General features: G+C 34.1%; 5 protein-coding genes and 1 long non-coding RNA gene across 8 annotated transcripts in view; 1 reads left to right on the forward strand and 5 right to left on the reverse strand.

Moving 5' to 3' along the window:
• Positions 1-1,513, reverse strand: part of LOC120337584 (nucleolar protein 9-like) — a 3,102-nt gene extending 1,589 nt beyond the window's left edge. The window contains exon 1 of the mRNA XM_039405421.2: positions 1-1,513. This exon is cut by the window's left edge and continues 1,589 nt beyond it. Within this exon, the coding sequence (XP_039261355.2) occupies positions 1-1,299 (1,299 nt within the window). The 5' untranslated portion in view covers positions 1,300-1,513.
• A 21,946-nt stretch (positions 1,514-23,459) lies between these two features.
• LOC120337274 (sterol regulatory element-binding protein cleavage-activating protein-like) lies at positions 23,460-54,011 on the forward strand. 2 transcript variants are annotated; one of them, XM_078116840.1, is made up of 30 exons: positions 23,460-23,679; positions 25,204-25,348; positions 26,044-26,207; positions 26,846-27,066; positions 27,511-27,625; positions 28,808-29,040; positions 31,724-31,850; positions 33,282-33,489; positions 33,768-34,042; positions 35,100-35,256; positions 36,035-36,202; positions 36,865-36,995; positions 39,313-39,425; positions 39,714-39,830; positions 40,484-40,647; positions 42,252-42,361; positions 43,228-43,358; positions 43,443-43,523; positions 43,926-44,169; positions 45,197-45,283; positions 45,826-45,881; positions 46,450-46,764; positions 47,419-47,544; positions 48,392-48,486; positions 48,970-49,144; positions 49,971-50,092; positions 50,821-51,049; positions 51,659-51,768; positions 52,348-52,436; positions 53,121-54,011. In XM_078116840.1, the coding sequence occupies exons 1-30, from the start codon at positions 23,552-23,554 to the stop codon at positions 53,281-53,283; spliced, it is 4,599 nt and encodes a 1,532-aa protein (XP_077972966.1). In that variant the 5' UTR covers positions 23,460-23,551; the 3' UTR covers positions 53,284-54,011. The 2 variants fall into 2 exon arrangements, with proteins under 2 accessions (XP_077972966.1, XP_077972967.1); XM_078116841.1 differs by lacking the exon at positions 46,450-46,764.
• A 1,167-nt stretch (positions 54,012-55,178) lies between these two features.
• Positions 55,179-66,314, reverse strand: LOC120338515 (E3 ubiquitin-protein ligase TRIP12-like). The gene is made up of 4 exons (XM_039406534.2): positions 65,435-66,314; positions 64,176-64,388; positions 63,078-63,334; positions 55,179-61,548 (listed from the first exon to the last, which is right to left on the reverse strand). Exons 1-4 carry the CDS (start codon positions 66,210-66,212, stop codon positions 56,791-56,793), a joined length of 6,006 nt encoding a protein of 2,001 aa, XP_039262468.2. The 5' UTR covers positions 66,213-66,314; the 3' UTR covers positions 55,179-56,790.
• A 1,935-nt stretch (positions 66,315-68,249) lies between these two features.
• On the reverse strand, positions 68,250-71,840 carry LOC144428153 (uncharacterized). Its single transcript, XR_013478144.1, has 2 exons — positions 70,832-71,840; positions 68,250-69,509 (listed from the first exon to the last, which is right to left on the reverse strand). It is a non-coding gene; the product is annotated as an uncharacterized LOC144428153 (long non-coding RNA).
• Positions 71,841-81,298: 9,458 nt separating this feature from the next.
• LOC120337692 (unconventional myosin-VI-like) lies at positions 81,299-90,307 on the reverse strand. The gene is made up of 6 exons (XM_078117362.1): positions 90,230-90,307; positions 86,248-86,330; positions 85,375-85,518; positions 84,721-84,936; positions 82,590-82,684; positions 81,299-82,042 (listed from the first exon to the last, which is right to left on the reverse strand). Exons 1-6 carry the CDS (start codon positions 90,259-90,261, stop codon positions 81,935-81,937), a joined length of 678 nt encoding a protein of 225 aa, XP_077973488.1. The 5' UTR covers positions 90,262-90,307; the 3' UTR covers positions 81,299-81,934.
• A 5,236-nt stretch (positions 90,308-95,543) lies between these two features.
• Positions 95,544-110,959, reverse strand: LOC144428307 (unconventional myosin-VI-like). Of its 2 annotated transcripts, none has more exons than XM_078117360.1 (7): positions 109,977-110,956; positions 109,076-109,180; positions 105,265-105,347; positions 99,874-100,008; positions 99,083-99,298; positions 98,375-98,469; positions 95,544-97,624 (listed from the first exon to the last, which is right to left on the reverse strand). In XM_078117360.1, exons 1-7 carry the CDS (start codon positions 110,006-110,008, stop codon positions 97,523-97,525), a joined length of 768 nt encoding a protein of 255 aa, XP_077973486.1. In that variant the 5' UTR covers positions 110,009-110,956; the 3' UTR covers positions 95,544-97,522. The 2 variants fall into 2 exon arrangements, with proteins under 2 accessions (XP_077973486.1, XP_077973487.1); XM_078117361.1 differs by lacking the exon at positions 95,544-97,624 and adding an exon at positions 97,632-98,266 and having other exon boundaries at positions 109,977-110,959.
• Between the last annotated feature and the right edge of the window lie 1,105 nt (positions 110,960-112,064).

Genomic DNA, 112,064 nt, shown 5'->3' on the forward strand with positions numbered 1-112,064 from the left:
TGCTAAAAATAAGACTACGAAAGTACGTTGATTTGCATCTTCACAATGAAATGCCTCTAATAATTTATCCCAGAATGTTTTCTGGCTATCTGTAAACTGAACACATTGTTCACAAAGTTTTTGTACAATTCCATAATTTTGTCCTGCAAGTATATCCTCTAATCCACATGAAATAAACTCGAAAATCTTATTGAATTCGACATCATTTTTAGCAGATGTTATTAGTCTTTGAATGACAAAATTGGCAGCAGGATGCGCACAGAGATCAAAAAATCTTTTGTTATCCTCGAACAGCAAATCACAAATTTCTTTCTTGGCGTCCTCTGTTCCAAATTCCAAAACAGTTTCTAAAACATGACTTGCCAGTTTATCCTTTATTAATAATAGAAGAGTGGTTTTTGCTGTATCTCCCTCGCTACAAGACATAATTTTTTTGCAAAGGCGGCGAAGAGTTTTTGGAAGATCTCGTTTGCTAACTACCTCAAACAGACAAGAGATAAATGGTCCAACATGTGGGTTACTTAAATAAGTGACAAATTTTTGTTTATTTATTTCACATAAACATCTACAAATCGTTTGTAGTGTTTTCAAATATCCTTTGGGAACATTTTCTTTGGGTAGTTTCACTTCTTTAGTTTTTGAAGATGCTTTAGTACGCAAGAGTACAAAACCTCCTAGCATTTGTACATGTGACCGTAATGCATGAGTAGAATGGATACCTTCCATCACAGAGCATAACGACTCTGCGGAAATATCAATAATATCATTGAAAGATGATAATTTATCAGCAACATCTGTAGATAAAGTTTTTGATTTGGGGAGACTCCTAACCAGGCATTCTGCTGCAGCCTGTAACACGTGACAACCAGCTTGATTATTAGCAATTTGCAACCAATCATTTTTTATCGTGAAATAAAAATTCAGAACAGTTTCAAACTCAGATTCTTTTATCATCTGTTCCAAAACAAAACTGAATGATTTTTGCATGCAGAATGATATTTCACTTCCAGATATTCCTTCAAAAGTATTTTTCAGAAAAATTTGCTTCATTTCTTCTGTTTCAAAACCATTCCTGAATGTTTCATCAGCTTGACGCAAATATGACATCATACTGCGATGAGAGTCTTCTTCCAGTCCCATCTTTCTCCAATATCTGAATATTGCTATTTTTCTATACCCAATACCAATCACACCTGGCCAAATTATCAAAATAATGTTAATAACAGTGGAAATAGCTTCAATAAACCAATGATATACCATAGACCAGGGGTCGGGAACCTTTTTGGTCAAGAGAGCCATAAAAGGTACATATTTATAACTGCATTTTGGTGCGAGGAATACACAGCCTTTTTCTTGTATTTTACTCAAAAGTTATAATATACAATGTATCAATAAACTTTTAGTGTGACTTCTGATGCTGCATGTTGTCGCTGAGGACTTTGAACGACTGCTAACATGCAACACATGTTGGAATCGACGATACTCATCGCCTTTCTTTGTTCTATGCATCTCCGCAGTGCTTAGTATACCAAATAAACAGCACAAACGGACTGAAGGCATTTCTTTCTTACGGCGCAACTCTATCGCTTAGTGCAGGTAGTGCTGTAGTGATGTCACAAATACGTTTAAGAATATCTTTGTCTCGTCACATTGCAAGTCTAGCACTTGTCGCACATAAAATAGTAATGTAGAGTCATAGACCAGTGGTTCCCAAACTTTTAAGTGTCGGGACCCACTATTTATTACCACAGCTTATGGCTGTATGGCGACTCACTTAACTTTAATTTAATTTTCTTTTGTTTTTTTATGACATAACACAGCAATGGCTATTCATCGCAAAACTACTGTGTTTCCTTGAAAATAAGACCTGGCCTGAAAATAAGATAATAATTTGAATTTTCAAAATGATTTTAATTAAACCCTCCTCTTAAAATAAATTCTAAAATGTGTGGGAGAGGAAGGTTCATTGGCCTGAGGTGAGGTGAAGATCACACCACTATTCGAGATTGTGTGATGTCACAATTATGATATATGTCACTTGATTTTTGTATAGGAAATAGACTACAAATAAAACAATTTTTGTTTCTTTGAAAAGATCATAAAAAGGAAACTTTCACAGATTAGAATTTAAATTCAATTTAATTTCTTTTGTTTTTTTGAAGATTTACGGTACGTTTTCGAATCGCCACCAATCCTAATAACCAGTATAATTAACCAAAGCTTTCTACATCTTTTCACGACCCACTAAGATTCCTTTTGCGACCCACCAGTGGGTCGCGACACATAGTTTGGGAACCGCTGTATAGACAATTGCTGATCGCGTACCGGTATTTTGAAACGTATCAGCACATGTTCTGGAAAATTTGGCTATACCCATATCGTTTAAAAAATCGAAACAATAGTAAGCTTAGCTTTGAAATATCATATTTTTCTGGGAACCTTATGCTTTAACCAAAAGAGCCATATATGGCCCGCGAGCCATGGGTTCCCGACCCCTGCCATAGACTGACCAAAGTTACCCTAGCAGACATCTCTCTCGTTTCTGGAACGGTAAAATAATGTTGCCAGAAAACAATTTACCATTGCGTATAAAACGTGCGACGAAAAATATGAATGTTGGGCGAAATGCAGTTGCCAGATTTAGGCGAAAAATTTGGCGAATTCGGTATTCTAGTATAATATTTTGTATTTCCCAATAACTGTCCCCAGTTTCAAATAAATTATTTGGAAAGAACATATAGTGAAGTGATCTCTGATTAAATTTTCTATAAATTGTACGTCGGAAACATATAGTAATACCTTGTCAAACATGGTCTAATCATAATATTTACACGCAAATTCTTGAATATTCTGTATTCCACCCGGAATTCTGTACTTTCCGTTTGCCGGCCCCACTTTTAAGTATTATATCCCAAATTAACAAATTGGGAATTCTTCTAGAACAAAGTTTTACAAAATTTGTATGTCGGGAACACGTCATAAATTCCTGTCAAATATAAAATTTACATTCAAATTCATAAATATGGGTATTCTACCCAGAAAATTTATACCTTACAAGATCCGGCCTCAATTTTAAGTAAGGTTTGCAGAAAGAACATATTGTGAAGTCATCTCGAACCAAGTTTTATAAAAATTGTATGTCGGGAACATGTCAAAAATTGGCCTAAACAAAGAAATTATATTAAAATTCTTGAATAACGGTATTTTACCCCAAAATTATGTACTTTACGATTGCCGGCCCCATATTTAAAAAAGATATCTTGAAAGAACATATTGTGAAATAATCTAGAACCAAGTTTTACAAAAATTGTATGTCGGGATTCGGGAACATGTCATAAATTTCTCTCAAACATGGCCCAAACAAGGAAATTATATCAAAATTCTTGAACATAGGTATTTTACCTCAAAATTCTTTACTTTACGATTGCCAGCCCCACATTTAAATAAAATATCTTGTATTGACATATTGTGAAGTAATCTCGAACCAAGTTTTACAAAAATTGTATGTCGGGAACATGTCAAAAATTGGCCCAAACAAAGAAATTATATCAAAATTCTTAAATAACGGTATTCTACCCCAAAATTCTGTACTTTACAATTGCCGGCCCCACATTTAAATAAAATATCTTCAATGAACATAATGTGAAGTAATCTCGAACCAAGTTTTACAAAAATTGTATGTCGGGAACATGTCATAAATTCCTCTCAAACATGGCCCAAACAAGGAAATTATATCAAATTTTTAAACTTAGGTATTATACCCCAAAATTCTGTACATTACGGTTGCCGGCCCCTCTCAACATTACGATATCCTAAAAGAACATATTATGAAGTCATCCCGAACCAAGTTTTATAAAATTTGTATGTCGGGAACATATAATAATATATCGTCAAACATGGCCAAAACAAGAAATTTACATTTAAATTCATAATTATCGGTATTCTACCCAAATTTTTTGTACTTTCCGATTGCTGGCCCCACTTTTAAGTAAGATACCCTAAAACAACATATTGTGAAGTCATCTTAAACGAAGTTTTATAAAATTTGTATGTCGGGAACATATAATTATGTCTCGTCAAACATGGCCAAAACAAGAAATTTACATTAAAATTCATAATTATCGGTATTCTACCCAAATATTTTGTACTTTCCAATTGCTGACCCCATTTTTAAGTAAGATATCCTAAAACAACATATTATGAAGTCATCTCGAACCAATTTTTATGAAAATTTTATGTCGGGAACTCGTCACAAATTCCGATCAATCATGGTCCCACCACACCACGTCAAGGTGCCAACCGTCGTAGTGATTTTCATCTCAATATTATAAACTAGGTCAAGAGAGACAAACCTGGCAAAGGGCATGTCAAGACAAATAGGTAAAACAGACTGAGCCTATGTCTGACGACGTACCTGAAAATAGAAAGAAAATGTAAATAATCCTGTTTAATCAAATTTCCACTTGAATTGAGTAGGGAAGGTGGGGCACGTTGGGACATGGCGCACAGTGGAAAATCAGCTCTCATACTGATACCATAGCTGCAATCCTGTCCGCGGTTCGATGTTTTAATCCGCCCTTCGGTGAGTTACAACGTCCCCGCGAACGGACAACGGACGGCTAGAGAGGCGCAAGCTATGGGGTGAAATTGGTTTTGGGAGGTTGAAACTGAAATTTCACCATCCCAGTTTTTTCTTTTTTCTACTTTAGCCTTTCCAACATGACAAACCACCGTCAGATATTTTTCAGCTATAGTGTATTGTAAAATATTCATAACGTTGGCAAGTTGATGTGCCTTCCGAATCTCGCCGAGGGATAGTCTGAAAATATTTGTTTTCTATGGGGAACAATGGACCGGGGTTCAGTGGGACATGCCCTACAGGGCACAATTCAACAATAAGTGCTTAGAGACCTAGAAATGCGTTATATTTTGTGTAACATTATAGTTTCTTTCGACTCCATGGCCCAATATGGAATATATTCGAGAATCAATAATATTTCCAGATTTAGATTCGAGGAAGGAAATAATCAAATTTGTTTGCAAAATTTTTTGTCAAAATATCTGAACTATTTTAGTTGAACATTGATTTTAAAAATACTAAATCTTCACATTTGAACTCTCCCTGTTCTTTAGACTATTATGCTGATTAATTGCTCATTTTTAAGGGCATACTTCGTTGAATTTCGACAGACGGACCCATTGTGCCCCAGGGTCTGTCCGAATGTTCCCCACAAGTGGGGTACAGTGGGACATTTGACAGGCGTTTTTCAAAGCATTTTGGTAGTAAAATGAGTGTCGCAAGGGAATTTCTTAGTCGCTGAATAAAAACTACATTTACCCCTCTATGCATTAGTCCCGCAAACTTAAGTGAATATGCAGAATTGACGGCTCACAATATGCAAAAGAAAAAAAGTGTCCCAACCTTCCCACTTTCCCCCTAATTTTAGGATCGAATGCACTTTTCACAATTCCATTCTTTTTCGCTGATTTCCCTAGCGTCAACAGGCACTCTAATACTACAACATTTCGGATGGTACCATTTCAAACATTAAGTGCATTCGATCATGGCTTGATTTTCGATGTAAGACAGTTGGCAGTTGCAAAAAATCTGAATTTCCAATCTCTTCGTCGCGGGTACAACATGTTTATTGCTGACTTTAAATACTGACGAAAATTTTTTAGACACTATACCATTGCATATTTTCTTTCTAATATTTTTCTAGTCGAATAGGATATGCTCTGGTCTTATTTTGTTACATAGGGCTATGCAAAAACTAATTGAAAATGGACCACATGATGCACCTAAAGTTTGTTGCTGAACAGCGGGGAATTCAAATTTTATTTTATTTGATCCTAGCCTTGGTCGCATAAGAAGGGAAATCGCATATTTGTCATTTTCATTGTATTTCATATAAGAGCTATCGTATAGTATTTTGATCAGATGAGAAAATATTTGATGCCGTTACCCAGTGATTCTCATGCACAAATAAGATTTGAACAAACTTATCAGAGGAAACGTACACTTTTGGGCCAGATAGTGTTGTATAAAAAGTCGTACTTTGCAAACCGTCTACTTCAGGATACCGAGATGACAGAATTAGTTGCGCGGTGTTCACAATATCCGAAATAAACCAGGCTCTTCTAAAATTAGTTTTGGAATTCATTATTTTGTAATCGACTTCAGCCTAAATGTACAAAAGTTTCGAAAAGAATTTTGGGCGCGACGAAACGCAATATCATCGATTGTGTAGACACTGCTTTTAGCAAGACGAGACTGCTTTTAGCAAGACGAGACTATCACTATTTAGAGCAGGGTTTCCCAAACTTCTGAGTTCGCGGCCCCTTTTGAAATATTAAAATTTTTCGCGGCCCCTGTTCCTGTTACTAATGCTAATCAGTTCGAAATATTTTATTGACACATAGTCAATTCTCAACTTTTAGTAGGCCTACTCGATAAAAAAAAAATTCATATTTACTCCGATTAACATTACTGTACTTAATTATTCAGGGTAATGAGTGCAAAAGTTTTGCAGCAAGTCCAGCAGTGGCTAATGTTTGTCGATTGAAGGCCTCAATGATAATGAATTACGATGTCTGGCCACCGGCGGCATGGTCCGTATCAGGCTTTGTTACTCACTTTCAATGATCAAATTTAGCATAAAGCAGCGGTTCGTGCGCGCCAGATTATCAGGAGAAAAAACTCACGGCGCATTTACACAAAAAAATGCTGCTTTTAGCTAACAAAACAATTTTATCATCGTTAATGTGTACTTTATGCCGTTTATAAACAAGTACTAGGCCTAAAGAATACAGGCAAAAAATTAACTTCTATTCCTTATCTCTGCCATGTTCTTCTTTGAGAATGTAAAAAAAACACTCATGTTGCAGCAAGTAGAGTTTACCTCTACTGTTACGTAACAATAGACCCTACGTAACCGAAAGTGAACAACATAGAGCAGTGAAATGAAAATATTGATTCATATTATACATCATGTAAATGATGAGAAACAATGAAACCTTCAGAATAAATATAATATTCAATCATATATTGACACAAATATCTTAATTTTCGAAGCGCACTTCGGGAACCGCTGGCATAACGATTAAAGCCGGCATCGTTGTGCAATCAAATCGGGTTTACGATCCGTATATCCATTGTTATGCAAGCGCGAGGATTCTACCGTGTTTCCCCGAAAATAAGAAAATGCGACCTAGCCTTCCACTTAAAATAAACTTACTTGATAGGGCAAATTTATTTTTTTGACCCAGTCGATAGCAAGAAATCTTTCTACTCCTTTTTAATGGTTAATAATCTGTTTAGCAGTTATTTTAAATAAAAACGTGTTATGTTTTCCTATTTTGTATATTTAAAAATTACGTAATTCCCTAATTTGTAAATTTGTTACTAAAAAATGAAAACAAAAGACATCACCTCAAAATAAGCCCCGGTGTTATTTTTCAAAAAAAAAAATTGGAGACACTGTCTTATTTTCTGGAAAACACGGTAAGATGATGTATTCACTCGGAATCGAGTTTTTTCACACTTGTTTTAATAATCGTATTTCGAATCAAGAGTTTGGAAACGTGCAATAGATATAGTACTTTGTGTTAAATTGGTGTTCTCTTTGCGGCCCCAAAAATTCGTTTCGCGGCCCCTAGTTTGGGAAGCCCTGATGTAAAGGGTTAATGGGGCCGCAGGCTCTGTTTTTGAAAATAAAGTAGCTTATGTATTAGCAAGTTACAGGAAGTATGTATTTTCGGGATATAGGCTTCTTGTATTTTGAAATAAGTAACACTATGTACAATGTGAAAACAGAGTGTGTATTTTCCACTAGTACACAACGTTTGTTTTTAGAAAATTAGGTGACTCTGTTATAGTGGCTATACAGATACTCTGTATGTGGTGGGAACATGGGCCATGGATATACTGCTGCCAGAGATTTGGCTTGAAATTGTTTTACAGTGATAGACACTATACTTGCTGCGATTTGGAGTTTGGAAACCATTGTCTGCTATATACACCACAAAAAAGTTGCATTATGAGTAAACCCATAAGCACACCAATGATTATAAAAGCTTAGACGAGCCGACTTAATACCCGCATAAATTAATTACATAGCAGATTGTAACACCTTTTATATGTATCCTGGCAAATACAGGTGTCGCATAAGGGGGTGACGGTTTCATTACATTTGCACCCACGTACATTTGAGCTCACGACGATTGCACCTGCACACTATTGCACCTATGAAAATTTTTGTTGTTTTACGGATATTTGAACCCATACTAACCCTAACCCATGGGTTTAGCACCCGCATATAGATTGTACCCGCGAATATACACATGGGTTCAAATGTACGTGGGTTCAAATGTACGGTCACCGGGGGTGACTGAAATATCTGGATGTTCTCTGATTCTTGGAAAACTATTCAAAAACGCGCAACTCTCAGTGTGTCCTCCAATGCCACAAATATCAAATTGTTGTAATATGAAATTCGATATATTGCAATAAAATCCAGAAAGACAGTTCACGATATTGGATGAGGCTAAAGAGATGTAGCGAAGATAGGGATGGATGTGTAGTATTGAGTAATGATGCGTAGTTTTGCGATGCGATTTTCTGAATTTAAATAAAAATATTCGAAGACAGATCATGTAATTGTAAAACAATAATGCATTGAAGCTCAAAATATCAATTAAACATAATAATATTCGAACAATAGGAAATGCTGATCACAAATTATTATCAAAGGTACGAAAACGTTTTCTTGGATTGCATATCGTCACGCTAATAACCGAATTGCGTGAGTCATTTTTAGCGGTTTTGAGTTTTTCAGAAAATAGGTATTTATCTAATGCTGCGCACCTGTCTGTTAACTCAAATTTTATTTTAAGAATTCCAAAACCCATAAAAATAGAGATTTTGTATGATATGCAAATTTGTTCAATTGTTTCGTCATAATGAATTATCCTGGTTACGCAGGACTATTGTGACGTCACAAAGGCAAAATAAACTCTGCGAAGGATTTTCGAGTTTTTTCATCTCAGATTCTAGCTAGGATGTGCAGAGCGTGTTATATTGATGAAATATATATTTTTAAACATAAAAAATAATGTAATTGAAACAGATTAGCTATTTTGGGGATTAGACATCGTATATACTGAGAATTACATTCGTTTTTGGATTGTTTGGTTTTCAGGACTGGTACATATAGTCAAGTTGCAAAATTGCGTATGTCCCATGGTCATAGACACATTTCTGCCTAAGTCACAGTGCCTCTTTATGACGGCACATGACTGCGTCATACAAATTAACTTAAATCCGGCTACGATCAAAAAATTGAACTATGGCAAATTATTGACTCTCAATGGCATAGCAATATCATTAGGAAGTTTTTTACGTTTTTCTCAAAACTGCTAAAAATGACTTACGCAATTCGGTTTTTAGCGTGACGATATGCTTTGACGCACTGCACTCGAATCAGTCCAAAATACAGATTCACAATCAGAATAATTCAACTTCAATCGTAGCCACTTATCACAAATTATTATTATTTGTAGAAAATTAGTGAAAATCAAAACCAACTTATAAATGTTATAATTTTATTTGCAGTACTTCTAAAGTAAAAACATATTTCTTATTATTTTTTTTTGAGTCTCAATAACCGTGATTTTTCCAAAAATCGTTTTATTTTAATTAACAGGAAGCATTCTTCAATTCATTCACGCTGTGACACCGGTCACAGAATTACGTAATCATACGATATTCGTGTGTAGATTTATTTTTCTTTTACGCGATGTCTGGCAAATTAAAGTACAGTTAAATTGGTGATTTTAACCCAGGTCATGAGGATCGCTGTTTTAAAATCAATGAGAAGTTGATACAATGCGAAAAGTTGAAAATCGGATAAGAGCATTCTTTTCTCGTATAAATCATTGGAGAATTGAATTTCAGATATAAACAAAATTATATGTATTCATCTGAGAATAGTAGTATGATGACAAGAGTGACTGTGGGGCCTATCTGTGATTGTAGCTTGAACTAATGTTACGTGCCGAACAAAGGGAAACAGCCTCAATTTCCATTCATTAAAGGAAGCTATAACACAAATAGTAGAAACTAGGATTACGAATTCCAATATGAGCATATCAACGATTTTCATAAACAGTTGCATGGAAATACGCATGGGATATAAAGGAAATAAAAGGACCAATCATCATTGCAATGATCGTAATTGCTGTGGCAATCAAAGACCGTTTAATTCGTTTAATCAATCTTCTTGATTGTGCATTATGAATGTTTCGAAATTTCCATAAAGGATAAACAAAGAGAAAAAGTAAGGAAAATTGCCATGTCAATAAACCCAGATGCTCCTTGCAATCGCATTATGTAGTGTGGATATTCCTTTTCAGCTGCGCAACCTGTTGATGTATTGCTATATTCACCACGAAAAAGTTGAATAATTAGTAAACCCGTAAGCACACCAATGATCATAAAAATTAAAACGAGCCAACTCAATGTTCGCATAAATTTGTTGCATAGTGGCTTTAGTAAATCCGATCCGTAAAATTGTCTCTGTCGCATCCAATAAATCAGATACGGTATGAAGACTAAAACATGCGACTAAAACATGCTTCACATATCGCAAGTTTCTGCATAAATCCACTTCAACGTCATAAGAATAACGTAATTCAACAGCATCAAGGCATCCGAGAACAACAAACAAAAACAGAAACGTTATGATCAAGTATCTCATAACGTCATCGGCTATATGTTTCTTCATTCTCGAATATCGATTCTTCTGACGAATTCGGTCCATGATTTCTCTGTTCTCTTTTTGAACTTTCCATTCGTAAATCAAAGTTACGACGAGGACGTAGATGTTTAATAAAAATGTAAAAGATGCAAAAATCACAGCCGCCAGCCATTGTTTATATACTTTGGCTTCGCTATAGTATGAATCAATATCATTGGCCGAAACATTTTCGCTTGTCTGTAGAAACCACATATTGTAAAAACACTGAAAACGTCAAAATCAAATTTTATTTATAATATCTAGATATATATATATATATATATATATATATAACTCTATTACGGTAGTTAAACGGACCTGCCATAATTGCATTACTTAAGCGGACGTCGTTCCTGTGTCCGTATCATTGTTTTTAAATACGTGCTTGGAGAGTGCGAGAGCCGTTGACAACTACGGAGAAAAAGAGTCAACACAATCCTCTCGATAACAGATATAAAATTTTTGTCCGCTTAATTCGTCCACTTAATTCAGACCACCAAATGTTTTAGCCTATTTCGGCACTAAGCCGAACCCCCTCTTATATGTCGCCCTGGATGTCTACATAAATGATGTTGCTTTTATTTTAATACGCATTTTAAAGCGTATGACCTCGCTTTAATTTCCGATGGATTCGAACCATTTAGCAATATTTATCACAAAAAATAGCATTTCTTTTTTCAATGTTCAGTCTTTCGTGCAAGGAAGATGCACTGTGTTTGGTGTTGGAAATAATCTTCCATATCAAAAAATACTCGAAATGCAACATGAAGGTAGACAAATCGAAACAAATTGATCCAAACGTGTTATATATTTAAAACTGAGAAATACACAGAGCATATCACAAATGTTCGCCTATTCCAACCCTATGGTGCAACATATAGATTAAACAGATGCTATGTTGTGAGTGTCAAGATATCAATACCAAGTCAAAATTATGGCATTCCAATAATATTGATAAAAATTGCGCAAAATATATCTCAAAAACCCGCATATATATGGCTAGTTATTAAGCGTGACATATAATTGAAAAACAAAATTTTGAAATGCCATACATAGGGAGAAACAATACACAAAATATATTTCAAACGTATCACCAATCTGATTGCTAAAGTGTGAAATATTATTTTGAAAAGGAAGTGTGGTATATAATAGTAAAATAAAATATGAAAGTGCTAATAATATTGAGAAACAATAAAAGAAAATTATATATACGCAGAAGGTAACCGCAGAATGAAATTCGGAAATGCCAATAATATTGAAAAAATATCACACAAACTTTATCCCAAATGTCCACCTATCCGGCCTTTTCAAGTTATACAAATAATGGTAAATGGGAATTCTGGTATGTAATTAATGAAGACAAACATCACACAAATTGGATTTCAAATGTTCATCTATCCGGTCATTCAAATGTGGCACGTAATTGAAAAATGAACACCAGCCCTATTGAGAAACATTACACAAAATATATCTCAAATGTCAACTTATCCGACCACCTAAGGGTGGCATACAACAATTGAAAAAAAAATCTTAAATCATATTGAGAAACATCACACAAAATATATCTCAAATGTCCACCTATCCGGCCATTTAAGTGTGGCATACAACAATGAAAATAAAAACTCTGAAATCATATAAAGATACATTACACAAAGTATATCTCAAACGTCCACCTATCCGGCCACCTAAGTGTGGCATACAAGAATTGAGATGAAAATTCTGAAATCATATTGAGAAACATTACACGAAATATATCTCAAATGTCCACCTATCCGGCCACCTAACCGTTGCATACAAGAATTGAAATAAAAATTCTGAAATCTTATTGAGAAATATTATACAAAATATATCTCAAATGTCCACCTATCCGGCCACCTAAGTGTGGCATACAAGATTTGAAATGAAAATCCTGAAATTATATTGAGAAATATTACACAAAGTTTATCTCAAATGTCCACCTAACCGGCCACCTAAGTGTTGCATACAAGAATTGAAATGAAACTTCTGAAATCATATTGAGAAACATTACACAAAGTAAATCTCAAATGTCCACCTATCCTACCACCTAAGTGTGCCATAAAACAATCAAAATGAAAACTCTGAAATCATATTGAGAAACATTACACAAAGTATATCTCAAATGTCCACCTATCCGGCCATTTAAGTGTGGCATACAACAATTAAAATAAAAACTCTGAAATCATATCGAGATACATTACACAAAGTATATCTCAAACGTCCACCTATCCGGCCACCTAAGTGTGGCATTAAACATTAAAATGAAAATTCTGAAATCATATTGAGAAACATTACACGAAGTATATCTCAAATGTCCATCTATCCGGCCACCTAAGTGTTGCATACAAGAATTGAGATGAAAATTCTGAAATCATATTGAGAAACATTACACGAAATATATCTCAAATGTCCACCTATCCGGCCACCTAAGTGTGGCATACAAGAATTGAAATGAAAATTCTGAAATCATATTGAGAAATATTACACAAAGTATATCTCAAATGTCCACCTATCCGGCCACCTAAGTGTGGCATACAAGAATTAAAATAAAAATTCAGAAATCATATTGAGAAACATTACACAAAGTATATCTCAAATGTCCACCTATCCGGCCACCTAAGTGGGGCATAAAACAATCATAATGAAATCTCTGAAATCATATTGAGAAACATTACACAAAGTATATCTCAAATGTCCACCTATCCGACCACCTAAGTGGGGCATACAAAAATTGAAATGAAAATTCTGAAATAATACAAAATATATATATCAAATGTCCGCATATCCGACCACCTAAGTGTGGCATGCAACTATTGAAACAAAATTCTGGAATCGTATTGAGAAATCTTACACAAAATATATCTCACACACTTAAGTGTGTGAAATTTAACTGAAATACAAATTTCGAATACTAATCCTATTTTGATGTTGTGGAAAATTGCTCAAAATTTATCTCTAATGTTCACCTATCCGATAACTTGAGAGTGACAAATATTATAAAACAAAATTTTGAAACCATATTGAAAAACAAAACAGAAAATAAATCGCAAATCGTCATCTACTCATCTACGTAAGTGTGTCATGTAAATGCAAAATGATATTTTGGAATGGCAATAATATTGAGAAGCATTCAAAAAAAATTTCAACCATCCGACCATTTCAGAAGGTATGTAATTAAAACACGAAATTCTGAAAAAAATACCGAGAAACATTACACACAACATATCTCAAATGTTCAATAAAGTGACGTTTTCAGTGGGGCCTACAAATGCGAAACGAAATTTTGCCATGTCAACTAGAATGAGAAATATTACACCAAATATAACTCAAATGTCTATCTATCAGGGCGCCTAAGTATAGCAGTGATTATACAGTCAACTATACAGGCGATCAAAATGAAATTATTGAACCTCAATATCAATTTAGAATCTTTGCAGAATTTATTTAAAATTTTTGCACCAACTCGGAATACAAAAACATGATTGTTATTTTGAATTTATAATTAAATAGTAAAAATGTATGCTAAGTATGTATACGAATGTAGATATGCCCACTAGATTAAGTTGTTGAGGAGAGACAAAATTATGCTCACTGCCGGTTCATCTTTATGAATTATACAGAGATGTCTTGAAGCTTTACAATAAACTTCTCGCAAGATATACAAAGCCGTGCAATTATTTTTCTTTTCGTCGTTTCTTTTCTGGTTCGCGTTTGTTTAGAAGCTTTTTTTTAAATTGATTTACAGCCTTTTTCTTTTCCATATATATGGTTTTCTTCGAAATCACTTACATTGCTTATTGAAAGTGATTCTGAAGATGGTGCGGTATAGTCTGTTGACTTATCTGAAATAGATAGACAGCTTCGTAGATAGCTGCGCTATTTGTGATGGGCTACAAGTGATATTATGATTTGGTTTATTACCATTCATTGGTATCAATTTAAGATACCGTATTTAATAAAAAACAAGCATAGCAAACTCATTTAGTCACCTCTTGGCACAGCTTTCTCAGAATCACTACCCGCATTTCCGTCTGCCAAGTTCTGAAACGTAGGCCATCTCGTTGGGGAGTCACCTACATGTGAACAAAAAATACAGGCCAGTAAATAACTAGATGAAGATGGTAAAATAACACAGGGATATGTGCCAAATCACAAAATAAAATTGCTAGCAATGCAATTCTTCAAAACTGTTTTCCAAAGATAAAATATTCTAATCTAATATGAAGCGGTGTATTAGATATTTTTATTTACACCAAGCTATACAAACCTATACTGAGTGGCGTCAACCACTCGCTTTTCGTATCTCCTTCTGTTTCGAGAAAAAATTGAATTCATTGAATTTTCACAATCTTCGTTTGTATTTTCATCTGGATTTAGAAATCCTTCTGAATTACACACTCTTACAAACGCAAACTCAGTCGTGGCATTATTTTGATGGTCAGATCAGAACTACGACCAGTAAAAGCATAACAGTATCAGTAGTCAATATTTTGATAATCTGGATTACGTGAAAAATAACCCTAATATTAGAAAACGTTATGACTAATCACCTTATCCGATGAGGGATGATTTCCAGCAGCATTCCTCGGTGACGATGAAAACCTTGTTTCAAGTTATTATGACTCGACTCCAACTCACTGGGTAACTAATAACACCTGACATAAAAGACTTGGATCTCTTCCCCAAACACAACTGTTCTATTTTATCTAAATTTCTGCAATCACGCACTCATGAAAATCCCAATCCCCTCACGGCGTCCAGGTTACTTGCGAACAAAACGGCAAACGTGGTAAAGTTCTCGGCGAACCCGACAGTTTTACTATTGCGACACAAAGCCTCTTTAGTACGAAGTTGTGAATTGAGGTCCTTTTCAGTTTATTGAGCTTATATTGCAAAAAACAGAACGGACGATCTTCATGTTCTGCCTGGTTATTGTATCAAAATTATCAAACCTATTCTCCAAAAATCGTAAAAACATATACCGAAAAATTAAAAGATTTTGCATAAACAAAATGTCCACTTTATGTACGAAAATTAAACCCGTTGATTATAAACCAGCAGAACTACTGTCCCCTTAAAGTTGGCGAAAATGTGCAGATATTTGAAAAATATTGAAAGAACATATTATTTTTGAAACTGTTTTATCAGGGAAAAAGAGATTTCAGCAAAATATCGCAAAACGTTTTAAATATGGAACGTGGAATAATTAAGCGGACAGGAAAATGTCTACCCAATTTTTCCGTCTACATAACTGTCGCTTTTTTAGCGCGGTATGTCTACTTAACTACCGTATTAGATATATATATATATATATATATATAGATTCTTTTTAAAAACAAAATTAGATTACCGGTAAATAATAGTGCAGTGCCATTCGCACAAAATGACATTTATTTTTATTCATCTATTTTGCTATAGATATGTTTGTCGAGTGAAATTTTATATACCATTCAAAAAATTCGAAATTTAAGCCAAATTCTGATTCCTCTAAGCTGGATATAGGCAAAGATTAATATTGATCGTTGATAATAGAACGTTCGGCCGTACTTTAGCCTCATATTTTCAGAAAATAATAAAATTTGTGCTTATTCAATTGATGTCGTGAGTTTGATACGAAGTTATGCATTAACAGAAATAAACTCTTATGCTTTGGAGTGCGTGCTTATACTTGCTACATCACCCAAAACTCCTGGACTAAATTCTGTAGAATCTTTGAAATAGGTCACGACAAGAAAAAACATGGTAACTTGCGTACAGACACATTCTCGTAGACAAAATAGGAGTTTTCTCATTTTACAAACATTCTTATAAACAATTTCGGCCGTGTCCATTTTAGCGAAAAATTACTGAAGGTATTACACGCCCATTTCTTGGCACCATATATATATCACTAGTTCTTTGCAGAGAATTATTATTGATAATAGATATTCATAACTCCTGCTATAAGCGATGCTCTGATATATTGGCTTAAATCTTCACATGGCGCTCGAAAATATACGAAACTATACTAGTTCACCAGAAAGTCTAGTCATTCTTTAGAAATTATCTTTGTGGTGCCTGTTCAGTCTTTGACTGCTGACAAGTTGAAAGCAGTTTGTACTGTATCGTTAAAAGAAATAAAGCTATTTTTGGCTCAAAAACAATAACAACAACACTTTTTTGCTATGCCCAAATTTGGTCTAGATTTTTTGAGTACTTCCTCAAAGCAATGATACCAACTTTCAAGTTAGTAAAACGTTGCTGTACCGTTTGAGTGTTCGATTGCTATACGAACAATGATATGCCAACTCCAGGATCGGTAAGATTTTTCAATAGATCCATTGACTCACTTAAACACTTTGCTACAATAAGGAAGAGTCATAGGAAAACCCACATCCTTCATTGCTTATATCAAAATAAAGTAACACAGGTTGTTTTACTCTTGAATTAATAAAAATATATCAATATGAAAATTTGGGAAAAGTTGTTCTAACGCAAAGGTTTCGATACGGGCAACATATATTTCAACGTCACACCTTTATTCAACTGCGAGTACTTACTTAGCAATGGATCCGACTACAGACATCCACTTGTTATTTTAGCAATTGCATACTAGGACTACACTATACATCAGGGACGGCGAACCTTTTTCAGTGAATGGATCAAAAATTATAATTTTATCGCAGAACAGAAGAGAGTTGGTCACAGATATTTAATTCACGTTTGTATCTATAAGATACTTCTAAAACAAATCTTATAAGCTGGTGTTGGTGTAGTTTTGGGCTTTACTTATGCAGCACTTCTATCAGGGACTTTTCATAGCACTCTGTTTTATGATATTAGAGTACGAAAACACGCACATGAATTACCAAAAACGTTTAGGATGATGCGTTAAATTATTTTACGGTTCTAGTGTTTGAAGGTAATTCCGCTTTGATAGTGTTATATTTCTCGATCAGCTTCCAACCACATTAAGCCACTTTTACACTGCCCCATTGTTATATCAGATTTCTAGATTTTTATTTCAAGTCTGAAAGTTTTTGTTTTCACAACGGCATTGTGGACGAGAACTAATAAAATGCAAAGTAGCATCTAGTTCTCGTATAACCCCTAAAACAGTCTGCAGATGCACTTCCAAAAAAGACAGGCGTTGCGAGAAATGAACAGATCAATTGCATTGTTATGTCATAAACGATGTCAGACCCAATAGCTGAATAACGGTACACAGCGGTGCATACATGCGTACAAGATTAGGGGTTTTGAAAATTACCATACCGGCCCAAAATCAACATTTTGAACATGAGCGATCGCAGCCCTTCCTGACTGTCCAACTGACTGTAAATAATAATAGTTTAGTTATTGTTAGATTAATTTAAGGCCGGTTTTATCAATTTTTATCACTGATATGTTAGCAATTTTTTTATTTTATTCGTGCCTTCGCTTGGCGGGTCACAAATAAAACGCGGGGGGTTCGCCATCCCCGCTATACACTAACGCACAAAAAACTAAAAGAGGTTTCACGAGAACAGGACATCAAAATAAACTGTGACATAACAATAGAAATCTTTATATACGTCATAATCAAAATATGAGATCATATTGGTAATTTGAATTGCATTTGAAAGCGTTTTATTTTTGTTCTGTTCTTTTACTAATACAAGTTCACTTTTCATATAGTGTTTCACCACAAGCCTGGAAATTGGTTGCCGAACGAGCGAAACTAAAGTATAGCCCACCAATATGCAATACTAACACCCGTCAAGTAGAAACGATGATCTGGTAATTTTTCTTGGTTACTTAACGTAGGCTACTTAACACATGAGTTGTTCACGTTAAGTATAAACGGAACTCTACACAGATGCAGTTTGTTTTATACAACCAAAATGTTTTCCAACTAATGACGTGGTTTGAGTTTGTTGAATAAAATTGGTAGGCTTGGAAAAAGTAGAAACGTCAGTAAAAATAGGAGTAGCGAAAAATAGAAAAAGTACAATATAATATATCATATTTAAACTAGCATACAAAATTTTTTAAATATAATATTGTCAAAAGCAGTGGTTTTCAATCGCAGGTCCGAGTCAACCTTTCCACCGGCCCGCCTGATATATTTCAATATGATATTTCAATTACAAAATGCAAGGTGGTCATTTAATTAACTTGTGAGTTTTACTTCCTATGGATGCGCGAACCAAACTGGGTCAGAGAGTCCTAAGACCATTTCAAGCCTTGAACGGCTGGATACCATTGTTACATTTTTGGATATGGCAGTGAAAAAATATTCTGAGCTCAGTGACACAACCTCTAAATTACTGCTGATTTATTGTACAACTTAGGCTACTTATGTGAGAAAAACTTTTCCTCGTTAGTTCTCAATTTTTCATCAAGACCAAACTGAAAAACGCGTAGAAGTCAACACTCTATTTCGCCTTGCCGAAACTTCATCGAAACCGCGTTTAGCGGGCGTGATATCGGAAAGACAAAATCAAATTTCTCCTTAAATTGAATTGTTTGCTTTTGAATTGCATACTTTTGACGTAATTACATTCGTTTAATTATGTTTCGTGTTTTTGACATTCCGGATTGATTTTGAAAGTTCACAAGTCTACAGAATTAGTTTTGAATTTTACCGGTCCACAAATTGAAAAAGGTTGAGAACCCGTGATATAAAGCTTAAAAAAAGCAAGATATTTAATCGTTCACCCCCCAACAATATCGTCAAGCTATGATTATTTTTGTATAAGCTGCGTTTGCAAAGAAGAATGGGAGAAGGCGTGGATGATCGTAGGACCACGTGTCAATAGTTACTCGTGCAATAACGCTGTAATGCTTACAACCATCACCGAGTTACTGTCGTTATGGTGTAACCCAAATAAAATATGTCGGTTACATATCACTATCAGTTTATTTTGGATTCGAATCTCAACGCAACTACAGCATTTAGGACGCTTCTTCGATATCAGAAATATAATCCAGTATAGTGTAAACTTTGTCAAGATAAGTAGAGGTGTGATGAAGTCTTGGATCAATCATACGTTAAACAATGTAACTTTATTGGACACGTTATGTGGACATATCGATCGTTTTGTTTTTATGTTGTTCTTGTTGTTGTTGTTCTTTGACACTTTTTGGACACCTAGTGGAAATATTAAAAAACCGCCTTTCTCTTTGATCACTGGACCAATTGCTTTGAAATTTTTAGTGGTTGAAGATGAAATTTTTCTTCATAAGGCTATTACTTTTTTTTATTTCAAATATATCTGTTAGCTCTGTGAGAATTGTTTTTTTGCTATTACGTCATGAACGTTCTGCGGACATCGGACGCCATTTTGTGCCCTACTGCTTCGCTTGGTGTGAATATATTTGTAGACTGTGATCTGACCGTAACCGTACTTTACTGCGAACAGACGTGTCCATATATTTGGGCGTAGCTCTCTTGTTTATTATTTACTTACGACTTACGATTGGACAAAACTAAACGGAAACGCTCAACTAAAATATTTTTTTTTTTATTATTTTACCATTGCACAATTTTTGATGATTTTGAGAATTTTTCAGAGAATTTGAGCTTTTGAATGGACATAATAATTCTTCAAAATCCCATTTTAAAAGAGTCAAGCAATTGCCGTGAAAAAGTACTGGTAGGTAGAGAATGTTTCTCGGACCCCATACAGCAGAAAATTGTTATATACTATACAGTAATGGATGTTTCCCCGAGCATCGATTTCCTTTTTTGGTTTCGTAACAATTAAAAATTAGCAATACGTTAACAATGACGTAACCATCGGAATTTATGCCGCCGCTGAGACATTTTTTTTAATTCGAACAGATATTTAAGCGTGGTTGTAAACATTGCCTGTTTTGGTAGTTTTGCGTGTTATTCGTCAGTTTTTAGTTCTTTTTTCAAAAAGTGGTTGTATATCAAATACCTTAATTATTATTATGTTTTCCGAGGATTTCCAGTTAGTTACAATAATCAAAAATTGATATCGCAAACGCTGCGATAGACTAGCCCAAAATTAGCTATCAGTACCTACAAAAAGCACGTTTTTTTTGTATACTATTAATAGTTTTGAACATGTGAGCCAGTTTGTAAACGCCAACGTTTCAAAACACTCAAAATCAGCGTGGAAAATTTCGCAATGATAAAGTATAAGGAGAATCCTTCAGGGTCAAAGGTCGGGGAAACGTCCATAGGATACCAAAGATTCTCAAATGGTGCGCGGCCCGAAAATTAATAGAATGGACCTTTCCCCGACCTTTGACCCCCGAAAAATTCTTCCTATACCTCACCATTGCAAAATTGTCGGGGCTATTTTATAAGAGTACTTTTGCGAGTTGGCGCCTGTAAAATGGGGTATGTGTTTCAAATCATCATTATGATTCATCACATACAACAATCTGTTTTTCGAAAGTACCGATTAAGAATTTTAGCCTAGTCTATCACAGCTATTCCTACACTATTTTTTTATTACTACAATTAAATTAGACCTTCTAGGAAGACAGAGTGATCATTGAATTGTCTGATTTATATTTAAGTTTCCGTAACACAACTGAAAACTAACCAATAAAGTTCAAAAATGCAAAAACGAGGTAATGTTCACGACTACGCCTGAGAATCTGTCTGAGTGAGAAAAGTGTCTGAGCGGATGCGAAAAGGGAGCATTGTTACGTCACTTTTTGAATTTTGCTGATTGGCCAATGTCACGAAGTAAACAAGGAAGTCGATGCTCGGGGAAGGGTCCATTGAAACGTAACAATAGAGACGGATAGACACTACTTGCTGCACATTTGTGAGGTGCAATTTAAACCGAGATTAGCCGACATCAGTGATTTTTTTTATATTTCGAATATAAATCAGGTAGAAATGATGAAGGAGATTTAACCTTTTGTCTCTATTCCTTATGCCTACATGTTTATAAATTTAAGGCATAAAGTACACATTAACGATCTCAAAATTGAGTTGTATTTAAAGGCATTTATTTTTTTCGTTAGCATATGCAGCGTGAGTGTTTTTCTTTGAGAATTTGGCGCGCACAACCAAAAGTTCAGGAATAGCAAAGTTTTGGTTGCTTATTTCGAGAGTTTTTGTGAGTTGGTCTTTATGTAAATAGTAAGCGTCAAAAATTTTGAAAAAATATATAGAATCAAATTCAACACAAAAAATTTGACAAAACCAGGGGAAACACTTTGTGGGAGTGATGATGCCTCAGTATAGTACGGTATCACTCTGCTTCTGTCACGCGTGGCCTATTCGTTTGAGCCAGGGATTTTCGGTTACTGATGCCGATAACTTACCGCTCTACCGTATGTCGTATAAGGTAAGAAATGTATGGCAGTAGAAATACCGTACCGCTGTACCGGTAAACTACATAACGTGGGCTTCACGGGTTTGAATACAGTGCTTTGACAACCCCAGGGCTGTAGGGTAGACTGAGTACGGTACCGTAACTTAACGAACGCGAACTGGCGAACGGTAAGACTGTGCTGTCAACTCTTTACAAAATCGCAAAATCGTGTCTAATTGATGAATTGGTTAATACTGTAATAACTGAATAAGGTAATCTGATAAAAATACATGGTTTATAGATTATATTACAGTATTGGGACAGTGGTATGTATAAAACAGGTCAAATTTTTTTCCAGCAAAATCTGATAAAAACAACATTGTAGCCTCAACTCCATAATTCCGGTAATTCATTATTTGTACGATTAAAATGTGTTTGCGAGTTTCGTGGCCCATGAAGGTTTTTGAAAGCCTAAAAGTTCCAATGGCAAATACGGTACCGGTAGGTCTAATTGCAATATGCAGAACTGTAATTTGAATATTGACATCGGTCAAAATCCGATCGGAACAGATCTGCAGATTGTATCGGATTGGAAATTATGTTAGATTTGTATTGGATTCAAACAATTCCAGTCTAATAAATAGTAATGATACTCAGCAAATCTATGTATATCTCTTCTTTCAGTCTTTTGTTTTGGTAATTACCGAAGAACAAAAAAACGCTGAAATTACGGTTGCGTGTACAGTCAGACAGTGCATTTATAGATTGCACTTTTTTTTAGTTTATTTTCCAGTGCCATTTTGACATTTTGAGTCAAAATGAGAGTGGGAGTGGTGACTCCTCTGCGGCCCATGGGCCGGGGCCACGGCCCATCGAATTGGGCCTCGGCCCATCAGGCTATGGGCCGCGGCCCATCAAGTTGTGTAAAGAAACTATTCACTTGGCTAACACAGACAGTCCCCGAACTCATAATAGAACTATAATGTAAAAAATCTGAATTTTTTTTGTCCTAACCCTAACCTGGTACACATACTACAGGAGTATATTTTTTTGGTTCGAGTATTGACAATTTGGTGAAAATTGAAAATTTTGTTAAGATAATTGAATTTTTTCTGATTTGGCCACGGCCCATGTGGCCCAATTAGATGGGCTGTGGCCCCGGCCCATGGGCCGTAGAGGAGTCACCACTCCTGTAGTAAAATGGAGGCTCAGACTGTCTCATAAAGGAAGGAATTTGCCCTCACTGTTACAATTGATGTCATTCAATGTGGGGGCTATTCTTGGAATCTTCATGCCATACTGCTGTCCTGGTGGTAATGTGCATATTTTTACTGTATCACCACCTAATAAGCAATGTTACTTTTCATTTTAGATGTATTTATATCATTTAATTAAATTGTTATTAATTGCATAGAGTTATGTATAACAATGATCAACTAAAGACCAAACTCTCCGAAGACTATTTCTGACGATATGGCGAAGCTTTTTGAATACCGGTATACAGAGCGTGTGGAGAAGACTTATTACAATCATGGATTGTTTATGTCAAATCATCCTGTATTGATGATATGCATATCTGCAGTAGTTATGCTATGTTGCTGGTAAGTCACCCATGACTTTTTAAGACAATTTCTTCTTATTTGTGCAAATCAAAAGTTTAGGATATTTTAAGGCAGATTTGCCTCTATATATATAAATTTTTCATATAATACATGGAGAGAAGTTTAAAAATTAACTTAATAATAAGGCGAACCATGTTCTCTTGTCTCGTTTGGTTCCATTTTTCTAATGTATGGTCATGTCTGGTAGAGTAAGCGATAGCAAATGATGAAGCATAATCTTTTCTTTTGGCGGGCCGCAAAAACTTTTCAGGATGTCTCGCGGGCCGCAGTCGGAAAGATGAACCCAAATATGATCAAAACATCACGAGTATACTCACTTAAAATACTATATATTTAGAAATGAGAGTTTACTGTTCTAATCAGTTGAAGGGAGATATATAAAACCTTCAGTTATTTTTAAAATGCTTCCCGAAAAATACCTTGGTATTACGGTATAATATTTCCTCGTGTTTGGTTTTGTAATGTCGCTTCAAATTAGAGTCTTTCGTGACAGATATTACTTGAAAACACACCAGACACTGTATCATAACGTTGTTGTGGGTTAGGAAATACGGCGTCCTCACAGTTGACTTCGGTCACTTTTTTTACACTCATTGTATGATGAATCTTTATATTTGACTAATTTTATTACTCGCAGCGTGAGCAGTTCTGGTATCTTCTGGCTATCGTCAAAGAACAACCAAGTCCGTCTAAGTTGGGACTCTGGACCAGCTAAAAAAATGGATCGCTTGGCGCTAAGTCAGCTCTGCGGTTGGTCACTGCTGTCACATGGCCAGTGCTTGAAAATATAGGAGTGTTTTTACTAAAATAGTAGCACAAAACGTCTCTCCAAATGAGGAGTTAGGCTACTTGACGAGAGCTTAAAGTACGAAGTTTAGATAAAAAGCGCGACTCATCTCATCGGCTTGGTCCTAACTGCACAAGACAATCCATTCACCTTGTACCAATCACAGGACGTCATTCCCATATTGGCACCGTCTTGACGTTTATAGCTACAACATTCAAATTCTGTGATTTTAACAAACATGAATTCCGACATCGGGATTAGGAAAAAGGGTATTCTCAAGTGCAATAGTTTAGAAAATAACTCAAGTTTTGCCAGTAAATACAAATATCTGCGAATGATTTAGTGCACGCTAAAATTGCTCTGCAGGCCGCAGGGAATGTGTCGGCGGGCCGCGGTTTGGACCACCCTGTGCTAGGCTATTGATATTCTTAATCTTTGCTTTTTCAGCAGATGTTGCAGAAGTTTGGTATTTACATTTTTATCTGGTATGAACACTAATTACATATTGCTAGTTTCATTTCTCATATTGATTGATTATTTGAATTCTTCTGTTTGTGTGCTGGCAGCAAAATTCGGTAATAGGATTTCTGCTACTGCTGTGATTCTTTGAAGAAGAAATTGAAATATATAAAGTACGACCATAAAGTCTTTTTTACAATATAGAAAATGTGTAATTAGATTATCACTTGCTTGTAATTACCTCCTTTTCATTTTAGCTACCCCTTATTGAATCTCCCTCTACCTGGAAGTGAGCCAACAGAATTTCTTACTCCTTTATCAGACTTCAGTCAAGGACTTTACACAGCAGGAAAAAATTTACCGTATTCAAGTCGTGATGTTCCGGTGGATTTACCACAATGGGTTTGTTGTTTTTCCATTCTATGAGAATCTCCCCAAATATGGGCATGGTGGCCGAGCTTATCAAGCATTACCTAATTAACTGTGATGGTATCGCAAGTTAAAATGTTGGGGTCAAATCCCATGCACACCACCTCACATAGGGTGTAATAAATCGGGTATGCAAGGCCGAAATGGATTCTGGTTTCTCCAAAAAAAGTAGATTTTTCCATATCATTAGATATCAGTGCGAGTCCTTGTTCAGATCGAAAAGCGTGATTAGGCGTCGTATAAAAAAAAATTCTGAAACAGTAATAGGACAAGATGATACATTCTTGCATCACTGTTGCCACCACTCATGCCTCATTTCCTTTGGTGATCGATTCCCTGCATCCTTGTAATAACATCTAATTTGGATCATTCTTGTATGTTGTATCGAAATTATTATCTTTCCAACATAAGATTATCGTCAATAACCATTTAAGTCACAGTAAAAGTATGAAGAAATGTTGAAGTTACAACATATCTCAAATTTTTGTTATTTCTTCTATTAATTATGGGTGTATTGAATTTTTAACTAGATAATTTTTATTTTCTGCATATTTATTTTAGCTTAAAAGTATTTGGTATTTTAATATAATACAATAATGAAAATGCAAAATATTTATAGTCATATCATATTATTATCAAAGCCGATACCTTTCTTTTCAAAATTTCAGTTCGAAGCGGATGAACAGGTTGCATATGTTCAACAATTTCTTGTTAAATCAATTGTTAATCCGTGGAATGAAAAAGAAATGATATTAACTGATGCCTATCGAGCGCCGATCGCAAAAATATTCACACTTTTGGAGGAAATAGAGAATTTTCATTTGGATGAAGAGTAAGTTATTTTTTTTCATTCTATTTTAATAATCATTTATGTAAATAAAAAAAAATACCAAAAAAATTTTTTAAAAGACAAAAAAATTCAGATATACCTTAGGCAACCTGTATGTGTTTGCCTAGCTTCGTTAGATAAATCTGATTTGTCCACAAAGATATTTGAATTTCGAAATATATATACATATTTGTTTTCTTTGCTTGTTCATAAAAGTACATATTGACAGCTACTATTTCTGTATACATGAAAGAATTATTTTAATATTTTCATTTTCAGATTTTGCGAGAAAATTGCTTATTTTTCATATATGCTGTTTAATGCATAAGACTGATAAAGTACAATGACTTCACAACTTGTATTACACATCATTTCACTATTTAGAAAATTGATTAGGCTATGGCGAACTGAAAAAATTTTGAACTGAATAAAACACGTTTTATGTATCATATGCAACTGGGGCCTTGTTTGGAGAAGATTTACAATTTTATATTATTTTTACGAAATGTATACAGTGAATGGCTACCGGGAACATAATATTTGTCCGAGGCCTTAGGAGAAATCACAAAATCTCATGAAATGTATATTTATGTCTGGATGTCGACGACAAAATCACATAATTTAGAAATTTTTTTTTTTAGTGAATCTCACTCGGTAACGAAACGATGTTTGCATGTAACCGAAAGTATTATCAAGCCGAAACAAAGTATTAAACCTCTTTTTCCTGAGTATGGTTGTCTTATTCTATCTCCTGCATCATTCTGGAGAAAAAATATGCAGAGTTTTCAAAACGATCCAAACATTATGTACACAGTACATAAGTATCAAGGAAAGACGCTGGAAACTTCACCGTCTGTGAAAGGTTGGTTCATCTTTTGAGTGGTGATTATTTTCTACTTGAGATATTCGATTATCGAGGAATAACTGGGAATTTTGTAAACGTGAGCAGCTTGATTCTGTATTCTGTTTAAGCTATGAGGATACCTATATTGCACTCACAGGTAAATGATTAGAACCTAATCCTAAATTATTCAAATATTTTTGGAATAAATTTTGGATTTGACGAATCAGGCGTTTCCTAAAAATGTCCATTCATGTACTGTTAACCAAAAACATTGTTTTAAACTTTTTTTTCAGCACTTTTAAATTCACAAATAAAAGAATCTTTATAACTACTATCGTCAGTTTTGAATGCTTACAAAGATACCTGCACAAATTTTCAATCAAATTTGTATTATTCAGTTGCAATGTTTTCTATAAATCGTAAAACGATTTATGACCACATGATTTTTTTTTTCAATTCCAGAGTTATTATTTGGAGTTCCATCGAAAGAAAGTGGTGTCAATAATTTTATAGTTAGAAATAGACAGAGAGCTGTCACTTATGCAATAACATTGGTTCTAAAGACGTATGATCACAGGTACTATATATTTCTTTTTAGTTTATCATTCATAATATTATATACCGTAACTATTTTTGGTTGACCAGAGGTTTTCAAAATTTTAAAACTCATAATACGTTTACTTACTATAATGCAAATCAACACTAAATTACAATAAAAAAAAATGTTTTATTTATGTTTTGTGTGTACATTTGATTATCATCATGCTTTTGTGTTTTCTATTGCCAGATGTACTTCTCTCTTGCTTTATGTGTAAATTTCTTAACGTAAACAGATAAGAAGCGATTTTCTGGGGAAATAAAAATTGATATTTTGCAATCAACTTGAACTTATCTTGCGACGCTCGGTTTAGGAACCAAAGCCATATTTCAAAAGTAACGGCTGCATATCAGAGACCTAAAATTTACATTTATACTAAGTTTCACCATACAATTGGTTTTTGTGTGGTTTAACATCTTCTCATGGCTTTGTTAAAGATCTCAGTATTAGCATATTCACAATATGAACATCATTATACTGAAATCCATTTGAAAACATCCAATAATTCCAGATAACCAGGAAGTCAATTTAGAATTCATTTCCTAATTTAAAATGATGTTTGTCAATAGGTGAAATGAAAATTTGCTCGATTGCAGCGCAAGCAGCAATATACAGAATCTAATTAATGACTTTCCCAAATACATTGTAAAATTATATTTTCGAAAATGAAATATTAAATAGGCGTATATCAATAGTTATCAATAGGATAGACATTGTTATTAGGCTTCCCGCTGCTTGTCAGCAGGGAACCTATTGTATTCCTGTGTTTTATTATTATTATTATTTATTTATTATTATTATTTTTTCAAATTGGTCCTACAAACTTGAAATTCACCTCAAATGTGCAGAAGTTCTCAGCTAGCAATGAAATGCAAATTTTTTTTTACGCGGGAAGCCTGTTAAAGCTGCACGCAGCTCTAGTTTTTATTTATTTTCTACTTATTTTGCATTTTTCGAATTTCAAAAAAAAATCTATTTTTGTCCATTTTTTAAATGACAAATTTTCAGATGAAATTCGAAACTATTCATAAAATCTAGAATTACAATTTACAATATCAAATAAAACCAAGTTTAAATATTCGATTCAATATAGATATATCTAAGTGCTAGGTACCTGTTTCAATTTTTAATTACCAGTATGTTATGTTAATATTTTCATAGATTAATATCGGCACTAAGAAAGAAAATTCGATCATTATATCCAAGCAATATTCCTCATCACGGTGAAAAGAAATGCAAAGATGGGACAAATTGTGAGAATTCTTCTGACAGTGGTGGTGAAGAACCTCCTGTAATCACTCACATTCATTTCAAACCACAAATTGGATTTAATGAATTGATTCCACTGCTTTCTACCTATTTTATAATGGGATGCTACATCTACTTCTCTGTCAGTAAGTACTGTGATTTTACTTTATAATTTACCGAGGTTTTTAGAAGCATTTCTTTCCACCTAAACCCAAAATGAGTGTTTTTTAAAAAGGTGTTTTGTTGGGGATTTCAGATAATTGTATTTTGAGATCTTTTCTGTAAAATTTGCAATTTTTGTGGTGGGGTCCTCGTCTATTATCACATTTTCTACAAATTCTCTAATGCAGCGTTTCACATGACCTAAGGGTAGAGAATTTCTCAGTTTACAATTACAATAGTCAAATCAATCAAATTTGTTCATATATCATTGTTGCAGTGAATTATTTGTCTGAATAAATGATACAAAATAAAATTTGGTCAAAATAGACCTTTAATAACTAATCTCGGTACTCCCTGCAACACTAGCATGTGTACCAGGTTAGGGTTAGGCCATTATTCCAGTTTCCAATTTTTCTTATTTTAGTCCTATTATGCCTTACGAGTTTGGGAACTGTTTGTGTTAGCCAAGTGAATATACGCCCTGCCTACAGGCTTTGTTCTTTTACACAACTTGATGTAAATAAGGCGAACAAAATCAGTTACCTCCATATTGGTACACATACTTCTGTAGCGCCCTACTCATATTTTCATGTTGATTTTTGCTCCATTATCTTTACAATCAATGCATAATAATCCGCTAATACAAAATGCAATAATGAACAAACGGTAATTTGGCACACTGTGCAACCTTGAACCTTATCAATGCATAAATCAAATCTGAATTGAAATTAAATGCATGACAAAATTCTAGATGCGGATTTCTAAATTTAACCGCTCATATGGAACAACTAAATTATTGTTGCACTTTCACCCGCCAGAGTCTATTTGTATTGTGTACATTTCCCCATTGTTTGCTGACCTGTAGGCCTTGTGGGCTTTCGGTAAATGTCAGCCGGCATATTTGAAGTGTTTAGTGAGCAAATTGAACCATTGGACTGCACATTGCCCTGGTGGTAGCATTTGTATCAATTGTATGTACTGAGATTCTAATTATTATTTGTATAGTTTGAATTGAATATGAATGTTGTGACTATATATGATTGCATCGTTTCAAATTTCATAACCAAATTAAATGTTCGTCACACTTTTTCTATCACTTTCGTATTGTTACGATTGTCTATATGTAAATGATATTATGTTCGAATTATGATTTGCAATTCCATTTTTTTTCTAAACGTTGAATGCAAATTTCGAAAATGACAATTTTTGGAAATAATATATAGGCCTACTGTAATTTTTTTTATTTATAAAAAAATAAAATTGGAAATGAATTAGTTAGATATTACCAATTTTCGAATTAATTCAATATTTGATTCATTTCGTGATTCCTTAATGAAACAATACAGTACGTGAAAAAAAAGAATTTATCCACTATTAAACATTACAGAATTGTATACCTAATTTGTACTTTTGTCATATATTATGTTCATTTCATTTGTGTATTCCAAAAATGGTCAAATGCATCGAATAGTCGAATATTTTTGAATAAGGATATATTCGATAGAATAAATTCTTGGCAATTCAGAAATTTTTCACTTTACAGCGGACAAATAATAATAGAATAGACTTCACTTTCAACTTCCGATAGTAATAGAAAATTAATCTAAACAAAAAAAAATTTCTGTTTTTTTTTTTTGATCAGGCATGTTAATGTTACAATGAGTGTACACCAAATGCTTAATCACATGTAACAACTACAATCGCATGTATACTGTATACATAACTTGTCATTGATTACTTATTTTAAACTTATCATGTAATGTATTATGCTATCAATGGAACCACCGCCGTCTGTTTATTTTGAAATTGATCAAGCATGCATTAGAAGGCGTCTACAAGTACTGTTGCATATAGATGGAAAATTTCCTAGAAAGTTTGTTTTTGACGTTGGACTTTGTACCTAGTGCTAAAATCACACCATTTTGAACATCACATGACTATGATGACAATTTGCTTAGTATCGCTTGAGTAAATAGTATAATCATATTTATCAACCCTAAAATTTTAACTTTGTTAGTTCTGGCAACGGAACTTTTTCAAGTATTACTATTCTACATTTCTCCATACTAGAACTAACAAGTGCTATCAATTTTAATGTTTACTCCAATGGAAATGTTATTTGTCATATAATATTCATTGTCTTGTCCTAAAGGTTTAATTCGTTTTATAAGTCCAAAGTCCAAAAGTTTTTTTTACAATATTTATTCTCTTAAAAAATAACCGAGGATAAAAGTTGTTGAATCGATAATTTATTTACTGGTAGTTCAATTTGCACAAAAAATTTTATATGATATAGCCTACCGTATATTACGTTGAATAATTTTAAAAATTATTATTAAATTCCAGATCCAGAGATAACGTCTGAAACAGTTTATTTTTTTTACTATTCAGTGTTGTATTATAACTAATCACAAAACAAGAACAGCAACAACATAATAACAAATCGATCCATGTGTACATTTCATGTCCAATAATGGTTTTTATAATATTTCATGTGCTGGATTTGCAATCAGCTCAAATCCCATGTCCGCCACTTCACTGACGGTGTAACAAATGGATACACAATAACTGTAGAGATTCTGTTCTCCTTATTTGGAAGGAACATATAAAAACTCCAAAAAAATTATGCTAGTACAGCCAATCATTTCGGAACATGCTCATTTTCAGGAAAGATCAACTTCGTCAAGAGTAAGCTTGGAATGGCATTTTCTGCTGTTGTTAGCATTATGGCTTCACTCATGATGTCCGTTGGTTTATGTTCGGTGTTTGGACTCACACCTACATTAAATGGAGGGTGAGAATGTTTAATAGTGTAATTGTATAAACTGTTGGTGGTATGCCAGGGTATGCAACAGGCGGCCCGTGGGCCACGACCCAACCTGCCAAGCCAGTTAGTGTGGCCCTTGTCAAATTCAGATTTTTTCTGACCAAGCATAGAATTTTAATCCAACAGTTTGTTTGAAAAGGCGCTCACATAGGTAAAAATTCATAATATTTTTCACTCTTGTCGCTGCGTTAAATCTTTCCCTATTTTGCCCGGTGCCTTTGCACTGTGAGGCTAAAATTTAGCGGTATTCTTTTCTCTTCTCAGCTGACTGATGTACATTTGACCAGTCAGTTAATTTAAGGGTTGTTCGGTCAAAGCTGATGTCAACAAACTATGCAAGAACTCGAAATTTTGAGTGTCCCACCAAAATGTTAAATAAATAAAGAGAATTTTTTCATTGATTTTGTACATGGGAAAACTGGATTTTTTGGGTGGTCCTGCTAGATCTGAAGTTGGTTATATGGCCCACCGACAAAAAATGTTGCACACGCCTGGTATATAGTCTATAGAAGATAACAGAACTCAGACTCTCGTACAATTTTCAACACATAATATACATGTATACTATATGATGAAAATTGTATGAGGCAATGCTCAAGAGAGTCTTACTTTCTGTAATCCAAGCCTTTCTGTTTATTGAGTCTCATTAACTTGTGAATACATTATTCATATAAGTACAGTATGTTTAGATTGGAAAATCCATTTATATATTAAATCATGAAATTGCTTGTTATACCTAGTGAAAAGGATTATATATATGTTTTAAATTTTGAAACAGTAGTTCCCAAATTGCGGCTTATTGGTCAATTACGGCTGGCCGAACTTGAGTGAAATAGTTAAACACTCTGTTTTTATCTTTTTTATGTTCTAAATATCGTCAATTGTTACGTCATTTCCACAATTAAGCACGTGTATATTCGTAACGAATCAATTGTACCTGTATCTTAATTATACATACCGGTATTGGCCCTTTGCAGGCACTCTCCTCTCACAGCCCGCAAATATCCTTCCGCTTCTAATTTTTGGCCTTCTGTCAATCAACATTGGGAACCACTGTTTTAAAGTCTGAATGATTCAAACGAGACCCAGGTCTAATGATTCATAATACAAAACTCTTGGAAACATGGAATAGTCATATTTATTTTTGCCACAGCATTCTTGCATTATGTGCATTCAGGAGAACCCCCAGCGCGAGGACATAGATTAATGATAGTTTTTAGTCTCACATAGCCAATAGCTACAATTTGGACTCAACTTCAGACGTGACCCGACTTGACTCAGTTCTAGGGATTTGTACATTACACTGTGATTATTGATTGTCAATGAAATAGAATAGAAGTAGAATTCATCAAAGTCCTTTTTTAGGGTAAAAGTTATTTTAAATAATTTTTTTTGCAGGGAAATATTTCCTTATCTGATTATCGTAATTGGACTTGAAAATATATTGGTGATCACTAAATCTGTAGTTGCAACTCCGATACATCTTGAAGTTGACAAAAGAGTAGCTTTGGGATTAAGTCGTGAGGGCTGTTCCATCACAAAAAATCTTCTGTTGGAACTTGTTTTAATTGGCCTTGGATATTTCACATATGTTCCAGAGATACAAGTTAGTGTTTGTGATTAATTGTTCTTCTGTTTTTAATATGATTTATTACTAGTAGGGTTAGCTGTGTATGTTCCGTTTTTCTTCTATACTGTGTCTGCCATTAATTTTAATTTGGAATATTTTAGATTATATTCAATATTCGAAAATATTTTTTTTAGAATCATTCGGAATAGTAGAATGATGAAATCATGCCATTTCATCTAAATATTACTCATTGAAAATTTTACAAATTATAAGATTTTTTTTATCTTTTTATATTCTCTTTTTTTCTTTTTCAGGAATTTTGTGCATTTGCCGTAGTTGGAATACTCAGCGATTATTTTATGCACATGATATTCTTCACAACTGTTCTTTCCATTGATATAAGAAGACTCGATATCACAGAAGATATTTATAGTCAACCAGATGGAAGCGAAAGCGAAGAAGAAGCCTGTAATCAACAACAAAGAACAGGAAGGGAAAATGGAAGAAATAGTTCTTGGCCGTTCACTGACCGAAGATGCACCAGTGTGTCACCAACAAGAACGAAAAGAAAAAGATCAGTTCTCGAACAGTAAGTGCTTAGAATGATTCGAATGTTTGGTGATTTTGGTGTATTATTTTGTTTTACCAAGGATAGTTTACATGATTACATCAGCGTTTCTCAATCTGTGTTTGAAATTGTGACTAAATTAGTTGCCATGGTGATCTCGGCCCTACTTCGGTGACTCTGGGTCGAAAATTTGTCTCTTAACTGGCAACAAACAGCCCTTGCTATCTAACCAAGTGGAAAGGCCTCATGCCAGTCTAGAAAACGTGGCGTTTTCGTTAACTGTTCAATTAACCGTTTTTTTGAAACCAGCAACCAATTTCACCTTCTAACTTCTCGGTGTTCCTCGAGGCGAGATAAAAAGCGTAGTTGTTCCGGGACAAAATAAGTTATTCCTATCCCCTATAGTGAAGTTTTATAATTAGGAGACCTGTTTTGTGATAATTTTGAAGCCTTTTTTATCGATTTTATTACTGATTCTATATCTGACCTTCCTCTGGCAGTTACAAAAACAAACTGATAGGTGTCATCTATGCTACTATTGTTCCATTAGAATATGGATAGCTATAGTATGCTCAATTGTGACTCATTCACATTCATTCACTAAGGATTATTTTTTCTTTTGACAAAGTTGAATCCAATAAGGAATCTCAGCTTAAAATGGTATCAATTTCTGTATTAAATGGTATGAATTGTAATTAAAATTATCTTTCACATTAAACACTGAACTTGTTTAAAAAATGAAGTCCTCCCGTATATATATCTATGAAGGAGGCCCTGATCTGCTGTCTGTATGCGGCGCACTAGCCATCTAGTAAGAGGCCACTCAATTGGTGATTGGTACGCTTTATCAACTCCTTTTCCTGAATGTATTTTCAATTTATGCTTTACAAAATTCTCAATCTTTTGCTTTGTTATACATTCGACTCTATTAATTTGAATTAGAAAATCACTTTTTTGTTTCACTTTTTTTTTTTAGTCGTATTAGTATGTATAGTCAATGACAAACCAATCATTCTATTCTTGTAACAGACCCCTATATGGAAGTTAAACATCTATAAACGATTCATATTTCTTTCAGCTTGAGAGCATCTAGCAGACGAAGGCGGAAAGATGGAACGGATACAATTCATAAAGTTGAAACTGGAGGCAAAAGCGTCACAATCTTGAAAATTCCTAAAAGACTGAGAGTTCTTTTCTTCTGGGCTGACACACGGATGGTACAACGTGGTCTAATGGTAAATTATCTTTATATCCATATATTTTAGTAATTCAGGAATATTTTAAATTACATAACCTTAGCTATGTAATTCATACCAAATTTCAGTTGATTTGGAAAATTTTAGATAAATCCTAATTGGCTGTCAAACACCTTTTACAGAAAAAATATTTTGAAATTGATAGAATTTTTATTTATTTCATACAGTTTTTCCTTGCTATTACCCCTAATGCACAATTCATGTAGTATTTCAGAATGACCAGATTTTCAATATTTATATTTTATCAGTATATAGAAAAACGACAATTAAATTTCTGTGTTTTGCTAATTAAAAATAATTTACATGTAAAGGTGTAGAAATTAAAATCATTGATCTGCAATGATTGATACATTATTAGAGTATATATTTGGTTCAATAATACTTCATTTAAATGCTTTACAAACATTAATTTGAACTTGGGACTTGTTTTCTGTTTTTTTTTACGTTGACTAGATGAAAATAATCATATTTAGATAAAGACTTTAAATTATTTCGAAAAACGAAAAATTCAAAATTTTAACTATTGCCTATTGAGAATATCATTTGCATGCTGCATTTGTTGCACTATGAATTCATTTGCATAGTACATCATGCGTAAAATGTGAATTTTAATTTAAAACTTCATTTTAAAGCATTGGCTTTATGACAATATAAAACATTTCAAGATTATCGTAAAGAGTAATTTAGATTGTACTTTTCATCTGTCAGTATCATGTTCATTTCTGTTTTTTGTTTTACAACCTGTTTCATATTTAAGGTGTTTATGGTGATTTGGTTTGGCCTTCTTATATATGGTGATCCTTTTGGAAATAAAAGTACTGTTCCGGTCACACCAACTCCACCTCAGTACAGGACTGCAACACTTGCACCTATTCCAGTACCTACCAAGGAACCGTTTTCAATTTTCCAGCAGGAAAAGAAAACTGTAAGTATAATTATTTATCTAGTTTTTCATTTATATTAAATATTTTTAAATTCTTAATTTGTAGTTTATTGAGTTTCATTTGAAAATTACAATTCAAATTAATTAATGAAACATTAACTTTTATTTGTTCCCTGTTAAACATGACGTCAAGTAAGAACATGTTCATTATTTCATCTTCGAGAATCGAAACTATCAATTCGAAATATATTCGGAAGAGTTGATTATTTGATTTTTGGTCATCGCTGCTTAGCGCTTTTGACAGTTTATTCGAATGATGTTTTGTCATTTGTTTGAATCAAATTGTTGCCTTGCCAACCACTTTATAAAGATGATATCCACAATCCCTATTTGGTTGCAAAATCTAATGTGTTTAAACAGGAGAAATCTTGACAAATAAAGTTTATTTTGTATCATTAAAATAAGCTGAATGAGCGATTTTCAAGGGGGAGTTTTTTATATGCAAAAGTTGTTATTGAAATGCACAAGAGCACAGTTGTATTGAGTAAATTAGTTTCAAATACATAATTTGTAAAGTGAAGTTTGTGAATTAAAAACACACGTTCAGCTTTCAGATCTGATTAAGTTGCAAACACATACTAAATAAACATGAAATGCCACTCTATTTTACTATCTCTACTTCACAATATTTTTTCCTCTTGCAGAGAATACCAGAACCTGTTGATGATCATGGGAATTTACTTTGGTCACAAAATGATTTGTTACTCTATCGAAGATTGTCATTCAGACATTGGCCAACTCTATTTGCGTATTATAATTTAACACTAGCAGGAAGGTAAATGTCATTTTTAATAAAATTGGTCTATTTTGTAATGAATTTATTTCGGTAAATATTTTAGTAAGAAAATCTGATGTTTCTCCGTAGAGCATTGCTTTTTGTAGTAAAATTCTTTTTCAACTTTTGAGCATTATATATAGATTTAGATATTTTTAAAAAAAAACGAGAGCTTACGACACATTAGACTAGGTATGGGTAATTCAGATTAGTTTACTATTCTAAAGATACATAATTCTATATTGTGTACTTCCGTAGTATGTGAACCAAGATGGCGAACACCGGAACAGTATGTGTAACAGAACAGGTTAGGGTTAGGCCATAATTTTATTCCAATTTTCCGTATTTTAGTTCTATTACAAGTTTGGTGACTTCTGTAGTATTTGTACCTGAAATTATGGCCTAACCCTAACCTGATACACATACTACGTTGGTACGTTCCGGTGTCTGCCATCTTGGTTCACATACTATGGGAGTTCCCTATATTGTACATATTCAATCCATAATAAGCAATCTTTTATAAGATTTCAAATGGTGTTGCCCAACAAAAAACGTTGAAAATTGAAAAAATGAAATTAAAATTGTGTTTTAGAATCCTTGGAATTGAAAATATTGGCTTGACCATTTCTATCTAAATACTACTTTTAAATCAGTTTTTTCAAGGCTGACGGAAAGTTTAAATTATTCTGATATAAACATCTTTATTAATAAATAATATTACATTTCATTTTTGTAATGATTCTTACCCAGGTCTTAGAAATCATAATAATGTGGTATTGAGAATTTTAAACACACAATTTTCTGTACTTGTTGAAATTCTGAAACTCTGCATAAAAACGACATCATATTATTTATCATTGTGATATGAAATAATCTTGATTTGATTTGTCATTTCAATACTGATGTTATTACCATTTAGAATTTCATCAAGCTTATATAAGAAAAGAATCATTGTAGTATTAAACTGATTTATATTTTAAATTTAATACAAGAAATTTTTGAAACAGTAAATTTGCCGCAGAATAAGTCTTCTTTATTCTGAATGAGTGCAAAGTACATTGCTATTAGCATTGAGCAACTTCTCTTAAAAGTAAAAAAAGAATAGGTCCTAATGCATCACCCTTATTTTGCATAGTTTCGATAGCATTTGGCACTCTAGTTTTGTTTGTAATTTCCCCGGTAATGAGTCTGCTTTACTTCTGTGTGTACTACCAGATCTTGTCCGGGTGTATACACGACCTTGCTTTGACAAATTTTCGTAAAAAATTTAACCTTTCTTTTTTTTTTTGGTATAATTTATGATTTAATTATAAAATTTTATGAGTAATTTCCTCTCGTATATATTGAGGTCAAATATTTACCTTGATAACAGAAGTGTTGAACTTGTTTAGAAGTTTACATCGATTTTATCGGTACTTTGCGTGGCGTCAATAAATAAATATAAAGAACCATGTAGGTTAACAGTCATGTGTCTGTGTGCTAGATTACAATAGTCAATTAAAAAGTTATTAAATTTGAAAAAATAGGGTTAATTAACTATATTTCAGTGTTTTCAACACTCGTTGAATAATATGATAACTAGAATTCGGTTGGAAACGGAAGACTTATCGATCGAAGGTTATGGGATACCCCAAAACAGTGGTCTTACTCCATAGTGACAACGTGTGTCCCATCACTAATTAGTTAATAACTCGCTAATTATACGACATAATCCATCCAAAATCAATACGCTTCTGATCCGAGCTAAGATGAATGCTCATGCAAAATTTGGAGCAGATTGAACCTCTTTCATCAACATACTTGGCGATCAACATCGATAAGTAATAATACAATGAAATCCTTACAAATGTATACCGACCCAAAAATAAGTTATTCTCAGAATATTGTGATTTGACTTTTTTTCAAATTATTTTCAAGTCCAAAACTCAACTTCTAAATAAAGGTGTCAACCGAAAAATATGTTATTTTCAGAATTTTGGAATTTATTTTTTGTATTTAATAAACTTTGTCACTTTGTAATGAAATTGTTATTTTTTTTTATGTTTTTATATAGCTGATTGTTATACACAACAAATATTTTGGGTGTCACCTTAATAGGTTTATTATTGCCTGGTACGGCCATGTACCAATTCATGTGCTTGATAGCCTAGCATTAGAAGCATCATACTAAACTGTCTCAGGTCAGCATCACTGGTTACACATCTTGGATTTGAATGCCCACCAAATCCATGTTCCTCTAAAAATAGTGGCTTCCCCCTACACATTGTTCGAAGCAAAAGGAGTGAATTTTTGAGCGTTTTTTAATTTATTTTTACAGATTTGTCAGTATTCTACCATCTATTCCACTCACTGTAACCATACATCCAGATGATGCAGTAAAATCAAGACATACTTCGGAAAGCTCAAAACAAAATGAATTATCTCAAGCAGGTAATTAAAACTAATGCTTATGAGATTTAATTTACTTATTTATACCAGAATATTGATAGAAGCTAAAAACAACCTCATGCCAATAACCAGTCCAAATTCGCTATGGGATAGAGATTCTTATCTTACGTTTTCATGATGACTTTATTAATTCTTTTCATATTCTTGCGATTTGCTTTTAAAAAGAATAGCATAAAATAACAGATAATAATAAGTTAGTCCAGGTTATTTGCTACAGTGTAAGATATGTAAGTAACTGTAAGATATAATATTATCAATATTTTTCAACAGACTCATTTCATGCTGACGATAACATGAGCCAACAGTTTCCTCCGTATTCATACACTGGTCGATATCCCATGACTGGACTCGATTATTATCTCACTTTGTTACTGGGAGCTGTATCAGGTAGGCAACGCAGTGATTTTAGGAAAATTTGCTCAAAGCAGATTACACTCACCCACAGGAGACTGATGATCTCTGGGTGAAATTGCATGCGTCCATTGAATTGTCAAGGGATACTAACTACTAACATACGGAGTTAATGCTGGAAAGTTTATCTGGAGACTCTGGGGTTAGGATTTACATATTTATCCCGAGGAGAGGAAAGGTGATAAGGTGGCTTAATCATATGTCGAAACCTGGCTTCTTGTCTGGTTACCAATCCAGGTTGGTTAGCCGTTTTTTTGTTCTGTTTTCAGATGCATTTACTCTATGATGGAGACCGGTGGTTACGTGAACCAGTGGGGAGTCCAGCAAGCCTGCCACACCTAATTATCCCCCACAGGATTCCAGCCTGCGAAACCATGCAGGGTATTCAGTGGGGCGTCGGCAAGCGTATTCATAATGCTTAGATTAGCACAATACGCCACACTGCCGAGCCATCCTTATTTTGTATAGCGTTCAGTCCTGCTATTTTTAAAAGTGCCCGAATCTTCCAGTCATGACCACACGATGAGTGAGGTAATAAGCATAGACTTTGGACCAGATATTTTAAACTTAGGATGCTTTTGAACTTTTCTTACATACAAATAAATTAACTTTATTTCAATTATATTCAGGAATGATGATGGTATTCTTATTAACTGTAATGTACCGATGCATTTGTACACGTAATTATGCCAACTGGAGAGTAAGAGGAAAATTAAGAAGACAACGGGGAACAGCAAAGTATACTAGCTCTATCGGAGAATCAATGCCGCTGGTGTTGAGTGGACACCCACAGGTTAGCTTTTTCTATAACTAGGGCTGGAGTCTGGAGATTTATGACTCAAACTCGAATCAAAGTTAAAGCCAGAATTTTTGTCAACCCAAAGTAGAGAGTCGTTTTTGAGCGGCCCAAGTTTGGACTTAAGTATGAATGTCCCAGACTCCAGCCCTAAAAAAATTTTGACTTATGCTCGAACTTCAAAAATTAAAAAATAAATTTTGATAACAAAAATTTTAGCTTATGCGAACCTTCTTTAATTGTGTGTTGAGAATGCTTAGTCAATTTAATTTTTTTTAAATTTCTGTCAAACGTTTTGACTTTGGCTTTCACTATTATATTTAGATATTACGACACTGCAAAATTCAAAATTATGTTTCTCGACTCCACGACAATGTCTAGCACTTTTAATTAAAAACATTCAATCAAATTCAAATCAGTTGAATATTAGATCTTGCAAGTTTATGCAGATTTTGATTCATTTTTCTTGAGATAATTTGGCAACTAATTCTTGTCATGATTGTTAAAACGTGCAGAAGGCTTTGTTGTTGCGCATGTATGACATCTTATTCAAATATGTACAAGTTCAGGTTCCTAAAAAAATAGTTTTGTATCAACTGTTTTAAACATTTGCAAAATATTTTTTGGGGAGAAAAATGGAAGCTCCCCAGTTGGGCATATCTTATTTTTTTTACAATGGGAATAGACGTATAGTGATGGTTATCAGATCCAAATTCAAAATTTGCAGGATACCAACGAATTTAGTGATTTTATATTCAAAATCATTCACAAAGAATGGTAACTCGGTGGTTTCCAAAGTGTACATTTTCGAAGCTGATTCTCTTCTAAAGGCCACTACTGTGATTCCACTTTGAGTAAAATCATATGAAAAAAATATATGTCTAGATATCAAACTCAAAGCTTGGGGTATTGATGCTTCATTTGTGCAGAATAAAAATACTCGTAAATACACTAATACGACTTTGCGTCTATCTGACATAATTTAATACAGAACACATAATCAATCATCTCTTTCATTGTCACAATTTGAATTTAATCTTGAAGAGGTAATATTGATCTACAATGTCATATCAGACGTTACGATGGTATAAATCAATTCATTGATACAATTGTGAATTGAATATATCAGGGGTGCACAACTCAATGAGGATAGATGCAATAGTTTTCAAAATAATCTCATCGCTTGCTACACCACATTAGAATATTGGTTGGTATTGTAAGTGAACTTCCTTAAAACACATAACAAACAACTTTAATAAAACTCATAATAATAAGAAACGATTTAATCAAACAATTTAATTTCATGAAAAAGTTTTTGACGGCAAATTAGGTTGATTTTGATATAAACACGAGTTATTAGTATTTATTTCAAATACAAAAATTAACTTTTTTTCAAACATACCATCTTCGAGGATATGACATGCCATATTGGGTCGTCTACCCTGTTTTTTGCACCCCTGATATTGTTTTGCAAGACTACTCATTAGAGTACCTCGCTCTGAATTGAGTATATCGTGCTGTGTAGTTAGAAAATACACTCAAGTCAAAAAATAATCCCTTTTTCATGCAATTTTGTCTGACTTTTTTGTTTTCAATTTCAGTTGGTTGAATGTATCACATGTGAAGATGGATTACTGGCTTCTACAGATCTGAGTGGTGAATTGAGAGTTTGGGATATTCATACTGGAGATTGTACTTGTGTTATACACAGGTAAAATTCTGGGAAATGTCATCTTTCTTCATTATAAAATTACTTACAATCTCTCTCAGTCAGTACGAATGAGTTCTTGCCGAATTTCGTTTATGTCAGAGACGTTTGATTTTATATACAAAGCTTATCTCTTTCTTTCGCTTCAAGCCAGTCCCTGTAGAGGCAGCCACTGATATATACTGATGGTGATGAGCTCATTTTTTTAAACTACAGAGGCTCTCCGCTTCGTAATTGCCTACTTAATTTATCATATGCTGTGTGAGGTGCTAGAATGTAGATTTGAACCCAAGGATTTTTAACCTAATGCTTTAACCACTTCGTTCCCACACAATAAACATGATTTACATAAAAAACTGTACTTGATTGATAATACTTGTCTTGTGTAGCTGCCCTAATATATAGAAGCCCAATATTTCTCTATGGATGAGGCAATTCAAATTCTGATTAGGCCCACAGCTGTCTTTTTTTATTTTTAGCATTTTTATAACAAACTTTATACAGATGCTTGCAAAATGATCGCCATTTTTTTTATTTGGACTAAGATATTTGAAATGATTTGAAGAACGAGTCTGCTAAAAACAAGCCCTAAAATCGAACTGTATATTTGGTCGAAGGATCTACTCGAGGGCCAAATACTCATCGTTTGGGTGTTATATATGCTTAACTGCTAAACATTTCGGGTAGCCTACAAACCCCATACCCCCCTCGTCACTCGGGGATGTTACAAACCAGAATTCCAATCCTTGGATATCAGTGGCTGCCTGTACAATACTGGTATCCGATGCGAAAGCACAAATAAATGCAATATTGAAAATAACGATTAGGACCATGATTCCTATCTTTTTCAATATTCTTTCATACTCCAGGGTGCAAACTCCAGTACCGATACGAGACCCAGCGGAAGGAGCAATTGATGCCAAGCCTACACCTGTTGGTTATCAAGAGAAAGATAAACTGGTGTCCCCTTTCTATGTTAACCCATACCAACCACCTAGAGGTAACTTTTTTATTTTGGTTTATTGATCAGCATGAATTAGAATTGATTACCGATAACTTACTAATTTGGAAAATATTTTTTCAGATATGCAAGACTTTGAGATTGCATCATCGATGCAAAATTTTCCAAAGTTTTATATCGAACATGGTGACAACCAGCCAAAAAGTGGGTGTTATATCAATTATTTTGCAATTTTCACATCATTTTATCATCTAAATTATATTTGTCTAATGAATCTGATTCAAATTAGAGCCTTTTATGTCACTTTTTCACGGAGAGAAATTTAATTTCACTCATATTCGAGAGACAGAAGGCCGAGTGGTTATAAACTGTGCATTCTGATCAAAACAGGTTTGCGGTTTATTACGCAGTAAAAAAAAAGGTGTTCTTGTCTGTATGTTTAATATTTACAAAGGTTTCAATCAACCTCATTTTTCAATGAATTTCAGGGTGAAAATACCAGGTTGTTTGGTTACAAATATCCTGGATAAAAAGTTCTTTATTTGTAACTATTTAGGGCACCACCATCTTGGTTTTTAATTTTATTTTATGTTATGTATTATACAGAAGGCCACAGCAGACAGCGTTCGTGGCATACAACACCTAAATCGAAAAGAACTCATCATAGGAGTGGTTCTGGAGGAAATATCGTCATTGAACCTAAATATGACATGACATCTCCTGATCATGCATGGGCATCACCTTTTACACCCGATATTATAAACGTTCGGCCTTCCATCCAAACTAATTTTGCAAGTTTGGAAAACGAAAAATCTCAGTTAAGGAAAAGAACTGGACCAGCGAATGATGCGTTAGTAGATGATTTTAACGGTTTTCTAATTTTCATGAGTTTATCTTCGCATATAAGCTGACCCCTAAAACGTCGCATGTAAAGCCGACCCTACAAATCGTAACATGTCGTACGAGTTGTAGCTGTTGGAATTAAGTTAGCATAATGTCATTTCGTGCGAGTGCGATCAGGTATAAGCCAAATTTTTGGTGCAATCAGAGTTATGAGCGTATAAGCCGCCCCTAATTTGGCAACTTTTTCCTTGAGTTTTGAACTCAACTTGGCGTATATGCGAGGATAGACATTAGTTTTTTTTTTCACTGTCATTGCTCTGCTATTTTGTTGACCAAAAGTATTATTCAGACTCATGTAGATAAAATTGAATTGGGATGGATGAAATTTACTTCTAGATCACAATTTTAGGAGTTTTGACTTCAAAAACTAAGGCATTTTACGAGCCTTATTGAGTTGAAACTTTTTGTCCAGATTTGTGAAATTTATCTCAAACCAGTCTTTTGGAGAGTTCAGAATTTTGAGTTTACACCCTAATTAATGCCAGTTGTTAGTTGATTTTCACAAATATATATTATTAACTCTAATAAAGCATGGTATATTGTTATTTATCCCTGCTTTAGAAAATTCCTCCTAATATATTTTTGTCTTTATTTGCAATATGGGGCTCCCGAAGTATGCGAACCAAGATGGCGGACATCGGAATGTAATATGTGTACTAGGTTAGGATTAGGCCATAATTTTAGGTATAAATACTACGAAAGGCTCTTGGCTAGTCTTCGAACTGATAATAGGAAAATTGGAAAAACATTATCGCCTAACCCTAACCTGTTACCCATGTTACGTTCCTATGTCCGCCATCTTGGTTCGCATACTTCGGGAGCACCTGCAATATATTATCTTGTGATTTATAAGGCATTGGTTTTCAACCTCTCATTTAAACCAAAATCTTCATGAACCAAAGCACGGTTTAAATATGGTCTTCTATTACTTAGAGCTAAATACCTTGACATGATTATTCTACTTTTCATGACAGTCCTTCTACATCAGCAACAAGTTCAGAACTAAGTTCGCAGCATTCATCAAGAGGTCATTTAGAACTGGGAGAGGGAGATGGAAATAGGTATTATATGTGTTATTATTTAATGCAGTGTTCCAAAAACTTTTTCACTGTTTGTGAATCTTATTTTTGACGGATCCCCATTCTATGTTCTATCAATTTCTGTGCTTAACCAATGAGGAAAGATAATGTTTCCTTTGACTAAATAAAACTTTCTTTTGACATGAAAGTCATACATACTGCCGTTAAATACTGATGGGCTGGTGGCGATTCGATAAGATTATGATCTGTTTGTTGTGTGTTTGTTGCGGACTCTGTGCAGTTGTCACCCCAGTTTGGAAAACCCTAATTCAATGCATTTATTGATTTCTTAAATAAAAATATGTTTTATTCAGCATTTTACAGAATTTCACTACATATTTCCAAATTTTTTTGCTTTTTATGACTGCCTTGCTTGGTGTTCATTATAACACTAAAAGTATTAGAACGTTTTTTTCAGCTTTTTCAGAATTCAAATAACTCTGAATGAAAATTATTTCTTGTTGGCTTATTTATCTGAGATATAATAATTGTATGGTATTTCAAAAACGAAATATTTATTTCAGGTTAAAAAGAAAATCTTCCGATGAAACTGATGGTTCTACTGGATATGATTTCCAAGGTAAAACCAACATATCTTACTTAGTTTGCTTCCGTGGTATTACATTAGTATTTTTTTGAATTGTTTTATGAAGCGTTGCCTGTCTTTGATGTAAACGCGGATCTGAATATATTGCTGCTGAAATTTTTATTTTTTTATTTTTTTCAAATGCCTGGTTGAGATGGGGCATGAGGTTTGACTCTGAGATATCTATCCCTGGCTTATGCGCTAGCTAATTGCTATATATATTCAATTGCATTCTTAGCATGTTTGTATCAATAATTCAAACTATTTAAACTTAAGATGTTAAGATGCGTTTAATTTTTGTTATACAAATCAAGCCGCATTAGACTTTATCAGCGTTATTTTACAATATGCATCCCCAATACTGATTATAACAGATTTGATCATTTTAAGCCAAAATCTAAACCAGGCAGATGAGAAATAATTGTTTTTAGAAAGTTGTCTGATTTTTTTTCCAAATTTTTTCTCACATTTTGTAAGCTACAGGATTAATTCTATTTAATTCATTGCAATTCATTCAAATTCTTATTTTCAATTTCTCATGATTTTGCAAATAATTTTGCAGGATTTGTGCAAGATCAATATATCGACAGAATTACTGAATCACTCATGTTTGGTTCTTTCACTCCTCCCCCTCAAGTCCTCACCTCCGTTTTATCTCACCCACCACTCTCAATGAGTAAGTCATTACCACCCCGTACTCGATCAACCTCAACCCCATCTCAATACGTTCACCCTTACTCAACAAGTATAAATGTGACCCCTACTACAGCGACGAAATCCTATAAAGAGCCTAAATCGCGAAAAAGTAGAAATGATTCGCTACTTAATCAAAGGGAGATCAGTGGTCGATATAGTTCACCATCTCCACCTAATTATGGTAATTATATTATTTTTCATTGTTCTAAACAGAAATGTACCTATATATTGGTATCTCATGTTCTTCGAGTTGACACTCAAGGACATTGGTATCTGTTGATGATATTTACCAAACTTTGGTATTGGCGTTATTTAGTTGGTTTTGGATCAGTATCGGTACATCTCTAGTTAAAAGAGTTTTTATTGATATTTCAGGCGTAGTTGTATTTTCAAACTTCCAAATTTGGGGTCTAACCTGTAAATTTGTCATATTTAGAATTTCATGCTTCTAAATAGTCATATAGTAAATAGTATATTCGATATTGGTTTTATTTTATATGTTAAATTCCTGATTTCTTGAATAATTCAGAATATTTCATTCAAAAATTGTTATTTGTCAGTCATTATCATTATACAATTAGACAAAAACTAGCTCAGAAAATTCTGAAAATTGTTTGCAATAAAAAATAAAGCAATGTTGTTTTAATTTATTTCATTGTCCGATTAAATCTTCATCGATATACAATAATTGTGCAAATTTCTCTGTTATAATTCAGAATTTACAATCTATTAAGAAATGTGAATTATATGATTTTGGGCATTACTACAATCAACATTTATAATTTACATTTCATTCATTTTTTCTGCATTCAAACTTTATAAAAACTTTTTTTAGTGAATACCAGCACGCATCGAGGATTATTTTTGGATGAAAACACAAGGAGAATGTGGGGTTCATGGGAGAGTGGTTTGGGTGTGGTTACCCCTAAATCAGGAGGAGGAAGCTGGGGTAGTTCACCAGGTACATTTTTGGGAGTCTCCTGTTCATATTAAAACATTGAGCGTTTTCGAACACACAGCTCTAGACGTTCTTTCGATTTTTTTTTCGAAGAGAATACCATAGAGAGCAAATCAGAAATTTATAAATACATTGATCGTTAATAACAAGCTTGCATAAGTCTATTAGCGGAAAGTCTGTGTAGCAGAATTTTATCAGCATCATGTCATGTGAAGCGCTGGGCTTCGGGCAAAACTGAGAAAGTTTGAAATGATATAAAATTAATAGCCTTGTAGAAGAAGACACTTCCATCTGGAATTATAATTATGAAAATTTGAAAGTGGTTAACAAAGAATTAAAGACAAAAGTAATTTTTTGTCCCAAAAATTACAATTTATTATAACTATTCCTACTACGGTAGGTACATTTTCTCTCCAATAAGTACTAGTTTTATTTATTATTAAACATTTGATCTCTTACAGCTTACTCTCCTATACAGTTAATCAGATTATAATTGCAAGAAAGTAGTATTCTCCTGGTATTATTTGCTATAGGCTTTTTGTTCGAATATGTTCTGTATCCATTTTTTTTGGGCTCCCGAAGTATGCGAACCAAGATGGCGGACATCGGTATGTAATATGTGTACAAGGTTAGGGTTAGGCCATAATTTTAGGTATAAATACTACGGGAGGCTCTTGGCTAGTCTTCGAACTGATAATAGGACTAAAATAAGGAAAATTGGAAAAAAATTATCGCCTAACCCTAACCTGTTACCCATGTTATGTTCCGATGTCCGCCATCTTGGTTTGCATACTTCGGGAGCACCAATTTTTTTTTATATACAAGTTAGCATTTTCTTTTTTTCGTACAGGCTCAACATTAGAGATGGAGAATGGACCTACAGTATGGTGCATGGTCTGTGTTAAAAATTTCATTGTTACTGGATGTGAGAATGGAAGGATTGAGGTAACTAGATTTTCTTTTGTGTTCGCTCTATTCAATTAACAACTTCATTATAGGAATGTTGCTTATGATTATTATAGTCAAAAACCTAACCGACTAACATTCAACAACCAACATCAAAAAATTTAGTTTTCCAAATATTAACTAGGAGTGAGAGTTTTTGAAATTGTGGTGTGGTTCTGCTTGAGCAAAACAGCAGCTGCCAATCTGTGATACTTCCCACATATACAATTACTATTGAGCAACACCTAAATACAAATAGGAAATGAATAATAAAGTTTCTTTCAAGCAGTAACTTTTAGGTTTTTGTTGAAAAAACAAACGACCCAGGAAAATTTCCAGACAACCCAATGTTCGAACCAATGGCAATGAATATAGTTGTTTTTTGATGCTTTTATGCATATTTTCTTTAATGTATACAATGTCAACTTCATAATAAAATCCTATATTCCTGCTTGTTATTTCAGTATTTAACTTTTTATCCAGATTTGGGACGCAAAGTCTGAGAGATTAAAATGTGCTCATGATGTTGGTAAAGCAGGAGTCTGTGGACTTGTTGCAGAAGATAAAAAACTCGTTGCAGCTCGTATCAATGGAAGTTTAGATTTTTTCTCCATGGAAGCTACTTTCTTTCATAGCACCGCTCCTGTTCAGTATAGAGGTATTGTTTAATTTAGAGTAGAGCCAACCTATTAGTATTAGCTAGAGTCTTTTTTCTTTCGTGGCCCACTTTTGTTGCACAAAAAAACTGTGGCACATTGATTTTCTCGTGCAAAGGAAAAAATATAAGAAAAAACAAAACAAAAAATTTTGCAACTTTAGACACTTTCACTTTGATTATTAAAATGAAAATTACCACTCAGTAGCAGATACAGCACCATCATCATACTACAATCAAAATTAACTATTTATCAATAACTCTAGCATTTAATATTAAATTGTCCCCGTTATAACTTCCCAAGATCAATTTTACTTAATCATTGCAAAGAACTGAATATAGGCCCCGTGAATATTATCAATTTGCTAACAAATCCCAGAATTATATCATTTGTTATAGAATAGGTCCTCGTAACGGGTCGAAGCATTTGAGCACCAAACGCTTAATATCACAGTCCTGGTGCACAAAACTAAGCCAGTTATAAGCACCATTAAAATAATAATATAATAATAATAATAATAACTCTAGCAATTTTTAAAAGGTTTGTCTATGGCCCAGAAGTGGGCTATGTTCCACTGGTTGATAACCGGTGAGGGAGACAATCAAGTTTTGTAATGACTTTGCCCAAATATCATGAACTTGAACATCCACTCATTTAGGAGTCACCTGACGCCATAGTTGTGTTTGATAAAATAAAAGTAATGGCGTGTTAGCATCTCATCTCGATAGATAAGATTCTTATCTAGATAAATAGGATCAGGTAATCCAGAACTAGATAGCACTTCATGCTGCTTGTTGTTAAGATTTTGAAAAATATGTTTTATTTCAGGTCCTCCCAGAATGAGAAATGACTCGCAATCATTCCAAGATATTTCTTTCAGTGATGTTCTCACTTTACAGTTGTTTCATACAGTTAAAACTGCACATCAGCAGCCTATCACAGTTTTTAAGGTAAATTGAACAAACAGTATTTTCGTTATCATATATATTTCTTTATTGCATAAAATATGGCAGCTAACAGTACTTATATATAATTTTGCTTGATTTAAAGGACATAATAACTCATTAATTCTGACTTATCCTGCAGCGCTTTTCATCTCTGGCCTGATTTTCCTTCGAAATTCTAAAAAATCTGTCGGTTTGTGAAATCGCAGCAGATACTGTCTATCTCTATTGTTATGTAACAATAGACGCAGACACTACTTAACAGAAAGTGAACGACCTAAAAAACCTATAAATTCAATATTACAAAAAAAAAAATTTACATTACCTTTAATGAGACCCACTCGCATATTTTACACAAAATATCAATTCTTGGCTTTATTTTGGTGATGGTGTGGTAATCAATATTTAGTTTCATTATTTCAATCATTTTGGAAATGAGCTTGGTGGCACGCTATGCTAAGAAAACACGCTTGTCATTGCACTTTTGATACGCTATGCTGCTTTATCAATTCAATCCCATGGTGGATAATTATGTGCGAGTGCGTTGCTGGACTTTTCACCGCCGGAGGGTGGTTCACGTACTATGGTTGGTTTTCAAGTCCACGCATCTGAAACAAATAACTGGTCAACTACTTCCATACCCAACATGGACTGGTAATCGGACGAGAGTCCGTGTTTCATCTCTGGCGGGATAATTATTAAAATCTTATCCAAATTTCTGTTCTCTTATATAGATGGCAATGGGAAGAGTACTTACTGGTAGTTGTGATCACACACTCAAATTATTCACACTGCAAGATGGTCGATGTCTTTTTACCTTATACGGACATAAAGGCGCAATATCAGCACTGTATATGGATCCTGGTCCTCCTGCAGGAGCAGCAAGTGGATCGTCAGATGGGACAATCAGATTGTGGGATTTGCCATCTGGAAGATGTTTGCACATGTTAGATGAACATAAAGGTATAGTTGATGACAAATGATTTTCCTTCTATATTATAATTGCTACTATCATTGATATGGTACCCATTTCATGGTAAATAGTTTTTTTTCCATATTTGTCGTTATGAAAAGAAAGATGATAAGATTACTATGACCAAGCAAAATTTTAAGGTGCCAAGTGGCAAGACTTATGAATATCAACAGTGACATTTCTGACTTAACTATTCTTAACAGATTATTGGTGAAGGATTTCAGGATTAAAAAAAACTGTTGTAACCTCATTATGTCTTTATACTATGTGGTTTATACTATAAGGGAAATAAGTTTTTGGTGTCTGTTTCGTCATAATACTGCCAAGTAAGGTAATTCCCAAAAAGTACAATTGGAGGGAAACAAATATGCCTGATCGCAGCCCTAGAAAGAAAAAAAATTGAAAACGAATTAATGAGTACAAGTACAATTTAACTCCATTGATTCTTCACAGCACCAACTGTATTTCCGTTTCTAGACGTGAGCTGGACAATCTTCTCTTTTTGGTTATTTTCAACAAATTTGGTAATTTTCATCCATGGCAACATTGGACTTTATCAAGTTTATGCGCCAATTTATAATCTTCTTATTTCTCCTAAGGTGAAGTGACATCCGTGCAGTGTTCAGACACTCATATCGTATCTATAGCACAGGATGACAAATTATGCGTGTGGACAAGGACTGGTATGCTGCTGCATGTCAGATGTCTGGTTAGTATTATATTCATATCTTATTTACTGAGCATCTTTGGACCATTTTACAAATCGATGTTGCGAATAAATTGTTCAACTGATCAATAAGACCAGTTCGCCATCTTTTTGACAAACTTCGCTAATTCCTCACCCAGTTGTTTTCAATCGGGGTTCTGCAGCACCCTGGGGTTCCGCCAGTACAGTCCAGAGGTGCCATGTTTGCATTCAAGTCTGAGCTGAGAGTATATTAATATGTGTATTATTTATATATAATCAAATACCTTTGTTCTGCCACTATTAACAGACTTGTTACGCTTTAAAGATCATTTTTTTTTGCCAGAATTAGGTTCACTAATATATACATATATATAGTTTATACAAAGCAGACGATGAAAGCCAATTAATTTAGTGCACAGCACAGGGGCTCCTTGAGCGTCGGAGCCATTAAAAAGACCGATACTGATGTGAATTAATATGGCTGTGAGCCAGTGACACTCGATTTGCAGTTTGGATCTTTTGAAAGATCAGATAATCATACATTACAGCTCATTTTTTCTTTGTTTTTATTCTAATATTTTATATCTTTATTTATTCCAGGACCCGGGCTGTTCTGGTGATATATGTTTGCTGGGGAATTCATGGTGCGTCACTGGTGGATTGGGATGTGTGTTGCTCTGGGATATGAGGTAAAATAGCTTCTATCTATATTATTGTAGACAGGTTCTGGATTCTTAAAAGCACAGATGTTTAATAAGATTTTGGTATTTGAATTGACTTGTAACTATTTATATAGAATATTTTTGATTTCAGTATATTTTAATATTCCACACTTTTCTGTATTTGTTTTAAATATTCTGACTCACATTCGAAGCCCATATTTTATCATATGGCAGTAAAGTGAATGTAACCTTTCTTTTAGTCCACCCTGTATAGCAGTGTTTCGAAATTGTGGGTCGCAACCCACTATCGGCTCGCCTGAAAATCTTCTTTGGTCGCTTGAGTTACTGAATTTATTTCTTGATAAATTTTATATTTGTGTTGTTCAATAGCAGTTGTAGATGTGTGAGAAGCATCACAGCGTGAAAAATTGTTAGAATTCATTCTGCGTTTAGTAAAGCCCTGACATGATTTCAAAAACTTACTGATGACAAGCAAGCGCAGTTTTCTCAATTTAAATTGATTTGGGGACAAATAAATGTAAAATGATTGTTTTATATTAGTAATCTAATTTGAGCCCATAAAAGCAATACATGCTATTTAGTATTCGAGTATATTTTTTGGGTCGCTTGAAAAAAGGTTGGTAACCACTGCTGTATAGTAAGTGATATTGCTACATGTAAAAATAAATTTACAACTACTATATCCCTTAGAAATGGAGAACTTGTGAGAAGAATCCAACTTTCTGATGAATCTCGTGGTCTGAGTTCCCGAGTTTCGAAACTTGTTCTTGTTGACAATCTTGCAGTAGCTTGTGACACAGGCAGGGAACTTCAAATTGTAAGGTTTCCTTCCGTGCTAGAAAAAGTTGACTGAAGAATATGGAGAGTGTATGTGGATTCTGAATAAAGATATGTCTTCACCATTATATTGTTCTCAAGCTTCTTCAGCTGCCTTCTTATATAATATATGCAACTTCAATGATTTACTTTCATACTCTTTATAGTATTTAATATAGTGGAGTATAGCTGGGTAATGTGTTTTTGATTGCTGTATATCATACGTACATGACAATAACTTTGAAATTTTTCAATTAATGGACATAGCAAAACAACAATTTATATTTAATTTAGCTGAAAATTTCAAAGTAATTGGCAATAACAAATATACTAATTTGATAAAAATACACTTTTTTTAAATAAAACTTACAATTTACTTTGACATAATAATTGATAATTTCTTAAGATTTAAATATGTCTCGTTAACAGAGGAAACCTATTTTCTCTACAAGGAACTAAATACACATCTTCTATTTTCATGTTGTGTGTGTGTGCTTTCTATGTGATTTTTACGAGTTTTGACTGCACTGCTTATTTGTTCGTTGTAATGAATTTATCGGCTGTGTAGAATTTAATACGATCCAAAAAGTTTGGAGAGCTGGAAAATAAATAAAGTTGCATTTGGCTAAATTTATTATTATTTGTTTATTGTTGCCAATACACAAGATGTTCCTGGACTTTTATTGAATGTTTGATACTTTGAATATTATCTTTCATTTTTTGCTTTCTTGTATTTTTTGAATGAATATTGCTTTTGGAATTGAATTTCTGTTTACTCAATGTGGTTTGGGCCATACTCGATGTTGACTTTGAGGAGCTTTTTCTTAGTTCAGGTTGAGGCTTGATTTGGTGTTGGAGCAAAACTAAAGAGTAGTGCGTCTCATGTGGCGATATCAGTTGTCGGCAAAACAACACTTATGTCAAGTTTATTTTGTTCACTTTATTGGTAATGTGTAATGCATATAATATGGTGTTGCCTTCGCTAACTACATTCATTGAATGTCCCGATATTTGGCAGATATCACACGTAGTCGATGTCTTAATATTGGAACTTGGTTGAGTCAGCGTTGATATGGATGCTAGACAGGAATCCTTTTACAAGCTGTGTAATGAAATGTGAGGGCATACTGAATTTTGAGTACACTTTAAAAAAAATTTGACTTCAGGTTGAAAGAAGTTTAGACTTGGACTCCACCTCGGAAAATCAAATTTTGACATCAAAGACATTATATGTATGATTACCCAATCAAAAATGTCTTTAGTTTTTTTTAAATTACCACCATTATAAAAGCCTGAAATTCTTACTGTGGCACCAGGGAGTTTGACATTTTCTACTCCAGTAAAAATGAAAACTGGCCGCATCACACAGACCTAAATAAACTTCATATGATTTGATTCTTGTCACAGTACAGCAGTGGTTTTCAGACTTCTTGATAGAGCACCTAATGAAAGATTCCAGGCACTGTGCAATAGTTTACTTGACTTTTATTATCTGAATTCTATACATTTTAAATACACATTAAGGCAGACCTAATACCAGCGAAACAAAATGATCTTTAAGTGTGAAAAGCTTATTGATATTGGCTAACCGAATAGGTATTCAAATATATTTAAACATTATACATATCAATATAAACTCTCGGACTTAATCAAAAAACATGCGGAACTCAACTGTGCTGACGGCCCAGTTTAAAACTATCGCTGTACAGTAAAGCTAGACATGCCTTCTCTTCCAAAGGCACAAATCACAGGCACAGTGGAGTAAGAATGCTTTTAGCAGCTCTAAATGTCCTAATGAATTATTTCATTGCCCACAGTAAAAAAATCAGTATTAAACCTTAATCCAGATTCTATCTTATGATAAAACATGGACCCAATTACAGCACTACCTCTATCACACATAATATTCTGCCAATCCCATCCTAAAACACCAGATGTGAGAAAACCTTTGTGCAGAAATTTTAATAAGCAACTTTGCAGTGAAACACAAAGAATCTATTTACAAAATCATGAAATATGTCGAAAGCTCATAGCTGTTCACCAAAAATGGTTCCAAATATTGAAAAAATCTTGACAAAGCACACAGTAGTTTTAACAAAGTACACAATCTTAGAATATACAGTTCTTCTCATAAGAATGGGGGATATAGTCAATGAATGGCACATTTGGAATACGGAAAGGATGTACTCTGTCAGCATTTTTATTTGTCGTCTATATTACAAAAATTGAGAATCGCAAATAATTTAGTTTATTCATTGACATTTCACACATTTGGAATGCAACAAGGATGTTCTCTGTCAACATTTTCATTTGTTGTCTATGTTAGATAAATTTAGAATCGCAAATAATTTAGTTTATCCATAGATATTTCGGTCAATCACTTTACTTATTGGATGGCATGCTCTGAATAGAGTAACATCGTAACATGCGAAACTTTCAACAAAAAGTCTTATACTTCACAAAGCTGTACTTGAACATAAGCAAGAAAAAAATGATATTTCAACTGAAATACTAAGAATAATTTATACAAAGTAAGGAAGAAAGAAGCTGTTACAGGGCTACAGAGAATGGAAATCCCCCCCCAAAAAAAAAACTGTTTCTATTTAAGATTATATTAAATCATCCAGTGTTTTGTTACACAGGTAAAAAAAAACTCACACAAAAATCTGGTAGAAGAAACATTAAATACAAAGAGGAAAAGATCAACGTATTCATTACTTACTGAAAAATTTTTAGGGAAAACTGAATATAAATACTCACTTATGGTGAATATTCATTGAATAATAAATTATTTGCAAATTATCAAAATAACAGAAAACAAAGGAACCTATAAATCTTAAAAGAAATCGCCAAACTACATGTGGCTATGTCCAAACAGTTTTTAAAATTGGGATATCTGTAGATACGCTAAATGAAAGAAAATCTAAAACAAAATGAAATTATTTGGAAATTTTGAATACATGAATTTTGCATCGTCACGGTGGCATTGATGCTACTCTGCGTGAGTGAGTATCTTTTACTTTTGAGTAAATTTCTGTAACCAAGTGATAATTAAAAAAAATGGTGACCTGACATGGTGAAAATATCAAACATTTTGGATGATAATCATACATCGGTTATATTTGATCACCAATGGTGACCAGCACCCGCTCAAGCTCAAAAAGATATGTAAAATAAGCAATAAGGCTACATGTCCATACAGAATGTAAAAATGTGAGCAAAACTTTGAAATATAGATATGCTTTCGACATGAAACGCACAAAAAACTGATTTGAATAACTTCAACACAGACATTTGCAACATGGTAATTGTAATATTAACCATTGTGGAGTGTACATAAAATGAGAAAAATAATTTTGACTAACCCCAAAAAACTTGATAAAATTGAATTATTTTCACTCTTATTTTAGAGTTGAGTTTATTCAGCACACAACACTGAAATCCCAAATCTTGAAATCAAATTTCAATGTTTACAATTTGTTTTTGAAAATCCCAACCAAAAGAAAATTTTAGTCACCTTTCTTTTAAAACAATCTATGAAAGTCTATGAAAGCAAAAATGATTTTTGGCCTTCTTTTATTGCAGTTTTTAATTTTTTTCTCATAACTTCCTCACTGGAGTATTCAGGCAGTTTAAGATAATTCAAGCATGTCATAACAGAAGGCAAATAATCGTCAATGTTTTTAGCGTCTTCACATGTTTTTCGAACAATGGTTAATCTTGGATTAAGAACGCGAAGTCCTCCAACAGGTAGATGTGGACAACCTGTAACGAACTGCAAAAAGTTTTGTTGTTCTGAAGCAGTGTACGAAGAAAGAATTTTATACAAAGACTTTACAGTTACGCTATTTTGAGTATAACCGTGGTCAGGGTGGCAAGCCTCGCTCAGCTCATTGACGTCCCATGGTTGATACCTGCATCCACAGAAAAGTTGGTCGAGTTCCTCTGGATAAAAATAGTTTAAACATGAGATGGGAAGAACGGAGTTAAAACCTTCTCTCAAAGCATCCATTTGATGTTTAACGCCTTCATGTAATGTCCAGTGTGTAATAAGATCGAGATATTTATCAAAATTGTGTGGAGTAACTGAAGTGTTTTTCCCCATTTTGAGAAGTTCGACATTTGGATAACCCGGCAAGCGCATGTCCAATCCAATATCTTCAATGGGGCATCCATCCATGGATAATTGTTCCAGTTTTTCGTGATCAGAAAAACAATGTTCACGTTCCTGTGCAACCACACGAAACTGACCATGAGAGGAAGCAAGAGAGGTATCCACATACATCAAATCTAAACTTGTGAAGCAGTGCTCTTTACCCAACAACCATTTGTAGCAGGTTGTACTTAAAGGTAGATCAACGAGCCTTCCATCCAAGAGAGCTTTCGCTAAAAATTTACCGATAAAACGATATTTTGATTTTATTCGTGAAACTTGGTTGTGTTTGGCAGCTCGACCAAGAGGCTTAGGGAATAGCCCAACATTCGTAGCAACGTACTTTTTGATAGAAGTATCTTTCGAGGGATCTGAAACATCATCATCATCTGACGGAGCTTCACCAGCTGGAAGCTCGTCTCTCCACAGACCGAGTGAACAGCCCTGTAACTCTTTACTCGTAAGAGTGAAGAACTCAAGTGTGGGACCAAGACCAGTACCAACCTCCTCTTCATAATCGACTTCAATCATTGCTCTTGAATGTCCATGATCAGAAATAATTTTTTCCGCTTGCTGGAGTAAATTTTTCCTTGATACGGAACATTTCTTCTTTTCAATTCGTGGCATAAAACGACTCAATCTATTACTATTATCACTGGAATGCGACGACATATTCAAAGCAGTGGAGAATTCTTGCGCAGCTCCCGTTTCCAAAAGATGTTGTAATGCCCGATCTCTTCCCAAAGCTGAAACCTTAAAAAGCAATTGTCGAACTTCAAACGCTAATAAGAACGGACAAACATTTCCGATTTCTTGTACCCATGTGCTTAATTGGCCAGTGATAACAACTAAAGGATCCTGCAGCTGATGTTGACATTTAGCATTGACTTTAAAATTGACGAAATCACTTGGTTGTACCAAAGATTTATCTGTATGTACTACATAAGGAGAATACAAGTAATACCAAAACCTGACAATAGCGTGAATAATGCGAAGTAAGCATAGTACTTCTTTGCATGGATCAGATGTAGAGAACTCCAGCGGAAGTTCCTTCGTTAGATACTGGTGTAAAGGATTTCTTGGAGGCATAACAATTCCATTTGACCAGACAGGATCATTAACTTTGCTTTTTGTAGCGGTACTTCGTCCTTGTTTCGAACCACGTTGTTTTTTAATCGAAGTTTTCTCTTTATGACTACTGTTTGAATTTTCGTCATTCTCACTTGCAAGCCTGTACATAATAACGTGGGTTTTATTCCAGAAACTTGCTTTTTCCAAAGCTCTAAAACCACGGTCTCTTTCATCTCCCGATAGGCCGTTACTTGACGCTTGGCCATATTGTTGCAACGCTTGATACACAGTAATATGATGAGGAACTTTATGGTCTCCAATATAGAATGCTAACTTATGCATAACATCTGGAGGTTTTCGTGCTCTACCAGAAGCTATGTCACCAAAATCATCCATACTGCTGGATGCTGAGTTACTTGCTGCACTTGATAATCTACTCTCAGGTGGAGTGCTCATAAAGTCCTCACTGTGAGCATCGAGATCAAAATCATTGACAGTGTTTTGCATGTCGTCATCAGAGTCGTCCTCCTGGTCGTCAACTTGCGATAAATGCATATGCTTCACAGGTTCACCTAAACTTATATTTGACGATTTTACGCCATATCCTCTCGTGACTAAATATCGTTCAATAGCATGAACTTGCACTAATGGATCGACTTTAACCGGACCTCCGAGCCATTGTTTAATACTACGAGAAGCAGGGTGACGTTGCAATTGGCATTTCAGCTGTTTCGTGCTTAGAACATGTAATATTTGAGAACTACCGGACATTAAATCACGGCTTTTGACAGGAAATTGTTCCATCTGTCCAACGCATTGATTCAGTTTTCGCACCATATTGAGAAGAGGCTCTGTTTGAGTATCATCAATATGAGAAATAGTTTGTCCGATAGGCAGCATACTCTCTTCAGGTAGGCCAGCAAACACAGATAAAAATTTCCGAATTCTGATATGTAACTCATCATAATCGCAGTTGGAAGTTTCATTCACAGAACTTGGCACAGTGAAAAACCGTAGCAGAGAAGTAACAATTCCGCTATGTTGAAGTTCAAAAGGTGATACTTCCAAGGAACTTATATCACACAACTGTTTAAGAGATTCCAAAACATCTTTTGCAGGATCAGACAAGTTTTTAGCAATATCTGTCAACTGATCTAAAACATTGGTTTGTGGATTACTATCATCTCTCGTTTTGAAGTATTCCAAAAATTTTTTAGCTTGGTTTACGATCCACTGTCGAACTTGCTTCATATCGGCGTCGCTTTTATTTGAAGATCCCGCTTCTGAACCACTTGATGAATTTTGCGCCATTTTGGATGAAAAACTAGTTTTACCAGATGATTTAGATGCACTACTTTCACTACTATCATGACCAAGTGCAGACGACAACGATTTTCCCCATTTACTTGGATTGAAGTTAGACAGGAAAGATGACGTAGATGACCTAGAACTTCTCGACGAACGGGTAGAGGATTTCTTTTTCGCACCCCCACCACCAGAGGCACCATTGTCTTTCCCAGACATGGCAGCGGCAAATGCTTTTGCTTTGGTTAATGGCGGAGAAACATCATCCGATGATGTCGATGACTTTTTTCCAGACGTAGAATTTGGCGACTTTTTTGTTGCCAGATTGACTCCACAAGCTCCATCTTTACTATTTGAAATCGCACCGGATGTTTTACTTATATCTGTAGCGGTGCCTACCAATGGGTGAGAGGGATCAGTCAGTTGTTTAACCTGGTGGACCACCCCTTCCTTACAAAACATATCTCTGAAAATATCGGGCAATTTCTGCATAATCATTTCTGATAATTGTAGTGCACTGACAATAAGTTTGATATCAAAACTTGAAAGCATTGAAGAGATTTGACTAGACAATGTTAGGTCGCGTAATACTTCAATCAATAATTCAGGCTTTGAAAAGAAAACCATTTTTTGCATGGCATGTAGACAGCTTTGTCTTACAGCTGGAGATCCAGCCGATGAACAATATACTTCATAAATGATTACAAAAATAGTTTTGACAAATCGACCGAATTCTGACATGTCTCTTTCAATATCGTTCCATTCCATGTCTGATTTTTTTGAATTTTGACTTGCTAGAGATCCGTGAGAAGAACTGTAAGCGACTCTGACAGGGACTCGTTGAACAAAACGAGAGGTTCCTGTATCATCGTTAATTTGTTGCATTATCTCAAAATCGATTGTATAAGATGAGTCCAGGGTATTGAGATTTACTTCATGTTCACCACCGGCATACGCGGATTCCAACATTCGTATTGCGTGTTTCGTATATGACTGCCATTGCCCCGTACCATCCTTCCATTGCCAGCTTACTCCATTCAATTGTGTATTTCCAGAAAAATCAGAATTATCTTTACAGGTTAAACTATTTATAGCAAAAAGTGGATCGTCCATTGGCAACTTTGGAAGCAAGTGTGTTATTAATGTAGTGATTTCGAATAATTCTTGTGAGCTTCGTGAGAGTAATTCCACTATTCCATTTCTTCCTTCTGAGGGTGTGCCACATAATAAATAGCTTAAAGTTTCTGCGATATTGCCTCGAATCAGTTCAACAACGAGTGAACGAACATTACGGCAAAGCACAGTCATGCTACGTATCACCATCACAAATGTATTGCTGCTTAGTACAGGTGGAGAAATGACGAGTAATTGTTGTAAATTTTTGAGCAAATCGTTTTCCGCGATCTCGGATAATATATCCGGTTCATATTGGTAATTGTCTATTAAACGTACAAAACAAAGACAGACACTTTCGACACATTTTTTATCATGGTGAGTGAGACGACTAGATAACAAAGGCAAACAACTTTTCACAAGTCTCTGAAATTCCTCTTTTGGGTTTGGATTGTCAGGAGAAAGAGTTCCAATTGCTGAGCTACAATTAGCAGCTACAGAGAGGGCTGATCTTTGTGCAGGCAACGAAAAGAAATCTATGTACAGCAGACAAGCTGACTGTCCACCGGCTGCCAAAATTGCTGGAGCATGACGATGAGAGAGCATATCCAAAGCTGTCAAAGACTGTTCTGCAACATCCATACATTGTATTACTTGAAGCTGGAGAAAGAAAATATGAAACAATATTAATTTATCGTATATACTTTTTCAGATGTTAGGGAACATTATCTGTATAAAAAAAATTTGTAATAATAAGTTAATAAGAGCATATATACCGTAAGTGTATTTTAATATATAAACTGTTTTCTATTAAAAAATATAATTCTGAAGATTTAAAGAATAATTTTTCTCATATGTATCATATCTCATAAGTATGTCCCAAAATGCTTATTCCACATAAAAAATGACAACATTTTTTGAATTTCCTACCATTATATAAAATAGAGAAATGCCCAGATATGAGAGAACAAAATAAATCAATATGGACCGATACAAAATTAAAATGAGTGAACAGAAAATCAACTTCTTATGAAATGAGCATGCACAAACAAGTGTCACTGCACATCAAATATATGAATATAATATTCTTCAATATGTTTGTTAGACTTTGATCAATACACGAGTTCCTTTTGTTTAAAAATACTTCAAGCTTACAAAAAATGGTAGCTCAGTGAGAAAAAGGCTCAATGTCAGAAGAATTTGGTATCATGAAAAATAAAATCATTTTTCCACATAATATGTTGATCGTGTTATTTTTGGAATTAATGGAACAAATAAAGTTGAATGAATTTCAAAAACAATAACATTTGAAAAAATAATAAGGGGAATTTCAATAACTTGGTCAAATTTAATCAGAAATCAATTTATGGTACTGGTATATAATTTGGGATTATTCACAGAAAAGGATTAGTTCAAAACCAGGAGAGTAAATAGTATTAATAGTAGCAATACATCCTATATTACTCTTTATTTTAGAAATCCAGCTGTTGGCAATTTACAAAATATCAATAAAACACCATGTAATTACATTATATACACTTATTTGTTTGAAAACAAATCAATAAAATGATCACATTATGTTGAATTTTTCCTTATGATTATGCTATCTGGCATTAGAGAACGTAGTTAACCAGGAACCAAAATTATTATTATACAGAAACGTTTGTTTTTATTGCTTTTATACTAAAACTACTAAATTTTCTATTTTTATAGTAAAATCATAAAACTTTAGAGCATGTTTTATCATTTCGTCGCAAAATAAATAGGTTATACTAGTGACATGGACCTGACATGTTGTTTATTAATTGTCATCACTCGCAAGTCGCAAGATAGATAACAATAGTGGATGGAGGATAATTTTCCATTTTTGGAGTTCATGGGCCCTCGGTTAGGAATAACTGGTTTGGGATATGCTGAAGTGCTGAATTATTTGGAAGATAATTCTGGTACCAATATGGAGATAACTAATTTTTTTTGCCTACTTCACACAAGTTGTGTGAAGGGACTGAAACCTGGGATCAGGGAGAGGGTATATTCACTGGGCTAACACAGAGTCCCCGAACTCGTATTAGAACAAAAATAAGGAAATTCAGAATAAAATTATGGCCTAACCCTAACCTGGTACACACCCAAAGGAGTATCAATATACCCACACCTACGAAAAAGAATACAATACCATAAAATATAACCTTTTCAAGAAGAATCGGTATTGCGTCTACTACGACAGCAGAAGAACGTGGTAGTGCTTCCATCATGTAGGTGAGACCACGACAAGCATGATTCATCAGATCGAAATTGTGTTCCATTTTTAAGAGATTAATAAGGGCAGGTACAACACTCTTGATTGGGAAGCCAGCGAGTGTGTCTTCATTTCCCATGACCAATAACTGACACATACCAATCGCAGCTTGGAGTTGACGAGACTCATCCCCCACTGCTTGCAAACCTATTTTGTTTAGAAGCATGAATAAATTTTAGAAAACAATTATAAATTCACCACATTCAATAATAGAAATCCTTCCTATTACCATATCTTAGCAAATCAAGATTACTTTACATAGCCCTGAATTTTATGTTTAATTCGCTTTTTGGACTTTTTCAAAAGTTTTTCTCAGCCCACTCATTCAGAAATAAAGAAGATTGATCTCTGAGCGAAGTTACAGGCGGCCAGGCCACTGAGGTACCAAGAACCATTGTTATAAAAAATAATTATAGTGTCAAATTGTACATTAGAAAATAAAGACCGACCTGAGAGTTGAAACAGTGCCATAAGTCAGAGTTTAATCTACCTAGGTACAAATCACACTTTCCCAACTTAGAGTCAATGAAGAGTGACCTGGCAGTTCCAGTACTCCAGAAATAATCATGCGTTCATCAAAAAATACTGAGTAAAAGAACTAGCTACTGCACTCAAAAGACAGTATCATTTTATAGACAAAATTTTTCTTACCTGACTCATTAAAACATTCACAACTATAGTCGATAGTGCTTTATTCAGCTTTTTAAATTTGGCTGTATGTATGACTTCAAACATTGCCTAATAGCCTACTTCAAGTAATTACCATTATGAAATAATTATATGCTGTAATTAATTCAGAAAAAGAAAATTATGGACAAATTGCAGATTAAAATGTTCTTACAATTTCCCAAGTCCTTACTTATACTTTTACAAGTAAGAATTATAACAAGACTTTTCATAAGGCATGACTGAAATCATACAACCTGGGATTGCGAAATACTGATGCAATACCAAAGTTGAAATGATAGTACACAAGAATAGTATCTACCTTGCAAATATTGTTGGGCTTTTGAATTCATGCCAGATCCCATGGAACGGTGCAGGATTTGTTGCATTCTGGGTCCTAAATTGCCAAGAAAGTGTGGTGGAAGTCCACGAGCTTCAAGCAGTGCTTGCAGTCTATTGACGTCAGAATCTTCCGATTCACTATCATTGTTCGATAATGTAGCCATAGCATTACTTGAAGTGGCACCACCGGCTTCTAAAAAATCATTTATTCATTGGACTTTTTTGCATTAACAGTGGCACAGCAACATAGGACATTTTTAACAGTGATACTGATGAGAAAGAACTGCCACCCAAGTTTGCCATCGATGAAATGGTCTAGACTAAATTGTTGACATTGCTAAGTGTGTAAGCCAAACCATTTCTCTCCACAAAAAAGGCATTTTGAATATATGAGCTTGTGATTAAGTAAAATTCAGAATAAATTACTTCATTATAAGAAAAAGCAAACAATGCCTTTTACTACTTTGCATTAGCCTGTAAATCTGTAATTCAATTGTTCATGCATATTTTATTATAATCTCATACTGTTATGAGCAAAACAGTGCTTTCTCTCCAAAAACCTTTTATGCAGAAAAACATGATTATAAGCAGTATTGGTATTTCAAATAATCATTATTTTCATGGTGAGATCAATTAATCAATTTATTTTGTTCTATTCGAGTAGATCTGTAAGTCTAAGTGACTCCTTGTTGGAATCGTATTCCATAGAGATGAGAATAGTATTCGCATATAGGCATGTTCATATCATTAACAATTATATTCTTCAAACTTAAAAATAGAACTACTGTTGCAAAACCTAATTTTGATACATATGAAACGTTTCATCCTAAAAAATTGAAACAAATGTAAAAAAAATATTCAAAATCGGGTATATTCGGTGTAGTAAATTCTATATTTCGGGAATATTCCAGAATATTATAATTTCAAAAATATGTCCCTTTGGTTAGAGCATCGGTCGCCTGACAACCGGACTTATGTAATTTGTGATGAAGTAGAAAGGCAGAAGTCGTTACATATTTTTTCTTTATACTGCAATATTAAATTTGTATAAATATAATGATTTTGCAAATTTCTTTGTTGATGGTCCAATTCTCAAAAATACATTTCCCGAATTTATTTGGAATAATAAACTATTAGGATTAGGCCATACCTGTGAGAACAAATTATTAGGATATGAACATGCTCGGACGATACTACCAAGTTGTTGTCACTACGGAAATACTAACATTCCAATCTTACCTAATGCAGAATCCTCTGCCGATTTAGATGTTTCCGCTCCGTCATTATCTCCTTCACATTTACTCGCATTGCCCGCTTCTCGTGAAATCTTTGATTTGCGCATTAATGCAGGACCAGATGTATCACTGCATACGTCTAGAGATTGAGAAGTATCCGAGGATCTTGCGACAGTGGGAGCTTTACTCCTCTCTGATCCCCTGTGGCTACTCGCACACGACCCCGTTTTGGCGTTGGAAGAAGTATTTCCTAATGACTTTTTATTGGATTTATGACGCCCTGACAAAAAACTTCCAATTTTTTTTTCGGTTAATTTTTTGGATTTCCCTCGCGAGTTTTCTTCTGATTTTTTCGATGTTGATGGCAAAGAACTATTAGAAGTTGACTTTGCCTTTTTGTGGAATATTTTTGACTTTGGCGAGGTGGATTTTGAAGAATCCAACTTCTTTGACGCAGATGATTTCTCCGTTAATCTATGAGGTCCGCTGATCTGAAAATCTGCCTCTGTTGTTACCTCAGTTCTTGTGACTTTAGATTGTGGAGCAGTATGGGGACTGACTTCTGTTGATCTCTTTCTGGGTGTGACTACAACACCTACAGATAGAGTAGTTTGATAATGATCTGTCTGTTTCGTAGGACGTGGTCGTAATCGTTTCAAATATGGTTCGGATTCTGGAAGAGAGGCGTTACTTCTTGGTTTGGCTGCTCGATATGTGGAAGCCTCAGAGGAATTTTGCTTAGTAGTGTACCCCCCCGAAGACTTAGCACGACGACTTGACATGTGACTGGAAGCTCTTTCCGAGCCAAATATGCATACACTGATGCAGATAACAAAAAAGACCAATACTTATCATAGGGAAAATCTGAAAAACAGAAACAATTGAAAATTATAAATTTTCAAATGAAAATTTTTTCAAAGAAAATATCGACGCATGAAATCCAAATTGGGCTAAGTCCATTTTTCTAGTTTTGAGGAAAACGCAAAAAACGTTTTTTTTTGTTTCTTTTTTTTATTTCTCCAATACCTTACATCGAGGATGTCTAGTTTTTATGGTCCACCAAAGTTACAATGAAGGCCATATTTAGATGGTATAAAAAAATTTGTGCTCCGCCCCAATTTTTTTGGGGTTTTTTTTTTTTGGACTTTTTGGCTCTCAATTTTCTGGACCAGAAACAATTTTATTGGACTTGGGGCCCCTTTATTATGTTATTGTAGAGGCTGGTATGGACATAGCGCTTTGTATTATATTTTTGAGAGAAGCTATGTCCAAAAAACGGACTTACCACAACTTACAATGCAGTTATTCAGAGCTAAGTCCACTATAGTAGACACAGCTCTGTTTAGTTCTCAAATGCCCTAGAAAAAGCAGGGTTATGTTTATGTCCATAGCTGTCTTGAGATCTAGAGCACCTAGACTTAGGCAAATAGACAAAAATGTAGAGCTAAGTCCAGGAAAATCAGTAATTGAAAAATGTCATTTTTTGGAAAACTGGACTTAGCACTGTTTGGTTTTGAGGTGTCGATATATATTTATCAGTATAGGTTACTCAATCCTTCCTCAGATTGTTGTAAACTGCTTGTCTGAGAAAGTCTAATTTTGACCTGACAAAACGTTACAGAAATACATTTGTGCTAGTATGCAGCAGGACTTTTAAATTACATAGAATATACATTGACTTCAAATCCTGTTTGAAAATTCACCTTCAACTGAAAATTATTTTTGCCTGTCTTAAGAGAGTTACTTGTATAACATTATGGAATTATCCAAACACCTTCATAAGTCTATGATGCAAGCCTTGCTCTAGAAAATTCCCTAATCCCTAAACAATCATGTAGGCTTTGTATAAGTCTTTCTGTATTCCCTTATGATATCTTATACCTTGTCAATCTACATCTTCATTATTACGCAAGTCAACCACATAATACTGTTAAACTACATTTTCCAGAATGTTTTTAAAGTACAGTGCTCTCCTGCTTTTCCAAGTTAACACCCCACCCCAATATAATACCATATTTACTCAAGTAAAATTTCCAATATAAAATGAATATAGCGAATATTCAATTTTGAATACTGGTAATAAGTACTAATAGATACATAATTTATATCGCAAATGATTGGTCTTATTAACTGCCAAAACAACATGATACCATTTCCATATGATAACTATTTCTCTGATCTGTTAGAAGTTCAAAATCATTGGAAAAACATATCCTACAAATGTCTTAGTAGTTGAAAATTTACATCAGGACCCATGATTTAATAACAATTCAGTTTATGCTGAATTAAAATTATTTAGCAAGATTAGACAATTAAATTTAGACAATTAAAATACCTGGCACCTTTTTTACATTTATTAATGAAATTGAACAATACCAAAAGTTTCCTAAGAATGTGTTTATCCAAAGAAATATATCTAATGAATAACTCCTATACTAAGAATTCTAATTAAATTAATTAATTAATCCAATCAAATATATATACCTTTTGCTCAAAATATAAAATATGTATCGGTGCAAATGAAAGACATCTAAATTTAGTTTCCATATAATAATTACAGCTAAGCATTGTCAATTCTCCTTACTAGCACTTTGTATATATTAAACTTTCGTAATTGCAATTTTACCCTCTCACATGTAAAACAAGCATCAATCAACAAAATGTTTATGAATGTTTGTTTCACACCAGTATCATAATTTTTATAATGTTGATTCGCCAAAGACAATAATTGATTAACCCAGTTCATTATTGTTTTATTAACACATTGTGATAATAAAAAATGTCACAGATTATAAACAGTCTATATTTGTTTTGACACATTTACTGAATATGTTACAAAAACATTTTATTTGTGATGATATTGGAAAAACATCCACTTTCCCACATACATCAGTACACAAGAAAATTGCCATTTCAGATGTGTATTAATTCAAACAGCAGTTTATGGAGTCAGACCCAATTTAAAAATGCTTCAATGACCAATTATATTGACAGCCTATTAAACATGGTTAATATTAAACAAATTGCCATACCAAACTACCATACAATTCAAAATAAATATACCAAGTAAGAGTCATGACAAATAAACTGTATTCACCCTAATTAACAAATTGAATAGATTGTTTAAATGTGGGTTAATCTGTCCAATGAATAGTGTTAAAAAAAAATTATTCTGTCATATTTAAGCACTTTGGGGATTTTTGGAAAGCAATTTGCTATCAATTTCTGCACTGTTGAGAGTAACTGTTTCAATATCAAATACCGGTTTTACACTAGTTCAAAATCAGGTGATTTCCAGTATAACAACCAGTGGAAATTTTTTTGTGGTTGACATTCACAAACAAGTCTGGTCATATATTAATTTGTATATATAATATAAAGTATTCAAACAAATTACTAATATGATCCATTCTGCTATATTTTCAAACAGAAATAATTTTCCTTGTTCTGTTTATAGCCACACACAATTGTTAAGTCCTTGGTGAGAATGAGGACACTATATTTAAAGGACACCTGTAGTGAATAATTAGATAAAATCACATTCAGTACATCAAGCAATAAAATAAAACATTTTAAAGAAGAATAAAGACAGCTTATGCTTAGTTTCCATATGAAATAGCAAGTTTAAAAACTTATATAAAAGTGATTCCAACCTTTTAGGGATAATGCCCTCTTCTGATAGCTTTTATCATTCATGACCCCCTGTTCCTCAGTTAAAAAAATGCAAGCCATACACAAATTCCACAAATTCTAGGATATTTCGCCTAACTTTGGTGAAGCCAAACCAGCTTAAGTGTCAACCCATTTTGGTTTCGAGAGATATTAAAATAAATTGAAATATACTATTCTGTGTCTATCGATATCCGCGGGTCAGATGGCCAATCAACCGACTACCAAGTTATGAATTCACAAAGCACAAGAGGCGACAGCGAAAACATTACTTGAAATAACTCTATTAGGCAGTGAAACAGATAATGTAGATTTTCTCATAAAGAAAGATAATTATATGCAAACGAAATTGTATTGAAATCAATTTTGCATTTGGTCTTGTGGTGCCCTTTCAACTGCTCTGTGAATCCCTTAGGGCAGGCCTGCACAACTCAAATTACCACGAGGGCCGCAAGCATAAATCTGGAGGCCCGACGGGCCGCAAACTTTGCCACATACATATTTCACAAGATGACCTAACTACAAATCAAAATAACATTGTGAAACAGTTGAGTTTATTGAAACACTTTCATTACTGGGGAGCTTAAAAATATGAAGAATCTTATTTACTTGAGTAAACCCAAGGTACAGTATTTTTGCATATGAGATAGCAAATATGTATTTAGTGGTTCATCTACCTTGAAAACCCACCCTTCATTTTCAATATTTCTTTTTCATTAGAATTAGGTATTGCGTGTTGCAGTATAAACTGACTGCAGAAAAATATTTTACTCAGGTTCAGTTTTGTAAAATAGTCCCAAATATCTGTATGACAATTTATTTAGTCATATCTATCATTATTGGATATTTCCATTGTAGGCTAGACAAACAATCCATTTAGTAGCAATAGATCTTCCTCTGTTGTACTTTTTGACTGTTAAATTACATTTTCTACAGAATCTGCTACAATTTATTTGAAATTTTACAGTAAATAGCAATATCTTTTGTGCAAGAATTTAATTTCTGCACCATTCATAAATGAAAGAATTGTTTTTTAATTTCTAAATTTGAATCAAAAAAGAAACTTTAGTTTCATAAACTGCTAGTAAAAAGTAATGGGGTTATTAATAGGTTGCTAATATGCACTAATGGGTGTGAGATTGTATACCGATATTGTTTTAAGCATGATTCAGTCTGAATAATGAGATATCTACATCATGGTCATATCATCGTGGTCCCATACCTCTTTGTCCAGTGTATTGTATTTGTACGAGAGTTTTATTTGTATATTTCATGTCTGTTGTCCTACTATAACGCAGCAGTCCTAAACTGCAGTTATACTTGTTGGGGTGCATGTCCACATCTGTGTCTTAGGCCATGTACTGCAGTAAAGTCTTGCACATGTATCCCGTCGCTTTTATACCGTTTAACTATTATGCAGATACTGTTACATTTTTGAGGCAAATAAACATACATAAATACATGGTTTCCCAAACTGGGGGGCGAGGGGCCAAGAGACGAATTTTAGGGATCGCGAAGGGCACACCAGTTTCACACAAAGTTCGATATTTATTTAAACTGGTGCAAAACATAAATCTCTCGATTTCAAATATGATCGGGGTAGCGGCGCGGTTGCATACCAATGCCGGCTTTGATCGTTAGACCCGAGAAGTGGCGTGTTTCCAAATCACCCGCGGGCCGCACAGAAGTATCTAGCGGGGTGGCCCGCTGGCCGTATGTTGTGCAGGCCTGCCTTAGGGGGCCAATGACCCTCAGTTGGGAACCGCTGGTATATAACCAAGTAAAGTTGGACATACATAATTTAGTAAAGGATTTCATTAGAGAGACATTTCCCATGTTGAAATTGTAGTTTGCATCAACCTACCAAATTCAAGCAGTTTATTTTTGCAATCAAGTTTATCCAGATATTTTATTCATTCAGAATACCAAAAAAATATATGAACAAACACAAGCTTGTAGTTTAGGCTTTGCGTGTCAATAGGCAGCTTCAAAAGCATGGTTTGGTGGTTCAGTACCTTCCTGCAGTCCTGACTAAAGTATTTCAGACTTTCACTTACAGACTTATCAGTGTCTCAATAACGGTGCTGGCCCATACCGGTACCGGGATATTCTGTAAAAATTAGCAAGGTAATTCCATTCATCTGAAATTTTCTGTCCCAAGCAATAACCACGCGGGCCTGAATTTTTCATTCATAGTTCTGTACTTCGGTGGTTTGATATCCAACGTTACGGTACCGTAAAATCGTACACAGCCAGACAACGGGACAGCAGCTCAAATACCCATTCTTCTTTGAGAATTCTTCAAGTAGCAAAGCATGGCTTCAAAATTTACAGCAAAACAACGGCAAATTTTTCAGAACAGCAGACCGACAACCGACAGAAAGACATACAGACGAGCAGGTAATGGTAGAGTCGCTGATGATCTCTTTGTTTAATGACGTCACATAGTCTTTCTTCCAAAGAGGAATGTGACGAAGCAAGTTAGAAATTCTGTGCTTTTCACTTGGCCTGTTCTACTTGAAAAATTCGGAATAGCTTATCGTATTCTGATTGGTACACTAACTAATATAAAGTTGTTAAACAACTTTCAATCACGTTTTGTGTACTAACTGCGTTCGTAGAGGTACGACGAATGGCTATCCGGATGCAGTGGATGATACCCATTGCGTTTTTCTGTGGCGATTAGCGCCTCAGCTGGAGTTCTTCTTGACTGTTTGAATTGTTGTCTTGCCACTTCTGCGTTCTTCCCTACTTTTCTTTGTTCTTACAGGAGCGAAGATAAAACCTATCGTAGTTTTTCGATTGCTCCATATTCACACTCAGATTCAGATTTACTTTCATCGTGAAAGAATTAATATGAAGCGAATAAAAGTCTGTGAAAATCGCTTCATCTGCATATTATCGTCGCCTCGACGCGCTTTCACGCATGTATACTTTTTTTGTTATTGTCACATAGTGTATTTCATGTATGGTTGTAAAGTAAACTTTTGATTACTAATTACTGACATTTTTTCACCAAGCGAAATTTATTACCCTTTACATTTACACATTTCAATATTGTTATAATCGGTACAACTGCTTTTTCTGAATCGATTTCATCGTGATTTACCGGTGTAACCTGTTCTAACACATAATAGTCCGGCAGAATAGGGCCTTAACATCTTTTTGGGACATAAAGTTTCAAATACACAAATACTTCAGGAGCGCCTTTTTGTTAAAAACAATTATTTCATAACTACATGGTTTAGTTTTGCATACATAGTAACATTGAATCTCCTTACAATGTCAGAAATTCAATTTTAGTACAATAAATGGTAGTTTATTTCACAAGCCAAGATCCATCGACAGCATCTAGCCACTTTCTATTGCGCTCTTCAAACTACATTTGCGTTGCCGCGCGCATTTCGTTTTCCTAGTTTAGGCTTAGGGACTTGGGAAATATTTTATTAGTTGAATTGGATTGGAATATTTGACCTCGTTTTTCACTCCGAACAAGGCCATGTAAAACCATCCACTGGTATCTAAAGATGTGTAACGTGTTTTCTTTTGGAAGAACCGCAACCTTTCAGTGCTGCATTGACTTTGGCAAAATTAATATACAGTATCCTTGTGGAGATAGAAGGTATGCGTATGCAAAACCGAGATGTGCACCTGTTATGCCAACATAGTTGAGTCAAACGTTTTGAATACTAATACATTACACGCATTTTCTTGCGTGCTTCGGTTGTAAGTAGTAACGCGCACATTTTTGCGCACATGCATCAAATTCCACTTGATTATTGAGCTATAGGTTCTTGACGAGCTTTTGTGTATGATTTAATTCCATAGAATTTGTATGCTGTTCTAAAGAATACTAGTTTCAGCTTTTTCATTCTCTTAAACCGCGTGTTGAAAGTGAGTTTTGTAATATTGCGTGTTGGTTTCCAACATCCTTAAATCGGTGATGCCAGTAAATCTTTAATACAAAAAGATCAGTAACATCTGCAATAAAACAGCAGTACCCACTCAAATGACAGCTGGGGGATGGATAATCTTAGTATCTGCTCCATCGCGTGCCTCTTACAGTCTTACCAGTTTACATGCGTGTCAATCGGTATCTAAGCTCAGCCAGAGACAAAAAGTTTCGGACTGCAGTTGGCGTGACGTAATGTTTTTAAATATATATTCAACAATAAGATTATTTGATTGCATACTACTGAAAGTTCCGCCTTATATGTCTTTTTCCATTGCACTATTCCTTTACTGATATTCGATAATATGACGCTCATCTGACATAGTTCTTAAAGTGTGTAGATGAGTATAATCTTTTCCACGCTGTTCAGATGGGAATGCGCGAATATATATAAGAATTGCTAATATTGGTTTGCAATGCGATGAAATCCCATCTTGGCATTTCTGCCTCTCGCAATCGCTGTGTATACTTATCGGGGAAGTTCTGTGGCGTGGTTATCAAATGAAAAAAAAAAAAAGGAAGTATTTTTTCTACTTCTCTACTACCATCGAACCTCGACATTTTGTGAAAACTTTTTTCCATGCAACCTTTTTTAAAACATCCCTAACAACCACAATTTATTCTGTTATTAAACTTCCGAAACAAACACACAAAATCATCAACAGATGCATATCACCAAGTATTGCGATATTGCTGAATTGATCTTTATTTTACCATTTTTCATGTAATTCTTTTTGGTAAACCTGTTATCTATCGTAAATACAGCACATTTGACAATGCTGTAGTGTGACTATTTTGGCCTCACATTTTTGATATTTGTAGTTTGAGGTCTTGGGGCTCTGTCAAACAAAGGTACATACAAAATATTGGTTGTAAATTGCAAAACATGATCATGTTGTTGGAATAACTTGGCGTTTTACCACCCGTATATCATTCATTGTTGAGAATATTAATAAAATCATAAAATTTAAAAATCCGTTTTCGTGAAATTTTTGTTGTAGCTGAATTCCAGGAACAGCATGACAACAGGCAAGAGAAGCACGGTCGCCTCTTTCATCCTTGGAGGCCGCCGATCGGTTATCTGGGAGCACGAACAAACAGATGGAAATGCAAATATATATTATATAATAACAATGTATTTTTATAGAAGAGAAGAAGCAAAAGTGTTGAGAGTCTTTGGTAGTTTGAAAAGCATTGGCATGGAACATAAGAATGAACTACATTCTTTCCCAGGGATATACTATAAAATGTAGCAATTTTCTCATTCTTGTTCTTGTGATATCATTATCTTTCACTGCGTCGTCGTGATTATCCCGCTGCATAACAATTCTCGCTAACAAATAATTGTTCTCCACCGGGCGTATATCCACTTGAACCACTGGCGACTGCATTAGCAGACTTGTATTGTTAATTGCAACCAAAACGGGTATTTTGAAATAGTACTCTTCATTTTACGCGTATGTTTCGACAGTATTTCCATATACTGTATATGGGCCGCGACCCAAAGCTTGGCTCAACAAATACCTAAAAGTTATTGATTTTATTTCCTAGTAAATTTGGTGCTTGCATAGTTTGTGCACCAAGATTGCGCACAACCTGAACATAGTATTGTAACAGGTTATGGTTCAGGTTGTGCGACATTATGATGCACATGTTTGACGAAAAACACTAATACAAATATCTCAATAAATATCTTAAAGTTATTGATTTTATCTCCTAGTAAATTTGGTGCTTGCGTAGTTTGTGCACCAAGATTGCGCACAACCTAAACATATTATTGTAACAGGTTATGGTTCAGGTTGTGCGTCATTATGATGCACAGGTTCGACGAAAAACACTAATACAAATATCGAGCCGTAAAAAAAATTGCTCAAGGCTGCAAACTCCACAGTCCACACCCATGTAGAAATGATGGGCAATGACCACAGGATGAATAATCACTAATAAAAAAACTTTATGTCTGAAATCAAACTTGGGCCAAAAATGTCCCCTTATCTGCCGGACTATAACAAGACAAATGTCTATATTGTACCGGGACTGGAATAAATTGGATTCAGACTAGTTACAACTTACAACTGAAGCATGTTTTTCGAACGTGAATTGGTTGCAATATTCACGAATAAGAACCCAACGGGGAAAAACATATTTTTATGACTAGCTGAAAATAGGGTAGCCTAATAATCAGCATTTGTAACAATAATAAGTTTAGATTTATGCGAAAAAAATGCACAAAACAAAACAATGAACATGCAATGCATTTGATTGGGAAAATCGGGAGAACTAGCATAACCTCTGATAAGGTTTAAAACACGTAGAAATGCATGTATATAGACTTACCATAATTTCTTGGGCATAATCCGGGACAAACTCAAAACTATGAATGAAATAACTGGACGAAAGGCCGAAGGCCTGAGCTTGGCAAATTTTTATTCCATACTTATATATATATATATTTATAGGCTTTAATATTGCATAATAAAGTATTCTACTTGGATTGAATAAAAAATTTTATTACCTCATTTAAAGGAAAATACATGTTAATTTGAGCAACACTAAGTCACAAATCAGACATTTATGAGAAAAAAAGAAAGAACAAACACTGAGAACAAAGAAATAACACTAATTTACAAATCGATCATTTTTACGGGGATGCATTCAGATTTCAGAAGCCATTGGCTTTTGTGTTTGACCTTTCGTATTTTTCACTTGAATGAACTTTCTTCAGAAACTGTTTATTTTTATTATTTCTTATTTTTGTGTAAAACTCGCTACAGCTCAAGCCAAACACATTTAATTTAATATATTTGTCCTCACTATAGAAGTTGTAAGTGAAACAGCCACCTTTCCATCTTTCTTTACAAGAAGAGCCTTCGTATACATTAGTATATATTTACGGTTGCAGGCATACCCCTTAACCGCCGTCGCATGGCAGGTGGTCCATGGAGAGTAAGCCTCCACCCAACGTCACTCATTATTCCCTAACTAGTGGATTTCTCAAGCTATGCGCGATATTTTACTCAACCTAATAAGCTAAAACAATTAAGATATTAAAATAATCCTCGAGTTAAAGCAAAGTTATGCCATTTGGGACGGAATTATTTCATAATTTTGCAACAGGTGGGAGTTAATTTTAAAAATTTCAATAAAGTAAAATTCCGGGACATTTTGCTAACCGGAACGGGACACGGGGACAGACGTTTGAACCGGGACTGTACCGGCCAAACCGGGACGTATGGTAGGTCTATATATATATATATATATAAACATTTAACACACACAAAAATATATTAGACAAATAAAAAAGATGAAAACACGAACGCGTGTCATTCGGGAGTCTAACTTTGGTAACATGAACACATTGCAGACACGTTGGATTCCAATTTGAAATTGTTTACATCAAAGTGGACATGATTGGGCTGTGTTTATTTATCGTCTGGGATTTGTTTACACCATCCGGACATTTGCTCATGCAAGAACACTACGAGTGAGGATAGGTAGTTTAGCATAAGTCAGCGACGCCAAGTTATCAGGGAAAAAACTCGCGGCGCACCTACACGAAAAATATGCTGCCTCAAAACACAATTTTATCATCGTCAATGTGTACTTTATGCCTTTTAAGGTTATAAACATGTAGGCCTAATGAATAAAGGCAAAAAGTTAACGTTTAGGTCTTATCCCTGCCTGGTTTTTCTTTAAGATGCTATAAAATCTCTCATGTTCGATAATCTCCGTTCAACAAAATAGACCCTACATAAAAGAAAGTGAACAACATAGAGCGGTAAAATGAATTTGATTCATATATATATACACATCATTTGCAATAATGAGAAACAATAAAACATTAAGAATAAATAAAATATGTGAAATATTCAATCATATATTAGTTAATATTTCACACAAATATTCTAATTTTCGAGGCGCACTTTGCAAATCGCCTTCGGGGACCGCTGGCTTAACGATTAAAGCCGGCATTATAATGCAAGCACGCGTAAATTGGGTCTTACGATCAGAATTTTCATTGGTATGCGAACGCGAATATTCACCCATCTTCACTTCAACCCCCCTAAAAAACTTGGTCGATGGTGCATTTTTTTACCTAGTCCCGTGGTTCTTAAAGTGCGTCGTTTCAATTTTTCAACCAAGTCCGTTTCAACCAACCCATATCTTCTACTTTTACTGAAAAAAGTAAGAATAAATCGATCTTACTTAAAAAGCATAATTCTGAATATTCGGTTTTCTGTAAATAAAGATTATTTTTCCTAGGTTCAAAAAGTGTTGCGCACTCCCATTCCCTCTGCGATTTCGTATTAAATAAAACAGGCTTTTCTAACAAGGCCCATTTAATGTAATTTCACTGACTGTCGTTAGGTTTGGTTTGTTCGTTTATATCAATTAAACTCATTGCAAAAAAGGAATTCTATTGAAGGGTAAAAATCTATATATACGTATTTTCACGGAGAGCCGCAACTTGAGAATATTTTTGGAGGGCATCACAATACAATGAAGTTCGAGAACCACTGAGTCCCAGTTGATAGCAAGAAATCTTTTCTACTTTTTTAATGGTTAATAATCTTTATGTAGCATTTTTTTAATGAAAACGTGCTATTTATACGTAAATGGAATTTGGTATATTAAAAATTATTCTCGTTATTCTCTACATCCCCCACAAATAATCCCTGATATTATTTTCGAAAGAAAATTGAAGACACTGTGGTATTTTTTGGGGAAACACTGTATGATGATGTATGTACGTATATGTATCCACTCGTAATTGTGAAATTTTTGTTTTACATTATTTTTAATAATTGTATTTCAAATCAAGAGTGAAAATATACAACAGATATATTACTTTGTGTAAAATTAGTGTTAAAAAAAATCGTTTGCGGTCGCTTCCAGGGCTGAGGCCCCTAGTTTGTGGAGCCCTGGTCTAACTAATCCAGAAACCGACATGGACTCGTGACCAAACTAGATGTGGTGGTTTGTCATATATGATTAGGCTGTCTTCGCGGCTTTCGAATTTTGAAGAATTCGGTATAAACACGATGCTAGGTAAAGTACGCCAGAGCTGTGCATTTTTTTTATCTGTTATTGATTCTAATGAGAAAACCTGTTTTTTGGCTCTTCTTCCTTTCTAAAATATTGATAGCACTGTGCCAATCTTCATATGAATAACAACTTAGTGATTCAATCATACATTGATTTTTATTATTCACTAACATTTGAAGAAATTTCACCACAAAATCAAAGATAAACAGAAATCAGACGATTTTAAATTGTACTAAAAGCCTACGACAGAGGTTCAAATGCTGGCGGAAAAACAAAACTACAAATTACAGAAAATTCAACACAAATCGGGAAAAGCGAGCAATATAGCCTACCAAGTATGACTATTTTTTTTTCAAATATTATCAATAATACCATACACTTTGCTATGATTAAAATAAATTGTTAAGTCACATAATTGATATATTTTATAAAGGATATATAATATTGGATACTATCAGTACCGTACCCAATTGGACAATACCGGTACACCTCTTCATCTTCATTATAATTTTCCTTTACAAAAAAAATCGTTTTTTTTCAATCCAATCATTTGATATGAATTCAATACTAAATAAAATATACCTAGGAGTTTAAATACTACAGTTTTAAATATATACCTACAAGAAATTGGCAATTTGACATATCATACATATACAATTATTAAGAAGAGGCAATAAGATTGAAAAGTGCTAAAATCCTTGAATAATTAATTATTAAAATTATTAAACTAACTAATCACATTCAACAGTCAAGACTAATTGAAGACATACTATACAAAAAAGGTGACTAATTTGAAGTATCGCTAGACAAAAAACATGAAGGAATCATTTAATCGCTGATCGAAAACCGATATGTATTTCATGATAGGCAGATAAATATTATGTTACTGATATAATACAGTGATCACAATTTTAAAAAACATTTTGCATAAAATATGTCACAATGAACAATTTTGCCCAAAATTATACTAATGTTGGCAATAGAATATCTTTTGAAAGAAAAGTACGTAGATAATCACGAATGTAAAATATCTGCTAGAGTAAGATGACCATAATTAAGTCACGTATGATAAAGTTGCACTTGGAATTATACTAAAATGATTTTAGTAAAATCATTGTACTACGCTAATTACAGGTTGATTATAGAAACAGCATGAAGATATAATATGGTTTTATTATTTCACCACCAATGAAGAAGACAATTTTAAGTCAGGGGTGTGCAACCTTTTTTACAGGAGGGCCAGATATAAGTAACTGAGTGAAGCGTCGGGCCGCACTTAGGAACTCTACCCACGAAAGGCTGTGGATACAAAAAATCCAACCTACATATTTCTTCTCGTAAATATATTGCTTCGTCTAACATAGGATTTTCTACATACGAAAGGCCAAAAACCGAAAATTTAAAAAATGCGTGTAGTACTATTAGTCTATTTCAGGTTAATATAAATGCAGTGCTTGAATAAGGGATGTCGTCCGTCGTATATCGTTTTTCGTGTTTATATAAAATCCCGAATATGGAGCACATATCCTAGCGCCTCCGTACATGTTTTGATTTAAAAAAAGGGGTTACAGTTGTATTCATTACCACAGCTTATGGCGACCTACTTAACTTTAATATAATTTTCTTTTGTTTTTTATGACATAACACAGAACACAGCAATGTCTAATCATCGCAAAAATACCGTGTTTCCTTGAAAATAAGACCTAGCCTGAAAATAAGATGATGATTTGAATTTTTAAAATGATTTTCATTAAACCCTACCCTTAAAATAAATTTTAAAATGTGTGGGAGAGGAAAGGTTCATTGGCCTGAAGTAAGGTGAATATCACACCACTATTGAAGATTGTGTGATGTCACAATCACAATTATGATATTTGTCACTTGATTTTTGTATAGGAAATACAAATAAAAACAATGGATGTCGGTTTTTATATAATGTTTGGTAAAAAATCTTGTAATTTTCTACAATGTAATTTTATTTTCGATTTATGAACGCAAAAGACCTCTTCCAAAAAAAAACATAGTGTTATTCTTCAAATAAAATAATTCTAAATCCTGTATAAATTTCGGGGAAACACGGTAAGAAGTGCTATACAGTGTACCAAACTGCTATGTGTAAAAAAAGCCACATGGTCATTTTTTGAGGAGCAAATTTTTGTTCCTTTGAGAAGATCGTAAAAAGGAAACTTTCACAGGTTAGAATTTAAATTCAATTTAATTTTTTTTTTTTAAGATTTACGTATTCGAGTCGCCACCGATCCTAATAACCAGTATAATATATAAAAGCTTTCTACATCTTTTCACGACCCACTAAGATTCCTTTTGCTACCCACCAGTGGGTCGCGACCCATAGTTTGGGTAGAGTTTCTACTGTAGATGCAAGCATAAAAATTGTTTCATTTTGTGTTTGATCCTATGACATTGTTAGAAGTCCTTGAAGAAATGTTGAGTTAAAACGCATAAATTTCTAAAGAAAATGGCTTCCCGAATTTTGTGTCACACCGGCTTTAAACGAATTCAAAGAGGAATTAGTTTTTATATCATTGTGTATTTTGCAACATGATTTTGCTAGCTAGTTTTGTCAATATGACAGTGGTACTCATATACTGGTATGAGCTTTGTGATGTAAATAGATTGGAATCGCTCGCACGTGCCAGATTAACTAAACTAAAAATTCGTTTTGCGGGCACACTATTCAAATTTTACACTTCTCCGTGGGCCACCCAATTTTTGTTTGCGGGTCACATTTGGCCCGCGGGTCGCAGTTTGCACACCCCCCGTTTTAAGTGATAAAATAGCGTAACATGTACCATACTATATAGGGTAAACCACCTGAAGCTAGTGATAGCGAGGAAGACAATTTTCCCTCACCAATATATATCACTGGCCTGTATTCATCTATATATATATATATGCTACTTTTTCTTTGAACAAGGCTCTGCACAGTCAGCCACTGGTATCTGACGACACGTGGGGAGGAACTCTCATTCAAAAGTACCAGAATATTTCCGGTTTGAAATTGCCTACTCAATTTATTACACTCTGAGTGAAGTGGAGGGAATCGTATTTGAACCAGAGATGTACATATTCGAGGAATAACTTATATAGATAAGACTCTATTATATATTATATAGATAGGTAGACCTCAAATTGCCTGTGGGGGACAAATGTAAATAGACCGTATACTGCAATAGCATCCAATTTAATTTTTTAAATCAGAAATTCATATTACCAATGAATAGAAAAAGTAATCCTACTCACAAAACAAAATAGAAACTAGAAAAGTTTTACAAAATCATAATTACGTTGCTTTTGACATAATTGCCATTCAATTGAGCAAAGATATTATGGTGATAAAACTAAACCATCTCTAAATTTAATACACTATAGTTTTATGATAATAATGAAGTGAGTTATATAGGCATCAGGGAATTGAAGTTCGGATTACATTAACGAGAGGGTGTGTACGTCTTAGACAATCGTGTACCCGTATCATATGATTAGAATTTAAAAAAAAAAATAGTTTACCGAGGAAATTTAATTTATTCATGAGTAATGACATTTCAAATTTTTTTTTCAAGAGTGCAAATAATTAAAATAATATTTTTTAATACAGTTTACCAATAATTGTTACAAAATCACCATCACATAAATTTTTCACCACAAAAGATTCAATTTATATTATTTTTTTGAAAAATGAAATACAAAACAATACGAAAATGGTTTTAAACATAAGGTGCCTAGTTCACCAAAACAATGAGGGTACAGTGCACAGAAACTGTAAATTAAACAATATTTTAATGTCCTGTATGGCATGAACAACATGTCCAGCTGTTCTTATCTGCTAGCAGCCTGCTGCATCATAGCAGTGGCATATGTGGGTCTGGCTTGTTTATTTGCTATAGCACGAAGCAAATACTCTCTTCCTCCACTTGAAGCCCATACCTGACAACAACATACAGAATTTACAAACTGTTCGAGTACGATGATTTGCAATAATAAAAAAAAACTTAAAGTCTTAAAAAGAGGAGAAAGAGAAAAGAAAATACCATTTGTTTATTTCTTTGACTTCAAAGTAAAAATAGTTATTATTAATAATTGGTGTTGTGATAATGCACAAAAATAACTGGCTAATAAACTGTCTGGAGAAGGTATCGTGTCTAAAAGCTTTGAATTCTGGATACGATCGAGGTGGCACAAGTTATGAGTTGAGTATATCCTCGCATATAAGCCTATCTTGTATATAACCCGACCCCTTAAAATGATGAAATTATAAAATTCCTGTATAATCCAACCCTACAAATCGTAACGCATCGTATTTACTAGGAAAACAGACTTTTGAGACTTTATCTATCATTTCCTAACAACGATCTGAAAAGAGCACGGGTTCATAGTGGTACTATTAATAGTATGACCAAAAGAAATTGATCTTACAAAAGTGATTATCTTCAAGTATTTTAGAATGAATTTAGTTTCCAAAATTTTCACTAACTTGTTCAAACTCGTGCTGTAGTATTTCAGCCCCTTTCTTTTTTGCTAAGCCAGTTTCTTCAAGAGTTAATTCACAAATCCGAATGTCATCCTTGCCTGAAAAATGATAATAAAATTTATGACTAACATAATGTTTTTCACTCAAGAATCAATAGAATAACAGAATTGATTGTAAATGTGAGCACAGACATATGTTGCTCTCTACCTAATAAAATAGCCATATATTTTACATGTAAACATATGTAGAACACATATCAGGCATGATGAATTGACTATGACATCACAGTTAGTTTTTCCATTTGCTATGATAAGGCCAAATTTAATGGTGTTTGACATTATTTAACCGGAAATATAAAAAACACATTTATATTATTGTAACAATTCATAGTTTGGATTAGAGATGGGCAATATAAAATAATATACTATTCTAGAATACTTAAATCGAATCCACATTACCTGTTCTATTTTAATCGTTATTCAAATGTGGGAATTCTACCATTATATTGATGGATTACAATTTTAAATAGGCAGAATTGATTGGATTTTATTTGTTACCAAACCGGACAATGGAATCTATGAATTTTAACAAATTACTTTTTGCCTTGAATTGTTCAAAATTTATGGGATCCCTTAGTTACCTTAGTACTTTTATGTTAAAATATATAGCGCATTAATACAATTTGATACTAAATTGCAAAATACAAATATTAGGTATGGGATGACATTAAATTATTCTTATGCTAATGTTAGAGCGCCAAAAACACACAGGCCAGGCTTAGGCCACTGCAATTTATGCGGCCACAACGGGTGCCACACTTGTTAGGGCGCGTTAAATAATGGTGTAAAATAAATTTAACGACTATCAATTATATTCAGGTACATCAGCGTGTTTATTTTCTGGGAGCAAGACTCGTAAAATAACGTCTATAGCAAATCATTTCTCTTGCAAGTCTTAATTTTCATTTAATATCGTTATATATCTACCCATACTTTGCGATACGCTTTACAATTTACATAATGTCCATCAACTGTTGTCAGCCCATGTGGCAACTTTTTTAATTTATCATCGCCTAAAATGCAGCCCGACACTCGATCAAACGTGTGTCGAGCATGAATGATAAGAACATATTCATCGGCGACTTAAATTCCGAAAAACGTGTATTTTATTAAAGGTGCAAAATAAATGTAACAAAACGCCTTGTTTTGCAATATAAATTCCGATTTTCTGAAATGGGGTGTAATAAAAAATTAAATTTGATCTAAATTACGGTAATCGCAAATAATGTTTTAACATTTAACGTCTGGAACACAGCACTATCCAAGAGAACTCGAAGGCCACGAAAAGTCATTTCATTTAAAATAACGCTTCACATATTCCAAAAGCTTAATATTTTGCAATCGGGTAATCGGAAAATCACCAGTAAGTCGGCAGTCAGTGCCTATAATATTATTATTATAAGCGAACTATATACTATAAATGTATAACGCACAAAAGGTGCAGCGCCGTCCTCGTGTCATGAATATGCCAGCTGACATTACGGTGTTTGATGTCTGCCGCTTTTGCAGGTTCTATGCGAGAAAATGCGAGTACAATAAAACGAGAGAGATTTCGTTGCGAGTGAAAACGCTCATCACTGATTAATTAATAATTAGAAATCCGAAATATAAAAATTGACGCACGGCGCAAACCGATTCCTTTTATCGTATCCTCCGCATTCGGTATTCCAATTTGCCCATCCCTAACTTAGATATTTCAAAAAAAAGTTTAAATAAAAATAAATCCGAATTTTGTGTGTAATTTTAATTCTTTGGCGGATCGTAGTTTACCCGTCCCTGGCTTAGAGCAGCGATTCACAACAGAAGGTCCATAAACTCTGACGGGTCAGCAGGAAAGTTTTGGAATTCCGTACAAAGCACTTTATAGGTGAACTTTGATCGTATACTGGTTCAATTTACAGGAGTACATAACTTTGAAGCAATCATGAGAAAGCCGTTTAAAAGTTGACCAGCAGTGGTCCAGAGGTAAGCGCACATATGGTCTCACTATTTGGAGGTAACAGTAAAATACCTCAGTTTGAAACCCAATGTCCGACACTACTCTTAGGATTTAGAAAATAGAAATCTCAACCAACCAGCAACTAAGAGAAGTGGAACTGTATCAGGATGTAATTCCATTTGTCGAGCGATATATGGTCCATCGAAATGTACAAACCACCATCCTTTTTTACGCATGGTTGCATCTACACCACGATCAACAGGTCGAATGAACGGAATACGGAAATAACGCTGAGCTTTCATTTCAGCTTGTGGTATCTTTGGAAGGGGTCTCTGTTGAACCATATGAGCAGCTAAAACAAGACAACACCATCGTTAGCATTTTTAAAAAACATAAATTTTGGTTGCATAGGGACGAATTCGCAAATGCTCTTTTTTAAGAAAGAATTTTCAAATTTATTTCAGAAAAGAAAAGTCGATAAAATAATAAACTACAACTTTTCTCCTTATCCTATATATTCACTCTATCAACTCGTTATGTTTGGGAATGACAGATTAATATAGATACAAACATTACAGGTAAATTAACAAGATTGAAAGTAGTATTAACCATCCCTAGGAGTGGCGCAATGGATTTTAGCCCAGATAATTCGAAAACACTTTCATCTATCGAAAATAATAATACTAATAAAATTATTCATATTTAAGCTTTGTTTTAAATTTTATCTAAAAAGTACGTCCAAATGAAAGCCTTTAGAATTTCAATATTGTGAATATCTACTCTATATTACCGTGTTGAGTAATTTCAGTGGGTGCTCGTTCCTCTTGCTTATCCTGATTTCCTTGATTTCTTGCTTTATTTGTATTTTTCCACTTATGATAGACTTTTAATCTTCGATGAAACTCAGCACGACATGCTTCCAACAGTGCAACGTCTAGAATAAAAATTAAAAAAAACATAATAACTAGGGATGCTAGAAAGAAACGATAAAACTAGAAAAGTGGTATGGATGTAATCTGCAAGCATAAATTAAGCTTTTTTTCTTCAATTTATCCTGAGAAAGAAAAGCCTATGAGTTTTATTTCAATTCCGAGCTGCAGTCCCTAGTCTCAGCTGAATAATCAATATGGATTAGAAATTGCATGGATGTAGGTTGAATAACAAGAGAGCGATGCTCAAATATATGGACACGGAGGCCAAAACAAAGTAGTAAGGGTATGCAATCTTACACAGTAAAAGACCGGTATTGCAGACTTCACCTGAAAACCAGAACTAATGCAAACACGATACTGCCACAATGATGACGTCTTTGCACACAAATAACAAATCCCACAGAGCTCGCAGAAATTTTTAAAACAAATAAAAGTAATAGCCTTCTGGCGAAATATACAATCTTCAACCGCTGAAAATTTCAAATCAATTGGTCCAGTAGTATACAAGAAATGCGATTTTTTTACAACAAGAAGAGGAAAAGAAATACTAGCAACAAGATGATTAGTAACAATAATAACAAAACGTTCCATATGTTCCCTTCGTTCAAGAGCAGACGGAAGATTATTTGAACTTGCGTACTTCATACTGAGTAACCAGATGCAAAATGGAGGCATAATTCTAACGCTTCACGATCACAATTAACATTGCAAAAAAGTATTGGGACATGTACCTGTTGATGTATTAATGGTATCTCTAAGATCAGCATATTTCCATTTTGTCAAGTCAATTTTCTTTCCACTGGAGGATATGACCCTGGTCAAATATAAAAAAAACAATTATTCGACCATAATTGAAATCAACAAAACAGACAATTTTTTGATCTAAAGAATGCATATTCTTCCATGATTAAATATCATGTAAGATCCCTTATGACGTGTTGGATAGAGTCCTCACATATGGTTCTGACGGTAAATTTAAATTGCGAATGAGACATAATCAAGTCCAAAGTAAGTTTTGTATAGCATTCAAATAAGCATTCAATAAGTAACCAAGTCCAGATGATAAAGATTTGGAAGGTTTCTAGTGCTTTTTGTCGGTTCCCAATTCTTTATTTTGGATATTTACATTCTATCCACGTATTTTCAACGTGTTTTTTCAATAAAACATACTTTCGCCTTACTACATCTTATTTGTAGCTTATTGTTTTTGAGGTGGGGCACGAGACTTTCAAAGTTTGAGAACATCTGAGCTAGATGATAGTTTTTCATCCTTGGTAATCAAATTAAGATCTGATGTTACAACAATGGTCATTTGATGATGACGAGACGGTGCTCATCATGCAGGCATTTTGGCTCACAAGGTAAAAAAAGACAAAATGCTATTGATTATTATTAAAATAATCTATAAAATCATTTCATGCAGAGAATAATAAATATTTAATAACATAGATCAGCAGTTCCCAAACTGTGCGTCACAACATAGATATTTTCAATTGTGTTGGAAATATCAAACCAAGGGTGTGCAACATTTTTTTCCCAGAGGGCCATATAACCAAGTAACCAACTTCAGACATCTTGTTGGGCCACGAAAAAAAATTAGTTTTTTCCATGTACATAACCAATTAAAAAATTCTCACAATGCAAAATTTTTCATTTATTTAACATTTTAGTAGAACACTTGAAATCTGAGTTCTTGCATTGTTTGTTAACAACAGCTTTTATTGAAGTTGTAGCAACCTAACTGACTAAATACATCAGCGACAACCAGAGCGTCTCAGAAAAAGGCAAAAGGAGAGAATGCGGCTTTTGCTTAAAAGTAATAAAGGCATCGGGCAAAACGGTGATAGATTTAACCCAGCGGCAAGATAAACATAAACTGTCAGATTAGGATTTTATGCTTGATTGGGCAAATCTAAACATTGACAAGGTCCACACTATATTTCTTGGGCTACCTGTTGCACACCCCTGTAATAAACCCTCAAACCAAGAGTGGAATACGACAGGACATATCTAACATTTAGTTCTAGTGTGATCGCTTATGTATAGAATTAATTAAATGTCTTTCCTGTCGTAATTTGATGTCAATTATGAAGCCAAGCTTTTCCTTTCAAAGCATCACAATTTGTATTACAGAAAGAATATGCATCCAAGTTTAAAAAGTGTAAAAACCTCCAAGAGTATAAACAGAAAAATCAAATAAAAAAGACATCTTTTTAAACTGAAAAAATCATTAAAACAATTAAAAAGAGGACATAACAAACGAGATCTGAAGTAGGTCAATCAAGTTCATGCCCATTTGTTAGCTAATACTACTGAAGGAAATCAATAATCATCGAGCCTGACAATTCTTGGATAGTATTAGCAGTTAGTAACATAGTCAGATTAAAACATTATACATTTAGTTAGTACTAGAACTATTTGAAAACCTGTACTTTTTCTATTTTGTATATTACCGTAAATTTAGATCATGGATTTTAGTTTTCAATTTAAATTGAAAGGAAGCAGATTTAGAAGTTGAAAAATTGTGTTTATATTTTATGCCCTGATGAAATTTCAAAATGCAGTTGAAAAAATGGGTATTATAGTTTTGAAGATGAAACGTCTTCGAGTGAAATCATTTTTCAATTCAGAAAGTTAAAAATTTGCCAGTTCCTTTAAAAATGAACATTTTGATTTTGGGACAAATATAACAATGTACAATAGGCTTATAATATGATTTTGATTCAAAATGTATGTCATTATTAGAATCAATTTGCAGGTAAAATGAATGAAAAGATTTTCAATATAAAAAAAAACGATTGCAAAGAGAATTAAAAATAGGTTAAAATAGAAAGTTTTACATCAAGTTAATCAAACAACAAACAAAATCATATCTTTATAGAAAATCAAGCGCATGCTTCATTTTAATATCATATGAAATCAAATGATATTTATTTCTGCATTACTATCATGCAACATAAACACAAATACAAAAAATTCATACTTTGCTCATGGTTCATCCCTGCAATTAAGAGTTATTTTAATAAAAACTCGATTAATAGAATACTAAAATATAATATCTTCATATTTATGAATATTCCTCATAGCATAGAATATAGTCCATGGCTATACGTGACGAAGCGCTACCATAATTGAAACCACCAAAATTTTTAACACTATAAAATTTCTGATTTAACATAGTCTGTTACATCAAGGTTGAGATGGAGGATATAGAGCAGGGGTAGGCAAGGTTTTGGGGGGTCAAAAATTATGCCCCTCTAGACTGGCGGGACATTATATACTGTTTATGCACCTGGCAGGAAAAAAGGGATGTCTAAGATGAATCGGATATTTAAACATGATCGAAATTTTGCAAAAGAAAAAAATAAATTCAGATTCAGATAAAAGTCTGAAAGCTGTAAATAACAAAAAAGCATGATATCTGATATCACTGGATAGGACATTTAATAAGCAGGATTTTTTTAATGCAATTTTGCGGCATTTACAGTGAGACATAAAGCTAGCCACGCACACTCACTCAGAAGTGAGGAAGACCATCTAGGAGGTGTTCGAAGCGTCAACTGAAATTGAAAACTGAACTTATTCGAAATTATACCAACTTTACAAGCAAAATTGTGAATGTACTACTATACCCTTGTATTTAATTGAAATCACCCTGAGCGTTGGATTTTATTCGTTACCAAACAGGACAATGAAATATGAGAATTTGAAAAAATTACTTTTTTGTTTTGAATTGTTCAAATTTTATGTGATCACTAAATACTTACCGTATATGATAAAATAAATACCGCGTCATACACTTTAATACTAAATTGTGAAATACACAAAATAGATATGAAAAAACATTAAATTATTACTAATGTGGATGCGCCGAAAATACACAGTCCAGACCAAAGTGACGATATGTTATAGTCACTTTGGTCCAGACCGTGGCCATTGCAATTTATGCGCCGCACTCAGTAGGGCGCATTAATCAATGGTGTAAAATAAGTTTAACGACTATTACGGTAAATATAATCAAGTACGTCAGGATGTTTATTTTCTGCGAGCAAAACTCGTAAAATAACATATATTGACAAATTCACAATTATTATTGCAAAATCTAATTTTCAGTTATTAACGTTATATATACCACGTGTAGGAACTTTAATTTATCGTCGCCTAAAATACTGCCGACACCCGGCCAAACGTGTGTCGAACTTGGACGATAGGAACGGATTCATCGGCGACTTGAATTCCGAAAAATATGTACCGCTTTCGCGGTTCTTTGCGAGAAAACACAAGTATAATCAAACGAGAGATATTTCGTCAACGCTCGTCACTGATTAATGAATCTGAAATACAAAAGTTAACCGCACGGCGCCGAAGAGATGGAAACCGAATCGTGTTATTGAATACTTTTGGATTCGAATACTCAGAGATTTGAATCCTCCGGATTCGGTATTCTATATTGCCATCCCTGGTCAAAGCTCAATAAAAAAAAACTCAATATTTTTATGGTTATTGTATTTTATAAAAATAACATAAAACGATGGTTTGTTCATGAAACAATAATACTGAAGCTACTTGATCCATACATTAGGTACACCAACTTATAAGGCGTACTGCGTACGGTCAAATTTCGAGAGAAATAAGGGCTTAAAGTTCGCCTTATGGTCATTAAAACAGGGTAATTGATTGATTATTTTCATAAATCAATTTGACTTATATTACCTTTTATCTTCTTCGATTCTCTCTCGTTCCATTTCCGTAGCAATTTGTGCCTGTTTTATATTTACAACGTAAACGCAGTGTTTTTTTGTTTTTTTTGTATGGACTACAAAGTAATACAAGGCGACTTAGGCCTTGTTGCAATGAACAATTTTTTATGAATATAAATTTCGTTAATCAAACATTTCATTTCGGAATAAACAATGATGGTTGATTTTAAAAATTTGCTTTTAAAACTGATTTTTAGAATTCTCATACAAATGGCCTTTTTGATAAATGTCAGTTAAATGTGGTTCGGTATCAATTTGCTATGATTTTTTAAGGAGAAATGCGTTCAAGAGAAACATAGCATATTTAAGTTTAATGATGAATAAATACTTCGCAATGGTATTATATTGCTGTTCTAAATAAATACCTATATAACAAGATATCTGTGAACGTAGTACACATTTTAATTAGTCGAACAAAATCGATCGAAACCATAAGTACAACCCCAAGATAGTTGTGGTTTGTCAAAATCTAAAAGTACAAGGAAAATATTCAACGAGGCGAGCTATTCCATATTGCAACCTTTTTTTCAAATAGAACCAAGACGTATTTCCTGAAATGCTTCAAACCGATTCTAAAACTTACATTCATAATTATGACCTAGGTGCTGTTGACCCTATTCCTTACTACCTAAATATTACTAATCTACTCCAGTTTTGACATAAGCTAGTGTGTATTTATTCAATACAACAGAACAAACATTTATTGTTTAAATTGGACCAATTCTGAAAAGTCGTCAAACAAAAGACGTAACATTAAAACTGTTGGTTTCAAATCATGTGTCTTCGAAAAACATGGGGGATTGATCCAAACATTAACTTGTTAAATCAGATAGATTTATTGTCACTATCTTTGGAAATTTTAAAGCATTTCTGGGTACTGAAAAAATTTGATTGTCAATTAAAAGAGTGAATACAAACAATCTACCAACTAACTCTAGGTAGTATCTCATTTTTTTATGGTAAACTTATACTATATTTAGTTTGTTCATTATTAAAATTTAGCAGAAAGAAAAACTTCTCTTCGTATATGTAAAGTTTCTAGGTGCTCATAAAATTTCCTGTACCATGGGTAGTTCAAATTCCAATCAAAATATTGCTTCAATAATACGAAATGATAGAAATCGGCGCTCCCGTAGTATGTGCACCAAGATGGCGCACAACCTGATAACCCATCTGGTACACATACTAGGAGAGCACCTGGAACACATTCTCAAATTTTGAAGGCTGAAAATGAGCACTTTATAACGCCTGTCAACCCTGTCTAGATTCTGCTCTAATTAAATATCCAACTTTCTCCAAGCTAGATCCTTGTTTTATCTAATTTTGCTTATATATAAGTATGATTGCAGTCTCATTATCAATTGTCTGCATAACAGTTAATTAATTAGTCAATCAAGGCCATAACAATTATTTTTGCACTCGTTCATTGAGATTATTTGTACCTAAACTTGAGTGTAAATGGGCATGTCCATATCGACAGTAAATATATGGGGTTAAAAGGCCTATGTCCATCATATTGGAAAATAGGCCTGTTCTTAACTTCTGAAAATTATTATATTCCAAAGTCCAGCTAAAATTTTTTATATTGAGAAATTTAGGATTTCAAGACCACCATCTTGTTGAATGTAGAGCATGGCTCAAAACCCCAAAATATTGATAAAAGTGAATTTCTCGAAATGTGACTTAGGCCCATTCTGTTCTTACCCGGCGATATGTAAACGAAAATGCATTGAATCAATTTTGCGCTCAGTATTGTTGTCCCCTCCAACTTATTAGAAGTGTCTTTTTCTGAGGAATCCGATGGGGAAGTTTCAGATTGCGCTGCCTTTTGGTTTATTGCGCAGTGCCAAATTGCCGATATGAAGGCCCAGACTGTGACGTTTTATGCTATTCTCCGTTACTATGGATGTTTCCCCGAAGCTTGATCCTAGTGAAATTCTCCCCTTAAAAATAAACATTGTTTTTTAAATAAAACATTCAACCACCTGCCTCGTGCCTGATATGTACAAAAGGATTGCTAGAATCCTAGGCTCCGAAGGATGGGGCTTTCTCCCCATCAAGTCTATGCATCTGAAAATTTACTGGCAAACTAACTGGTAACCGGACGTGGTCATGATAGTCATGATCATGATTCGCCACGTGATTGGGCATTTTCATGGTGCCGTTTAAATTGCTGACTTTATTCTGACTTAGTAGTTTATGACAGATTAAGCACAAAGGTTTATTCTCCTGACTGGTAAATTCGTACGTTCTTCCCATTCTGACTTGACAACTCTGTTTTCATCTTCGTACTTTCGTTTTTTAATTGAGGACATATCGCACAGTAACTTAGACCAGGGGTTCTCAAACTTTTGGTGTTGCGGAGCCCTTGAAAAAGTTGACTATTATTCACGGAACCCCAAAATAAATGTTAAAATTGTTACTTTCAGATTAATATTCCTGAGCAAGTTAAAAGTACTTTACTCAATTTAATATATATCGTCACGCTAAAAGCCGAATTGCGTAAGTCATTTTTGGCGATTTTGAGTTTTTTATAAAGCAGGTATTTATGTCATGCTGCGCACCTGTCTGTTAACTCAGATTTTAATTTAAGAATTCCGAAACCCTTAAAAATGGAGATTTAGTATGATATGCACATTTGTGCAATTGTTTCGTCATAATGAATTATCATTGTTACCGCAGGGCTATTGTGACGTCACAAAGGCAAAATAACCTCGTCGAAGTATTTTCGAGTTCTTGCATCTCGGATTCTAGCTTAGCGCGTATTAATTTAAATTTATACTACAGTATAGGAAGGCGTGCACTTGCGATATTCACTGTCCGAGTCCAATTCACCTTGGTTGGCTCTTATATTGGGTGCATTGCTGTTTTATTCCTTATATTTAATCTTAGTCTTATTTCGGTGGGTGTGTAGAACGTGTTATATTGGTGAAATATATATTTTTAAACATAAAAAATAATGTAATTGAACTGATTAGCTCTTTTGGGGATTAGACATTATAGATACTGAGAATTACATACGTTTTTGGAATGTTTAGTTTTCAGGACTGGTGCATATAGTAACGTTGCAAAATTGCGTATGTCCCCAAGTCATACTCACACATTTCTGCCTAAGTCACAGTGCGCCATTATGACGTCACTTAACTGCGTCATACAAATTAACTCAAATCCGGCTACGATCAAAAAATTACACCATGGCAAATTATTGGCTCTCAATGGCATAACAATATCATTAGGAAGTTTTTTACGTTTTTCTGCTAAACATGACTCACGCAATTCGGTTATTAGCGTGACGATATACTAAAGCTGTAAATTTGGCACTTGACAAACATACTAATAAATTAGGGGTCGAATCTTTTCCCTTTTGACATTTTTGGAAGACTTAAAAGGCCGCTAATAATGTGCGCGATTGCATTTTGTTAGAATCGCCGATTTTTTTCCTCAGCATGGCGTGTTTTGAACCTTTAAACATCTTTACGCCGGTGTTTATTCTTCCTAAATCAAAAATTTCCCTCGGCATATACCTGTATTGTTACACAGTGACGACGTTAATTGCTTTTTTGTTCTCGTGGGGAATTATGAATTCAATGTGAAAAACATGTTACCATATTATAGTCATCGGCGACGAAATGCTAAAAATAATAATTAATAAAGAGGTAAATCCGCAACTCAAATTTCTCGATTGAAAAGCGGCATTCTAAAATATTAAAACTAGAACTTAAAATGGGAGATCACACGTTTGGTTTCAGCAGATTCACCTAGGATTGAAAACGCTTTTATAGACATTGTGAACCACAAAATTTGGTGTTATGTTAGGTTTTCATCGTAGTAAATGCGAAATCGAAACACAGTCAATTTTGCGCGCGATGTACCTTTTTTCCATTTTGAAACTACCGACGGAGCCGCACGCAATCAATTGTGCGCGCGATCCGCGATGTACCTTTTTTCATTCTAAAACTACCGACGGAGCTGAATGCAATTCGTATTTTGCCAAGACATTGTGATATTTTAAACGGCGATATCTTGCTTAAAAATAATCTCAAATGAGAAAGAACGAATCAAGTTTGACAAATCCCAAGATCGCAAAAATACGACTCCAATTTATTTATAGTTAGCAGTTTATCACATATTTTATGTTATTTTAGAATAGTATTCTTTCATTTTTCTAATCCTAATAGTAATCTCGAATCAAACGTGAGTAACGATAAACACAATTACATCATAACGACGAGACACGTTAAATGCTCGCATCGGTCATGGATTGAATTTTTTATGCAACAGAAATCTCGTTATACGTTTTTTCATTCGCGAAGAATGTTGCGCGGAAATTTCCTATTTCAATTTTGAACCACCTCCCTCTTAAGAATCCTGGCTGCGCTCCTGCTCATAAATAATGTCATTTTTTAATTCCGCCTCTTTGCCATATTTTGAGGCTATATTGTTGTCAGATTTTATCAAAGCTGTTATTGCTTTTTGAACAGTTACAAAATTAGTCAGTATTTCGAAAAGTAGTCGAATAGCTCGCGGAGCCCTGGGGCTCCGCACGGAGCACTTTGAGAACCTATGACTTAGACTGACTAACCGCAATCAAGCTGCAATACCGCCGACGCATCAATAAACATTCACCATTGTGACGAAAGATTTGCTGACTTGACTGACTTAAATTCAACGCTACAGCGATTATCATACTAAAACATAATTTAACCTAATCATTGACGAAACTTATTTACTACTTTTTAAATTAAAAGAGTTTACAATAAAGTTTTTCTCTCAGTTAAAATTTGGATAATAATTTATGTTAGCAAGAAGAGCCGCACAAAAAGACTGGCGAGCCGCGGTGTGCCCAGCCCTGCTATAGAATATAGATGGCGATAAAACGCCATAGCCACATAACATCGCCTGCTGAGCGCATGCTTTGTATAATTTCTAAACATACGAGGATAACAAATCATGCTCAATTCATAACGAGCATTTTCAATATGGCGTCTTTTAAATAACTCTCAAGACTGGAAATATATGTACTTAAAAATGTTATCTTATTTCCAACACACCTATATAGGAAAATTTAGGGCTTAAAGGCCAGATATTCCTGAAACGCCATTTGAACAATTGGGTGTAAAATGAGGCTAGGTAGAGTGTGGCGCAGCTGTACATGTTCAATCTGCTTCTGATAAGATCTTGATTCTAATTTTGAAGGAGAAAACCTGTTTTAGATTCTTCTTCTTTTCGAAGTCATTAAAAACGTTTCATCCTGATGAACAGTGCCAATCTTCATATCAATAACAACACTCAGATATTTAATCATACATTCATTTTTATTATTCACTAACATTTGAAGAAATTTCACCACAAAATCAAAGATAAACAGAAATCAGACGATTTTAAATTGTACTAAAAGCCTACGACAGAGGTTCAAATGCTGGCGAAAAAACAAAACTACAAATTACAGGAAATTCAATACCAATCGAGAAAAAATGCAAGTAATACGACATTTTTTTCTGATATTTTCAATTTATGAATAATATTAAAATATTTCCATTTTTTTTATGGATATTCAAATGTAGTATGAACTTTGCTATGATTAAAATAAATTGTTACATCTCATAGATATTATATTTCATAAATGATATATTGGATACCGTAAACGAGCATAAAGTATTTGAAAAGGAATTCAACCAAGGCAACAGCATAGGTATAAGAAATTTGTTATTATCAGTACCGTACGAAATTTTGACAATACCGGTACACCTCTTCATCTTCATTATAAATTTCCTTTACAAAAACAAATCGATTTTTCAATCCAATCATTTGATGTGAATTAAATACTAAATACAATATATCAGGATTTTAAATAATACAGTTTTGAAAATATACCTACAAGGAATTGGCAATTTGAAAAATCATACATACACAATTAATAATAGGCAATAAGATTGAAAAGTGCTAAATCATTGAATAATCAATATATATAATTGATAGTGCTAATTTAACTAACTAATCACATTAAACAGTCAAGACTAATTGAAGACATACTATACAAAAAGGCGATTAATTTGACGTATCGCAAGACAGAAAAAAACATGAAAGAATCATTTCATCGCCGACCGAAAACCGATATGTATTTCATGATAGGCAGATAAATATTATGTTACTGATATAATACAGTGATCACGATTTTAAAAACATTTTGCATAAAATATGTCACAATGAACAATCTTGCCCAAAATTATACTAATGTTGGCAACAGAATATCTATTGAAGGAAAAGTACGTAGATAATCACGAATGTAAAATATCTGTTAGATGACTATAATAAAGTCACATATAATAAAGTTGCACTTGGAATTATACTAAAATCATTGCACTATGCTAATTACAGGTTGATTATAGAAGCAGCATGACGATATAAACTTGACAATGAAAATATGAAGCGTTTTATTACTTCACCACCAATAAATAAGACAATTTTCGGTGTTGAAATAGAGTAACATGCACCAAATCTACATCATGCTAGTGCTGATGAGGAAGGGAAGAGACTATTTCCCCTTATCATATTCTATCATCCAATACATATTATATATGCTATTCAGTTATGCTTATTTTTTATGCTTTTGCTCTTAATTAAATTCAAATTAACCAATGGCTACGAAAAGTAATCATACTAAGCAACTCACAAAATATAAGATATTTAACTGGAAAAATATTTACAAAATCACAATTACATTGCTTTTGACAATATCGCCATTTCATTGAGCAAAGACATTAGTGTGATAATACACTATAGTTTTATGACAATGGTGAAATTAAATGGGTTATATATACCTATCAAGAAAGAGCTGCCCGGCTTCTATTACCAAGCAAGTTTAGTTAAACGTGTACCTGTATCATACCATAAAATTATTAATATATACAATTAGAAATATTGAAATATTTAATTTATCGAGGAAATTCAATTTATCCACGTTTATTCCGAATTTTATTCAAGAGTACAAGTAATTAATATTTGTGGTACAGTTTACCGATAACTGTTACAAAATCACTATCATATGAAATTTTGGCCAGAAAAGATTCAATTTAGCAAACTGTATTATTTCTCCTAAAAATGAATTGCGAAACAATACGAAAATAGTTTCAAACATAAGGTGCCTGCCTAGTTTAATTAAAACAATAAAGGTCCAGTGCACAAAAACTGTTAATTAACCAATAATTCAATGCCTCGTATGACACAGTCAAATTGTCTGTGGTTCTTACTTAGCAGGTTGCATCATAGCAGTGGCATATGTGGGCCTGGCTTGTTTATTTGCTATAGCACGAAGTAAATACTCTCTTCCTCCGCTTGTAGTCCATACCTGACAACAACACACAGCATTTAGAAACTGTTTGAGTACGATAATTTACAATATTAAATAAAAAATCAAAAGAAGCGGCGGGTGAAAGAAAGAAAATACCATTTGTATATTTCTTTCGCTTCAAAGTAAAAATTGTTGTATAATCATGGTTTGTGATTATGCACAAAAATAACTGGCTAATAAGCTGTGTTGAGGAGGTATTGTAGATGATAGTTTCAAATTTTGAATAGGATTGAGGAGACTCGGGTTATGGGTCGAACCAGAGACATATAAGCCTATGAATTTATGAAATTCTCATATCAGCCGACCCCAAAAAGCGTAACGGGCTGTACGAGTTGTAAGCTTTAGGAATTTGGGCAGCATAATTTCGTTTGAGTGCGTTCAGAGTTATGCGTGTATAAGCCAAATTGCGTGTATAAGCCGAATGTTTAGTGTAATCAGAGATGCGCGTAACTATGAGCCGGCCCCTTAGTTTGGCAACTTTGTTTTTTGAGTTTTAAACTCAGCTTATGTGAGAGAATATACAGTACGTAATATTTATTTAATGACGTGACAGAAACATTTTTTGGTTTGCTCAAATTTATTACTGCAAAAACAGACTCTTGAGAGTTGAGACTTTAGCTAAGATTTCCTAACAACGATCTAAAAAAGAACAAAAGGGGTTCATTATGGTACAATTAATATCATGCACAAAAAGTGACTATCATCATAAAGTATTATGAGTTTTTTTTTTACCAAATTCTGACTTACTTGTTCAAACTCGTGCTGTAGTATTTCAGCCCCTTTCTTTCTTGCTAATCCAGTTTCTTCAAGAGTTAATTCACATATTTGAATGTCATCCTTGCCTGAAAATAACAATTGAATATATAAAAAATTCATCACTGAAATATTGTTTCTAACTGAAGAATCAATAGAATAACAGAATTGATTGCAAATGTGAGCACAGAAATATGTTGCTCTCTAACTAAAAGAACACATATCAGGCATGATGGCATAAACCAGGAGTGGGGGGAAGTGTATTTTTCGAAAGGGTTGCGATTCCGAAATTGACTATGACATCACAGTTACTATTCCGGTTTGCTATGATAGTGCCAAATTTGATGGTGGCTGACATCATTGAACTGGGAAAAAAATTATCTTGTTGTAACAATTCATAGTTTAGATATTTTAAATGAAAATAAATCTTAAATTTCGTGTGAAATTGTATTTCTCTAGGGTATGTAGTTTGCCCCAGCTTAGAGCAGAAATTCACAAAAAAGGTCCATGAACTTAGGATGACGTTCAAAGCGGCATTTCTAGATCAAGTTTCATCAACTGGTTTTATTTACAGGCGTGGTAAAAATCACATCAAATGTTGGCCAGCAATTGTCCAGGTGTATGTGAACATATGGTCTCACTATTTGAAACCCAATTTTCGACACTTCTCCTAAGATTCAGAATATAGAAATCTCAACCCACCAGCTACTAAGAGAAGTGGAACTTTATTAGGATTTAATTCCATTTGTCGAGCGATATATGGTCCATCGAAATGTGCGAACGACCATCCTTTTTTACGCTTGGTGTCATCTAAACCACGATCAGCAGGTGGAATGAACGGAATACGGAAATAACGCTGAGCTTTCATTTCAGCTTGTGGTATCTTTGGAAGAGCTCTCTGCTGGACCACATGAGCAGCTAGAACAAGAACATACCATTGTTAGCATGCATTTCTATATAAGATAAATTTTGATTTCATATAAACGGAATGAAATCCATGCATCTGAAAACAAATTACCCGACTAACTAATCCCATACTTGACATGAACAGGTAACCGGACATGAGGCGTGGTTCGCCATATCATTAAGATTTTTTATAGGCTTACCATATGTCCAATGGAATAAATATGCTAATCCTAAATTGCAAATGCCTATTCATAGGAATAAATTTTCAAATTTATCTCAGGGAGAGGAAAGTCGATAAAATAATATATCAATATAGATAATAACATTACAGGTAAAATAACATGATTGTTGAAAGTAGTATTCACCATCCAAAACAGTAGTATTATCATCCCTAAAGGGGCGAAATGGAAAGATGATTTCTAGACCAGAGGATAATTAAATAGTCCTTACAGATATCAAAAATACTAATAAAATTACTCGAATTTCTGCTTTATTTTACATTTTATCTGAGGCAGACAAATGAAAGTCTTGCGAATTTTAATATCGAGATTGATATCAATACTGATATCAGAGAATGTCTATAATACCATGTTGAGCAATTTCAGCCGGTGCTCGTTCCTCTTGTTTATCCTGATTTCTTACTTCATTCAGATTTTTCCATGTGTGATAGACCTTTAATCTCCTATGGAACTCCACCCTTGATGATTCCAACAGTGCAATGTCTACAATAAAAAATAAAAAACAGGGATGCTAGAAAAATAAACATATACTAGAAAAGTGACGTAATCTGCAAGCAAAAATTAAGCATTTTCCGAATTCGCCTGGGGAATAAAAAGCCTATAAGTTTTATTCAAATGCCGAGACGCAGCCTCTAGTCTAAGTTGAATAATCAGTATGGATTGGAAGGGACTGTGAAATCGTATTTTTTTCCGATTTTAAAGGGCAAAAATTCAAAGTTAACAAGTATTTTCGCGCGAGTATGAAGTTGACAAATAAGTTGCGTACTAGTACTTTTGTAACCCAATTTTGCATTACATAATGATATTTGCTGGAATTCTAACCGGTGTGGTGCAGACATGGAAGATAAGGCTTCTGCATTAACTGCAAAATTCTTGTTCATAATATGATTATTATACAAGCACACCGATTCCGCTTCTCCCGCAAAAATGCTCGGCGGCGTCTTTGAAACCGGATGTTGGAATACTACGCAGTGCGTTTCTTTGAACGAGAGTGGTCATTTGACTATCAAAGACATCGATGAAATGTGACCAAAGTGCACGATATTCTAGTGCTGGTTTGACAGGTATTAGTGAATTTATGGAGCCATTCAGAAAGTTCTGATACCCGACACGACTAGTAATGGAATATAAACTTGGGCCATTATTTTTTTTATTGAATTGGAAGAAACTTTTAGCAGCATCTCACAGATTTGCAAAATCACCAAATTCACAAAACACATAGGTCTATTAACAGCCATTTTATTATAACCACGAATGTTAAAAGCACGGCGCATTTCCCGGAATTTTGCGATATTTAATATTATCTAGTCATTCACGATTAGTCAAACTCAGACCAGGGTCAAAAATCAAACACAACTATTACTCATTTATATGCGAGTAGGGGTGGGTGAAATCGAATATTTTTTTCAAATCGAATATTTTTAACGAGTACCGACCGAATAGTCGAATAAAGAATATTTTTTATACAACAGAAGTCTAGAACGTCGATGGAAACATTGAAAATCGGCAACAAAGCCTTTTTACTGGTTAATTTCGTTATAATTGCTATTTGTTTTTGTCACTGCAACCGTTTTGGCGGCGATATCATGATTTGGCAATCTATATTCCCGCCCTTTTCTCTTTTTTGCAAGTATAAATTCTTGCGGGTCGGCGGACATCGAAGTTTTATATTTCGGGTTTACCCGTGCATTCACATCGGCAACAGCTCTTAAAGACATCAAGGATTAATTTGAAAACCCAAATTTACATTTTCGTTGGCTTTGATAATACCTATGAACGTTTGTAGATTTACCGTCCCAATTTAATTAAGTATCGATACTAGGATGCAGATATTTATTGAGACGATAATCAACTTTCTTATGCTTTCCTATGGTGTCTGTATTAGTCCACAGATAAACCTCGCAAATCTGCGATTGTGTCAATTCTGAATGTTGATTTAAAATATTGATTAAATAATTCGACAATAAAGGCATTTCTGCGCGGTCATAGGATGAGATGACGTTAATAAACAGCACTTCTTGACGAATATTTTACATATGCGACTTGATGCTAAAATTTGGGCACGAGTGCTTCTGTACCTAATTGCGGGTCAGGCTCTAATTGTAACTAATTTTCTCAAGTTTCAACGTTTTTATTAGCAAAACAATACCCCGTCGATAATTATAGCTAACATGTTACCCAGTAATTCACAATTTTATTTACGGAATTTGCAAATTCACCACTTTCTTGACGATTTTGATAATGTCAAGCCCTAATAATTAGTGCAAAAAATACTCAAAATATAACGAATGTAATCATTTCCGATGAAGAGGCACAATTCGCGAAGAGACGTGCGTTGTTCATTGAAATTCATGATTAATGTTACACTCTACTCTTGTTCACGATTTCAACACTCTACCCACCATGCATATATAAAACGAGGTGACCGTACATTTGAACCCATGTGTATATCCGCGGGTTCAATCTATATGCGGGTGCTAAAACCCATGGGTTAGGGTTAGTATGGGTTCAAATGTCCGCAAAACAAAACAAAAAATCCATAGATGCAATAGTATGCAGGTGCAATTGTCGTGGGTTCAAATGTACGGAAACCATAAAACGAATACCATGTCGCCGAAAAGCGTTTACCTGTTATCTTTCTTTAGCCAATCAAAAATAGTGGTATGTACTAAAGGTTTCTAAACTTTACAAACTCGGGACGCAATTACTATTAAAAATACGAGTAATGGTGCACGGAAAAACAAATTTGATTTTATGGAAACACACACATAAGAGTTTTACATTTCATGCACAACTAACCGATGCTACATGTGAGATTTGTGCAGATGAATGATTATACATCGCGACTGGATGTCTGATATCCGAGAATGCGTACTTATCTTTCAACTTTAATTTCCAGGACTTCAGCTTTCATGCGGTCGAATATTAATTATTTATCAAATGGATTGGTATTTCGCGACACACTCAAAATTATTGTATCGTTGTATTCCGTGTACTTTCGCAAAAGAAAACTCTTTGGTTTCATCTTCCTATTAGTGTAATTGTAATATATGGAAACGTTGCAAGTGGCATTGAGATGCGAAAATTTCATACTAGGTCTGCAGCATTAGAGAGAGTGTTATTTATAAATGCTGAAAGTATACGGCATTCCTGGAAATTTTGCCAATATATGAGGTTTTCTACCCGATTTAAAATAACTCGAACTCAAACCAATCTCTGTAATCTCTGAGATAGTATAATATTGTGTAAATTAGGTCAAGCTAGCTCATGAAAGGGAAGAGAATTTTCAAAGTGATCTTGCCGATATTTTGAAGAAAAAAATCTTCGGTTAGACAGTAGGTCAACCTATCTCTCAAAGCAGCGGGACTTTCATAGTGATCTTGCGTAATCTTTCAAAGAAAAAAGTGGCCGGAGAAACATGACGTCAACATATCTCTTAAAAGGGAAGAGGGGGATTACTTTCGATCATATTCTTCGGATGAGGAAGCATGTTATACTAAATCCATATCGGTGACGGAATGTTATTTTGCAGAGGATTTGTACAAATGATCCCCCTCCCTATAGCTATGGCCGGTAGTAACTAATATCGATTTTAACCTGCATGTATCAATTGTTGCCTGCCAGATGGAAGGAGTAACACAAATGTGCAGGGCTTTCCTTTTCACGCGCCGTAGTATGCTTAGCTACTGACACCGGGGGTTTATTGCTCGAAAGTTTTGTTCGCGATAGGTGTGCTTAGCAGCTGTCCTTCCAATACGGATTTAACAAGGTTTTAAACGAAACTTCATTAAGGGAAAGGCTCCTTTTTAATTCGCAATATTAACCGAAGGAATGTATTTTCGAGTCTCTATGCCGTTAGAAATGAGTTAAAACAAAAGCTTGGGCACCTAACTTGTTAAAATCGGCCAAAGCACTTTCAAACCTTTTTTTTTAACTGCAAAGCACTTTCGCACTCATAATTTCCTTAATAGTGAACATTGTTGCAAACTTTTTAATTTTGATGACGTCATCGCACACAAAAGTGAATCTCACAGAAATATTTTAAGTAAACAAAAGTAATAGTCTTTTTTCACAGCAACAAAAAAGAAAAGAAATACTAACAACAAGATGATTAACAACCATAATAACAAAATGATCCATATCAGTATTCACTCAAGGAAATTATGAGAGCGAAGGTGCTTTGCAGTTGAAAAAAGTGCGAAAGTGCCCTGGCCGATTTTAACAAGTTAGGTGCAAGTTAGGCGGACAAAAGCAAAAGGTCAACTCTTCTTTGTCAAGCTCTTCCAGGTTTTACTAGGAAATGCTGAAAAAAATCACTCATGTTCGCTAAATTCGATTCAGCAGATAAACAAACTCCAGCTCGCAAAATTGCACCAAGTACTTCTAACTCCATTGTTAGGTAACATTAGAGGCAAACACTACGTACTAGAAAGTAAACGACAAAGAAAGGTAAAATGAATTTATTGATTCAGATACACAGCATTTAAAATAAGGAGCAATAAACATTTAAATGCAATATGCAAAATATTCGCTGATTATTTGGTTTCTGCGAGACTATCTACTTCTCCTTCTTCTATGCTTTTGTGCCGGTGGATCCGTATGTATATACTGTATTGCAAGGATGCTGTAGCAGGAGTAGAGATAACAATCCTAGGTGATTCAAGAGTCTTGCTGCACACTAACACAAATATATTTCTGTAACGTTTCGTCTGACCGAGGTCAGACTTCTTCAGACATACATACACAAATATTCAACCATATTTTAGGTATGTTGAATACACTTTTGTTAGTTTTCGCGGCGCAATTGGCAACTCGCCGCGGCGAACTAGTACTGTAGTAGCGCACCTTTTGGGACCGCTGCATTACACCATTTTTCTTTATCTATTTTACCCTTTTATTTTTGGTGTTCCGCGAAGCGAGATAAAAAGCGTAAGTGTACCGTGGCCAAAAAAGTTTGGGAAACGCTGGACTAGATAATATTAAATATCGCAAAATTCTGGGAAATGCCACATGCTTTTAACATTCGAGGTTACAGTAAAATGGTAATACGACCTACGTATTTTGTGGATTTGGTGATTTCGCAAATCTGTGAGATGCTGCTAAAAATTTCTTCTAATTCGAAAAAATAATGGCTTAAGTCTACATTCCATTACTAAACAATGTTGTATCGGGTATCAGAACTTTCTGAATGGCTCAAATAAATTCACTAAGAAGGGAACAAAGATCTGTCAAACTTGCACTAGAAAATCGTGCACTTGGCCACAATTTATCGATTCTATGGGGAGTCACATGACCATTCTTGTTCAATAAAACCATCTGGTCGCCGCCGCCGAGCGTTTTTACGGGAGTCGGCGCGCTTCTATAATAATCATATTATAAACAAGAATTTTGCCATTAATGCAAAAGCTTTATCTTCCATGTCTTCATCACATAGGTTAGAATTCCAGCAAATATCATTACCTAATGCAAAATTGGGTTGCAAAAGTACTAGTACGCAACTTCATATTAGCACGAATTTTTTTGTCAACTTTGAATTTTTGCCCTTCGAAATCGAAAAAAGGGCGATTTCACAGTCCCTAAAAAAGAACTGCGAAAGTGTTTTGCACTTTTTGAAAAAGTGCGCTAATAATGAATCCATCCGTGGATTCGAACATACGAGCTTATATGGAATAACCAGTAGTGAAATCGAGAGCTAAATTTTAATCACTTAAGTCCAAAGAAAAGGATTGGAATAAGTACCTGTTGACTCATTGATAGTATCTCTAAGATCAGCATACTTCCATTTTGTCAGGTCAATGTTCTTTTCACTGGAAGATACAACCCTGGTCAAATATAAGACAAATTATTTGATCAGACTCTCAAAAACGGCTTTAAAATAGTGAAATTATAAAAATTCGTATATAAGCGACTCTACGAATCGTAACATGCCTACGCACCTATCACAGTCAAGGATGTTCAAGGATATCAAAGTATTCGAATACTTTTTCGAATAATAGCCACTTTTCGCCCTCATGACGGAGTTTAGTTCTCAAGAGAAATATTCAAACAACTTTAAGCGCTTTGCCAAGTTGTAATGACGATAAATAAAACCGACACATTTGCATGGTTGTGTGGTGGACATTGCCGCCATTTCCTTGCAAGGCTTCTTATTTCACTTTTATTACCATTACGTCGCAAAATTGAAAATTATATTGTGGAAAGTTGTATCTCTGTCCGGTAGGACCAGGTCATAAACTGATCGCCCCTAATGGGAATTAATTTTTATCACTTTGATGTAGACATAGCATTCAATATTTGGGGTATAATTGATTAGATATAATATAAAATGTGAGACTTTGTATTACATATTCGTATGGAACAATCTAAATTGAGTCACGGGGTAGTAGGAAAAATAATTATAACATTATCGTTAAAGTCTGCAAATATTTATTCCTAAACGTGAACAATAAAAATAATTGATATGAAAAGATTTTATGGTCACAGAGTGAAGATAACATGTGGAGCCATTGTTTTATATTAGGTCACGTTGCCTACTTTAGAACAGTATCTTGTATTTCCTCGAACAATAGTCGATAAGCTGTTGTTAAAATCTTTCCTACGCTATTGATGTATACAGTTTGATAGATTTAATATGGGAGAACAGACACTCATATATATAGCATACAATATCATTGCAATGAATTGCGGCAGTGCATAAGAGTGTACTGTTGATTTGAAAATACAAAAGAATTGAGAATGTCTGGCTATTTGGGCGGAAATTCGCATTGAAAGCAGATAGTTACATTAATCAGCGTATTCAAATAAGAACCTGACCGTATGGAGATGTTCAAAGTTACTGTTTGACATTGGTAGAGGTGCCGTATATTTGATATATGCTGTGTTATATTAAATGTCATAAGGTTTTTGATTGAAGTTGGTTATTATGAATAATTTAGAATTTGCGTCTAATTTTTTATGCGATGGGTATTGATGTAATGCTGTGAACCTGCATGTTAACTCAGATTTTATGTCAAAGATTTCAAACCCGAAAACGGGAGATTTATGTGACAATCACACTGCTGCAATAGTTCATTCAGAATCATTATTTGTTACCATTAGACTGTTGTGCAGTCAGAAACGCTAGAGAAATCTCGCCGAACAATTTTTCAAAGTTTGTGTCATTGAGCTAATCGTGGCGCTTATAAATTTGAATTGGCATTATAACACAGGAAAATGGACACTTGTGATATCACTATCTGAGTACGATTTCTATTGGTTGGCCTATATTTGGGGAAGAATTTTATTCCCCATGTTTAGGAGAAGTCTGTGGGTATGTAGAGTGCTTCGTATCCCTAATATATATATTTTAAACATAAGTATTTTATCATGAAGTTTAGATTAGCGTTTATATGTGCGTTATAGCATAGGAAAGTGGCTACTTGTGATATCACGTGTTCAGTCCAAATTCTATAGGTTGGCTTCATGTAAGGATGCATTGCTATATTATTATTCATTTTTATGATCGGCGGGTGCGCTTCATACTGATAATAAGTTAATTTTAACATAAAAAGAATGGTATTTAAACAGAAAACCTGTTTAGAGATTAGATAGACAACGTAGATACTGTAAGTTACATGATATTTTCGAATGATTTGTTTTTAGAAATGATAAATGTGGGCAAGTTGTAAAATAGCGGATGCCTTAAAATTCAGAAAATATTTCCGCCTAAGTTGGACATTATGACGTCACACGAAGGCGCCATACAGATAAATTTAAATCCGGCAAAAAAAAAATTGAACCATATAGTGATAGAAAATGAAGTATTTAAATGATGTCATAGGAAATGAGTTTAATTCTTGTATCTCTGGCGCACGACATTACTCAAAATGTTTGGAAAACTAATTCAAGTATGAAGACCAGGGGTTCCCAACCTTTTTATCTCAATTTCCCACTTCCGATTCGGCTGAGTTGTTATTTCCCATAACCTATGGACTTATTTAAAAATTATTTGAAAATGCGCATTGCTATTGGACAAGAAGATCCGCTCATCTTTGATGCCGCAGACTTACTCGACAGAATATCATCACACTCCACGAGACAAAGTTTCATTCATGTCCCACCGATGTTATGGAACTCTTGGTTCTTGCTATTCGCAGGACATCTACAAATGACGCAGTCAATATCACCTTTGAACTCATTTGAAATTGCCCATGTTGTGAGATGATGATGATCTTAGTGCAAAAAAGGCATTGCGGCAGTTGCTCAAAAATTTTTGTTAAAAACGTGGAACGTAGCCGAGATGACTATGATCATACTTTATTGTCACAGAAGCCATTACCTTTCATTAACAATTAAGCAGAATGGAGGGAAGGGTCCAATATTTGTTCATCAAAGCGCGTGTCTACCCAAAATCTCTGAAACATTTGAATAAAAACTGTTCTCTTTTGCGTCTCTGCAACGAAAATCTTCTTGCGTAACGTTTAAAGCATTGGTGCTCGTTCGAGACATGTCTGTGAGGTTGTAATCGGCCGACCAAAGATCAAAATGAGTTGCGTAGCACGATCAGAATATCATGCCCAACAACGTGATATTTTACTAAAGTTTTAATTAATTGAATGGGAATCTTTTCCCGCTTCATGGCATATATTGTGATTTTCATTGTGTAATATTCTATAATTGTGTTGTTGTGCGTACATTTTTAGAGGAGCATTCAATTTCCCACCTGCAACCTCCAAATTCCCACCGGTTGGGAACCACTGATGTAGACAGAGAAATAATTCGAAAATTCGAAATTCAAAGATTCGAAGAAATAAAAATGTAAACGCATAACAGAATTTGCACACGCTTCGAAATTAGTTCATTGAACGTCATAATTGTCTTTCACCCAATGCAAAATGACGACGGCGCCGTCTGAGTATTACGTCATCAGTGGACTATTGATCGATCTGCAGGGTTTACTTCAAAAATCCCTGAATCGCAAACAAACTTTATATGTTGTGAGCGGCCTTCGCCAAAAATCGTGAAATATTCTATGGAATCAAATTCGCCACAGAGATTTGTATGTGGTAACCGTGATAAGTAATAAACTGTATAAAGAGTGGGTTTTACCAGACAATTTTGAATTTGACATAAATGAAAACCCAACATATCATAATTTATACACAAAAGTAAAATGAACAAGTGAGATGATAAATAAATGAAAATACTTCCTGTGTATTCGATCAATCAACTTCAGCGAATCGTTTATATTTCCGTCCCGTGATATGCTCGCAAATATTCTCGACATTAATAGCATAAGCTCGCACATCAATGAAAAATGGTTTCATTTGATTTTTAACCCTGGTCTAAGTTCGATTTATTGTAAATGACTAGAACTATCTTGCTTTGAGAATCTGGATAGGACATTTAATGAATTTTTTATTTTAATTTTTTTAATTTGCAAAAAGTTAACCACGCACACTCACTCAGAAGTGGGGAAGACCATCTTGGATGTGTACAAAGCGTCAATTGAAGTGCCAAGAGTGACTGAATAAATATTCCAAAAAATAAAGAGAAGCAATATCAAACATACGGTTTCTGGAATGGTTTGGGTGTTTTTTCAATAACTTGTTGGCCCTCATCTTGAGCAATACGCAATGCCTCTTTTCTTTCAAGTATTTCTTGCTCAATAGCTTGTCTAAATGTTGAAAAAAAAGTAAATTGAAGTATTACGTGAGCAGTATGCGAAAAAGTTGAAAAAAGAGTTGAACAAAACTCAAAATTTAATTTATTCTATAAATTTGGATTTGGAATTCAATGGTCAAAATCAAACGATTTTTCTAATTATGTCATTTTTGCTGTAATATCATAAAATTTGACAAATATATAGAATTTGCGGACAAATATACCAATATAGAATATCACAAACCGAAATTGGTTTTAAATTCCAGAATGCTGGCTATTCGGCCATCTGCACCCATGCCTATAACTGATATTGTACCATATTTTACAAACCATAAAGCGCACTTGGTTATAAGGCGCTCCTTCATTGAGATGCTCAGATTAGGGTTTTGTCCATAAATAAGGCGCATATGACTATGAAAGCAATTGTTTATAAGGAGTATCGGGTTACTGTCAAAGCTCAAAAAACAAGAACTCATAAACGAATATATTTTTTTTTATGGTCATTGTATTTTATCCAAATATAACGTTGAGTGTAGGCAATAAATCATTACTTTACATTAGCCGCACCAACTTATAAGGCGTACGTCAAATTTTTGCGAATAACAAGGATTTGAAGTCCACCTTATGGTCATTAAAATACGGTAATTGATTGTCCAGGTATATTTTCATAAGCCGACTACTCCACTTACGTAAATATAAAAAATATGTTTAATGAACAAACAAAAAGAAATCTATTACAGCTTCTCATGTAAAATTTCCATCGTGATTTGTAACAAATTTTTATAAAAAAATCACTTAACCTATATTACCTTATTTCTTCTTCGGATCGCTCCTGTTCCATTTCTGCAGCAACTTACGCCTGCTTTATATTTATCAGGTAATTTCAGTGATTTTTTTTTCGTATGGACTGCAAGGTAATACAAGTCAACTTGAGCCTAATTTGCACTGAACAATTTCTTTCAAATCCTAACAAATTCAGAAATTTTTTATCTGTATAAACAATAATGGTTGATTATGATAATTTGCTTTTAAAACTGACTTTCAGAATTCTCATACAAATGCCCTTTCTGATAAATGTCAGTTAAATGTGGTTCAGTATCAATTTGCTATGATTTTATAAGGAGAAATGTCTTCAAGTGAAACATAGCATATTATTTATGTTTAATGATGAATAAATATTTCGCAATATTGATGTTCTAAAAGAATGCTTATATAACAAGATATTTGAGAACCTAGTACACATTTCGATTCGAGCGAAACCATAAGTACAACCCCAAGATTGTTGTGGTTTGTCAAAATCTGAAAATGCAAGGAAAATATTCAACGAGGCGAGCTATTCGATGTTGCAACATCTTTTTTAAATAGAACGAAGACATATTTTCTAAAATTCTTCAAATCGATTCTAAAACTTATATTCATAATTATGACCTGCGTGCTGCTGATCCTACCCCTTACTAGTACTACCTAAATATTACTAACCTACTTCAGTTTTGACACACCCTTATTGTAATTAAACACAACAGAACAAACAATTGTCGAAGATAAGTAAAGCACAACCGGTGTATAGCCAAACAATATAAGTTACCGACGTTAGCGACTACTTGCGCAAGTTCAAACAAATAAGCGACTATCTAAACAATGACTTGTACACACGCGGGAACAATGTAGTTTCTTTATCGTTAATTGAATTTTTCTCTTTGTTAACGTGATATGATTCGAGAAATAGTCTTGAAAATAATACAATCCAAAAATACGAAATGGCAGAAAACGTCGCTCCCGTAGCATGTGCACCAAGATGGCGCACAACCTGATAATCCTAATCTGGTATGCATACTATGCTTAGGTTGTGCCATCTGGTACACATACTTGGGGAGCACCCGGAACACATTCTCAAATTTTGAAGGCTGAAAATGAGCTCTTTATAACGCTTGTCAATCCTGTCTAGGTTCTGCTCTAATTAAATATCCAACTTTCTCCAAGCTAGATCCTTGTTTTATCTAATTTTGCTTATATGTATGATATGATATGCAGTCTCATTATTAATTGTCTGCATAACAGTTAATTAATTAGTCAATCAAGACCATAACAAATATTTCTCCTCTCGTTCATTGAGATTATCTGTACCTAAACTTGAGTGTAAATGGGCATGTCCATATCGACAGTAAATATATGGGGTGGAAAGGCCTATGTCCATCATATTGGAAATTAGGCCTGTTCTTAACTTCTGAAAATTATTATATTCCAAAGTCCAGCTAAAATTCAATTCAAGACCACCATCTTGTAGAATGTAGAGCATGGCTCAAGACCCCAAAATATTGAAAAGAGTGAATTTCTCGAAATGTGACTTAGGCCCCTTCTGTTCTTATCCGGCGATATGTAAACGAAAATGCATTGAATCAATTTTGCGCTCAGTATTGTTGTCCCCTCCAACTTATTAGAAGTGTCTTTTTCTGAGGAATCCGATGGTGAAGTTTCAGATTGCGCTTCGTTTTGGTTTATTGCGCAGTGCCAAATTGCCGATATGGAGACCCAGACTGTGACGTTTTAAGCTTTTCTTCGTTACTATGGATATTTCCCCGAAGCTTGATCCCAGTGAAATTCTCCCCTAAAATTTTTAAAATTAAAACATTCAACCACCTGCCTCGTGCCTGATATGTACAAAAGAATTGCTAGAATCCTAGGCTCCGAAGGATGGGGCTTTCTTCCCCATCAAGTCCATGCATCTGAAAAATTACTGGCAAACAACTAGTAACCGGACGAAAGGTCATGATTCGCCACGTGATTGAGCATATTTACTCTCCCCCAGGATAAATATGTAAACCCTATAGATTATAGATGGCGATAAAACGCCATTGCCACATAACATCGTCTGCTGAGCACATGTTTTGTATAATTTC

This window comes from Styela clava, chromosome 10 (genome assembly GCF_964204865.1).
Source record: "Styela clava chromosome 10, kaStyClav1.hap1.2, whole genome shotgun sequence".
NCBI classification, from domain to species: Eukaryota; Metazoa; Chordata; class Ascidiacea; order Stolidobranchia; family Styelidae; genus Styela; species Styela clava.

Bases quoted from the DNA above. Each gene is read 5' to 3' on its own strand.
- LOC120337274 (XM_078116840.1), top strand. From the start codon at position 23,552: ATGGCGAAGCTTTTTGAATACCGGTATACAGAGCGTGTGGAGAAGACT. The intron at 25,349-26,043 runs GTTTGTTGTTTT...TCAAAATTTCAG, and splicing joins CGGTGGATTTACCACAATGG to TTCGAAGCGGATGAACAGGT. The intron at 35,257-36,034 runs GTAAATTATCTT...TTCATATTTAAG, and splicing joins TGGTACAACGTGGTCTAATG to GTGTTTATGGTGATTTGGTT.
- LOC120338515 (XM_039406534.2), bottom strand. From the start codon at position 66,212: ATGTCAAGTCGTCGTGCTAAGTCTTCGGGGGGGTACACTACTAAGCAA. The intron at 64,389-65,434 runs GTAAGATTGGAA...ATGATTTTTTAG, and splicing joins GGCAGAGGATTCTGCATTAG to AAGCCGGTGGTGCCACTTCA. The intron at 61,549-63,077 runs GTTATATTTTAT...TTCTTTCTCCAG, and splicing joins TACCGATTCTTCTTGAAAAG to CTTCAAGTAATACAATGTAT.
- LOC120337692 (XM_078117362.1), bottom strand. From the start codon at position 90,261: ATGGAACGAGAGAGAATCGAAGAAGATAAAAG. The intron at 86,331-90,229 runs GTAATATAAGTC...ATATTTGACCAG, and splicing joins AGAATCGAAGAAGATAAAAG to GGTCATATCCTCCAGTGGAA. The intron at 85,519-86,247 runs GTACATGTCCCA...TTTTTATTCTAG, and splicing joins TACCATTAATACATCAACAG to ACGTTGCACTGTTGGAAGCA.
- LOC144428307 (XM_078117360.1), bottom strand. From the start codon at position 110,008: ATGGAACAGGAGCGATCCGAAGAAGAAATAAG. The intron at 109,181-109,976 runs GTAATATAGGTT...TTCAACATTTAG, and splicing joins CGATCCGAAGAAGAAATAAG to ACAAGCTATTGAGCAAGAAA. The intron at 100,009-105,264 runs GTACTTATTCCA...TTTTTATTGTAG, and splicing joins TACTATCAATGAGTCAACAG to ACATTGCACTGTTGGAATCA.